The following is a 144179-nucleotide window of genomic DNA, read 5'->3' on the forward strand; positions in this document are numbered from 1 at the left end:
GATGCATGCCTCTAGGGCGTTTTTTTCGTCTGCAACGTAAACGCAGGAAGTTCCTTGGTCAGTAACATCCTGAAGTAGCGCCTGTTCATCTCTTGAGCCTCACAGCTAAAATTCCACCAGTTCCGTGTTCGGTCTTTCCCGCTCTGTTACGGCAGCGGTGCTGATAGTGTTTTTTACTTTATTCAATATGTGTGCTTCCGCTGGCTCCGCTCCGCTCCGCTGCGTCTCATCTCCCGGCTCAGGCTGTCCAGAACCCTCTGCTGCAGATATGCTAAGTCTTCTGTTTTGGCTGGATGCTGGAGCACGGCGCATCCATTTACCACAGAGCAGGACAGGAAGTCAGACACTGAAACAACATTAAAACATCTGGTTTATTTTCAGAATAAAACACTCTGTTTTGACCGTTCAGATTAATGGCCTTATGTGTGTTTGTTGTTGTGTTGCGGTGCTTGTTTCCCTCCAAGGCAGTGAAAAGTCTAAATCGGCAAAACTCAGCTTAGCTTGAACAACGACATCACCCCGCACTATTACTAGCAGTGTCAAACATTTGCTCACAGACATTTTACAAGCGAGCAGGCAGGAAAAAGATCTGCATAAGATTTGGCTGTTTGCATACATACATGCACCCCTCCCAGACAATGTCAGCACATTTTCAGTAGTGCAGTGCATGTGTGAAAGCGTCTGAGGTTACATTGTGCCCTCCTCGCCTGCACATGTGCTTCTGATGTTGTGGTGCTCCACAGGCTCACTTTCTCGCCCCACATGGGTCCACATTTTGTGAGGCTTCGAGGGAAAACACAAACACAGCCTTCAGTACGACGACAACAATCCAGTGTCCCTCGTACCCAGTACAAGCAGCGTGTCGCCGCTCCTTCTGCAGAGGCGAGACGCAGATAATTGCATGACAGCATCGCCTGCGATTTCAGGATAACAGCTTGTGTCGATCAGCAATCTCAGGCCGTGAGTGTGTAACAAACAGAGTACGCTCAGTCCATATGTCTCATGTCACGACGTGCCATATGTTGCCATGTCAGGGGTGCTTCAGGATTTGCAATGAGTTAAAGTATCCTTACGTCCAGAGGAGTTAACCTGTGATAGCGCTGCTTGGCCTCATACAAAAAAAAAACACATCAGGGATTGAAAGTTCTTTGTTTATCTCCTCTTCCAAATCTTAAGAGTATTCTCAGTTTGTGTTTGGAGTTGTTGAAAGATATTTTTTATGATTTTCATGGATAGAAGCACAGAATATGGTTTGAGGGTCATGCTAATGATGTACCACTTTTGATGTCCTTATATTCGATCTCTACTCTGTACATTATAGTTACAGTATATCGCACCAAAGTTTGAATTGTGATAAGAGCCAGTATTACTATCTCCTATGTTTAGTCACTTTTGTTTGAGAGTCTGGAAAGGTGGGCCAAGTAAAGGATTTCAAATACCTCTGGTCTTGTCCTCAAACGAGGGAGGGTTGATCTAAAAAACAATCATTTCACAATCAGCAGTGTTGCAAGTTTTGTACCAGACTGTCATTATAAGGAGGGAGCTAAATCAAACCTCCTGAGCTCTGGTAGGTGAGTTAGAGGAATGTGATAGTCTGTACTTAATGAAACTGTGGAAATTGAGGTCCCTTCTGAGTGTGCCTTTGATCACCCCTATAGGTTGAGAAGAATCCACAAAAACAGCAGCTGCTCTACTACCTGCAGAGGTACATCAGGAGTCTGACTACTACACATTCTGGGAGCCTTGCTGGGCACTTTTTGGGGGCATTTCCCACTGGAGGAAAACCCTCGGGGAAAACCAAGGACACTGCAGAGGGATCACATTTACTATCTCACTCGGGTACTCCTTAGGGACCTCCACAAGATGTCGGATGATTTGCCTTTTATGAAGCACAATTATGCTGCTGGTTTTTAACTGGAGCTGCTGCTGCATACCAGCTCTTCTGGTTTTCTTTTTTAACATCTTTAATAGCCACACACTCAGGATGAAACCTGATCAAACAAGGGCAGTAAGCCCACCCTGTTTGCACCACTGCTGCAGTCTCTAAACATGGTGACCAATGTTCACTGAGTTAGATGTTTTTATAAAGTTCAAAACACTTCTGTCTTTAATGAAACACAAGATTATTTTTATTTTAAATCCACAAGGACACACAACTCCTTCAGTCATTGCTCACTCACCCCTCTGATGCATTGTGACATCATGACTATGCGGGTTAAAAGTCGAACTATAGGGTGAAACAACTCATAAAGGTCACACCACAGATAAATCAGACTGTCCTTTAAAGTGACACACAATGTTTAATTCAATCCTTTCTTTCATCAAAAACATACTTTTGCAACCGTGATGTGAGAGTGTTTGTTATTAGTAAATATTTCAATCTTTTCAAACTAAATATCTCAGATGACGTGACGTCGTGTCATTAGCATGCGGCTGAATGATGTGCGGGATTATTTCTGAAATAAACCATCATAAACACGGAGATCCCATTCATCCCTTCAGATAAAATAAACAGCTCAGCTTCACTGAGACAATAACTGCATTTCTATCCGTGAATTATCTTACAGTAAACACGTTCATTGTTTGCAGACCCTTCACAAACTGGTTAAAGGACGAGCTTTGTTTTGAAACCATGTAGGCAGTGAAAACTATGACTCATGTCTGCTGCATGTAGAGAACTGAGGGACTCCTCAGTTAGACAAAAGACAAAAGAGAGAAGTGCTCAGGTACAGACGAGAACATTTTGGGTTTTAGCTCATTGTTGTCATTTTTGAGAAAATGCTCTCTGTGTTATTTTATCTCAGTAAATTAGCGAGAGAAACGGCTCTTCTACGGTTCAGTAAAGCCTCCGTTTGTTTCTTAAAAAAAAGATTTGTGCTCTCTGTTTTGTCTGGTTTGTGGCTGTAAATCTATTTAACTAAATAACATTATCTGCCTCAGGAAAAGATGGAACTGTCAGCAGCACTTTTCTTACCAATGAAACTGTCCTCTCTCTCCTACCGTCCTGCTCCTCCTCCGCCTCCTGCTTCACCTTTTTTTGACACCAGATAATACACTGACATCCCATTACTGCTTATCACCTGCTATCATCCTTAATCACACATGTCACAGCCACATCAAAATACATAATGATAAAATTGCTGCAGTCTTCTGATAGTAGTTTTGTCACATCATTACGGCACAGTTGGAAGTGCAAAGTTTGGACTGTCCTTCTGTTTGATTAGTGTTTTCAAACCTGCCCGGTTTTTTTAAAACAGCGTTTATCTTCTCCAGGTTCAAAAAGGAGAGGTGACAGAAATACTTATTTTGACATTCTGAATGAAAAAAAAAACATCTTGAAGGGCTGCAGTCTTCAAAGTTTGTGAATAATAATTTAGTTTATAGAGAGATTTCAACACAAATAACACTAAATAAGTATTTTACTATTGACCCTAACATCAACCCCAACATTGGACGAAAAACCATCCAGCACATGTGCAGATGAAGGTTTATTAAAGGCAATCAGGTAAAGGCCCTGTGCTATCAATTCTGGTCTCAGGGTCTGCTCATCATATTCTATAATACCAGAAATCCCTTGATTACCGTTAATCATGAGAGAAACACATGTGGCTGTGAGTATCACTGAGTTCTGTGACTCAGCTGATTCAGGATTAGATTCCAAGAACAAAAGTGAGGTTACAAATATGTTGAAGAATGGAGTCAGCAGGTTCTCTGAGGTAACCGATTAGGTCTGTAATAATTCTAAGACAATATTTCAGATCCATCATTTTTTACCATTAAATGTATATATATAGAAATGGACAATGTGTCTCCACCTCCTCCCATTGCACATTATGCAAAAAGTGAGGCCAATATTTCAGATCCATAATTTTTGACCATTAAATGTATATACGTATATAGAAATGGACAATTTGTCTCCACCTCCTCCCGTTGCACATTATACAAAAAGTGAGGCCAAACTACCCCTGCCATGGGTGCTGACCAAGCGGAAACCTCCAGCGTTGAAATATGTAGCCAATGCAGGATATGAGTTATGCATAATTACGGGGGACCGCCTCAGCTCCACCTCTTCGTCTGTAACAGCTTCTTCAATATGGCAAACGCCTTCATTGGGCTTCAAAATCCCCTACAGTCCCCTTCTGCTAGCAGACGTGCACATTTGACTCCCCGATAAAGAAGTCAGGTCAGGTTTTTAATTTGATTCATGTCCCATCTGCTTACATCGAGTTGACAAGGTTTATGACCTATACTGCAGCCAGTCAGTAAGGGGAGCTCAACAGGTTTTGGCATCACTTTTGGGGAGCTATCACGTTGTTCATCTTTTTATATTCTATGTTTTGGACCATGACAACCTAAAGCTGCTTATCAGAAACAATATAGTCGACTAAATTGGACATAATTCAACCTTTTTCTTAATGAGTCATGAAGCTGAACAATGCTTTTGGTGTTAATGGACAACAAAGAAGTTAGACCCTCGTCCTCGTATACTGGTGGAGCACTTGATTGTGATGTTTACCATGGTGCTACATACAAGTGAGAGAAGGTCATTGGTCACACATGCAGGACGGCCTGCCCCTGACATTTTCCTGAGTTGCCCTTTCACACATGACTCTTACAGTGGAGGATATTACCTGTCGGGCAGGAGGGGGTTAGTCTCAGGAGGGAGTCCTGATGATGACAGTGTTTCCTTTATATCAATTCTATGTTTAATTGGACGTATAAGCGAAGAGTGAAAAAAACATGCTGGCAAGCAGAAAAGAGTATGAAGCAGCTTCATTACAGACACAGAGATGGCACGGTAATCTTTCAGAAATTTTACTGTGAGGCTGGCAGGAAAACTGAAGATAAAGTTGGTTTCGGTTCACACATGCAGCCCGAGTGTATTGCATGTATGGAAAGGGCCATATCAGCTCTGGAGAAGGGACCTTTTTTTTTCCCTTGGAATAATCCCATAGGAACTACATTAAGTCCTCAGCAAACATGTGATCGAGCTGCTTATCCGCCTCTTCAACGACCAGTGGGTTAATTTGATAAACCAGGATTCCCCTCTTATCAGTGAATCCCACATGGGGGTGGAGGCACAGGCGACTGAAAGAAGGGAAATGAGAGGACCGGTCTGTTCTATCTATTTTCTGGACGCTGATCTGTTTCAGACTTTATCATCACAGGGACAGTCTTATGATCACAACCAAAACTGCACCATCATAACTTCCTGATCCATCTGTCTGTGGGCCATCTGCGCCTATAAGACGCCTGCGTCCCCAGAACAGATTGAAGTATTCAGTGTAGTTGATCCTTTTAAGATTGCAGGTTTTTGCTGAGCCGTCCGTTGACTCCTCAGAGTCTGCTGAACCTGTAGATCCCTCTGTTGATGGTTTACTGTGGTCCACTAAGAATTTAACTGGCCTCCATGTTTGTCCACAAAAACAGTTCAACAGAATCCCGCTTTAAGACCTCGGACTGCTTTCTGCAAACATCAGTGACCCCCATATCTTCAATAACTTGATTCATTTTGGGGGTATTTATCCGTTTTTTAAGACAGACTATTTTTATCTATGAGGCTGCAGGCTTGAATTGTCTTTTCACCTCCAATTTGTTTCTGGAAGAAGTGTCTGGCACAACAGGATTTAAAGGTTGCCTCATCTCTTTTTGTCCTTTTTTCTTAAGGAGAAACTTCTCCTGAACTTATCTTCGGGTTAAACGCTGAGACCGTCTTTGTTTTTGAATGTGTCCCCTTTTCATTTCTAAAAAATCCGTGCTGAATGTGGAGATAGTAATGATGTGGGTAGTAGCACCGTTTAATGGAGGAGGAGACGGAGGACGAGGAGAGGTTGACCTGAAGGTGAGCGTCACTGAGGCAGAAAAAAGCGAATCAGTGAATCTGGAGGGAGTGAAGGTTGCCCTTTTGGAGGGTTGCACAGAGTAAAGTGAGCAATTTGAATCCAAGTCTGCAGCCAGTTTTCCTCTTGGTCCTCGTCTCTGTGTGTGTGGATCTGCTGTTGTCTGAGACGATGAGTTAGATCCACTATCAGCACTCAGAATGATTATGTATGAATCAAGTTTTGACACTGATGAATCTTTCATGGATTCTTCCATATTGTCTCCACTGCTTTCGGCATTTTCTTGTTTTCGTTTGAGATAACAGAGCTGACCTGATTATTCCTCTTCTGACACTTTGATGTTCTTCTCTATGATAAAACAGACATAGCGTAAAGATTTCTATGTTTAAATTCTCTCATATATACTGTGCACTAAAACATTAAAACAGGCCCTGGCTATAATACATCATTTAGGCTCTTACTGTACATTTCCCTTTATGCTCTGTGTTTTAATGAGGATGTAAAGAAAATGATTTGGTGTGTAAAAAACTGGTCAGAGAGGAACTGTCTTATTTTATTATAAGAATGGATTATGTATCTAACACCTGCAGAAAGTAAAAACTCTAAATATGCCAAAATTTAAATATGCTACAAGGATCTTATTGGTTCTGACAAAAAAGTTAATTTATATATACTGAGAAGAAGAAAAATGGAGTCTAAGGGGTTTTCACACCTGACCTTTTTGTTTCAGTTATAATGGACTGGATCGCATAATGGTCTGTTTCCCATGTTAGTTCGGTTCTCACCTGTGGTGTGTCTGTGTGTACAGATCTTCAGAAGAAAAGTCTGTAGATGAGCAGGTCATGGTTCAGGAGGATTAATGTGCGCTTTCTCCTCAGCTGTCTAGGTACCCTCATCGACTCCTGAACATGCAAACCATTTAAAAACGATGACCAGATCCAACTTCAATCCGTGGTCCAGTGGTCTGTCCATTTAGTATTTGGAAAGGGTCTTTGGAGCAGCCACAGTCAGCCACTAGTCAACTAGTCTGACCAATTAGAGAGCATTTCCCTCATGCATCACACATTTTGGTCGGCTTGTAAATGTCCCTGTGTGAAAAAAGACCACAATTGATGTAATTATGAAAAAAAAACAAAAAACTATAGTTGTTACTGAAAAATACTTTGAGAAGGGTTTTAGTTTAATGCAGGGGTTCTCAAACTTAGGGGAGCGCCTTTTTTAGGGGGATTGCAGAGGCACAGGTGGCCAGGGAAGGGGCATGTTAGGTGTGGCTAGTGATAATCTGGGCTCCCCTCGAAATCTGATTGGCCACTCCAGCTGTGACTCCAAAATCACAACCTCACAAAAGATTTGCTTTTTGCCTTATAGGAGGCGGGACTTCTATTTTTTTAACTTTTCGGGAAAAAAAATTCCCTCTCTGTAGCAATTCCTTTCATTTCATTTATGTATTTATTGAATTAGAACAGTGCACATTAATCAACATATCAGCAAATAGCATCCATGCAAATATGCCGGAATTGGCAAAAAAGATACATTTCATTTTTAGTCCTAAGGCAGGTATAACCAAAGAACCATAAAGCACTGGTATTAAAGTCAGGGGATCAAAGTAAGCTGGTTACATCATCATCCAAACTAACTTTATAAAGTTTCACGGTGTATAATCTCAAAGTGGTTGAGATATTCTAGACGTCACTAGAGGCATGCTGCTAACATAAGAAATCAAACTTACAATCACGAGCCTCGGTGTGAATGTCACCTTTAAATACAGTTTGAGACGGAAGTCTGTCATTATTTGCAGCAGTGCATTGTGGATTATACCTTTTCAAGTGTTGTCCCGGTTACAAATAAGTGGGCCTATAGAAAGAATAACCTTACATGTATCCTATAAAGCTACACTGATATTTCTCTAGCAGCTGTATTCTTATTGTTATAACTCGTACTGTATTACCCCTTAATCTTAACCCAGTTTGAGAGCAGTGTGTGCTGCTGGATTCATAGATCCTACAAATAGATTTCTACATAACCCTCTATTTGAATCATATATAATTATAAGACTAGAAGGAAATACAGACACACTTTAAGTTCTTTTTGAACAATTTGATTACACTCAACCTTCAGCTCAGTTCTTTTAAAATGTCTACAGATTCTGCGCTTTCAGACGTGAATTTTATAAATAACAGACTCCAGATGCCTCGTTTTGTGGGTGAGATCTTTTACAAGGTTGCGCCCTCTGAGCTCATTGCCACGCGCCTCAGGCTTATGAAACACCAAAGTGTTACTGCAACACCTGATTAAAGCTGACATATTTATTCAATCAGAGCTCAATAACAGCCAGCCGAGTAGAGCAGATGTTCAGGAATACACTCAGATGGGATGAATGTTTCATAAATTAGACTTCATGTCAAAGCGTACCTGAGTCTGCGGTGCTGCACAGTGAGGTGTCCCTGTCATTTGACATCTGGTTGTTGTAAACTTATGAGCACAAACACACTGTGATATGAGCGACATTAACATTCACTTTATTAATTAAAGTGTCAGCGTGATAGCCTGCAAGCAACAACATCCTGTTAGACTAAAACTAAGACACACTCGTGATCTTCAACCTCAAAGAAAAACTCACCAGAGTTTAGCCAAAGAGAAGATCCGTTAGTAACTCTCTGCATGGGGTGAGATATTCTACCTACATTTAATATCAACTTTTAGAGAAGTTTTGAAGCTTGTAATACAGAAATCAATCCCTTCAAAGAGCAAAGGCTTTATTAGACCCAGTATTCATAAAAATGTGTCTCAATGTCTGCTGGTCGCTGAGCAACAAACTTGGAAACGCTGGAAAATACAAACTTAGGCTACTGGTTAAGAAAAACAAACAAAAAGGGCGCCTACAGAAAAAAACAAAGTAAAGTATGGAAATCCATGTCCACATCTGTGGAGTCCATGAAATCATGCGTGGTCTCTTTGTTTGTTCATGTGTCAAGGTTTCCTGTGGAGTTTTTGATCTGTTGCTTCTGTACATTGTGGGGCTGGGTCTTTTTTTATCTGGTATATACACACAGGGACAGATAATACCAATAAGGTCATTTTATTCCATCGACAAATTGGTAACACAACATGATATTCTGCAATGCAACACCGGGATATGCTGTAAGAATGTGATGGACACGATGCTATAGTATTAAAACTCCTGTTAGCAGTTTTTAACGTGGAGATGAAACAGAATGATATTAACACTCATGTTTCTATTGTTATTTGTAATTACTTAAACTCTGCCTGGTGTAGAGTTTATAATAAAGGTGCAGAATACCTCTTTACTTTTTTTTTCTTATTGCCAGCACTCTAACGAAATGTCCGAGTAATGTCAGGTTGAGCCGTTGTGAGAATACAACAGGTAAAAGTCAGGAAAATGAGTAAATGTTCTGACATTTATATCACACCACTGGAGAGCCACTTGAACTTTTACGAGCGCGTGTATGAGGAAAAAAAAAATACTTTTGTTGCATGTTTCACTGAAATGTCTAAGAGTTTCACTTTTGACCGTTCAAAGAAAGTGAGATCAGACTTTTCGCAGTCCAACCCAAGGCCGCTGTGACAAGGACTTTAAATTAGTTTTGTGTGTTTTTTTGTACCTGCCTCAGAGCTACTGATGGAATTTAGCTTATGTACTATTACAAAGATGCTATTTGCTAAGATGTAGAATAATGTGCACTGTCCTAATTCAATAAATAATTCAAATAAAATAGCCTCTGTACATGGGTGCGCAGCATAACCACTGGCTGCCGGCGCCTCAAGATAAGACTTTTGATGAAAAACACAACCAACAAATGTACAGAAAAGGACCAAATCAGAAAAACAGTTTTTAGATCTTATGAATTATTTTATAGGAGTTATGTGCTTGACACACTTTTAGGACTACGAGAATACACATGATACATTTAGGAGAGGATTTTAAGATCGTCAACATACCTTCTTTTTTTTATCTGACTCAATGTGTTGTCTCAACATTAAAGATTGCTTCCTTCTTTCTGTTTAGTTGTTTGTAATTCCAAAAATGTGTGAAATGACTCTGAAAGCAAAAGTTTGTCTTTGGCTAAATATAAGACGGACCCGGTGAATTTAGACACAGTCTGTTGTGAGGCTCACAACCAGACACAGAGTCACTTTTCATACCAGTGCTAGTGAGTTAAAGTTTGAACATTAGAGGCTTTAACCATGACGGTGATCCCGCCCTAAACTTAACCTAAAGTTTTAATTGGCTCAGCTTAACCTTGTCTTAATGTGGTACATCAGAAAACAACCAGAGGTTTAGCAAATAGAAGATTTTAAAAGGTGTTAAGGTACTCAAGGAGAGCTCATGTAGGTCATTTTGGAAAGTTCTTACAACCTCCGTTCATTATTGAGGTATTATGAACTGTCGGGGAAGTTTGAGAGGAATAACTAAGTGAAATAAAGTTTTACTGTCGCTCTGTTCCCCCGAAACAACTGAAACTCAGAACTCATTTGGGGTGTGTTCCCATTTCCCTCCCACTGACACCTAAACTGAACCGTCACACAGTTTGCTTACGTCTTTTACACAGTTGAATTTCTTTTCTTTTTTTCTTTTTTTTTTTTATTTCTCCCCAAAGTTAAACTCTGGTAAAGTCTGTGTCTTATTTTTAGGAGACAGGAAACAAAGTCCAGACAGTGCAGCTCAGGAATCATTTCACTTGAACCAATTATGACAATTCAATAGAGATCAAATGATCCTGCATCTTCATTTGAACTGCCCTCATGGCTGTGTGAATAAGCACCCTTCAGAGTCAATATAAGGGACCGTATTTCTTTTTCAAAGGGAGAATTTTTCAGTAAATCCTCAGCTTTCTTCCAACTGGAGAACCTGGGTGTGTGTCAGCTGCCTCTTGCAGGACTCACACGGGGGCTGAAACTCTCCCTGAACCCTCATGAATAATTCATCAGCACATATAATGTTGGCAAATTATTTTATATAGTAGGGAAAGATTCATCTTAGCAGCAGAATTGGGTGGGGAGAAGCTAATGTGTTTATTATGCCAAGATAATGGCATGAAATGGAGGCCAGGGGTGGAGAATTTGGAGGAGTGTTTATACTTTATATTCATTGGAGGGGAGCGTCTGAATGCCTGCTGGTCACATGATGGCAGATGTCTTTTCAATGCAATTTGTGGGTGCATGTCTTCATCGGAGCGTGTGCATGTTTGTGTGACGTATAGCGTTGCCTAGTCAAGGGCTCGGTCCACAATCCATGTTGTCTGCTTTTAAGGCCGCTGTGGAGAAAATAATTGGATAGACACAACGGCCTCTTCTCTCTGAGTGGCAGGAAACGCCATTAGAAGGAGAAAGACGGACGCTCTAAAAATGTTTGCCTTGCCCAGATCCTTCCTCACACAGATAATATCGGTGCCATAATGACATTGCTCTATCGGGGGGAGACGGGCTGCATTCGAGCTCAAAAATGGCCGACGTGTTTAAGGGGAAACTCCAAACCAAAGACGTTATATTAAGATGGACAGAGAGACAGCCGCCTGGGAGTGAAGCCAAAATATCGAGAGCACCAGAGCAGAGTAGAGGAGGAAAAGCGAAAGAAAGGGTAACAAAAACTAACAACACAGTCATTGAACTTTTCAGAAACATGAACATCTTGCGTTTGACAGACACAAGGATCCGTTCTCCTGTGGACTTTATCGACCTGACGGATCTTTTTAGGGAAATAAATGTTTGCCTCGGTGAGCTGAAGAGGTGTGGTGTCAGTCCTTAGTTAAAACCAGCCAGCTTCCTTTAGTACATATCTTGGTGCCAAATAACATCACCAGTGCAGTAAGTCAGCACTCATCGGGGGGGGGGGGGGGGGGGGGTACTTTAGCTTCACTTTTGTCCAACAGAAAGAGACCGAGACATGTTGTCCATATTAATGTACATACAATGCTCCATAGAGACATCTGATCTCACAGTCATAGAACAGACTGGAAATAAGAGCTGTCTTAATTCATTTTTTTATTTATTTGATGCACTTTTTGAGGCACCTCCATGACTGATACTTCATTTGATCCAAGCTTGACAGTCGCATCACAGTTTGTGCGACCAGACTGAGGGACAACCGCATGTTCACAGTATTCATGAGCTCTGTCGCTTGCATCCAAACAGTGTGTTTGTCTTATTTAAGTGAAGGCTGCTCGGCTTTCCAGCACATCCTTCAATATAGTTCTCAAACGCTGAATACACTACATTTCAGAATAATAATAATATATTCATATTGTGCTACAGGGATGTGTCTTCTGCGCGCCTTTCATAAATTGGGGTCAGGTGATATCTGTGACAGCAGAGAATATGCTTAGTGCTGACAAAGTCATGTTGACATTTTTTGGAGAGGAAAGCAGAAAAATAAAATAAATAAAAAATGGTCTCCCAGGAGGCAGGGAGGAGAAGGAATTAAATTGCCTTGCCACAGCTCTTGTTAAGAATGAAAACCAATCAGGCAGCCCTCAATTCACACTCTCAGCTGCACAAAGACTGTGAGGAATATTGATATTAGTATTAACAAATGCACTGTCCTTTTCCGCTCTGACGCTATGAAGACAGTAGCTACTGCACAGATAAGATGTGGTTTTTTTTCCTCCCACATTGACAGTTTAAACCTGATGGATTCATGGGTATTTTATAAATATGGCTAGCAGCCTTGTTTGAATAGGCTGACGGTTGTCATGAAAGCAAATAAATAGAAATCCCTGCGCTATTGTGAGAAACTTCTAGAGTGTCTAATAATTTAGAAATGTCGTGTTGCCTCTATTAACTAAGACGTTCTCTAATTGCAAAGCTTTGGGGGAATTTTCCCACTGACACAGCTGTGATGAGTCTCATTTTCAGGAAGAACAAAACTGCAGGCACATTTAACCGTATCCCCGATGGTGAGCTTTGCGCTTTTGTTTGGCCTAATTTGGGAGTTCTCAGGCTCATTTCCCCATGAAATCCCTTCTAGTAACATGAGCACATATTCAAAGCCGTGAGACAGGGGGAAATAATGAAGTGTACACAGAGAAAGCCACTCACAGGATCTTCTCGGTGTTGTATTAGTATTGGTTATCGCAGCTAATTTCACAGTGATCAGTTCAGAGAAAAATTCTGCACGACTTTAACTGCACAGTGGTCAATATGTGGCTCATTACTGCACCCTGTGTGGAGGACACAGAGTTTGTTTACAGGCTGGAACAACGAGCTAGTGTAAGCAATTCTGCTTGAAATATATTAGTTGGAGCTTAACAGCTTATTTGACAAAAGGGTAATTTAAAATTGCTTTAAAGGGAGTAAAAGAAGCACAGCTGGACGAGTCAGTGATAAGAGAGAATCTGCAGACGGAGGTGAAGGCGTGTAATTTAAATTAAAAATGTATTTGTCAAGGCGAGTTATTTTTAATCCATTAAAAATAGGATAGTCACAACACAAGTGCTAAAGAAAATAAATCCTTTAACTTTAATATTCAACATCATTAGCAGGAGCTATTTTGGCCTAACAGAGATTATTCAGGTGTGCTGTCATGCTTTGTCTTTTTTTAAAGGCAGGATTTAAACTTCAAATGAATGTGCACCAAAGCTGTTTCTTTGGTTGTTAGAGGAGCATAAACGTTCTTTTAACGGGAGTCTGCAGCCAAATTGATGTGACATCAATAATCGAAATTCATGATGTGTTTTAAGTTGGTTTTGTTTCATTATTTTGGCCAGTTTGCATGTTAGCATCTGATCTTTAGCACTTGGCACAACTGGAACTGACTGGAATGTGATTCGTTTTTGTTTTTTTTATTAATGCTGCAAGATAATGTAGTCATTATGATTTATGCTTTGGGGAATCTAAGGACATGCACAAAAGTTCAATGTAATCCTTGTTATAAAGGTCTAAACATTTCAACTGAAACAACAAAAGTTAACCTCATAGTTACATTATAAGAATAAAATGGTCAACTCGTGTCAAAAATTGTATATTTCTATGAAGAGCAGGTAATCTGGCTGCACAGTGCATGATGGATTCTCCATGACGAAGTGACAGACAACTAACGATGTGTCTGAATTTGTATAATTACATGAATCCATTCAGCGTAACACAACAAGCATTACTCATGAACCTAACTCAAACGAGAAGCCGAACTGAATTTTTGACTGAATGTTCTTCTCCTTTATGGTCTTAATACTTGATCGCTCCAGTGACTATCACTAAATCAACCTTATAGTTACAATAGAAGAAGAAGTCTTGTTCTTGTGGGATTAGTGTTTCCCTCTGGTTATTTATGAATTACCCCCGACGTCAATGGTTTGATGCTGCTTTGGTTTGAACCTGTTGAAAGATAGAAAATGTTGCTTTGATTTAAAGCATGTCATCTATCTAATTAATCTTTAACATCTGGTTCTTCTGATGGATTTTAGTTTTCTCTGTCTGCAAATCTCCATACTGTGTAGCGCGATGAGCCACCGTTATTCCTGACAGGAAAAGAGGCAGAAAAACCCGCAGAGACACCAGCACAGACCTTCTTGATGGTGATTACCACCCCAAGCTACTGAGATGCCGATGCAGACTTGATTACTATCATCAGAGGACCTCGATGTGTGCTGGAATATTGTAGCTAGTTTGCCCTGTAATTTTGACTTTACAAATGACAGACATGGTGGATATCCTCTGCAATTATTACAAAATATCAAAGGTCTTCAGGTCATACTCATCCCATGCAAAGAGGACAAAAGTCATGCAGATGATTCATCCACAGAGGAGCATGACTGTCTGTGTAGTTTCAAAGGATATCCGTCATATAGCTTTTTAAATGACTTCAGTTTGGACCAAGTCTTTGAGACATTGTCTGCAGTGGAAGATAATGCCTCTGTGACTCGTTATAATTTGATGTGTTATTTTCAATTGAGCTCTTTTTCAGTCTCAGTCAGTGTCTGGGCAAGAAGCAAAACCAGCTGCTTCGTACAGCCTGGAAGTTTTGTGAGACCTGAAGGTACACAGATCTCATCACGGCGCTCATTTGAGTTGTGTTTGGTACGTTAACTCCAGGCTTAATTGAGATGTTCCGTTGTGCTTGTTATCTTTCGCACAAGCTAAAGGGAGATGTCGGGGATAATCCATTTTCAGGCAGATTTCTGAAAAACAGAACAACAAATGGACAAGCTTGAAGTAATTCTTTAAGCTGACGATATCAGCTCACAGCTCTGCATAACACACACACTGTGAGGAAACCGCATCGCAACGTGAAGAATCTCTTCTTCCTCTTCTGTCGAGCTGAAAAAAGCACCCCCACTTGAACCGGCAGAGAGAGCACAAGTCATTTGAAAGTCCCCTTGAGATAACGGTGCTTAACATGCTGCGACGACGTCGGTGAAAGCAGCGATCCCTCAGGTGCTCGACGTGATCCCAGATTGTTCTAACGATGGGATGTAGGAGTAAAAAGGGAGGGGGGGCGAGGGGTGTTGCATATCAGGGGGGTTGATATCTGCCTACGGATCAAACAACCTAAACGAGTTCTGAACCAGAGCACTTGTCAATCATAATTGATCTTGAGTAGCGGGGGCGGTGGGAGGCGAGGATGAAGACGCTCAAAGAAAGAGAGGCAGAGAGCGGGGATCTTCCCTGGAGGCTACAAGCACCTTTTAAGAAGCCGAGGCCCCGAGGACTCCTACGCCCTTCCCCCCCCCCCCCCCCCCCCCGCTTCAAGATCAAACCCATTTCTCCTCCACTCTGCTTTCTCTTGCCTCTCCTCATCTTCCCTTTCAGAATTCCTCTTCATTACAATCAGAGTAAAAAGAGCCTCTAAACAGCCACACATTAACAAGCATACGGACAAACTTCTCTTCAGAATTCACTGTGAAGTCACGTGCTGGAAAACAGAGAATAGACACTGACAGGCAACAATGAATCTCTTTTATCTGCAAAATGAAATCCCCCCCTCTATTTTCCAGCATGACACAGTCTTGTACTAATGCATTAGTGAGTGCTTTTGTTAACTGTGGTCTGCTGAAAAGGCTTATTATCCGGGATCTTACACAGCCACTGTTATTATCTTTAAGAGAATCTCCGTCGACGCCGCTTTACCTCCTGGTTTAGTTTCTTTTTCTTCTTTGTTAGGCTTTTTCAGTGTCGAACAATTAGAGGGAAATTGTTTTACAGTCAGATTTGATGTCTCCTCTTTGCAGGACACCATGAGGCAAACATGAAGTAGGAAGAATAATGACGTGTAATGGAAGTTTCACAGAAAAGATTTTCCTTTTTAAGTGCGGGACCGTTCACATCACATAATTCATCCACTATGACAGAAATACGCTGTAATGCAATCATAGCTGTGCTCATACAGACCCTCTACTTGGTCTTGCGGAGTGGAAGGACTGAATGTGATGACGTGCGTCAGCTTGACAGGTTTTATTATCTCTCTACGAAAAGGAAGAAGATCCGGCATATGATTAGCGTGCTCAAGAGAGATGACAGACTATTTTTTTGTATTTGAATTTGGAAAAGGAATGGCTTGAATGCTACGATACAAATTTGAGTCCATTCAGTGCAACACATGCTCAGGAAAGTGAAGTCAAACTTTTGAACTAGGTAATGGTTATTATACATGAGCAAAATGTATCTAATGGTGGATTTCCACACATGCACTAAACCCCTGGAGTGAGCTACATGTCTGACAAAAATGTCTGCCCAGATTATTTTCTGCCAGCCCCATTAGTCGACTGTCTGTTCTGGACTCTGTTGCTTGATCCCCCATTTTCCCCGTCGTCCGGTTTACGTCATGTCCTGTCTCCTGTCTCGACGTCGTCTGGTTAAGACTTTTCCTGTGCACCAGGTTGTTTATTTTTTGCCCCTAGTGGAAAAGTCTGCAAAGTAAACACGACTATTTCTTGGTTCATTAGGATCCCCTGACGGAGAATCCATGCATCTGTTTCTGGTGGGTTTTGAGTTTTAACACATGATCACACAGAGCCTGAAAAGAAACCGACTTTCTTAATTTTGCCGAAATCACAGCATCAAAATGTCGATTTGAAAAAAGGAAAGAGGCAAGCTTTGTCAGCTCTGTCCACAAGTGGAGAAGAAAACAAGTGTTAAAATGTTTGTTTGTTTGTTGAATGAAGTTTGGATCGATCGTTTATGATGCTTAACAGGAAGTTGGGAGTTATACTGTAAACACTGATTGGCTTTTGAGAAACCATTAGATGAAGATCGACCTCGATGGTGGAAATATTCTGACTTTTCACAGATATATTATAATAAAGTCCTTCAAAGCAGTGGTTCTCAACTCTTCTGACCTCAGGACCCACCTCCAACTCCCAAATTTCTGATATTTTCCAACCAATGAGATTTCAGTCGTTACCAAACATCACTGAAGCAAAAAACGGAACAAAAGCAACACGTTTAAAAAGCGCTTCAAAGACTTTTTGTTTCAAGTTCTTTTCCAGGCACACCCTAACCCTAACCACCACTACTGGGTCCTGACCCAACCAGTTGAGAACCACTGCTTTAAAGTATCTCCTTCCTCATTGTTACATTTGTCTTACTTAGAGTCCCAGGTTTCTCTTTTTGAGTGTATCACAGTCAACCCTGTTTTCTAAAAGCACCTCACACATTTTTAGATCTACTGTCACCACATTGAGCAACCAGCCACCCCCCACCCCCCTCCTGTCTGAATTTGAGTCTAACTATTGAATCAAACAGCTGAGGCATTGATCACATTGATGACAGGGGAAGCAGCTACCATCTAACTGAAATGTCATTTGGATCAGATTCACCACACAGGCTTGGGTGATGGCCGACAGGCTGCCTCTTCCAGTCATGTAATTACTAACAGCAGGTTTCTTGGCAGGAATAATGGGAGTGATGGGAATTAGTGTGCCACTTAAACAAGGAAGTGGTGCTGATGGTTGTATTTACTTTGAAGTCCTTAAAACAACTGCTGCAGGTCCAAACACAATCCTGGATTTGCTGTTCTAACAAATGCAATTAAAATGAGCCAAAGAAATGAAAGGGAAGTATTGTCTCATTAATTTTCTTTAAAAGGTATTTTCAGTTGTATTCTGCAGGTTGTTTGGCTGTTAATTGATGGAGAGATAAAGTCAAGGTAAATGTTGGTGAAGTCAGGCATTGGCTGAAGTTTATTTACCCCCTAGATGCTTTGGCAGGTATCCAGAGCTGGTTTGGAGGTTATTTTAAATCCAAAAGGTCAAACACTGCTCGTGAAATTTGGGAATCTGGAAGCTTGTTGTAGCCCGAGAGCAAAAAAGAAATGTTAATTTGGTGCATGACGCGAATGTTGATATTTTTGTGAGGATGAGTCAGGGAAGGTTCAAGGTGAGTTTCTCTGAGGGAAGTGTAGCAGGAAATAAGACGAAGAGTTAAAGAGGTCTGCTGCTCAGCCTCACCTCAGACTGAGAGCCAACACAGAGAAGTCAATTTCATCTTTTCTGCTCCTCTCAGCTGCCACTCACTCTCCCTCAAATGAAATGACCACTGGCAAGGATCACACAGAAAGGCTTTACTGTTGCAACATAAACTGAAAAATGAAGTTACTGCCCTCCTCAGTCTCTCCTCCTGGTTAATTTCCTTGGAGCCTGCAGGGCCAGCCGGTAGGGGGATTTGACAGAGGACTTCTGACAATCCAAAGGAGAGCTGACACCGAGAGCGCCAGTCCCTCCATCGCTCGCGGCCAGATTGGAAGATGCTCAGCACGCAGGGAGCAGATGAGACAAACCAGAGGAGCCAGGAGGGCTGTTCGTGCAGAGCTGGATAAGCCTGAAATAGTCTGAGAGGGACAGTGTGAGCACACACTGCCACACAGAGGCAGTGACTCTCACCTCAGCCACCACTCAGGACGACACAAACCTGTGGTCACTGAGCTTTTATTCCATATCATTCTGAAATTAGATACCTTGTGGTTAAATAGCTGGATGGATACAGTAATAGTTTTTGGGAGTCAGAGTAGTAAAATGCTTCTGTGCAGAAATGTCAGTGTCACCTTCATCTGATATCAGAGGTGATATGAGCTGTGTCAGTGTGTAACTCGGCTTTTTAATGGAGCTCCGTTTGAAATGCGGCACCAAATGGCAGCCTGCAGCTCGCATATTTCAGCTGTGTCTCTGTGACCTTTTCACTGGCAGAATTTACATTCAAATTCCAATAATAAGCAAGTTCAGAGTGAAATTCGGAAGGTAAAATTCATGGCGAGCTATCTTCTTAACTTGTTGAAAGACTGCCACTTAAATATAGAGGATGGAGGAAAAAGGTGGGCAGCCGTAAGAACCTTTCAATGTTGAATCAGTGCAGTATCAGTATCAGTATCAGTATTCCCGAGTCTGGGGATTCAAGACAGTACGGTGACAGACCGATTACAGAACATGATTCGGAGAAAACATTTCGCTCAAGAGGATTTTGCTGTATGGAAGCTCGACATATCGCAATTACGTGTAAAACCTTGACCCATACTACAAGGTAATTTATCCTCGTATCTGCATTCTGTATCGTGTGAATGGCACCAAACTTGCGTCGAAAGATGGTTAAAGAAAGACCTTGATCCTCAGACAGTCACGAAGCTCCGGTCGCTACAATCATTACCGTAAGCCAAGGACAACTTTTTTGTAATCATAAACCTCCCCGATATCTAAAAGCACTCAGAGGTCACAAACGGCACTTGGAAGGAGACGGAGGAGTGAATGAGCTCTCCACCTCCAGAGTAAATATCAGTGGAGTCTCAGGACAGCGCAGAGCCAAGTGCTGTGTGAAATATCGCTGCAGTGGGTAAAAACATGGTCCGAGATCCTCCGCGAGGTCACCGAGTGAATGTAGCGGTAATTCATGGAAGTTAATGGACCGACACAGTAATTAAGCATGTTGCAGTCCATTACGCCACAAATAACTTGCACATTAGATTAGTGCGTATTATTGTTTTCCAAACCATGCTGCAGTATTTCACATTTTTTTGTGAGGTAGCCAGTAGTTTCCTTTTATTGCCAAACGGCTTTAAATCAGTGTCAGACTGATGAGACTTGCAGTTTCATGTTATTCTAAAATAATATATTAAAGATTCTTGGAAGGAATGGATGGAGGAATTACAATAAATGTGAGCGTGTGGCTCATATCGTTATGTTTGTAGAGGGATGAGGACTGGTCCTTTTTATATACATTATTAATTATCAGGAAGTTACACCTCTGACTCTGTGATTGTGAGACAATAACAGTAAAGGGTAGAGGAAAATATTTCCAGGTGCTACTGCTTGTTGCTGCCGGGTCACGGTGTTGAAATCTCCAGCCGTATTCAGACGTTTCAAGCTGCGATATTTACGCCCTCGCGACGTATCGGCTTCAATCTGAATTCCGCAGAGGTGTAATGGCGGGAATAAGAGATCCCCCCCCTCTGTACCGTCTTCAGAGGTAATAACAGAGGAGTTAGAGAGTTGAGACAGTTTCAGCGGAGCCAGCGGGGGAGCACAGCGCTGTGTGTGTGTGTGTGTGTGTGTGTGTGTGTGTGTGTGTGTGTGTGTGTGTGTGTGTGTGTGTGTGCCTGTCTGACTGTGTGTCTATGTGGAGCTCTCGCTGTGCCGCAACGCAGAAACGCAAATGAATTCACAGACTGGTACACCAATATTATGCTATCGAAAAATCAATATGTAGAGAGACATGATGATAGCTGAGCTTAGTATGGCACTTTCTACAGTTTAAAAGTGTATGGTGAGCTGAACGTTTTGCCTTCTTTTGCCCAGTTTATTTCTACACTAAGTCGTTGTCCAATCAGAGTATCAATTGTTTTAGTTTGAACATATTTACACATTTGGGCTGACTGAGAATATAACTATTTGTATCAAAATAATGTTGCATTATTTTTGCACAAGTCTTCATTTCCCTCATGATCGACAGTAGAAGGTGCTAGTGCAGTCGTGTTAATATGTCCTGTTAAAACGTGCGCATCAAATGTCCCTTTGAATGAATTGCACTGTAATTGTAGCTTCAGTGTAAACATGATGATGAGTAATACGCTAAAACGTGCTCTGGTAACGCTACAAACAATCGTGCTGTCTTTATTGTGAAGCGTTGTAAAAATGTTCAGTTTATTTATTTTGGAATCCAAAGAACTTTCTCAAGAAGCTTCTCTACGTGGTTTTCACTTTCTTCCTCCCGTAGAACAACTAGTGAACTTTGTTTCCGTTTAGTAGGAGCTGCTAGCGTGTGCTGATTGAATAATAAGTGAATGATCAGAAAATAAATACTCCATTTGGTTACCTACATTATTTAAAGTTGAACCTCTTTGTCTGGCATGCTTACGTCGAGAACCAGTCAACAAACTGATGAAGGTATTTCTCTGGCAGCTGTGGCTCAGTGGAAGAATCAGTCCTTAAATCGTAAGGTTGGCGGTTTGATTCCCAGCTCCTAAATTTATCTTGATAGAATAACCAGCAGCGTGTGAATGTGTTAGTTTATAGTGTCGGGCTCCAAACATAGCATCCTCTGCCATCAGGTTTGTGACTGGGTGACTTAATAAGCACTGAGTCAGTGATTTTGCCTCTGTGTTTGTTGGTTGAAGAAGAAAAAGTGTTGCAGAATCCACAATGAACACATTTTTCTGTCTCAGGTTTTTTCTTTGATTTTGCTCGTTGATGCGTAGCTGAAAGCTTGTTGTGGTTTGTTCAGTGCTGGATTGAATGTTGTCATCGTTAATGGGGAAATAATTGTGTTGATAATGAAACCTTGTGAAAACAAATGTTTCCACTGCGGCGTTGTGATAGTTTGTAGTGGAAAAATGTAAGCCAAAACTTTGACTAATTTTGTCAGAATCCTCCTGGAAGTCCCCTCCAGGATCCCCTCTGGGGGTCCCCTGATCCCACTTTGGGAGCCGCTGTGCAGCAGACACACACACACACACACACACACACACACACACAACCCTCTTCTCTGCTAATCTGTGACACTCAATTATTCATCTTCTAACCTGATAAGGAGCTGAGGTTGTTTCACTTTCAAATAGCAGTTAGTGTTGGTAACAGCCCCCATGAGGTCAAGAAGATGTCTCTCTCTCTCTCTGGTTCTTTATTTTTCACCTGGCTGCCGAGGTGAGGGAGCTGTGCAGATAGCCAAATAATGATGTGTGGGAGTGAGAATGTGTCCCGGGCAGCCCTGGCCGCTGTTCCTTCGGTTAATGGCGGCCATGTCCAGCCTCTGATTAATTAAACATCCCTAGGGGGTCAGGGAGTCATCGAAGGCGATGTAATTTATCATCTGGCTCCTGCGTAATGGAGTGTGGCCTGCTGCAGAGTCTCTCATTAAGAGTGATAAACTCAGCCGCTGCATCAAGGCCTCTCCTCAAAACCGTCGGGGGCCAAAGGGAAACGGCACGGGGACGTGAGTCCTCAGAAGAGCTGCTGCTGCTGTTTGCTCCTGAGAAACCAAACATTTGTGTAATCACCGAGCTTTAACCTTGAACTAAGCGCATCAGAAGGAGCTCTCCCCAACTCCAAGGACTAACAAAATAGTCTATCAACTGACAAATTCCTATCAACTGGATTGTTGAAATGGCTAACAATAAACTTGAACTTGAATATTTCCAGTGATGGTTTTTCCTGCAGAGGTCTTTTGCTTATTAAATGGAGCCGTTAGTCTGTCCTAGTCCGTTAAAAGACCTTCCAAAAACTAAAATTCCCGACAGACCAGGAAAGGCAGAAAGCAACAACATCACTTTGGGTAAAAAGGAGAAAACAGCTGTCGCCGCAGGAAGTGAGTGCTGTTTTTACCGGGAGCATGCGAGGAAGAGTTGATGTGGAGAAGTGTTCAGCTTTGTGGACTTGCAGATCGCCTCAGAATTCGCCTTTTGAGTCGGCAAAGACATCATCCAAGACATTTTCCTATTTTACTTTGAAAGCTCAGTCTTATCTAGTGATGGATCTGTTTATTTGTCAGACCGAGTGTTGACTGAGGAAGCAAACAGAGAGAAATGCTCTGGTTTTTAAAAGAGGTTGTTTGTTTAGACTGAGTGGGAAAAACTTTTTTTTTTTTTGAGTGAGCGAACTGCAGCAGCAAAACAAAAATTCTTCCCACCTCTGGAGGGTTTAACATGCAGAACTTTTCTGTATTCCAGCATGGTGACTGTGGTTAATGAGCTTTAAACAGAACGATCACATTTGAACATGTTTAAGGTTCATATGATGACCTTAGTGTTCAGTAACAGTTGTCAATATACACATGTATAAGATAGTGAGCAACACTAGCGTTCATTTGAAATTATGTTTCAGGAAACAGATAAAAGTCCAGAATCATCCTTATCTTCTACAAAACATATCCGACTCCTAAGCTGCTGAACAAATCAAATCAAATCAAATCACACTTTATTACAGACTCAAGGCCCAGAAAGAAAGACAACATAATGATACATAAAAAGACAACATGATGCACAGATATCAACAAAAGCACAACTTATGAACTGTATATAAATCATATATAAATAACTGTAATCTGGGGCACCGATAGCCTAGCGGTTATGTCCCAGGCCCCGTGTACTGAGGCTATAGTCCTCATCGCAACAGCTGTGGGTTCAAATCAAGTGACCCCCCCTCTCTCTCCTCCCTACATGTCCTGTTTCTCGTCAGCTGTCCTTTTCTAATAAAGACAAAAAGGCCCATAAAATCACTGAAATCTTAAAAAGAAGCATTTGTACCAGTGTCTTGGTAATAAACATTACTGGTTCTGTAGTAGGAGAAGATTATTTCAATCTAAAGACATCAAGTCTGCAAATCAGTCCAAACATCACATATCTATTGACACCTTGGAGAGTACTGATTTGTGCACAGACATTTCACTTGCATTGCAACATCTAGGAGCCTTTACTAATATTCATCAGCATCATTTGATGGTACCTCTGCATGCTCGCTGTCTGATAGTTTGTCCATAAATTTGCAGTAAAGGTGTACAATAAGCAGAGAGAACTCCCATGATTCCCCGCTAGCCTCAACATCATCTTTTGTTATTGTAGTATTGATTGAGAGCCCCCTGGCAGTGGAATTTACATAATGTATCTTTAACTGTTAATTTATCTGCCAAACACTGTATATTTCAACGCAGCATTAGCCGAGTATTTGACACCATAATAACTGCAGTTCCTCGTCCTGTAAAACATTTTAAATATCTGATGACTCATCCTGCAATCAGGGGCATTTTCTAATTTTTTGGCCAATTAAAAAGCTTTTTTGTACTTATGGTCCAAATTCATCCCAATATTATGTCCCACCTTCTATTTTGTGATTGGTTCCATGTTGTTTTAATAGGAAATATGACATGGCAGTTTGATACTCCCAAAGTTCTGTTTCATGGGGACTTTAAATATCTGTATTAAACAGCAGTCAGCTGGTCGGTTCATCATTAACATCTCCTTTCATTACATTCATTTCATCGTGATTTATTTGACTGTGGTTATTTTGGAGAGGGAATGTAGTCATGCAAATGAAAGGTGAGCTACGGGATTCTATGCCAGTCAAACTTTTAATAAATTCATCTTTCTGCAGGCTGTGTGCACTTACAGTATGGTCTGGATCTTTAAAATGAAAACAGACAAAGTGCAACAAGTAACAGTAAACCGCACAATGTCACCTAAATCATGCCATCTTTAAAAAGAAGCAAAAACAGGACATGGAAAAGATGGACTAATTTGTAGAGAAATAAAACAGATTAACGAGTAAACTAACAACGTACACAAAGCCAAACACATGAAGTGATATATATTATGAATATGCATCAATAATTGATCTCATGTGCAGCCTGGCAACACAGATGAACCCTTTCTCCATCTGGCTAACGCAACTGAACAGCAATCCGTCTCTGATATCAGAAAGCCAAATGCAACCAAGAAGCAACAGATATCCAGTCTGCCTAGCATGGATTTGATGGGTTTTTAGGGCTCAGATATCTGGTCCACCTTTTTTAAAGCAAATACAGGTCTCTCTTTTTTGGGAATTCAACCAGATACAACTTAACCTTGTGCCAGAATAATGTTACACTGAATTTCCTTTTCCATGAGGTTAGTTTGTATTTGTCTACAGCCTGAAGGTTTCATAAACTGTGTCTATGTTCTGATAAGTTCATAATCATATCCGTCACAATTCGTCATCTTCCTCTGAGACGCAGATTTTCCGGCCAGAGACTCGTCTAACTTAGTGACACCAGAGTCTGAACATCTGAGTAAAAAACAGCCCGGTGATGAGACAGTTAGTCATGGTCACATTTGAACCATTCCTTTTTCTTTCCGTTCTTTGTGAAACTTGGCTCATCTACTCTCGCATAATGGAAATGTAAGTTGATCCTTCAGAGCAGACAAAGGGATGAACTACTGGGACCGATATGATGTAACTGTTACAGGGAAAGAGACTCTGAAATCTCTTTCATCTTTGTGTAATGATGAGAGGAAATCTCTTCCTGGATGGGTGGTTTTCTCTGAGAAGGATTATTTAAAATATTTATTAGCCAGATAATTTAATAGACCCCCCGTGTTGGACTTCAAAATGTCAGAAATGGATGAAATAATGATTCCAGGTTAGATTTAAAGTTTCTGTTTCTTCTCCTTCATGTCTCGTGAAATGTGACTGACTTCAACTTGCCTCTTATGAAGCTGACGAGATTTGTAAGGGTCAAAAAGGCAGAAAAGTTTTGCCTTCGATCGTCTATATGAACAGCAGCTGAGCAGCGAGCAAGAACCTGACTCCTTGACACTTGTTAAATTAGTTCTTTCCTTGATCAGATCCTTCTCCGTGCCCTCGTTGGTAAATGCAGCTCTGTGACCCGAGGAGCATGCCGATGCTCGTTGCCTGCCTTTCCCCGGCTTCCCCCCGCTGAGCTGCGTGGGCGTGACTCGACACAACTTCCCCCTGCTAGGCAGCGAACAGCCATGAGACCCCGCAGCTACACCATTGCTGGAATATCAGAGCATCTGTCCCCCCCCCTGCGGCTTGCCTTTCAAACAGCGCAAGGCCATCTTCTTCCAGCTCCAGCATTTTTCAAAGGCAGAACCAAACGCCTGGGGAATACATTATCATCGCATAGCGAGCCCATCTGGCGGAGCAACACCTGGGAGGGCGTTTTCACTGATTCTCAAGCCCACACCACGAGGGAGACTGCTGCCCTGCAACACTATTGAAAAATCCCTCCATCATCATGAGCTGTTAATGATTACATTTCACTTTCATGTGCTTCACTTTGCACTGATCCACAGGTGAGGAGCAAAGGGGGACATCTGATAAGAAAATGTTTGTTTTCCGTCTTGTGTCGAGTTCTGATATCAGATATAAAAATGGATGAAGGAAGCCGAGAGCTATTTCCTTCAGTCCCATGCAAACATTACAATGGTGCATTGAATAACACGGCTGGTTATATGTTACAAGAAACAGCCAATTTTCATTTATAAAAGATGGCAATCAAAAGCAATAAAAGCTGTGAAGCTCCAATATTTCCTTAAAATGAAATCCCCTCTCTCCCCTTCTGAAGGCTGTTTGGCATGGATCTGCTGATTACATGGTTCAGATCGCTTCGACAATGGAGGAAATTGGTTTCTTCATTATTCTACTCCACTGGGACACAACAGGGCTCCAGTGGACAAAGATGGTTTTGACCTGACCTTCGTAAAGATTCAGTTGTTGTGCATTCTTAATGAGGGACGTGAAACAAAGAGGAGAGACAGATATCACCTCAGCTCATCCTGCGTTGTCTGTCTGCAGAGAGAATAAATTGACTTCCTCATCAAGTAAGCATTTTTCTAAAATGTGTGTATGTTCAGTAAAGAGTGATGCATTATGCATTTGAACGCAGAAACCCAAACAGGGTATGCTAGAGGCATAACTCTGATTGTGTATTGATTACCTCGACCAGTATAGAAATGTGTCTTATAATGCACATTGATTTTTTCTGTCACTGTAGTATATATATATATATGATAGAAACGATGCAGGCTCCAAGCAGGTGTGCTGTATGTGCAGACATGTTAGAATACTAAATGAGATGAAAATATATTTTTAAGGAGGTCTGCTTTCTATATGCATGCTTCTTTATGCCAATGCATGTAACGTATTCTCTATAGCTCTCTCTTTTGTTTCCTCAAGAGGTTCACACATTTCACTCACAAGCACAAAGGATTCGCCAAGTCTGTTTTCAAACCCAACTACCGGTTTTAAAACTGCTCCTTTCTCTCTCCTGTTTCTGGGCATCAGCTCTGAGCTACAGTTACGTGACTCACCTTCTCCACCTCCAGTGTTCTCCATGAGCCAAAGTGGGAAAGAGCTCCAGGTGCTGTTTAACATGCGTGTCAGGAAATCCTGCTCCAGGTCTGTCCAGCTCTCCAGATGAAGACGTCTTCGGTCACCACAGGGTCAGCGTCGTGTCGCCACAGCCCACTCACCCAACAGAATGTTAATAATAGAAGAGTCTCGTGCTCGTATTTTATTCTTTTACAACTTCTTTGCCAAATTGTTTCTAAAAGAATAGCAAACGTGGAATAAGATGGTAGTTATTGCATCTTGGATGTATTTTTTATATTTCAGGGGCTTTATCGTTATCGGCTTTATATTGGTTGTTCAATTGTTTGTCACAGTTTAAACGCTGAGATCCCAAAGTAACCAACTCAAGCCCACCATGTTTATTTTCCCCTAAAGCGGGGTACACACTACAAAGTTCGTAAAGGCCCAGTTATATGATAGTTTCAAAGACTATTTAACCAGATTTTTCTGTGGTGTCAAATGAGTTAAGATTGAATTTAGCCTCCCCAATCTGCTCAGAAGATGATCGGGTTTCCCCGCTTTGAAATTGAATCCTCAGTGAACACACGGGACAGCCGAGCACACACTCATGTGAAACAGAAAAATAGCCAATCAGGAAGCATGCTGACTGAAGCAGGAAGCACTACAAACACCGCCATGAGGACGACAGCAAAGCGGAAAGTTAGATGGACATCGGGAAATGGAAGATCAACTTGTTGATTTGTGGCAACAACACAAATGTTTATACAACAACAAGAGTCAAATAACCACCATCCTCAATCGTCCTGCTTTTTGTCAGCCATGTTTGTTTACTCTTAAGTCACGTTTGACCCCCACAAGATTACGAGTTTTGAGAGTCGAGACTCTAGGTGTTGGTGAACGAATGTTAGTGTATGGTGTGCTGAGTGAGGCATCTCATTGCAGACCACACACTATAAAAATACAACTGTTAAATTGTGTCATTCAAGATTTTAAAAATCTTTTTTAAGTGTGTGCCGGACTTAAGGTAACCATTGGCTCTTAGTCTTTCATCAAGTCAGCGAAGTTTGAGTTGAACCCGGCGAGTATTTGCTTCATGTCCTTTATGTATCCAACACGGTGGGATAATGACACAGGTGGTGTATGGACTGCAGTCCTTTCAGCTTTTAATAATGTGCAGTAGGTTTGCAGTGTTGGGTGTGTAAAATATTAGTAGTGACCCTAGAGGTAGTGTCCATGAGGTTTTTTCTGTTCTTGAGAGATTTGCAAAGAAAGTAGAACATCATCTGCATAAAGAATTATTCATGGTTTTAATATTGGTACTTTGGTCTGGGGATATTCTGGCACTGTGCTGCAGAAAAAGGTTTTATTGGGCTTTAAATAACCCTAATAAAGACTGATAGAAATGATGTACCTGTCTCATCTTCCTTCACAAAGTAAATCTGAATGATTAGCTCTTTAACTGTGGTGATCTGGTCGACTTTCAAATCGTATTCAATGATTGGTTCTTTGCTGCAGGCTGTGTTAAACTGTGTAGCTTCCTAATGCTGATATTTAAATTACCTCTTACTGAATCCTGTTTGGTTATGATGCGTACTAAATGAAATAATGGTTTCACTTAGCCAGGGCTGCAATAATCATTTCAATGTCTGTGATAATTAACGATGACATGTTCTAGTTTGGAGGGAGGTTGGCACCTTTTTCAGGTTTCAGGAGCGGTGTGATTTTTTTAAACATTCTGGTGTAATGCGATTCTGCTTGTAGCTATTACATGATTAAGTTAACACAAGCATGCAACACGTGTCTTTATAGCAGATATTACATTTAGAATATCTTGTGTTAAATGAATACTGTATAAAAGACACATTGTATGATCATTGTGCTGTATATTGAAGGAACAAGGGACTTGCTTTAGTATTAAAAAAAGAACTGTTACTTAAGGGACACATACGATAGGTTCACTCCCTTATCCTTATGCTAAGTTCAATCACCACCAGAACCAATGTTTTCATTCCAGTCATCAAATCTCAGTGGAAGATCTGTTCATGTCGCTACAATAATTCCAAAAACCTAATCACGCATACCTGCATATTTCTTACAGCTGCCACCTTTCCTCTTCAATATGTAACTCATCATTTGAAATCTGTCATAAATATCCCTTGTTTAAACTCTGCAGTCTGTATTCAGGGTTAAAATCGAAACCAAATAAACCCGAACAATGGTGTCCATCAAACAGATTACTTCAAACCAGTCTACTGTGAAGTTTTTGTGCGGGCTTGAGGTTTCCTTTTTTTTTTTAATACGAGTGAGGAATGTCATCTTCCTCTTATTACCTCTGCATTTATCACAGCCAGACAGACTGAATGAATATTGACTATGCCTGGAATAATAGCTTACAAAGCACAAAGTCTGGGCTATTCAAATACAGCTCCCTTGCAAATGCAGACTCATGAGCTCCTCTGAATCCTCCTCCCAATAATTTAATTTCCCTCCCTCTTCCCCTCCTCGTGTCCTCACTCCCCCGACCCTCTCTTGTCTGTCGTGTGTTCGTTCCCGGTGTTCTTCCCCTCAGGATCTCCCACCATATGCCGCTCTAGCTTTCCTACCTTCACAGCATCCCGCTTCTGTGCAACGGAATTAATATTTCACAGGCGGCTCAGCCATTTTTCTTGCTGACGAATTGGAGGAGGAAAGAAAGTTTCCGACCAGCCACTGAACAATAAATATTAAAGTGTTTCTCTTGGAAAGTCTCCAATCGGGTGCTCCTTATGTACACTGTCAAACACGTGCTCCTGTGCCATTCCTCTCTCTCCCCCGTCTCTCTCTCACTCCTGATCCATCCATCTCTCCCTCCCATCTCATCTGCTGCACCATCTGTGCAGCTGTAATAAGCAGGGCTCCTCATGTGCTCTCCTTCCCTCCCTTGCTTCCCCCCCCCCCCCCCCCCCCCCGATTCTGGCTCACCCCGCTCTCCATGCATGGCCTCCCCTGTATTGCTGTTTGACTGACTTGTTTGCATCCCACGATGGAGTCACCGCACATCCAGACTCGCTTTTGTGCAGAAAATGGCTCGGATCCTTTTTGCCCACACATTATGTCCCACCATTACGCAGCAGGCCCAGCCACTTAACACAACACTGCTTTCATCTTTTCCACCAGCGTAAACGTGATAACCTTACACAAGCTCACTCTGTGGCAAACACAAGAATGCATGATCACTCTCCAATAAAACTCCCCCCCCCCCCCCCCCCCCCATACTAGAGAGTGTGCAGTTGAACATCTTACATGTGAGGTCCTCTCAAACAGCAAACTATTGATCTGAGTCAGTCAGCACACTGACATCCCACTCAGCTGGATAATGGAAAAATCAGTGTGAAATATTGCGTGTGATTCTCTTGGCTTATAGTTCAAACACAACAAAAACATCTTGGAAAGACCCCCTCAGAATGTGATGTTCTGTTCTTTAACCATGCAAAGTGTCTTTGTAAAAAAGCCTTCCATCAGCAGACAGGGACACTGTGCCACTCTGCAAATGGTGATGGGCCTTTGGGCCTCAGTGCTGTCCATATTGATCGCATGCCCACCAGAACTAAATGGCATGAGTGAGGACACAAGGCCTGTATTGTAATACTAGAAAGAGCTCTAGCGCCTCGCAGTGGCACGTCTGGGCAACAGTCCTGAGTGTTTTTGACAGGAGAGAGAATAGAATAGAAAAAAACTGTGTTTGTCCTTCTGAGAGGTCTGAAGGAATGGAAAAAAACTGGGCTCCTCTTCTGAGACAGACCACTTAGACGTGGAAGATGTGCAACGTGTGAAGTATATTTAAATACATTACATTTATATAGGCCTGATTAAGATCATTACCGACACTGAGGCCGATTCACTTAATTTTCTAATTAAGTTTAAAGATATAAAGCCATGCTCAAAAACCTTCAAGGCCCTGATAACTGGTAATGCATATTTTGTCCTCGATATATGATGTGATAAGAAATACCTTAATGTTTTTGAACTCTTTTGAAATTGATCAAATACAAAAACAGCAAAATGAGCTCGATATGAAACATTACTTCTGATGGGAGAGGTTGTGTTTCTCTGAATTGGCGTTCTCTGAGAGTTTGGGTTAGAAGTCAATCCATTTATTCAAAACATAACGCCAGAGTCTATGCACAGCCGCACTTGACAATATCATAGAGAAATATGTAAGACTGTGAGACTAGGGGCCTCACAAAGGGATAGAAAACTTGTGAACTGCATAAGCAAGGTGAATTGCTTTTCATGCCGTTTTCTTTTTTTCAGATTCCTCTCGGCCTGGAGTTCAAGGGTGCAGATCAGCTAAGACGATATTACATTTTCTCTCACTGATGGTTCTGCCTTTCATTAGATTGGATTTTAAATTCTCCTCTTAAGCAGGAGAAGTTCTATAGGAATGATTCCTCAAGAGTTATCGATTATGAAAAGCCCGATATCTCCGGACAGTGCAGGATCAATATGACTAAGCCATCTCATATCTGCCCGTATAATGCCTGCAGTTAGCCAATCCTTCCAGTTTAGAGGTCAAGGAGTTTTTGTAATCACCAAACAATTTAACTGCAAAGCCAGAGACAAACCAATTTACGTCGTATGGGTCACTGTCGTAATTAGGCAAATACATCAGAGAGTAAAACAGGCATGATCCCACAATGACTTATTGATCAGAGCTTATTGAATGGGAGTCAGTGGATGCCACGGAACCATCTCTAACTCTCTGATTCACTGTCAGAGGATAGACAGGCAGCCTCCCTGCACATGGATCTTCACAGACTGCGGGCAGTACAGAGCAGGGTCTCTGCAGCACCACGAGGACTCAGTGGATAATGAGGATCTTTGTGATGTGTGCTGCAGGAATCGAGTGAAGGCGGGGAAATGTAATGAAGCACAGACCGCCGTCTACAGCCACACAGACACTCTGACACACAGATCCACCTCTATCGTCCTTCATGCACACACATTTTCACACTTTCACTGCTGTTTGGTCAGATTTCACACATCATCCTGCATGCTGATCTGAAGAGAAACCGGGGGCTGAGACTGAAAATGTATCTCCTAACATAAATAAAGAGAGACATAATTAAAGTGACGTACAGTAAAGAAGACTTGTGACAATCCATGAAAGACACTTTAAACCATGTTTTTATTAAGATTTTCAGAATGTTTTACAGAGTATAAGTCAGACAGAAAAACAAACAGAAAACAAAACAGGGTTTACATCGCAGGACATTATGCTACATTGCATCACTAGCGCAATATTTCTTAACACAAACGTTTAAAGGCTTTATATGTGATTTTTTGATCCAGCAGATGTCGCCCTTGAGCACCAGCATGAAACCAAAACAACTAGCGCTGCATTGTTGTGTTAGCATGCTAATGCTAGCGATCTTTATTATGCTCGTATCTTCACACTGCATGTAAATTTACCTGAAATGAGCGTGATCTAGAAACACAGTTAAGCAGTGAGTACAGTATGTTATTCTTCTTTTCTCTAGTCCCTCAATTAAACAACTTTTATACACGAGGGGAGGAGTCAGCCGGCCGTCCCGATGATGTAAACAAAGTGAAGATATGACTCTGAAAACTCTGAAAACATCACAGACAGTGGGACTCGGGTGTTACACCCATTGTAGACAGTCATGACTCACAGAGTTATTTTCAGAGGATATACTTGATTTATATTATATTTAAGTGTGAAAAATCACAGATAAAGACTTTAAAGAGAGGTAAGTGGTGAGCAGTAAAATCAGTTACTGTCCGGGAACTCTGCCCAATCGGGCAAGATAATCTAAAATAGGCTGCCAAGATGCTGAAAAATATTGATTTAATAAGATTGCCCATCATGCCATACCGGATTTTCTCCATGTGCAGTACACAAGTGAGGTCAGTTAGCCAGGTCTTGAACTGGGGCAGGGTCAGACTTTCAGAGGTTTAATATTATCACTCTCTTAGCAATAGAAATGAAAGACGCTTGAGTAAATAAATATTGTCTTCAGTCGTGAACAACATTAAAGGGGTCATATTATGCTTTTTCTGGTTTTATATGCTCTTTAGTGTGTTTTCCAAGTGTCCTGTGCATGTTTAGGCACATCTATGTGCAAAAAGTCAAAGTCCGCGGAAACGCGGCTTCTCCTACCTCCTCCTGTTAGCTGTAGCATTAGCTGCATGTAACGCTCGGTTCTAGCCCCCCTCAAAAAAATTTTGCCAGTGTGACGTCTTGTCAGTGTGAGATCACTGATCTAAGCCCATTGGCTCGTTGTGGCAAGCCCAGCAACTCATGTTGCAGGCCCATGATATGCGGTAGCCTGCGGTAGCACAGTAGTGCTAAGGTGCTAATGTTTTTGCTCCCCTCGGAGCCAAAGTGGCTGCATTCCCAATATGGTAAAAGGGGCGTGACATTTCCGAGAACCGTGCTGAGTGACTGACCAATTACGGCAGAGCCGACAGGCCGACCAATCAGATCAGACTTGGCAAAAGTGGGGCCTCTGAACGTGGGCACTTCAGAGCCTTAGAGAGAGAATCAGAAGCGAGCCGGTGCATGGAGCGGCAGTACATGAAAACAGACACTTTTTTCAAACTTTAGCTATTGTGAACATACTTTAGTAGGTACATAGATTAAATATATGAACCCAAAAAGGGCATAATATGGACTCTTTAAATACTGAGATTCTGTGTAGCACTCCTGAACAAAAAAAACTACTTTGTGCTTTATTTGTATGCAGCAGCATTCATTGGATGACTGGCGAGTACAAGACACATTGACCTTTACTTCCACAACAACGTGTAATGCACTTGTCACCGCTGCTTTACAATTCATGGACCGCCCATGGAACGTGCTTCTTGGGGGGGGGGAACGTCCTCAGATTTGTGTAATTAAAGGCGCACACACGCACGCACACACTCAAACGCAAACACAATGTAGTTTCACCTCATCACCACTTAACTGCCGGACAGCTTCCCCCCTTCATTTTACAGCTCGATCTCATTAAGTGAACACAACACATTTGTGCTAAAACGGCATGGTAATGTGAGAGTTATCAGAAGGAGCAGGTTCTACTTGAGTTCCTGCTGTCAGCGAGGGCAGAAACATAATGACTGCTGCCTGCTGCTTCAACCTCTCTAAACACAGCATAAAGCACACAGCTGCTGCTGTATGGCTGTCACAGTTTTATGTGTGGTGGTGGTATATAAAAAGGTGATATGACATGTAGATGGAGACCCACAATAGCACATTACTGAGGTGTGATCTTTGAGGTTGCACGGACCGCTGCACCTCTTGGCCTTTTGCCCATTTAAGTTGCAGAGTCAATCTGTTGTGTGCACTCATGCTAAGGAGGGAGATGCAGTGAAATGCCGGCTCAGACCTCATATTCTCACTGCTAGGAGGGATGCAATTTCTTCTTAAGGAAGCAAATTTCTCATTACTTTTTTTTTTTTGCCAACCATTTGAATATCTATATAGACTTAATTTCATGCTTGACCTGCATTTCACCAGAGATGTAAGCAGGAATGGAAAAGACAGAATGACTGGCTTGGAACAATCAGAAAAGGAAAAAAAAAGAAAGTTGACTTTTCTTTGTTTCTTTTGAATTAACAGAACGTTTGTGTGAGTGAGAAATCAAATATTTACAAAGCTTCATGAAGTTTTTAAACCCTTTGGCTCTTTTTCACTCTCTGTGGTGTGAGTCGGTGTTCAAACTGGAGTAACGGGATTATAAACACAAACTCTTTGTGTGTGTATAACTGAATCATTTTAGAAAACATATTTTGCAAAAGTTAAAACAGTGACAGACCATCTTTGTAATCTAGAAAATTATCAAATGTGAGAATTTAGAAAGTTCAAAAACAGTTTTCATACTGTTATTTTACACTTTCTCAAACAGCTAACCAATGTGACTGACCTCTCTTTGTTGCTTCTGTCATTGTTAGTGGCAGAGTCCATGGATCCAATAATAGAGCCCTTTCTATGGGGATTCACATGAAAACAATACAAAGACATAATCTGTCATAAGCCTTCATCACATACTGTACACTCCTGAAAATGTCTAGGAAATGCCAGGCAACACCTGAAATCTTCATGACTTGCCTGTTTACACATGCACCTCACAGCAGGACTGCCAATTCACACATACTCTGTGCGCCGCGGTCCGTCAGCGCCGCGCACTACGTTGTACTTAGCTTCCACTCTAGTCAATCATTGTGTTCACACAGGGCGCACTGCGGTCCGTCTCCGGAGCTTGCCACCGACGGCACTGCGCTCTGCTCCGTTTCAAATACGCAGCGAGTCTATTTTCGCCGGAGTACACTGCAGGCACGCGTCAAGCTGGACAGAATAGGACAGCCCAGACAGGAAGTCAGACAAGGAAACGCACAGAGCATCCGGTCAATTTCAAAATAAAACACAATATATGGACTCGCGATCGTATTTTTCATCACTTTATCAACATTACGTCAATCCAATTAAGCGGGATCTTGCAGTTCTCCTGTGATGTGTCATGGCTGCGCTCCGCTGCGCTGACGTCCCAGAAACGGATCCAGTGTGAATGGGCGCGAGCCGTCCGACGGAGCAAAACCGTGGCGCTGACGGACCGCGGCGCGCACAGAGTATGTGTGAATTGCGGGGGAGACTTTCCCTGTCAAACGGGTGAGATGCTCCTTATATGCTAACTCAACACCCAATAATAATTTTTACATTATTTAAAGTAACAATATGTAGGAATTCAGTTTGGTGCACTTTGGCCCCCACCAAAGGTCTCGTCTGTCGTATTCACACACACAGTGCTGTTAACGCCTGGCCCTCAAAGACAACGTGCAACAGAGGGTGGAGAAGCCAGCAAAGATGTTGTAAGAAGCCATAGAACAAGGTCAACTAACAAGGTGCAGTAATACTACTGGATTATTCATAAATATGACTCTGCTGGCTTCTTATTTGCCAAAAGTTTTCATGTGATGTATGTGTATGTGTATTCAGCTGTCACCATGCTGTCTATAGTCTGTGGCTAAATGGCTACATTAGAGAGCTGTAGGGATCCAAACTTATAAATCTAACTTAGAGATAGAAAAGGAAAGAGTTGAGTTTTTAATGAGGAAAAGTTCCATATTGTTGCTGTAAGATAAACTGAGTGCTGACAGTGTGCAGGAATCCTTCATTATATCAAACATGTGATATGGTGGAAATTGAAGAAGTAGGAAGAACGGGCTATGTTTGAAACATTTATTCCATTCACATTTTGTCGCTCACATGAGCCGGTTTACATTTCAAGTGAGTTTGCATGCATAAAGAAGAAGCGTCAGAGGGAGTTCAGCAATACACGTTTTAAATTGGACGAGGTGAACGACTGTTTGTATTGTCAGTTCAATATCTGAGAAAAGTTAATGTTGTGATCGGAGAAGCAGGAAGCACTAACAGCCAGTGTCATTGGAGAGAGTCCAGGAGCGTCTACACAATCTGCAGCTTCTAAATAATATTAAAGATTATTTACCTCTGAGGATAAATACTAAAATTATTCATCCAAGGAACTCTTAGTCATCATAAATCATACCCCTTTTCTCCTGCAAAATGAAAACGATCCGATGGATTTATAGAAACTTCAAATTAAAAGATAAACAATTTTAGTCTTCTTTGAACTGTCAGTGTGTGTTTGTTTGAGGTCTGGTGGAGGATGGGACTGATTTAGTGCAGGGAAAAGACTAAAAAATAAACCCAGCCTCCAGTCAGGCTCTTTTTTTGTCACCTCTGATTCACTGGAGCGTGAGGGCGGCTGAGATGGCCAGCGGCAGCAGGAGGGTAGAAGACACACATCCGCTTCCTGAGGTGAGAGTCGCACCATCTGGTCCAGCAGCTGCAGGGCCACGCCACTGGTCCAACCAAATCCCAGCTTAAAAAAGAGACAACACAGCCAAGAAATGACTTTCTTAGTGCACTTTATCAAAGCAGTAAAAAGAGAGATAGACAATCCAGTGATGAAAAAAACAAACAAGTAAATGGAAGTGAAAAAAACATAACGAGATCCAACAGGGTAGAAAATGATACAAAAAAAAAAAGAAGTTGGAAAATGACAAAGAAGCGAGAAGGAGTGGGCATTTCTGTGTACATGAGTATGCAAATGTGTTCAAGTTAAGAAGCAGAAGTAAAGAACATTGACAGCGTTCTGCATGAAATTAGAAAGCCCTGTGTGACTCTAAGCACATTAGTGTTACACCGTCGACACATAAAAGAAGATACCTGAACTTCATATTCTCCACTGCCGCCGGGTTTGCCATCCCCGTTCACATCGTACTGTTAGGAGGAAGCGAATGACACCTTCAGAGGCAGCTGTGTTATCACCGCACAACACGAGCGCGGGAAATACTGCAACCTTAAAGAGGACTCACCTTTTCAAACATGGCGTCGTACTTCATGTACGCCAACCAGTTTGTCTTGATCCAACGCTGGGCCAAATCGAACGCCAGTTGTTTGGCTTCCTCTGAAGGCATTTTGGATAAACCTGGAACACAAGACGACTTCAGTCATTCAACAATGCTAAGACAAGTCTGTTTACATTTCAGGAAGCTCAAAGCGAAAAAAAAAGTCAAGTGACATGTTGCTCAGCTCTACTCAAGCAGGTGAAAAATAAACAAAAGTACCCGAGTCTCAGTTAACGTGGGTGATTTTTTTATTTTTTTGGTGTGATTCCTAGAAATGCATAGTCCCCAAGTTTAAGAATAACTCAGCAGGACGGGGGTCATAAAGCTACAGGAGAGAAGCAACTTTTATTTGCCAATAACCTGTCACTCTGATTATGTGTCACTGAATCGTGCAGCCAGAGAGAGGGGCAGAAAGTCCTTAAAAAGTGAATCAGGCTGCAGCGAATGTGGCAGAGCAGCACCAGGGCAGATGTCTGTGGGTGGTGGGATATGAAGCCCAATCATAATTATGATGACTTTATGCAACTTGTTCTACTTTCTTACACATTTAAAGGTGTCTTGTAATTGTTTTAATCTCAGCGTGGAGGTGGATGTTGTTTGGTTTTAAAGAAGCTCCACAGGGGAACTTAAAGAGTGTTGATGTGAAACTTGAAGGTCCAAAGTCTAACCTGCTTTCTTGCATTAAAAATACACGAAGGAAAGTTTAAGGTTGGATCAAACAAAATCCAAATGTATAAAACACTGTGTTTTCAGAAATGAGTTTGCAAAGGCCGACAGAGCATCATCTTGACCAACGTGTGACTCATCAGTACGGGTTCAGGAGACTCTCATGGTGGCAGACGGGGTGTTTTCTCCACCCACCCTCGATGAGCATGTGTTGCAGAGGAGGCCACGCGTTGGGATAGTCCCACTGCTGCCCGGAGTCCCTCAGAGAAGTTGGCACTCCGTTGGGGAACTGGAGGGCACCGCTCCTCTGTACAGAAAATGAAAAAGGAAAGAGCACACACGGACGAGCGTGGGGGAGATGAAAACCAGTGTAGTGTGTGAGCGCCATCTGCTGGGATCACATGAGCACAACTCATCAAGCAAAGTCTTTGTTTTGGTTTTCACCACAAAGAAAAAGATTTGGACAAAATAAAATATTTTTCGATCTCAGCCCGCTAAAGGGGGCTGTCTTTGTGTAGTCTGTTTGTGCACACTGAACAAAAATCATCATAGCTAAATAGCTTCTGTTATAGCCCAGTGTTTTTTTTTGTTTTTTTTTTGTTAAGGGGGTCAACAAAACTTGGAGGGAAGAGAAGGGGAAATGGAACAAAAATAAAAATCAATTTCCCTTCCCACTGATCTGGTTGGCTTATTGCAGAAAGGGTGCCCACACTTTATCTTCAAAAATACATCATAGTCATGTTTTTCCCTTTGACATGTAATTTAGGTAGATAAGATTGTATCTGATATGATATATGTTATTACGACCCATGTATGTCATTATTTTTATTTTTTATTTTTTAAATATATATTTTTTTTTTTTCTTCAGTAATTTGGCTACATCTGTGCTGTCTAGTTCTGTGTTTGTTATTTTAAAAAAATGAATAAAATATATATTAAAAAAAAAAAACAATTTCCAACCTAATTTGTAAAAATTACAGTTAAAAAATGTATTAACTGTAATGTTATTAATCCCTGCCTATTAAATTCTATTCTACTCTTTATTTGTGTAAGTCACAAAATGACAAAAAATATTGAATTAAATAAAGATTAAATAAATAATTAAAATAAATAAGGAAATAAATTTTAAAAAGTTGAATGTCTAATTTTTGTATGTACAGTTAGGGGGAAAAAATGTAACAAATTGTGACGGGGGGTCCGTACAAGAGGGTAATGCTATATAGGGGTTCTTAGCATGGCAAAGTTTGGGAACCCCTATAGCCTACACGTAAGCGACATCACCATGTTAGTAGGAATGAAAAGAAAAGGACTACAAACAGACCAAAGGACCTTTGCAGACACGTTCACACGTTTGTTAACGGGCTTGTGCACTAACAGTTGATTTTGGGATTCAGCCTGCAGACTGAAGTCAGAAGTGCATGCTGTCTGTCTGCTCTAATGACACGCTATGGTGCAGGTCAACACGTGTGTTTATGTCTGTGGGTTTGATAATAAGCAGAGTTATGCAGGAAAGCTCATGTGGGCTGCTGAGTAGTGAAGCTGCTGCTGTCTGCTCGGCTCGAGATAAAACTCTGACGTAGCTGCTGCTCACTGCAAGCTTTGATTGGCTGTATCAGAAGAAGGTCCCTATCTGCATACACAGATGTCCAACTGTGAAATTAATGCAAAACAAGAGGGTGCCTTAATGAAATCAAAACACAAAAAATAAATCTCTCTCTTTTTGGTTCACAGTGCAGAGACGTTCGTTGGGGAATCAGTTTATTCATCTTATCGTCACCCTTATTGCATGAAGACAAACACTCAGGGGTCATATTTCTTATAATTAAACTCTCAGAGAGATGTTCATTGTGTTTTAAAGTCTGTGTCGACTTGTTTAGCCTGATGCCTCCTCCACCGGACACCACAAAAGAAATTAATGTTTGAACAATGGAAACGTTTATCATCATTTATTCCAATTTGTATACCACTTTTACTGTCGCAAGTGGAAACAACGTTGAAACATTTGAATCTGTTAAATCATAGAATTTAAAACTTAAGTCTCTGGTTGCAATGGCTTTTTTTTGGATCTTCTATATTTTCCCAATAAGTAGTCCTCATTATACACATGAAAATAAAAACAGCAGAAATCAAGTATCTCCTGTGTAAATGTCTCTCTGAGTCATGATTGTCTACAATGAGTGAGAAGCGTGAGTCCCGCTGGCTGTGTTGTTGTGGGAGCCATGTTTACATCATGTTTACATGGACGGGACGGCCTTGCGTATAAAATCCATTTGAGTCAAGGAGAGAAAAGAAGATAGAAGAAGAATAACATACGTAAGTGTCTTTAGATCGGTGTAAATTAATATGCAATACAACAATGCAGGACACGGGTGATTGCAGCTCGAGTCAAGGACAATTTTGTCCGCTGCTGGCGTTTAATGGTTCTTAATTATGCAGCGTTCTAATTCATTCATTGGAGGTGTGCCACTGGAGCAGAGCAGAGGCTTCAGAATAGCTGAGGTGTCGCTAAATAGCAAGTTTGTTTTGGTTTCATGATGGTGCTCTAGGGTGACATCTACTGGATCAAAACACATTCTACCTTTAAGAGTTTGAGGAGTGTGCTTCAGTGACCTTGTTCTTGGTGAGACAAGTCATTGTTGTATTCTTCAGTGCTTATATTATTAGTATTCAGCGAGAGACAAAATCTCACACCTGCTCAAGCAAAACCAAACCTCCTGTACCTACCTAATGATGACCCGGATGACTGATGACTTTTATTTTGGTTTTAACGATTTTATGGACGTTCTATACATTCTCCGTTTCCTGTTCCTTGATGTAGGCTCACTCTAGTATTTCTGTATTTCATGTTTTTATGTTGGTTCTAATGAGCCGGTGTTTTCTATGTTTCTTCTTTTCACCTGGCTGCAAATCAAATTTCCCTTTAGGGACAATAAAGTTGAAGTTAAAGTTTCTGCATAGCTTCATCTCTTAAGAGGAACATAAAGAGGGGAACGTGTGTTTACTTGTCCTTCAGATGAACTGAACCACGGAGTAAAAAAATAATATATTATTCACATTAACTTGTAAACTGAGATAAACGCAAAGCCTTGCATGACCACCCACCTTCAGGTACTGCACCGCCTTCTCTCCCATCTCAGCCTGAGAATAACACTGAGCCCAGACAGGTGCCAGGTTGGAGGGGTAGAACTCAAAGTGTTTGGAGTTTGTCACCAGGTTGAAGTCAAACCAGGCTCCCCTCTCAGCATCCCACAGCACGGACTCTATGGCCTGCAGTCTGCGGGCTGCAGCCTGCTCGTACTGTGCAGCTGAGTCACCATCACCTGTCAGCAAACAGCACATCACTGTTATATAACAACCAGTTGGGAGCTAAATGCAGGGTGCAATCCAAAGTTAGCACCAAGGTCAAAAGGCTGCACTCACCCAGTATCCTGTGAAAAGAAGCCAGAGTTTTCTCGCTGAGGCACAGCAGCGCGTTGAGGTCAGTCGGCAGGATCTGACTGGTGCGGGTGGAGCCCAGGGTGCCGTCACTGTCACTGTACCAGCGGGATGTAAAGTCCCAGCCAGACTCTGCACCCGCTTTCAGATCCATCCACAGCTGCTCCTTTCGCTCTGAGGCAAGAAACAAAGCATGAATCCAGAAAAGCCACAACAAATCAGCATCTGAAATGTGGTTACTTATTCATGACTGTCCTGTTTAAAACTGAAAAATTAAAAAATGGAGCCTCTGAAAAACACACGTTTTGTTTCAGTGTTTGTAATGAAAGCTTCTGAGACTACAAATCAAATGTCTCTTAAGGAGGAGGAGACAAAGACTTGACCTTGTCTATTTGTTTCTCAGATATAAAATCTCTAAAAATTCAATATTTTATTTCTTCAAACAGTTTTCCCCAAAATGTCTGGTCACACAGTTCAGGGGGGGGGGATTCAAAAGACAGGCTGTGTTGAACATGAAATATTCATCACAACATGGTGCTGAAGTACTTTCAGAGCAATTTATTTTGCACAGATGATCCTTGAATCCCGGGAATTTATTCCACTTCTTCTGCTAAGGAGCAATTACCAACATTCATTTCCTTTCTCTCTCTCTCTCATGGAATAAAATGACCAGAGCAGGGTAATATTTCTGCTGCTCTGAAAGGGGAATATTCATCCAGAGAGAAAATGAACACTAATAAGACATTACCATCAGTGAGTCCTTGGGCTAACTCCAGATCATCAGTGTAGGACTCAGGCCTAGTGAGAATAGAAGTTGTGATTAGTTTATCATGAGGTGCAGCATACAACATACACATATTTAGGTTTTGTTTATTTATTGATCGTTTTTTTTAACGTACCTGGGCAGGCCCACCTGCACATAATATCAGTTCAGTTTATACTCTGACCCGTTCACTCTGACAGCCACAGAGCGGTTCTGCATCCAGAACTGGTACTCCCGCTCCAGAGTCGGTAAAGCGGCTCTAAAACGTGTAAAAAAGTGTTAAAATACTAAAAACTTTCTACTCCCTATTATCAGTACACACAAGAGTCAGGGTGTGAGGAAAAACAAAACAGTAGAGATATAAAAAAAAAGACACAAGCACCGAGGCTTTTCCTCTGTTCTGCAGGAGGAGAAGAGATGTGTCTGAGGAATAATAATGCAGCTGGCAGGACGTCAGCTCAGGCCTAACTATCACCTGAGGAACTCTTTATCCTTGGTTGCTTGATAGTAGCTCTCCACCATTAGAGTGAGGAATGGAGGCTGACTTCGCCGTTCATAGTAAATCCGCCCACCATTTGGAACGAAGCCATATCTGCAGGAAGTGTTTGAAAAAAAAAAAAAAAAAAAAACGTTTTATTGCCCAAAATCTTGAAATCCCTCCCGAGAGCTCCGTATGCAAAATGTACAGCCGAGGCCGAAGAATGACTCGTTCAGAACGAGCCCCGCTGGACGACCTGCAGCGCGCCGCGTGATTCTCTGTGCGATTAAAGATGAAAGGTGCTTTGAGGCTCACCTGTCGACGAGGTAGAGGAAGTTTTGAATCATCCCGCGGGCCGTGTGTGTCATCTCTGACAGCAGGAGGCCGTTGATGACCCAGTAGGAGTCCCTGTTGGGCAGAGAGCGGCTCACGTCACTGTCTGCACACGGCACATGGGTGGGCGCTCAGCAGAGCCCCCCCCCCCCCCCCCCCCCGCCTGGGCCCCGGCTCTGATCCCTCCTCGCTGTGCCCTGCTGAGACTCTTCTACTGATGCTCAGACAGAGACGAGCCTCGTCAACTCACTCACCAATAGTAGAGCTCCCTGAAGCGGCCCCCCAGCACAACGACAGGATGGGGGGTGTAGATCTGGGAGTAGAGCTCGGGGTGATCCTCAACACTGGGACGAATCTGGACAACACATTTTATGTTCACACAGAAGGATTAGTGGCCATATAAACAGGAACATGAATCAAAAATAACACATTATGGTTATGCGATGATACTTTTCCTTTTTTCAGATAAAGCAAAGACTGCAAAAAAAAAAATAGAAATGACTGAATGATATAAAACCAAGATTTTCTTAAACCCGATTTAAAATAATAATAATAACATGAATCAAACACCAGAGGAGGTTTGTGACCCTGTATAAACCAGCTCTCTCAGAACGCTCCGTTTTGGTGTGTGTGTCTCTTTAAATGTAATGACCCCCCCCCTGAGTTTTCCCCATAGATATCACTCCTTCGCTAGCGAGAATAAAAATGGTGGACCTGTGCAAAAGTTTTGTTCTAGGCTGGGGAAGGAGTCCATGGGTGGAGATACCAGGGGAGGGGAGGTTTTTTTTTTCCCCCAGAATCCCACTGTGACATCACAAGGACAGCAAATTTGAAACGGAGCATTTTTCTCTGTGTTGCAAGACTTATGCAGACCACAAACAAAAGGACTGGATGGGTTTATTTCACATTTTGTAGGTCAGTAGTCACTCAGGTTACCCAAATATATGTTCAAAAACACTGAAGAAGTTGATTTTTCATAATATGTCCCCTTTAAATCCAATATAATTGTACACATGCACTTGGAAATATGTAATGTACAGAAGCCATATGTGGACATACATCTATACATACTTAGTTTTCCCACGATAACAACTACATTTTTTGTTTTCTTGAAACCTCGACTTATTTATCTCGTTTTCTCAGAGTAAAAACGCTGGTTTTCTCATAATTAAGTTCATTTTAGACGTTTTCTCAAGATCTCGAGAAAATGATCTCGTTGCCATGGAAAAACCAGCGATGTGTTCCCGAGATAACTAGATAGATTATGTTCAAATCTCAAGAAAAGAACCAAAATGGTTATCACTGGACGCAGAGTAAAATTGAAAGTATGCATGTACTGTATGTCCCTTTAGGGCTTCCATAGTCATGCACCAATTACTTATTTTAATCGATCAATCATTTTTCTGTAATAATCCAAACCTTGGAAGTGTTTAGGAAACAACAATATCAAGAAAAAGAGTGAAAATGTGCATCATCATTTAAAAAAAAGTCAAAATAAACATTTCAGGTACTTGAAGAAGTGAATTTTGAAGATTAAAAAATGACTTGAATGATTAATCAGTTACCAAAACTGGCGGTTTGTTGAACCAATCATTCGTCCTCTAACTCTTCTCATCACCTTTCTGCCAAGAGATTTCCACAGCTGATGGATCTTTCCTGCCCAGCTCCGCAGTTGTTGGTCTGCTATCCCCTCCCAGGAACTTTGGGCTGCACAAATCAAAAAAATCACATCAATCAAGAACAGATAAAAGATGATCTTATTATGAGTCGTCTTTGTTAACTGGATCTCACTCGTCATGCCAGTCTGATGGAGTCCACGACTCAAACTCTGTCCCTGGTTTCTCAAAGTACGTCCTGAGGAACTCCTGCAGTTTGGCAGGCGGGATGTTTGGTGATTCTTGCGACAGGTTTTGAAAAGCCGACAAAACAACATCTGCAGAGAGAAGAAAACAAAGGGAGAAACTAAAGCATCCACATAACGGACATCATGAAAACAATCTGATTCATGGACTTCAGACTCACCAGGAGTTTCCCTCAGCTTCATGTCAACAAAGTACTTGTCATCATCAAACAGTTTAGCTTCCTGTACCTGATGCAAGATGGGCCAGGAGCAGTATATCTCACTGAAATTCATTTATAGAGTTGTAAAATATTAATCAGATAAGATACAAGGCCATCTGTGTCATAGATAATTACAGAGTCCTGCAGGGAGGCAATAAAACCACATCAGTCTCACTGTAAATAAGCAGGTGAGGGCAAAGGTCTGCTGACAACTTCACAATAATGAAATCTTATGAGATATTCTGTTTGCTAGCTTCAAAGAGGACCAACTCAATATTTACAAAGATTTCTAAACAGGAAATCAAAGCTGCCAGGACAACCTGAGTGCTATTTTGTTCTTTCAAGGAAAAACATAGTGTGAAGGAAATTCTGTCCAAGGACAAAAAAATATCAACGCTTGGCAATACGTTTTTTTTTTTTTAGCAGCAGATCAAAGTTAATAAAAATAGTTTTAAGATTCAGGATTAATTCTGCATTCAAAACTGTTTTTTAATGAACTTGCCGGTTTTACAGCCACACATAAATATTAACTTCAGTATCTATAGAGCTCAGGAGTGATTCTTTTCATAAATAAAAGCCTTTCACAAACTTTGGTCTTTGTCTCACCTGTCACATGGTGGAGGAAAAGCACTCTGTGCGCAGGCCACAAAAGCCACAGATGAAAACAGAACTAGCCTCATGCCCAGCTGTGAAACCATCACTGTTAATATATTAATTGTGAAACTGAGGTGAAGGAAGAGTGTGAGTTAGTTTGTGGTCTGTCAACAACCTCCAGAGGGCTGAGTTACACATACCCAGGCAGGCTGTCTCTGAGTAAAGCCTGAAGTCACAGGGAGCGACAACAGGTTTCACAATAAAGCTGGTCATGACCTTTGGGTTCACTTTCGGTTTCAGGCTCTGAACGCTCGTGCTCACATGAAAGAGGGCGTTTGTTTGGCGCGTCATTTGACACTTCTTCAGCATAAACAAACCACCATCCCCTGCTTGTCTGCCTCTGTAAGGTTGATATCATGAGAACATAGACTTTATAAGATGTATGTATATAAAATTATTTTCAGTCTAAAGGTGAGAGGCGATGGTTTATAAATATTTTTAGGGTAAGAAAAGCAACGCTGCTGCAGTGAAGGGGAGGGGACGTTGCAGAAAATTAGGCTTCTGTTTTTAATCAGATATTCTTTATATTTTTCATTCCAATAAACTGTGGATTCTTCCCGTTACTATATGACAACTAGTAGGCTACAACTCAAGCTTTAACAATGGTTAACATTATTAAAGCAATAGGGAAGATAATCAGGATTGTAATTAGTCAGGTTTGGTCTATCACTTCATTAAAGACGTAATTGGCCACATTTTCCTTCAATGTTTAAGTTATGTATTAATTTGACTTCAGTAGCCTATATGTTTAATACATGAGACTATTTTATAATCTGTGTGTTTCTTCAACTCGAACAGACTTGCAGGTAATTACGACCAGATATAAAACTGTTGTTTGAAGCTCCTGGGAGGAGTTTTTTTAGCAGGTTACAAACAAACCCAAAACACAACTGATGCCTCTGTTTGACCTTCCAATGAAAGCATTGAGAGTTTCACATTAGGCGTTAAAAACAGAGGAAAATGGATTTAGTGTTTTAGCAGCAAAGCGAAATGTAAAATGTCCTTTTTTGTCAACGTGGGGCACACAGGAGCTGTCCCTTCATTGTACTGTTAGTGTGGGAATGATCTGCTGAACATTTAAAGTGAATTAGACTCACAAGTAGAAAAGAGGTAAGGGGATATATTCATCACTTACTCAATGTATAGGCTCTGTGATGTCTTCAGTCACTGCATGGCTTCCTTCTTTCAGAAACTTCACAAAGGTAACACTACGATTCAAAAGTTTCCATACAGAAAATGACAGCACTGATTTAAAGCCCAAACTCTGACCAGGTTGAGTTTAGAGTAAATTGCCATCGTAATCTGGCCAGGTTTACAGAAGGGCCAATTTAGTGATACAGAAAACTCTTTTGGCTCAACAGACCCATCTGACCCTCTAATCTGGCTTCATTTACCCCCCCAGGTCAGAGTGTAAGACTGAACAGATGAACACAACAGCAGCAACACACAGACACATAGCGCTGAAGAAATGTGGAACAGGACCCTGCAGTGATACACAATAAAATGTCAGACAGAATAAATTTCAGTGAGCTTTATTTTAAACCAAACTTTCAATCACATCCAATCATACTGATGACATCCTTTTAAACTGAACTCCACTGTAAAAATAGCATCACTGAAAAATTCTGCCAATTAAATAACGACCAAATTTCCATCAAATAAAAAGAAAATTAACTCAGGCTTTAAATTCTTCACTTAAATTTGGAGACTTTTGAAATAAGGTTTACTCCACTTGAACATTTCATTCGAAAGGAAAACAAAAATCCAAATTTAAGGGCAACTTTTTTGAACTTTTTTTTTTTTTACCCACTTCCATAACTTTGGATCTTTTGATCATATCCTGTTTTTGTAAAGCCCGTAGGCTCCTCCCCGTTGTTTCACTGATGCACACGTTTTGGAAAAGATCCCTCAAAGACTCCACTCATATCCTCCTCGACAGAAAGGTTACAGGACGGCCAAATTGTACACAAAAGCTGTGTCAGGATGTGTTTGTCAGAACTATCAGGAGAGGATGAACATGTGCATCAGGGCAGCAAAAACACTAATTTACCCACCCCACAATTTTTTTTTAAAAGACCTTAAAGAATGAGACAATTTAGTTACAGAAATGATCCAATTATTTAGCCAATCTGGGAAAAGATGCTCTTGTCTCAGTCTTAAAGGTTCTCAAGATGTCAGCCACAGGCAGTCAAGCAGAATCCCATAAAGGTGACAACATATTCGATGTTAAAGGACTGTTGGCTTTTGCCTTGAAAGCATTTGCTGCGCTGATTACTGCCAGAGGGCTGACACCTTACAGACAGCTGCCAAGTGCCTGTATAGATTTAACCCCTGTTCACTCAACTTGTGCTCAATTTAATTTAGTTTTTTTTTCCCTTCCATTTTTATAACAAAACACTACCCTCCCACCCAAACAATAAGCCAAAACAGCCAAATCAGATGAGCAAGTTTTTTTTTTTTAAGGGGACAACAATGGAGCTGAGAGAACAGGGGTCAAAGCCCTAAACAATGAGAAATACAGGTGAAAGCTTAAACTGATCTGTTTCAAAGCGTTTAAAAAGAGCTTAAATTAAATGTGCAATAATACTTCTCATTGGTTAGAACGGTTGAGAGCATCTCATCATAACTAAGGGAACCTCATTTGCAGAAAAGGTTTCAGCTCTGCAAACGCCTGCTAAGAAAACCTTAATGCAATATAAAGGTTGTCAATGTTGCATAAAATTGCAAAACGTAACCCAAACCCAAAATATCAAAAGCAATAAAGGGCAGAGAAATAAGAAATAAACTCAGCAGCCTGGGATGCTAAAGTTGTTGTTTTTTTTTTTTTTAAACAAGCAGTCCGACTGATAGAAATTCTGAAATCCTTCATGCCCATTCCCCCTCTGTGCCAATTCTCTTTTCTTGCACCATCTTACACTTCTCTCAGGGGCAGCACGGGTGTACAAAAAGCAGTGCAGTCAGCGTTATTGCCTGAACCCATCTCTGTGTGCTAAGTGCTGCTCAACCTGCTCAGGTTGTTTTCGTGAGGCATCTTTTGTTAACCGGTTTCATAAAGCCAGCTAACTTGGAATGCACAGAGAACTAATTCCTGCTACATGTTAGGTCAGATGGTTCATTTTGATGCATTCGGCCGACATTCTTCAAAGGGGGGAAAATAAATCCACAGCTCCCTGCTCAACAAATTATGTAGCTGTGCTTAAAGAGCATATAGATCAACGTAACAGCAAATACCTCCCCCAGAAAACTAATTCTCTGCCAATTCAGCTGCACTGCAGCGAGTAGTACTACTACATGATATAATATTTTCTCTTTAAATAACACTCATTGTAAATGGAGATCTTAAGAGTGTGTCAAGAGTCAGTTTCACAAGTTAAGGCTGGTGATAACAAAGAATTCATTACTCAAATGCACAAGCTTATCAAAGCCATCTGTCTCGACTGAACACTCGTTAACACTGGGAGCAGGAGAAAACGGGCGACAAGTTTAACTCTCAGTTTAAGTGCAGCTTTCAAGAATTGCACTGGCCATCAATTTGTAGGGGCTAAAAGATTATCAGTGATGAGCTCGGCCACCAAAAACATTTCATGCACAAGGTCATTTCAATGTTTTAGATTCTAGTAACTTCTGCAATTTCTAAAATTATAAATAAATTCACAGGCCAATATTGCAGAACAAACAAACTGGCATTTAAGGAAACAGTCTCCAGTGCTAACAAGAGAGAAGGGGGAAAGCTTTCAGTTTGTCGGCCAGCCTTTTGAACTTGTTTAAAACAATCTTAAAATGAAGGTATATACAAAGTGTGAGGTGCGCCCCACATGTCGGCTGCACTCTTAGAATTTAGTATGGCCATCCATAGGAAGGTGAAACACAGGACAAGAAAGAAAAAGAAAGAAAAAAAAAAAACGCTCCCCACAATTTAACTCCACCGAAACAGGAATCCTCATGACTCATGGTGTTGAGAGGCTGCTCATTCATATTTAGTGTTCTGATGCTGAAGACAGAGGAAAGGGTTTGGGTCTTTTGGAAGCACAAGCTTCTCCACAAGCGGCTGGACAGTCTGGCTGTCTTTTGGAAAAATTCCAGCATCTCTGTCCATGGAAAAATCCAAGTTTTGTCCTCATTTCTCAGCCAGACGCAAGTGCAGCTAAGCCAGCAGAAAGGTAATTCAGACCAGTCTCCCTCCTAATTATCTCCATTTCTCTCAAACAGATGACCCAACCAAAAGCTGTGATGAATTCACCTACGCCATCGGACATTAAATTAGTGTGACAAATTTTCAATTAGGTGAAAGTGAGTGTGTGGTATGAGGCGAGCGAGATAATGGCGGATAATGGAGGGTTATTACTTAAGAACGAGTTGAACTGCTTGTTAAGGCACTTGATACAAATTGGTTAAAACTTCCAAAATAAAAAGTGGAGAATGGAGGGCGACATGGAGCGGTCTGTTGGTGCTGGCTTTGTGTCATCGGTGGATATGAATTGTCACACTGTGCATCGATATATTTTTACTTGGTCCCATGCTTTCCTCCAGGTGCTTGTGTCTTCAGGGTGGTGGTGGTGATGCAGCACTGAGCCCAATAAAAAGGCAAATGAGTTCTTCCAAAACGCGTCCATCAAAATACACATTCCTCATGGTGGCATCAAAAAAAAAAAAAAAGGAGGACAGACAGAAACTGTACATAAAAAAGGAACTCCAAGACAGGGGGGATGTGGGGGAGGAAAAAAAAGGTACAAGGGGACAATGGAGGATGGACTGATCTGCAAAGAGATAGAGAGACAGGTGAAATTAGGGTTGACAGGATAGCATTAAATTAACTCTTTATAACAAACACTTGCCAGACAATTCTGGTCACTCTGCTGGAGTGAATGGTAAACAGGTCAAAACTAGCAGGTCACTTCTATTTCAAGAACCTCATTCAATTTCTGTCCAGCCTTTTCATCTTCATCTTTTTTATTTTCATTATATCAGTAACTGTTACAGCTAACCACAGATTCCATTGCATTCTTAGTGACAAAAGAGGCATTGAGTGATTGGCCTGAGAATCTATTGAAAAGTCTGTATTACATTTAGTAACAGTAGTAAGCAACACCCATGAGGCAGCATGCCAAACAGCAGAAGAGCAAAGTGTGATCACTGCCACGTATCAGTCTAATTATAAAATGTCTCATCCTGGCATATGTGTTTCAATAGTTACAACAGAAACCGAGTTCAAACGTGAATCCTCCTGAGAGTTTAGTGTGTACTCACTGGCTCATGGCTTCAGTTCTTCGCCACTCTCACTGTGGTACTCTGCCACATAGAGGCTCTTATCAATGATGCCAGGGATGGGCTTGATCTCTGTCCCGAGCTGCTCCTCAATCCCTTTCAGGTTGAAGCGATCGTCGTAAGTGATGAGGTTGATGGCTAGACCCAAGTGTCCAAAGCGGCCTGGATATAAGGGATGTGAATATTAGATATATTAATAGAGATATTTTGGCATGAGCAGAGACTGCACAGCTGGGGGGGAAAAAGTAAAGAAAAGATCTTACCGGATCTACCAATGCGATGAAGGTATGTTTCTCCCAGCTTGGGAAAGTCAAAGTTGATCACGACATTCACAGCTTGAATGTCAATGCCTCTTGTGAAGAGATCTAATTAAAAACAAAGCAAGAGAGAGTGTTGTGTGTCCCCAGTATAAGAACTTCACAAAGACAAGCACATTTTTTTAATCAAACCTACATGATTTTCCACAGACAAACATACAAAACAATACCTTCTGTTTGTCACCACCATGACTGCAACAATGTCTACCTACCTCTGGAGCATGTCACCAAAAGTATCACTATACACATAGATATGCAAAGATTGTGAGTTTAACACTATTATTATCTTACATTATCTTAACCTAAAGTCAACAATGCATTCTAAAACAGGTATCTGGTGTCCCCCTTCAGGCAGCACAAGTCATATATGTTCCATCTTTAGACCACAATCTGATTGGAGTGCTAAAGCTGGCCAGCAACTGAGGTCTCAGACATTTTGCCCACAATTTTTAACGCCTGGTCCCCTTCCGTAAACAACCATTTAATGCATCCATTGAAGCAGTTCTATCTTTTATACGTGCTGTGACGTATTTATGTATGAGGAAAGACCTACTGATGCTAGAATAAGCTGAATAGCATCAATCCATTCAATCACTTCCATCTTTTGTATTTATGTGCTGAGAGCAGGCTGTCGCATCTGTTACAGGCTGCACCTGCTTCTCATTGGCCAGAATATGTCAGCTGATCACAGACATTCATTTAACAGTCACTTAACATCCACTGATCTTAATAGAAAAAACTCCTGGACTTCACAGAAACACACACACGTTATCACCGGAAAGCTGCCGAGAATAATGAAGCGAGTTGATTTTTCATCAAGTAGATAAGTCTTACCGTTCCATTTTTAGAACTGATAATATAAAGACAACATTCATTAAAAGGTATACGACAGCGTCGACCTCAGAGGGCTAATCAAAATGTTTTAGGCTGATAATTCCAGTCGCACAACAACTTTGTTTAAAACTGAACAGCTCAACGTGCTGCTTCCACTTTGTCTTTTGGTAAACGGTCTATTTGTAATTTTGTTGCTGTGGGTGCAGATCACAGGTAAACACATTGCCTTTAAAGCTGCACTCAACAAGCAGCAATTAGAATGTGTCAAGCAGCCACGCAAATTAAAGACATTCTGAAAAGGCTCTCAGGAAAGGATTAGGTGAGCTGTTCTCCATAAAGTGTGCACACAGTCACGGCCATTATGTCAACACAATGTCATGCAAGAGGGTTTTTGGTTCATTTGTTTTTATTGCAGTTATATTATAGTTTAATACCGTTTATTTTTTCTTTCTACTCATGTTTATATTGCCTTTCTATTTTTTATACTTTTACCATGTTTGCAGAGCTGACTCTGTGAGAAATGCACAAAAAAATCTGATGTTCTTGTACTGTCCTGTACAAATGGCAATAAACATCTAGTCTAATCTATTAAATAATATTTTTTTCTTTATTTTAAAGGTGTTTTTTAAAACTACTGAAGCCTTATATTCTCTATACTGTGTGTGTCTAAGTGTAAGGTCAGCTGTAATGTGACTCGACACTTTTCAAAGGGCAGAGAGCTGAATTTAGAGAGATTTAATTACAGTACTTGAGTAGTGTGTAACTCCACATTGTTAACACTGGTTTTAGCTGGGAAAAAGGTAGTTGATGATGTGTTGACAGTTTCAAAACAACGACACAGTGTTCACAACTCTGCTTGTAAAATAAACAGATGGCTCTGCTACTTACCAGTGCAGACGAGATTCCTGCAGAGGCCATTTCTGAAGTCGTGGAATACGCGGTTGCGGTGCTCCTGGACAGCAAGAGAAAGAAAAGGGTAATTTGTAAAACATTTCCACCTCTTCGACACATAATAGAAAAGAGCAGGGCAATGTATTTTCAGATTTGAGCTGTGGAAAGGAACTATGTAAAAAGGTATGTAACCATGTTGCTATAGCCTGTAAACCTTGCAGAACACACTACAGTCAAGTCTCAGATGTATTGTTGGCAGGTAATTCTGAGGCAGGACTTTGAGCTGACCTGTCTCATCTTGGCATGAATGTAGAAACATGAATAACCAAGCTGGGAAATTTTCTTGGCGAGGAGCTCCACTCTCTGAGAGGAGTTGCAGAAAATTATGGACTGGTTGATCTGGAGCTGAAAAATAGAAAAAGAAATACAATATTTTCAATGCCTAATAAAAAGGTATGACATTTTTAAGATTAGCTCATAATTATACCAGTTTCATATCCAAATTTAAATAGTCAATGTTTGAAGATTATAAAGTAGCCTCTTGAATTAAAGCTGGAAGTCACCCAGGTATTTTCAGCTTTCTTGACACAACTGAAGTTAATTAAAAACATAGAAAGACAACACTTACCCTGGAGAACAAGGTGTTAAGGCAATGAACCTTTTGCCTTTCAGTTACATAAGCGTAATACTGAGTCACACCCTTCAGTGTCAGCTCCTCCATCAGGTTGATCTCGTATGGTTTCTGCAAGTGTGAGTTCTATACAGAAGATGGGACAGGAGTAGTTTAAAAGGCTGATTTGTTTATCGACTGAGAAATTAAGAAATCAGTTCCTTAAAGTAGAAGAATGTACCATAAACTTCTGCACGCTGAGAGGGAAGGTTGCAGAATACAGCAGAATCTGCCTCTGTTTGGCCAGGAAGCCCAATATCTCCTCCATCATCACTACAAAGTCCTGAGACAGGAGTTTGTCTGCCTGTGGAGCAGAGAATCATGGGGGGGGGGGGAGGCACATTCAGAGCTGACTAATACCGAAATATTAAATTCATGTCACACAAGTTCATTCATTAATATTACTGTGGGGTCAATCGCAACTAATAAACTTCACTCACTTCATCCAGAACAATCATCTGCACTTGATTGACTTTAGCCACTCCTTTCTTGATGAGGTCTAAAATCCTCCCAGGAGTGGCAATGACCACATGTACTGTAAAAACAATAAGATAGTGGTGAAAAAATATCTGTGACACAGGGTTTGTGTTTAAGGTTGGCTGGGTGGATGGCTGGATGGATGGCTGGCTAGAAAAGCACAAAGCTTTCAGCGTGGCTGTATAAAGAACGAGCATCTGATCTATACAAAGGGTTTAATCAGTCACTGACGACAGTGTAGTATAAAAAGTTGTATTCAAACATTCTAGAGAAATCATTTGGCAGTATTCACTCAGCTAAAGAGCTTGTGTTTTGAACGGTTGCCATATTTCAATCAACGTGCCCTGACTGCCAAGAATTTAGCGTTATAACCACCAGTTATTTGTTGAATTTGTGATTCCTGCTGGCATCACGGTAGTTAGTCGTCAGGACACATTTCCTGAGTCTTTACTGGTACAGATCAAGTGTAGGCAATAATAAGCCTCGAAGAATAAGAAATTAACATCTGCCTCATGTCATGCTTTTTGTAATGAAATTGTATATAGAGATTGTTTTTCCAGATACTCAGAATGCAAATATGCAACCACAGGGGACAGAGACACCATCATTCCTGCTGATAGATCCCCACATCAGATACAGGCTTCTTGTTAATGCATGAGACGGACTGACATCCAGAATGTATTTATTAGAAATGTTTGCATAGACCTCTGTGCAGTACACTTTGTTATAGAAAGAATATGCTACGAGCAATCCCAAAACTTTAACTAGCCTCTCTCAGAGAGGGTTAATGATGAAAGATTTAGTATCTACATTAATCAGTCATTCAGGAGTCTTTGGAGATAGATATGAACACAGTATTTTATATGAAGAGAGGCCAAGTAATGCACGTCCACACCAGGGACATTTACCCGTTTCATCGAGTCTCATGATGTCATCACGGAGGTTGGTTCCACCTGTGGTTGCCATTACCTTCACTCCGCCCATGTGTTTGCTGACCTGGATACATATTTGGCTGACTTGCAGAGCCAGTTCTCTGGTGGGCACTATGACCATTGCTGGAAGAACAGACAAACATGCATGTGTTGAGTATGCACAACTGTACAACAATCAGAGCCAGCATAGCAGTGTCAGTTAAATTATTTTGCCACCACTCATTACTTTGTTACATTTAATTTCCATCTCAATCCAGGTGAGATTTCAAACATTAACAGGGTGGGAACTGTGACAGGAAACCAGCTCTCACCTTGTATGCAGTCCTTCTTCAGGTCAATGCGTTCAAGTAAGGGAATGAGGTAGGCTCCACTCTTTCCCGTGCCATTCTTGGCTCTGGCCAGGATATCTCTCCCTGACAGTGCAATGGGAATACTTTCCTCCTGTGTAAAAATAAATAATATCAGAATAGTGCTTTGTTTAGGTCTAGTTATAACCAATTTTGACAGGTGTCAGATGAATACCCCATGTAAAAACATTGATTTTCATTTCCGTTTATTTAAGTTGGCTGACTCAATAAAAAACAAAGAAAAGGTGCTCTGGTCTTTTGGCCCACTCTTACCTAATTCAGTTTGCTTGGTGCACCGGTCAAACCAGTAAGGGGGGTTTATCTGAACACATTAAAGCCAATCAACCAACCCTATAACCTACGGTTCAGTTTGGTACAGTAAGCGTTTATTGGCATTCCCACTGTCAAAAGTTGGGAATGGTACCAAAATAAGTTATCCGTACTGTACTTCCTTTTTGCTACCCTACTGTTGGGGTGCCAAGCATACCAATCCAACCCTAAAGGGTAGAGCTATACACAGTGCACTTTGTTTATTGGTCAAAATAATTTTTACTTCCCAGGGGAAAACGGTAATGAAGGAAAACATCCTGTGGATTTTAACAAGTAATTTCAAGGCAGTTCCCAGTCTACTGAGCAATCCTTGAACCCCATTTTAACAAACTTTGAGCTCAGTGGAAAACTATCATTCCATCCCATTAAAACATAATTTTAGTGAAAAACAATGTTTTACCAACTCTGTAAAGAGTTGTAAACTGCGATAATGTTGACCATATAAAGTTAATGTTTCACATGATTTGAATTGAGAAATAGTATCAAGGTTATCAAAGCACCACGGTCAAAGTGCTATAATAGCCCTGAAGACTTTGTAAACAAACAAAACCTTTTAAATATTTAAAAAAATGTATTCGCTGAAGAGCATGCTCCGTTGTGTCCAGTTTAAAAAGGTGATATAATCTGAGCATCGTCTGCATGTACCTGGATTGGAGATGGCTTTTCCCAGCCCATCTCAAAGATTCCCATGAGCAGCTCCCTCTTCAGGCAATAATCTTCAAACTCATTGCCTTTTGTTGCAGTCACATCCTAGAATCATGAAAAAGAAAGCTCATTAGCATTTGATGTACTACCGTAAATTTAAAAAAAGAATTAACGGTTGTAATTTGAGGATTATTATACTAAATATAAAAGATCAGAAAAATTACAACAAAAAGATTTTACATAAATTCAGAAAATATAAATTAAAAGAAATGAAAAATTTTAAAAAAGTTAAATGTTAGAAAAAATGTAATATTAATTTAACAATTGTATACATTTACAGTGTGAACAATTAAGTAATTGTAATAAAGACTCCTGCTTACCAGTAGTAAAAATTAGTGTTTGCTAGGAAATATCTGGCACTTATGTGAAGAAATGTGGAATTTAAAACTAGGCAGGTGGCCAGTAAAATAATTAGCAACAAGAACAAGTCAAAAGAACCAGTTAAGTAGGTATCCTTCATTTGCATATTTCAGATTTAAGGACTTCCCACTCAATTACAAAAGAGATATCTTGTACCAACCGAAGTTCTCATCCTCATGTCTTTTGGGGGCAATTTCAAATTTTTCTTCCAGTCATCTCCAGGTCTGTGGAGGATACAAATCTTGTTAACAAAAAGCATTACGAAGAATATGAAGATTTTTTTTTTTTGTTGGCCAATGCACAGAGCACATTAGGTCAAACAATATGATTGTATTTTATAACTTACTTGATGACAGCGTTAGTTGTAGGGACCGGCTGGGAGTTACCATTGTTGATTGCTCCTTTCATCTGGTTAAGCTGCAGTTGAGGGCCTCCTCCTCCACCACCACCACCACCACCACCACCACCTCCACCTGGAGCTCCTGCAGGCTTCACTGAGCCTCTCAGCTGTCCGTTCTGGTTTGACAAGCCCAAAATCACTGGGTTCTCTGTCCTGGCAGTACTCATGTTTACGTAGCTTTTCTTTTCTGCTCCAATAGTAATGAAGGCTTTAACAGTCTCTGGATGACTAGAGTCCACTTTCCTGGGACTCCTCAGAGCTTGATTGTCCTCTATTATTGAGTCTTCAAAAAATTGTCCAAATCTCTCCTCTCAGCTCCTCCACAATGTTGTGAGGTTCCTCCACAATGTTCTCGTTTTGGTGACTCCAATTATCCGACCCTTTCAAACTTTCTGAAACTTCTAAGCATTTATTTTTAATTTTTCCAGTAATTAAGGGCTAAATCTTTTATGTTAAATTCCGTAAGTTATGTAGAAAACCATTCACCAGGAGGGCTCAGCAAGCCATCTTGTGAAGCTCAACTGCGCCGCTGCGTCTTTCTCATTCTTCTTTCCCTGAAACATAAAAAGGCAAAGCGTTATTAAAAAAGGCAAAGACTATAATGCAACTTAATTAAACAAAGCGTATTGTAAAAAACAAAACAAAAAAAAAGACGTAGCAAGACATGTAGGTGTTATTTAACTGACTGACATCTGTAACCGTAGATGACTGGCCTAAGTTGACCGACTTACAGCGTTGATGTTTTATGATATTTAATTACCTTTTGATCATAATATTTACAAACTGTTAACATACAGAGTGTCCAATCCGTCTGCAGAATACATGTGAGTGATAAAATGTCTGACAAATATATTTTTTTTACCTGTTAAATACGTCAAACTAGAAAAAGGACCTACGACAGATTCCAGCTACCTTCGCTGCCGCAGAATGCTAACTAGCACATTAGCTTAAGGCTAACGCTGTGTCCGGTAATCAATGATTGAATACCGGATTAGGAACATTTAAATCCACTATGTTAATCATTACGCTTGTGTTCCCTTTTGTTTTTACACATTTATCACCGTTGCCGAACATAAACAACTCGATATAAAACATTAACTCATATAAATCGTTACCTCAGCAGAGAGGATTGCGTGCTAGCATGATAGCATGATAGCATGAAAGGGTCAACGATGAGAAGTTAACCCGAAAGGTCGCCTCAAAAATGACGGAATATCTGTCAATGACAACACATGTGGATATGCTGTTAAGGTGCGCGTGCATTTACCTTTAAATACCTGAAATAACCGGTTCCCTATGCGGTGTTTGTAAGGTGTACTCAATTTTTTTTAGCTGACTGCGAAAAGAGTCATGTCAACCAACCGTTCAAGATGGCTTCCGCTCGTATTTGAACCCGCCCCCCTCCAATTTATCAGCTGATTTCATTTCAAATCAACGGGTTAACCCCGATTAAAACTCAAGGACTTTCTTTAAGTTTCCACTTTATCGAGCCCGACTCTTTTTTTGTTTATATATTCTGTACAATCATCCCGTTTATATTTCCCTTGTTTTATTCCACCAAGAGGTCATTAAATTACTCAAATATATTTTTAAATGTTTTAATAGGCTACTACACCGACAACTGTCCTAGAATCTTGATCACACCTTAATTTTCCATCTAACACCCTGCTCATACTCATGCATTATCTTCTCATACTTTTTTTTTCTCAATTATTTAATTTTAATTTTAATTTTAATTTAATTTTATTTTAATTCATTCATTTAATTCATTCAACAATAGACACCATGCAGACAAGACAGTACCAGCAGCAGTAACATATATATTTAACCTTCAAATTCAAATTCAAAAAACTTTATTTGTCTCCGGGGGGCAATTCAAAGGCACACAGAGCAGTAAATTAACAACAGTGCAAGTAAATGAAACATTTTAACCTAAATATAAAGTGTCAATTTAAATACAACTTAAAGCTTAAACTTAACTTAAAAAGAGTAGATATAAGTGGACAGTGATCGGACTGACAGATGTAAACAGAACTATGTGCAGTAGTGACCAGATGTAAACAGAACTATATGCAGTAAACGAGAAATAAATATATATATACAGAGCTATGTGCAAGTAGGCAAATACTAAATGATACATTATTAAGGTGCATGGTGAATAAAACCTGTCTTACAACAGCACCATACTGACGTTCACATAGCCATGCAGGGGTTTGGGGTCAGCTCTTTTGAAAATATTTTGGAAAGTTGGTCAAATATAAAGTTCCAGTAATCATTCAGTCTTTCACATTTCCAAAACATATGTATTAGATCCCCTGTTTGATTGTTGCACCTAGGGCAGCAGGGAGATGTCTCCTGACTGAACTGATAAAGCCTATGTGGTGTGTATTATATCCTATGAAAGATGTTATGTTGGATTAATCTGTGTTTTGTATTAGTTAGGGTTTTTTGAGTCTTCTGGAGTAGGGACTGCCATTCATGCATTGAGTATTCATACTGAATGTCGTTTCCCCATTTATTCTTGAGTTGGATCATCCTATCATCTTTTTGTTCGTTATTTAATACTGTGTATAATTTAGATATGAGGCACTTCTGGGTGCTGGTAGTCCTAAATATTTTCTCTATCGATGTTGTTCTCATACTTTTTTAATGTAATTTTTTGATTGATTGATTGATTGATTGATTAAATTTATTTCAGACATATCAAATAAAATCAAACATATCAAAAATACAAAACAAAATGAAAAGCACGAAAATACAATAAACAAAAAACAATGTTCAAATTATTTCACAAAAAAGAAAAAGAAAATTACATATATTCAAATGATATGCCTGAAAAGGAGTAGGAAGAAGTATAAAACTTATTTAATCCTACCCCTTTTCCACAGCTCAATAATTAATATTTATTAAATTAAATTAACTTCCTGTGTTCCTTATAATCTATCAATATACAATTTGCTATACTATATTTATGATACTATATTTGATATTTACAAGCCAATGATTTCCCATATATATATACAACTTGATATACTATGATTTTTTATAATTGATATATTTATACAATCCATATATCTATATCTATATCTACACATATCTATTTGTACAATTTGATGTACTATATTTACATTTTATATATTTATACAATCCTTATATCTATACATAATTTTACATAGGCTGATTTATTAATCAGTGAGGGAAATTTGGTTTACACTCTGTTGTTACCTCTCTTGCAGGTTAGCCTCAATAAATCTCTAAAGCATAGTAGGCCTATAGGCTACAGGTGACTTATAACTAGAACAGTTTCCAATAACCAGTAAAGATCTCTGAACCTTATTTTTGAATTTGATGAAAACGAAGACACCGTAGTCATCCAAATCTTAAACACATAGGCCATGTTTTACAGAGTCTTTATTTCCTTTTGTTTTTACTTGTCAAAGTTTTTTTCTGTTATTGTTTTCTTTATCTGGATATATGGTGTGAGGGTGATCATGTTTCCTGTGAGGAAAATTGTGATTTTGGGCAACCTAAATAAACAAGACTTTACTGGACTGAAAAGCATTCAAACATTTTCAACAGCTGACTCATTCTGCATAAATCAAAACATGTGGAATATCATTGGCTCATGTTTTTTTTCTATTTTGATGATGGTGCTGCTCCTAAAAAATTACACTGGTGTTCCAACTTAAAACTGGAAACGTGTTTGACATTAACTGATTATCCTCATATAAACCTTTTCTTCACCTTCATTAAACTAAAGTAATGTTACTGAAAGTAATGAGCCCCTTTTTGACCAAAGGTCCCCAGAACGGCTTTCTCTTTTCCTGGAAAGTCCTGTTCACACCTGGAAGCTGGTCTGGGGACAAAGCTTCTCAGAGAATTAATCTGGTGAACCAGCCAAATACAAATAACCATGTCTGGTCACAAGGCCATACTTTTCTAAGGAACTTAAAAACGTAAAACTCCTTTGATGAACTTTCCTGTTTTGTATTCGTTTGTGCCCTCTGTGGACAAAGTGGGAAGCCTCTGCCGATTTTGTCCTGTACATGTAAGAATCTTGTTTTTTAACAAAAAAATCTCATCATTGTTTGTGGTGGAAGTCTAATGTGCAACTCACAGTCACTAATTTGCATTTTAAAAAGCCCCTTTTGGCAGCTTGCGGTTTATCTGTCTCACACCTACCCAGCAGCAGGGATAACAGACGTACAAAATCAGTATATAAAAATAATCTATCTTCTTACTGATGGTCTTGTTTTCTTTTTTGCTCACAAAGTTGAATCAGCATTTATTTCAGGTGGTTTAATACCCAGCTAAAACCCCTTACAAGAAGTTTAAGTCAGATTATTAACAAGCTTGAACTTCTTGTTTTATGTCTTCATCTGTTGCATTCAAAAACATAAAACAAATGCATGTGGCAACGCAAGATGATATATAATGACCAAAACATATTAGTCAGCGGATGGTTGGTATACAGATAAGACTTTTTAAGTGTTGTTTTTGCAAAAAATACTCAAGTACATCTGAACCGTTCAGCATAACTCTTGCATAAATTTGGATATTATTACAAGTGGGTGCAGTAACTTGGACATGCATTACTGCTCTTGCGTGCTTGCATGTTTTGAATTGTGTTTTGAAGCATCCCAAATAAAGGGAGCAGAGCAAATATAAAACAAGCACAAACATTCAAGAACTCTTATCGTGGCAGAGTGAGATCTACAATCAGGAGACAGAGATTTACCCTCATGGCTGTTACACAAACCTTTACCACTTCTGAGGTAAGAAAAACATGTAGAGCTGATTCTAAATGGTTGTAGATGTTCAATAAAAATATCTTCTCATAAATGTCTTTGTAATAGATATCCAGACGTGTTATATTTTTATTTCTATAGAAATACATCTCATAGCTATGAAATAGATAAGGTTTACTGTGATTAATTGTACTGTATTGTATTTAAATGCTTTTTTAAATTGCTGGTGGAAAATTTCAAGTAGCTAAGATATGCATAAATCTTTTAAACCTCAGCAGCATCTGGCATTTCAAAGTCACAGTCATGAAGCTGTTTCCTATGATTACATTTCAAATACTGTTAAAATTCACATAAACAGATGTGGCTTATTTGCATTTGGTATATTAAGCTTCTTCCTGTTAGATCACCAGGGAATAATAAGAGGAAGAAATTAACTGTAATGTATTGTACAGGTATAAGTTTTTTTTTTTAAAAGGGGAAATACTTTAAGATCACATATTCCATTTATCTAAAACCCTCTTCATATCGCACCGTGTCACATTTGATCCATATTTCTATTTTCATTTTCAGAATATATACAGTAACTTTTTTCTGTGCGTGTCTGTGTCACTGGTTTAACACTAATAAACAAAAACATCTGTTTGTGAAGACCTTCTGTTTAACAAGAAACACATGTGTACCCCAGGTCTAAACTGACCATTCAGATGTCGTCTGATTTCGTCAGCAGAGGAATATTTACCTGATTGTTCTTGATAAAGCAAAAAATTTGTTCTTTTCATTCAGATGTATACATATACATTGAACATATTTTTGCCCAGAAAGGAGAAGTGAAACATATCGGCCTATTCAGTGCATCCTGCCTGACAATTTAAACTTCAAACCTGCGGGGAAGCAAACCATAACCACTGTATTTTTTAAAATCCCTTTCGACTTGTGTAATGATTCTTTATTTTAGTATTGTAGAAAAACATCATGAAATAAATCAATCAAGTGTAATGTTATGTTTCATTCTGGAGAACAGTTTTCTCAATCTTGCCTCTGTGTATTTTACAGCTGGTCGGCCTTGAAGAACCCGACAATATGACAGACTACATCTATGAAAATATGACAGACTTCACCTGTGGATATGAGGAGAAGGACCCGCAGACTTTCCAGCTTGTGTTCCAACCTGTGCTTCACAGTTTGATCTTTCTGCTGGGTGTAGCAGGGAATGGCCTGATGACAACAGTCCTCCTGAGTCATTGGCGCCTGCTGCGCATCACCGAGATCTACCTGCTGCACCTTGCCTTTTCTGATCTCATGCTCCTCTTCACGTTTCCTTTCAGTGTGGTGGACAACATTGTTGGTTGGCTGTTTGGAGAGTTTCTCTGCAAGCTGGTGGGCCTGATGAAAAATCTTAACCTCCTCTGTGGGAGTTTACTTCTGGCTTGCATTGGCTTTGATCGCTATTTGGCTATTGTTCATGCTATTTCTAGTTTGCAAAGTCGAAGTCGTAGAACAGTGCACTTAACATGCATTATATTATGGCTGGTCTGTTTGACTGTTACAATACCCAATGTTGTGTTTCTTACTGTGAACCAGGATAGGAGAAACACATCCAGGCTCTTCTGTTTCTATAATTATAATGATGATGGGATCCAAGCACACAACTGGGTTTTGACCAGTAGAGTCTTAGATCATTTGTGCTTCTTTCTTCCTCTGGCTGTCATGAGCTACTGCTACACAGCAGTGGTTGTTACCTTGTTCAACAGCCAGAAAAGCCAAACGAGACAAGGAGCAATTCGACTGGCCTTACTTGTCACTATTGTCTTTTGTGTCTGTTGGCTGCCATATAATATCACCTTACTGATACAAACACTGGTAGACCTGCAGCTGATCTCATATAATAGCTGTGAAACTTATGCTCTACTGCAGCCAGTCCTTGATGTGACACAGAGCCTGGGTTTCTCTCACTGTTGCCTGAACCCTTTCTTGTATGCCTTTGTAGGTGTGCGGTTCCGCAATGAGCTCATACAGTTACTTTGTAAACTTGGCTGCAGTCGTATTTGTATGCCTTTGACCAGAACTCGGCGTTGCAGTCGACCATCCATTTCTGAAGGAACGACATCCATCAGCGTCACCCACATGTATTAAACTCTTATGCTACGTAAGCCGTAATTAAAATGCTTTCTTTTTACAGTATGTTATGCGTAATACGGAAAATGTTGTAATTGTATCGGTTGTTCAGACAATATTTGACCATTACTACTTTGTTTGCATTTAAAAGATGCTTTATTTCCCCAGTCAAGAAAAAAATGGTATTTGCTGAAACCTGCATTTGCTTGTATTTAAGCTATGCTAATTGAATTCAATAAAAAAAACATGTATACAGCAACTGTGTCTCCTTGTCATTGTCATACCACAAAAATAACTGACAACACAATAAGCTAAATAAAACCACCTTAGAGATCAGTATTATTCTATTTTTAGACTTCTATTAAAACACAGTTATACAGAACAACTGCAAACAATCACAAATTGCATCTTATATACAGCAAGTATATATTATTTATATATATAATTCCTTTGCACAACAGTTTGGTAGTTGGAGAAAATAAATCAATGATATTAAAACAAATAGAAATTTGAGGCACTCCTCTCCTGACTGCCACTCTCTTCCCACAACAAATACACACATCTTTAAATATACATATTGTACAGTATTTTAGAAAATGGCTTCAGATTTATTATTGAACTGTTTTACAGTGTTTTTAAATATTCAACTTTTTTAAATCCAAAATTTGAGGAGTATCAGTGAATTATTGTTTTTACAGTTCATCTTTTCAAATTGCAGAAATAACATTGATGAAAAAACTTGGACACAATGGGAAGGTTAGCTAGTGGGCATTTTTACAATTTATTTTGTTGGATCAGAATGGCATGTTCGCCATCCCTCCAGGGCCATAGCCAATGGGACTGTCCAGAGACATTCCACGCTGTCTGAGAGACTGGGGGCCCATCATACCAGACTGTGGGTGGGACGGGCCCATCATGGGACCCTGTGGGGACATTAAAGGACCCTGGGGGCCAAAGGGATCCCCTGAAATCGACACACTCCGCTGCTTGGCCTGCATCATCATAATGTTCTGCTGTGCCATCAGATTGTGTGGGTGCTGCTGGGAGGACATCATGCCAGGGTAAGGATTGGAGGGATGGTGGAGAAGGCTATTTGCCATCATGGCTTGATGTTGTTGGAGCTGTTGTGGCATCATGCCTGTCCTTCCCATCATATGTCCAGGGGGGCACATGGGGCCCATGCCCCCGCCTGAAAGCATACCCCTTGAACCCCCTTGAGGAATACCCATGCTTTGGCGTAATCCACCATGAGAGGGGTGAGAGGCGAGCTGCTGTTCAGCCATCATATTCTGTAGGTTTGCTAGGTGGGGGTTGGACGAAGGGCCGCTGCTGTGAGGGGGTGCCGAAGAGGACAACTGTTTGAGAAGCTGTTGTGGAGTAGGCTGCTGGGATGGGGGTCCCTGATGGGGATTTTGATGTGGCTCACTCTTTGGGAAATACTGCAGAGTGCTACTGGGTTTATCAGAAGGAATGATGCGGGAGAGATCAAACTCAGGGATTCCCGTGTGAGAGGGCCGTATAACTTCACTCAGATCCGGGCCATCCATGGGCAAAGAAGAAAATGAGTCTGAGGGGTGGGAGGGGCGTTGGTGGGGATGACCTTTACTGAGCATGTGTAACTGCTGAGATTGTAGAATATCCTCATTTGACTGAGAAAAATTCTGTGACATCCCTCCGATAGGGGAGTGCATGGGCCCATGAGATGGTTGCTGAATGCGAGGAAATCCTGCCATTTGGTTATGTGACATGGGTGACATATTGCACAGCCCTATTCCATCAGGTCCACCGCCTCCCATCATGGCAGAGTTCATGGCAGGCATGCCCATATGGTTTGGGGATGAGAGCACAGGTCCTGAGGCATCATGGGACATGTGTTGCTGACCATGGCTTACCATACCCATGGGACTTTGTGGATCACTATGGGGGCCAATGGAGCCCTGGGAGACAAGGATCTGGGATGTCTGGGGGTTGCCCATGTTTCCTGGTGATAAAACAAAGCCAGAGTATTAAAAAAAAAAATCACACTATTGACTACTGACTTGAAGTCTGTTCATGTTTTCAAAACAGCATTTAATCCTCGTTTTCTTACCTCCAATGCTGACACCAGATAGAAGAGGTCGATCCGGCATCATCTCATCATCAGAGGTGGCAATTGTTTTGATTGCATCATGGTAGAGAGGAGTAGAACTGGGCATGGCATACTTAGACATTTGAGACATGATTAGAGATAAAGGATTCTGAGTTGGTGGGGCATCTGGAGAAGAGTTAAATGGCATACTTGGATTCATAGATCCAGGCTGGCTTATAGGGGTAGAGTTGGAACTCCTGGGGGGAAGTGATTGGCCTGCAAAGAACAATAAAAAAACAGTTTAATGTCGCAAAAGTACAGGGAACAGCATTACTAGGGTGATAAAATCATCTTTTTATTCTAGGCGTACCTGTCTCAGTAGAACTACTTCCTCCATTGCCCACTGCCTTCCCACCGATTGGACCACCTGGACTTGGAAGAGCAGTTTTAGGAGATGCCCACCCTGGAGAGCCCAAGGCCATTGCTGGGGACTTGAGTCGTCCGGGAGAGGCAGACGGAGAGTGCATCACAAGGCTGGAAGACCCCATTACCTGGGGGGATTTCATGGAAGAAGAGGAAGGAGTCCCAGCTCCAGATGCAGGGGGAAGAGGGGGATGATGCCCAGCAGAGGAGATCTGTGAGGGTGACTTCAGTCCTGGAGCTGAGGGTGAAGGTAAAAGAGGAGATGGCTCCTGGTTGAGGGATGGAGATTTAAGCTGATGAGGAGGAGGCACTGAAGGAGAGGTAAGGGGATTGACATTGATTGCTAGATCAGATAGGTGCCGAGGGCCGAGGTCTGCTCCCCTGAGGCCTCCGGTCATCGGCATATGACTAAGTCGCGATGTTCCTCCCATCTGATTAGGACCTTGCTGGTCAGCCCCAAACATCTCAGGGCCAGGCTGTTGAAGGTATGGTCCTTCCACCTGACCCCCAGAGAAGGGGCCTTGATTACGAAACTGAAAAGGGCCATCAGGTCCAGGGATCATTCCCTTATTTCCTCCTCTTCCATTCTGTGTAGCCCTGATTCGAGAAATCTCTCCAGGACTAAACATTTCACCTAAAGGCGCCCCTCCTGCAGGACCCCCTCTGAGCTTCTGAGATAGCATCATTTGCTGTTGTTGCTGAATATTCATCTGTTGGTTCATGTTCATTGTTAGGTTGCTCCCCAAAGGAGAATCCACTAAGTCTCTCATTTGGGGACCACCTCCAGGAGAGCCCATTATATCCCGTGAGCCAGGGAAGTCCATAGGATCACCTCGGTTGGGAGGTGGACCCCGGCCCATTCCTAAATTTGCAAAGTCTGGGCCACCAGAATTATCTATACTTCTTGATCCAATGTTGCCCTGTTGTTGCTGTTTAACTAACCTTTCAAGTTCAAACCTGGGAAGCCCCTGCAACTGCCGTTTCTCCATGATCCGACACATTTCTTCACGTGTTAATAAATGCTCAGGGTCCCCTTGCAAGTGCTGTGGAGGTCCACCTGGGTAACAGCCATGAAAGGGACCTCCACCCCCTATGTTGTTGGGTATATCATCTATCCAAATCATCCCTGGTCTGGTGGGTCTTTGGGGTCCTAGACCCTCCATTGATAAAACTCCCCCTGCATTACCAGGAAATCCACCTCCACCAGGTGGCCCTCTCTGCATCTGTCCTAGGAACCTTGGGCCACGGGGTCCCTCTTGGTGCATGTCCATCAACCGCGCATTTCCACCCATCCCTCCTCCCATCATATTGGCAGGACCCCACTGCTGGTGGTCTCCAGGCTTGCTGTGGTAGGGAGGAGGGGGGCCTCTCATCATCATTGGACCTCCATGCATGCCAATTTCGCTCATCATTCTAAAGTGCTGGGGATGGTTGGGGGGCTGCATTTCCTGTTGTCTCCTCTTCTCTAGGTAGTATTCTTCCTGGAGTTTCCTCCAGGCCATCTGCTCTGGTGTCAGCCCGTCTGGTCCAAGTAGGGGACCCATGTCGATCCCAGGCGAAGACAGTTGGTGATGGGGGTGTTGTGGCAGATTATGTTGAGAGTCCATTTGAGGGCTGTCAAGACCAGGTCCACCCAGGGACTGTGTTTGAGAAATGATGGACTGGAGAGGTTCTTCATATTTCTTCATTCCTCCCATTGGTGCCAAGGCTGACGAGAGCATATTTCCACTACTGATGTTTCCAGAATTATTAGTACCATTGTCATTGTCTTCAAGAATACCACTCCTATCAGCATTATTGTTATTATTTAAGTTGGAGGAGTTATTACTGCCATTGTTATTGGAGCCTACAGTGTCACCAGGGCCTCCACCCGCCCCACTGCGCAGAAGCAGCCTTTCTATGTCTCTGAGTGTCTGCAAAGAGCGCTCCCTGTGCTCCAACTGTTCTTTGGAAAGACAATCTGAGTTCCCTGGACAAGTCCTCAGGCCTGTATCACTCTGAAGGTGTGCAGATAGGATAGAAGGACTCCCAGATGGGGAAACAGTAGCAACCGGAAGTGTTACACCTCCTGCACCTTCCCCACCTCCTGGTCCTGGGCCTGTTGATGTGGTTGCATTCCCCCCTTCTGATCTATGGGCAATAATGCTGTTAGGTCTGGTCAGAGAGGATTCATTATCCGAGTGTCCAGCCGATGTCGGTGTCCCTGCAGGATGCAATGGGCCTACAACACCTGCAGAGGCTGGCCGTGGAGTTCCACTTTGAGATTTAGGGGTGCCTATGGGTGGAGAGCTGCTGGAGTTCACCTTTTCAGATAGGTTAGGAAGCTTCCCTGATGGGTGGCCCTGTGACAAAAAAAAAAACATGAAAAATATATGAATATGGGTGACCAGTACATGTGCAGCCCCCTCACTCTGACATCCTTTCATTAATGCATGTCTGTGAGTTCTTCTTTTTCTTTCAGGCCAATGTGTGTGTCTCTCTCACAAAAAATAGAGACACAATTTGTAATTTCTCTCAGAAATAATGAAGTGTATACAATTTAATTTAAGAAAAACGTTGCCAAAACAACAGATATTGTAATTACTTTCTCGGTTCAAATGTTCACACCAGTCAGAACAACTGATAATAAAAACAGGAACAAGGACACATCTGCGCCCAAAATAACTAACCAAATGTACATTTGAACATGCTTTGCACTTTCTGTTGTTACACTTTTGTTCTCTCAAGCTTGAGCATGTATTTGACATTTTGTTGAAATTGCCGCTTAGCTGTGGATGTCTGACCTGCTCCAGCTTGGTGTGTGGAACATTTTGCTGGTGAAACAGAAGGATGGAATCACTCTGTCCTTTTATTACTGCCTCTGCAGCACTGTCAAACAACAAATAAAAATGGAGTTAGTGGGCAGTTAGATAAATGAGTTTTAATTAGTAGATTTTGATAAGAGAGATATAAAACTGATAGATTATGGACAGAAAATGTCATTTTTGATGTCTGCAGTCATGCCTATTCATACTGTAGTACCCCTACCTGTTGGCTAGGCTGGTTGTGAAAACATACACCACTTGTTGTGAAGGCTGAGGTGGCTCTGCCTTTAGCCCTGGACCCACGCTACGTCCCATTACAGCAGCTGCAGGTTCAGATAACGGCCCTGCAGACAGACGCTCAGAGAGCCCCTGGATTTGACCTGCCAGCCCACACTCTCCTGAGAAAAATCAGAAACACACTGGTTTAAATACTCATAATGCTATCTTGAAATATAATTGCAATACAAGTATACCCATTGGGGTTTCAACATCTTAACACTAGATGGAGCTAAAAGATGTAAAGTCAGAAGAGAAAAGGGATAGTATAGTGCTGAAAGCTGACATCCTCTTCCTTTCAGTGTGTGTTCAGATCTGAAAACATCCATGTTTAATTCACAACTCTAACCTGTTGTCTTCAGAGAAAACCTACCGAGACATGACAGGGGATTTCTACAAGTAATTCATGAAGCCTTTCACAGTTTGGGACACAATATAGCTGATGCTAGTGAGGACTGCTACATTCAGGCAACAATGAGACTCACGTGGGGCTGCAGTTCTTGGCTTGTCGTCATCTTCCTCTGTGTCGGGTCCAGAGCACCATTCATCTCCGCTGTATGGCTGTTTCTTTTCCAGAACACAGCGCCGCTTACTGCGCATAACACCCTCTGGAGGATACGACACACATAAGTAACAACTGTCACAATATTGTCCTTAGAAGGGTATTATATGTGTTCATTCACTTTTTGATTGAACAGTCTTGTGGTATAAACACACCAAGGTTTTTTTTTAAAAGACAGAAGAAAATGTACAACGCTCTGTTTCAATGCCGTCTGGACTTATTGGGAGTTAGAGCGTCCCAGTATTTGGCTTCATGTATAGTTGTACATCACTTTAAAACTCAATATGATGTCTAATGGCAAATCAATATTTTCCTGCATTATTATGCAATGTTAGCACCACAGTCGTGTCATAAAAAATGATGGACTGTGTTAAACAAAGCCATGGTATTGATCTGTGCCAACATTTGAAATCATTAGAAACCTAGGATGTGAACTCAGGTTTAGACACCCATGTTGGAAAAGTTTGCTCTGCTGACATGCTCCGACGATTATACTTTCATTTATACTAAATTAAACTTATAACTATACTATACCTTTGCTCTTATTTGAAAAGCTGTTAAAAATATCAGAAATGACATGATTGCAAATGTGCTCTTTTTGCCTGTGCAACAAAAGTCGTACATGAGTGAACACTGAGGAAAAAAACTTCAAATGACTAATACAGGTTTTGTCTTATTTTAGAATATGTATTAAAAAAAATGAACTGTGAAAAAAAGACTTAATTGTTAAATCAGTGATTTCACAGCAGTATGAAAGGCTTGTATGTGTTGAGGACATTGCACAATAATGATATTGTGGATGCACAAACTGCCGTCCACCAGTGGGTGCAAAAAGCTGCAAGAAACCTGTAGCAGCTGGGCTTTTTATTTTAAAAAAAAGTGACCTGCAGAAGGAGCAGCAGAACCAAAAAGTGATATCAAAGAAGTCACCGACTTTGTGAGATGATGATCAGTCACCACAGACTTGAAATACTGTGAATGTACAGTGAGGAAGGAAGGAAGTTGACAATTCAGAGAAAAGTACAGCAGACAGAGGGCTTCTATCTCTACACAAAGTGGAGATATGTAAGGAGATATCTTTTGTTTTCAATGGATGGCTTTGTTTTCAACAGTTACTGGTTTATGCTGACAAGAAAAGCAATTACTGCGAAACTGCCGCTACAAGTTCACAATGTTTGTCACCGACTCTCCACAGGTTTCAAGGATTGGCGGCAGAATCATTTGATGTAAAGAAAAGGCAGGTTTCAAAGAGAAACCCGCCTTAAAGAGAGTGTGTGTGTGTGCTATTTGTGTGCGTGTGCCTTTGCGTGCGGGAAGGTGGGAGGTCAAACAGAGGGAGACGATTTCCCTTGAAACGATTCCACCCTACCTTTTCATTCTCTTCCTCTTTCAGCCTCTGTCGTTCTTTGTGTTGAGACCACACCTCTCCCTCCGTGCGTCAGGGTGTGTGTGAGAGTGCATGCGTGTGTTGTTGTGTGTGTTTCAAGAGAAGGTTCAAGTCACGGCCAGATAAGTTTCATGAAATCAGAATAATTTCACCTACAGTCAACTTAAATAAACGACAGCAAACAGATGCAAATCGAACACTTTGTTCCTTAACCACATCAACAAAAAAACAAACACACAAATGTACCTTAAATCTTCCCTCCCACTCACTGTCTCCTGCTTTAATAACATCCTCTCACTTTTTCACAACCTTCTGACCCGCCTGTCTCTCTGAGCTCGACTGAAAGCGAAGATGCTTTTTTTCTGAGACACGTCATCGCAGCGCCGGCACGGCACACACTATCAAAAAGCAGAGGGGAAATTCTGCCGCTTCACTGAAAGGTCAGGGCATTTTCAGAAAGAGCGAAAACAAGTTCTTCTGTCCTCTCAGTCCTTACATTCACTTCCTGCTGTGGAGGAGGTGAATACACGCTATCTGGTATATCGGGTTGAGATTGGGCTGATAGGAAGGGAAAGGAAGTAAACTTCTGCATACTAAGAACAGAAACACAGCGTGTGAACGTCTCAGGTGCTGACACAGTTTACTCTGAATGCCTTACCTCCTTTGGCATCTGTCTCCACAGCTGGAGGAATGGCATTTCTTGATTCGCCAGAGTCATTGGAGACACTCCGCTCCCGCTTTGATTTGGTTTTCAGCATCCCTCCGACACTGCTCACTGATTGGCTGACGGCCTTCAGCCCAGGGTTGCTGGGGGAGATCTGGTTGGTTTTGACGCCATGGCTCCCGGCACCGACGCCCTTTGGACCCAGGTGGCCGGCGGCTCCCTGCTGCTGCTGCTGCTGAGCCTGCTGGTTTACACCAGGTATCTGGGATCGGCTGTCACTGGTGACCTGCTTGCCATGATTGGCCAGTTTATTGTCTGTGTGCATTTGATTGGCTGGTGATTGAAGTGGAGGTCTGGTTTTGGAGGACAGCTGTGTCTGTTTGTCAGTGAAGCTCACATTTCTTACAGGTGACACTGATGGAGAAAAGAATAAAACATTTTAGACATTTTTTTTAGGATTTCAGAATGAAACATGGAAAATGGGGTTGAAAGAAGTTGTCACTGAACCAGATTTTTAAACTTAGATAACTTCTGGTCAAAATCAAATTATAGATACCTGTTTTGCTACCATGGTGACAAAAATAGATGTCCTAGGCACCCAATATTGGGTCATTTCTTGTTTTTTTACAACAAAAAAACTGCAGGCAAACTCCTGCTTATGTGTGGAATTTATGTGCTGCCATCTTTGATAGAATTATTCCTCTCTTACGTAGCTGTCTTATGTAACACGTTTTTTTGTTTGTTTCTGTACTTTTCAATACTATCAATCGTTTAAATAACAGAGATAGTATAATTTACAACACATGGTATTAAAAAGTTGCAAAGTATCAACACTTTGACAACCTCAGTGGAAAGATGACTGCTCTACAAAGTTTGATATTTAAATTAACCTGGAAAATAGACAAGTAGCTAGATGGAAATGTTAAATAACAGGACATAGTTTGGACATATTTGGCTACAGCTATGTCATGAGTTACTGAAAAAAATCATTTATCCTTGGCCTGTACTGGGTGGACCATTAGCGACACACTTTGGTTCTAAGTAAGGCCTTTAAAAAACAAACGTTTCAGCCTGTTGACTCACCTCATCTCACCCAGACGCTCAACTGATACACTGCCATGCTGCTCTTTTAGGACACTTCACTGACCACACATTGGACCTGGGGGAAACCAACAGAGTAATAACATCAGTGGAAACAGATAGCGATCTCTACAGTCAGTGTTATCTGTCACTTTGTGCCTGTGGGTCAACATGAACCCGCAAAGACAAGAGAACAGACAGAAGAAGGCACAAGACTGATAGAAGACCGAGGCCAGAGAGACGCTGTGCCTTTAAGAGAAAGGGAGCAAAGACTGACTCCATGCTCGGGGAGGGACCTGCAGCTCAGAAGCAGCTCGGCAGTGTTTTTCGGTCCCTCCCCTTACCGAACACTTTGCAAACCACAAAAACCCCACCACACATTCCACAACACGCTCTGAAGCAATACCTGTCTCTCTCTCCCTCCCTCACTCGGAGACTCATTCTCTCGGTTTCTCACTCATTTTGAGCAAAAACTGACAAGAATGAATTCCCTTCTTATTCAAGATAAGTATTTAGGCCTATCCAGACAGAAAACAGTGTTTGTCAGCTTTTGCTTTCAGTCTACTTTCGGGTGTTTGAGTGATGACAAGGCATGTGTCTCATATCAGCTCCTAGATTTACCGTTAAAGTAAGAGAAAAAACTAAAGCACAATTCGAGGTCAACATGACGTTTTCAGAATACTTCCTATATTACATGAGGCTTCAATCAGAGGTCAAGTCCAAAGCTGCAAGCTGACGCCCTTTTGACACCACCACCTGCCTGTGTCTGTAACCCCGAGCTTCTGATTTTAACCTTTGCAACTGGAGTGTGTTGCTCTGTGTTGGAAGAATTCGAGTACAGCCTACACACTGATTGTGGACGTGTTCTCTTGCTGCATGGCCCACTGACGTTTTCTCGTGCACACAGCATTAAAAGAGTTTTTGCAGGTTTCAACAAGACCCCTCCACACCTGTTGCTGGTGAACAATGGTTGGTCACAACAGTCATCACAGACTGCTCAGAAACACCAAGCTGAGATATTCAACAAGGACTAACGCAGGTCGCATGTAAACAGCTCCACTGGGTTCCATTTTTGGCCGATGACACAATCCCATGCAGCAGAGTCGGTCAGGTCAGCTGTCGCGCTCTAACCGAACCATCTGTACCACTCACTCACCTTGACAGGTAATGGTAAACACAATGCTGTAATTAGTCATTAACTCACACACACACTCAAGTCAGCACAGAGAGGAGCCTTGTTCTTCGGCTAAGGACTTCATCACTCATTAACTCGAGCAGGGACAGTCAGACGTCGCTCTGTTGACAATGTGTGACTCACTTGCTTTGTGCAACACAAAGTGGAGGCAGACTAATCATATGGTGAGTTGCTGACCTTCCAGCAGACAGTTAAGAAAAGACAGACCTATCTAAAGTGATTACCAGGCTGCTGGACATCTGGGACGCTCACTGTCATTTCTGCTGGACAAGGTGGCTTGGGTAAAAAGTTGAAGGAGTTATATGGGGTGAGTCCAGGTCGGACTGAAGGAATCTTTGAAGCAGGTTTAATCCATCCAATGTTCTCGTAAACTTTTTGGTCTCGCTTGAACATTTGGTAGACATGAAGTAAGGCCTCACACTCATTATCCTCGCTCCTTTCCACATGTGGGTCTATTTTTATGTACTCAACCACAAGGAACACAACAGTCAGTACAATTACACAAAGTTTAGAAAAACTCAATTTATTGTGTTGGTCCCACTGAAATCGTACCAAGTGCACGGGCCGAGATGAAGAGGTTAGAAGAAAGCAAAAGAGACAGACGAGAAGACCACAAGAAGGTCCAGTAGTAACTAGCTGAGAGGGGGCTAAATGGAAAGCTACCGTGGCGATAATCAATAAATCGATTCTCCCTGGAGACTTGTATACCGAGACGAGCACAGTAGTCCAATCACATGACTTTATCAGGCTTTAACAGCACTCAACTTTAAAAGTACTGAGTGACTTTAAGAACAGCAAACACCTTTTCAGGGTGAGTTTTCACTTCAAGGTTTTATTAAACTTCTGTAAAGTGAAAACAAACCAATGAATGAAATGATTAGAAAAGTCATTCTGCCTTCATATGTAATAAGTGATATTATTTATTTGACCTTCTGGTGTAGTAGCTAGACTAGATTCTGTCTTGACTTGGGACGTTTTGTCAGTTCCATGATGTTAACTGAACTGTGTCTGTTCGGGTTGTCACATCTCTCAAACTAAGCACATTTCCATGTTTAAGCCAATTAAGTCTTTTTGTACAGACTACAAACACTATTTCATTTGGAAGAGTCAAAGTTTGTGTTGAAACATCTGGAGTTAATGGCATCAGTGCTTTGCAAACAGGAGAACCTTCCCCAATAATGTGTTATGGCAGGTTCAATGTTCAGAATAAATGATCCCTATACAAAGTATTAACTAGCGCTGTGAACTTGCATTTCCTATTGAATGTGTTTTTTTTCCATTTGGATCATTTTGGGAGGATTTGTTCGCTCTTTGATTTTGTTCAGCTTGTTCAGCATTAGATCCACTCTGAAGTGATGCAGTCAAAGAGAACAAGAAAAAAACTCACAGGGGTTTAAAACTGTTAAAAAAGTAATGAAATGTATAATTATCATGAGTAGAAATACAAGCACATTCTCACTTACATGTTCCGCATCAGCGCTCATATTTGTTTGTGAAAAAGGTGTTGACTAATCAGACACACCTGAAGTGCCAACACTGAACTTAATTGGTGTCATCTGCATTCATTACATCCCGACCTCAACTCCCACACATAACAAGACATTTAACAGGCGAGCTTTAGGAATGATTAGTACTTAATTATGGTGACATTTGAATGATGGAATTAAATCAAATCAACCGGCTGCTATGCAATTAATCTGCAATAAAATCCAGGCTGTAAAATCAGCGTTAATGTCCCCTGAGAGAGGTGTTCTCACTTCTCCTCCTCTTTACCCAGTCAAGCGGTTTCTGCCAAAGCAGGATTGAATGTTCGTTTTCAGTCTCGCTTTTGAGTTCATGTCGGTCCGGTTGCATCTCTCAATCTGGCCTCACAGGCTGCAACTGAATATCAAACAGCTTCTCCTGTAGGTTGGCTACCAATAGTTTGACCTCTTGTAAAAGGTAAGGAAATACATATGCATGTATCCGCACATCGAAAGTGCTACTTTGACTTACTCACCAGACCGTTTCTAGGACCTTGAAGAAGAAGGAACGATGACCTAGACCTGACAGTCGGCGTGCCCTTTCGCCCTCCAAACATTGGCAAGTAGAAGTGGAGAGATGATGGATGAGTGAAACCTGATAAAGACCCAAATCTGACATTGCAAACGCACACGCTGACACACTTCTGCTGAAGTACAGACCCCAGTAAATCTTGTTATGGAAAGGTCACAGGCTCCTATGAGTAATGACACAAACCTCTCGTGTACACAGACTGACTCATAAAGGCATCACCAGACTGACGAGCAGCTGACTGATCGCTGAGAAACACATGTAGGAAGTGTTTGTATTTAAAGAAACACATGGGTGAAGTTTGACTTTTGGGTTTACTCAAATGTCCACTTCTCAGTAGATAACAGGCTGAGCTGCTTGTTAGGAAGATAGAAATAAACACTGAACTCGAGTTAAAGTTCAACAGCTTCTGTGCAGGACTGCCGGTAACTTACAGGTTTATTTTAACAAGTATAAAAAAAATAGAACTGTATCGTAGTAAAAATACCTGGCAGTCACTAAATAGACACATGCAGGTCACTTTAAGAAAGTGTGCGGCTCCACTCGAGCTGAGTAATCACTCAGATCAAAACTAAATGTGTTCTCATTCTCGCCGAGGCTCATGCATTCCAAGCATGCTCAAAACTTCAATGACATAACAAATATGTCAATGAGAGGCGCTATACTGAACTGAGCTGTATTAAAGCTAGGGTTGGAAATGTTACCCAGCATACACTTTGTCACATTCAATAAAACGGTCTTTAAACCGTCGACGGCAATCAAAAAAATCATCAATCAATCAAACTTTATTTGTACGGCACTTTTCATACAGCAATGGATCACAAAGTGTTTTTTTACGTCAACATAAATCAAACAGCAACAACATGACTCCCGACCCCGACCCCACGATCCAAAAACTAAGGTAAAATAATGAGATAAAAACAGGTACTGACGGACTGAGGAAAAGCTATCATTAATTCTTAATGAGGAAACACAGGAGGTTACAAATTTTAATAAAATGAGATTCAGTTTGTTAAGCTTGCTCTGAAACAGGACCAATAAAGATCCGTCATCTCCCGCTGCCGTCATCCTGTAAAAACCCTGACCTATCAGTGATCTCAGGTCCGGGTGGAGAGTACCAATCAAATGCCTCCTGGACTCTCTGGGCTTACTCTACCTTTACCTTTGCACCACCACCAGAGGTATTCCACGTTTACTGTAGGATGGCACTGAAAGCTCAGCTCCAATGACACCTGCCAACGTTACTTTAAAACGCCACAGAGCTGCTGACCAAGGCAAAACGAGAAAGACCGAAGCAGAGAAGGCTGTGCTGGCGAAGAGTTTAGATAAAGCGAGAGGACAAACCAGAGGAAACATTCATGAAGCTCTTCAGTGATGTCTAAAATAGAGGGAGTTCAAGGGTCTAAAAAGTGACGCCATGGTGGCTCTTTCTGCTGCCATGTTTGTTTGTTTTTTTTACATCCAGTATGATAACGTTTTGTGTTTTCATAAAGCTGAACGAGACATGAGGTAACGTAGTTAAAGTAACTCTTTTCAGATCTTACAGGCTGCAGTCAGAAAACACATGATGATCGAAAATGAACCAACATGTTGGTCGTTCAGACAATCCAGCCCGGCCTTGTTTTTATGTGGAAGTTTTCTGAATGAGCTCGTCCCCCTTCAAACATTCAGTCCTACATTTATAACCTCGACAGTTCAAATAAACCACCAGCAGTCTGCGTCTTTACCATTTATGTTAACGCACTTCAAAACAAACAAATCATTTGTGTTCCCATGAAACAGGGAGCCAGCAGACAAACCAAAAATACAACCTCAATGTATTTGAATATTTAAGCCCTAATGGACATGGTTTGATCCTATTTTTGTTAATTATGTGAGAGAATGATTAAGCCTTTGGTCAAATATGTTGATGTTTGTCCTTTATAGCAGATATTAGCTGGGCATATGTTTAACACAAGGTGAGCTGTTATCCAAACAACAAATGCGTTTGGGCATTAAATGTTCCTTTGTACTTTGGGAAACAAATTCAATTTAACAGTTGGATCTTTTCCAGACGCGTCAACTCGCTGCTCTGAACTAATTAAGGAAATAATTCAATGGGTATTAAAATCTGTAACACGTGGTCTGTATGTGCAATGCCAATTCTTTTTTAGGGCTATAGTGATAAGTACATCTGCACACAAAGACAGAAACACACACACTCTTACATTCCTTTATCATCAGTGGAAACAAACTGCACTGTTCTCTGTACGGCCTGAAGGTTTGATTGATTTCAATGTTTTTGCCTGAAGCCATTTTCCTTTGATTGTGGAAAATATCCATGTGATGCTGTATTCTCAAAAAATCTGAGTTTATAACTGGTGCGTGTGCGTGTGTGTGTGTGTGTGTGTGTGTCGTATATGTCAGTAAGCCTATACGGTAAGAGGTTGAGCTCCTATTTAGTCCCAGTGGGTCACACAGTACTCTGTATTTTTAGAGCGAGCTGGTATTAATAGAGCCGGAGAGCCTGGAGAAGTCAGGGCCAGCAGTGAGAACAAAATACGACGCCAAGTCCAAAACACAGATGCCACAGTGCTGCTGTGGACCGACAGCAGTAAACACTGAGGCCAAACTGTTTAACAGTGCTGATGAATGAATAATGTGTATGACGCAGGACAGCACACAGTTACACAGAGCTCACAGTTCAGACTTTTTCTTTTCACATCAGCTGCTTAACAAACTGCATTTGCACATGGCGCCAGCCCCAGAAAAAAAAGAGAAAGAAAACGAGTTAAAAGTGCTCGGCCCCTCCGCGCTCTGATTAAGGACAAGGCCGTGGATAACACGACATGTATGACTGTTAACAGAATCATTGGACTCCACTGCATGCTGCAAAGACGTCTGTTCAGGAGACTAAGAGAGGACTTGTCACTTGATTTATTACCCCAGTAAACATTTTCATAATGAGTTGATGTTCTTAATGAGTCTTCTTCAAAACAGCACGATGTTCATTTTGTAAACGGTGGTCCTATTTAGATAAATACACACAATAAAGCAGGGTATGCTTGTGGCTGTCTTGTGATTGATGGTCACAAGCATGCAGTCCTGTCAACAATGTCAACAAGGTGTTACCATCCTCTGGTCCAACTTCAAGCGACTATAATGGGGATGACAAATCTGAATAGAATCGCAATTTCTCTGGCTGATTTTTTTAAGAACGCAACAAAAACATTTTAATTATCCGTTTAATAAAAACATAGATGACAAACTTGCTTGGCGCTCTGCTCACCTTGTTCTCATCACAGAGGCGTCGTGCTCTATTCTTCATGAAGTCGAATACACTTTATTCATTTTCCACTGATGTCCTGCTCAGACAAGGACGCTCAGATGCGGTTATCATTTTGTACTTTTGTTTTCCAGGATTAAAAAATCTTTTTTGAAGGAGTCAAAAACAAACCACAATGTTGAAAAGAAATGGCCGAATGCTAACGTTAGCTGTTAATCTAGCAGGTAAAGGAAAGTTCCCCTTCACAGAACTCCCCTCTGCAAAGCTTTCTCACATTATATTATCACAGGTGTACTAACTGTAAAACCATTAGTTTATCTTTCATACTGCAGTTTCTCCGGTTTGCATGTTCAACAATTCATTTTTGGTTGTGTTCATTCTAAATCTTTCATTCATATAAATCATGACTTACATCGGTGCAGTGGAGTTCTCACCTCCTAAAGCTCAGTTTCCACTGAGTGTGAAAGTCAAGTATTTAATGTAAAAACATTTTCTGCCGTGTTAGATATCTGTGATATCTGTGCTGCCATATATTCAACCTTTTCTTCCTTCGTTAACAAGTCACCTTCTTTTCTGGTTTACCACAATCTGCTCAAAGACAGAAGACACCTCACCTCTGATGGGTTTCCCCCCCCCCCCCGCCCCCCCCGTCTGCTTTGATGTTACACATATGTCATGGAGGCTGTGTGGCTGCTAAAATGACTCCTTTTAAGTCCACACACAAAGGTTTCAAACAAGACCAAATGTGACACCCTCCCCACGTGTCACCAACTTACACATGCTGAGTGTCTCTCTGAGCTTCTGCTGCTCAATATCCCCGATGTCCTTCAAACAACAGTCAGCTTTTAAAGTGGAACGTGTCACACATGTCCTGAGAAGCTTAAAACGTGCAAACATTAAAAAGGTCACATATTATGCAAAACGCACTTAACCATGTTTTCTTACACTAATGTGTCTCCAGTCTGTCTACAATACCCCCAACGATGAGAAAAGTCCATCCGCTCCGTCTGTTGCCTGCTTCACTTTTCAGAAAATGTGTCCTCAAACAGGCTGTTCGAGATGTCGCCGTCATGACATCACAAAGGGCAGTAACCCCTCCCCCCAGGTGGGTGACACTCCCACAGCTCGGTGTTTGTTCTGCCCTCCGAGTCTGCCTTCTCACCGTAAACAATTTGGACATACACCTGCTCAGTTTACCTCAGTGTACCCAGCTCTGGCAGTATTTTGGTGACTGCAGCGGGATGTGTAGAGGGAGAGTCGCAGCATGTCAGATAAAACTTGGCGGACACATGAGGCATCCACCTAAATATTTGGTGCTTAACACTTACAGCTCATGACTTAACTGTATCTGAGTATTGGTGTATTAGAGTTGGATTTAGTCAAGAGCCGTGGGAAGAGAATAGATCAGAGTACTATCACTGTATTCTGATATTCAAATCCCTCCACAGTGTGTAAGAAAAGTCTGCCTGAGTCGTACATCAAAGTATATCATGCGGTTTAAAAAAAAAGTGTGAACAGAGAAAAAGTCTGCTACTAGTACTCTCCAATACTTAATTCTTCCTGGCTGGAATAAAATCTGAAATAATTGAAGTAGAAATTTAAGGCAAACGTGGAAAACGGTTCTTTCAGCTTGGGGTAGCTTCATTATTGTACAAGTGAAGGAAAATTAATAAGGATGATGACAGGCGGGCTCTGTGTGGAGGTTCAGAGATGTTAAATCAGCCATCAAGCCTGTGCCAACTTTTAGTGATGGAAAACCAACGGAGACCAATAATGTGAAACTGCTTCCAAGTGACAGCCATCATGAGAGTTTGAGTGATTATTGGTGCCAGCACTCACTTCATTACAGCCTTCAGACTCTTTGAAGAATGACGTTACAAATGTTTCCCTCATGGGGATCTGAACAATGTGATCTCTGAAAGGTCACTGAATTGGAAAGCACCGCCCACCCATGTCTGATTTTATAGCAAAAAGATTCCAAATAATGAAGTGGGAAAAATAAATTAGAGCTCGTCTTGGAGAAATGATTTTGTGCTTTTGCAGCCTGTGCGAGTCTTTTTACACAGTGGCTGTAGATTTCAAACTCTTAGCTTTAAAGTTGGATCGACGCTGTGAGGCTGTATGTTAGAAAAGGACAGAACTGGAGCTTGTTCAAAAATCTAGCAGGAAGGGAAAAAAAAAAAGTTTACAACATGTTTGGCATTTTTTGGTCGGAGCACTCAGTTGGACGAGTAGGAGTGTAGCGTGCGGGGAAACCCCGTTCATGGATTATTAACAACATTCAGCCTTATAGACAAATCTATTTCTTACTTTTACATCCTTGAAAGAACTTTATTTTTCTTCCCTCTGCTTTTATCTTCAATCACACGCTTGTTCTCTTCTCCCAGCATGCACTCTGTTTTTCTGCAGCCTACTGTAGTAGGAATGCGTCAGTCAACAAGCATAACAAGAGGTTAAAGCAGGTCAACATCCATTTAATAAACATCTGAGAACAAGAAACGATTCAGTCCGAGCTGTTAAAAGAAGGCGTTTTTAAGTTGAAGGAACTTAATTCACAAACTGTTCACATGTCTGAGAGCTTCATAGCTGCCTTCTCACTCACAGCTTGAATAGTGTGGCAGTGCATTGTGGGACAGCCCACAGGTGACACGAACAGCCAACACAAAGCACAGTAGGGGGGTTGTGGCAGGTTGCTGTGGCAACAAAATATGTCACTGGGCTGAGTAAATATAGGCTAACAAGTAGGCGATGTGCAGAGAGAGAGAGAGAGAGAGAGAGAGAGAGAGAGAGAGTGAGAGAGAGAGAGAGAGAGAGAGAGTGAGTGAGTGAAGGCCCTGCAACTCAGGAAAGGCCACAGAAAAAAAAAAGGAAGAAGGAGACATTTGTAAAGATCTCAAAGCGTCGCTGTCTTTTGATGCAGCAGGCCTCACTGCACAGTGATGACAAAAAAGAGCTAAGAAAAGCACCTTTTCTTTTCACTCTGAGGAAAGAACACGATGAGCCATAGAAAAGGAGTGACACAAGCTAAGGAGATAAGGCATGTTCAGGCTCAAATATAGTCTTTGTAAAGCATTCAAATATGTATTTAATGTTTGTTGTACAACAAAAGGCTGTGTTGTTATTATTATTATCTCTGCTCTGTGATGATGTGGGTGAGTTCTCTGAATGCATCAAAGCCACGCCCACAGAAACATGAGAGCTCTTTCCTTGCTGGTAATGTAAATCCAGTCATTATCAATGCCAAGGCGAGGCATTGATAATGACTTGTTTATTATTCAAAATGTAATTTTAAGAGCAGGAGGGAGATTATACCAAGGGAGAGGACTCCCCCCCCCCCCAGGGTTAACCAACCTACATAAAACCAGGGTCCCAAAACGTGAACTTTGTTTTCAAAGCCACTGTTAGCAGAGATGAGACAATCAGAGACTCTACTGCTGTTCCTGTCTGTGTTTTCAACGAGCCACACTGAGGACAACGGCTGGCTACTGCGACCTGAACAAACCCGGCCGCAGCTTTATCTTTGTATGAAAAGTCGTCTCCACACACGCAAAGTCAGAGAACGCTGGAAACCAAAGTGAACTGAAGGTCTGTAAAGACGAGATTTACACCATAACTAACGTGTCTAAAAGGTGATGTAGTAGCCTAGTGACTAGTGAGTCATTTTTAAATGTAAGGGCAGAATGGTTTCTTGAACATTAAATGAACATTAGAAAGATTAGATTAGAAACACTACATTAGTTGAGGCTTTCATAAAGTAACTACTAGTCACAACTAGGGATGTACACGTTTAGTCGACTAAACGATGGACTGTTTCCACCCTGTGTAGTTGACACCAGAATTACTAGTCGCTTAAACGCATTACCAATATTTTTGTTGGCCCTAAATGCCGGTCAAAGATGTAACGCAGCCGCCTGACACTAGTCAGGGCTGTAGCTGTAGCCTACACTTCTGACTCTACTGCCTGGATGTAAACAAGCAGTGAACGAACAGCAACTAGTAGGAATCTGAATGTCTGGCAGTATTTTGATCTAAAAAAAAAAAATGGAGATAAAAGTGTAGGCTGTGTCAGGCTAAACTTCGACCGGAGCAATGTGTAACCACCTTAAGCAGAGGCATGTGGATGTTAACCAAAGGCCAGCAGTGCTAATACTGCTAACGTTAACCAAACTCAGCAAACCGAGTTTACCCACGATAATCTTAAATAAGTTGTAATCAATTTTTGACCGTTTTCTGTGTGTTTTCTTAACTTTAGACTAGTCGGTTAAATGGAGTTCATATTTCTACAATTCACTCAGCAGACGCAAAGCACAACATTGACGGCAGTTCTTGAGAGCTCTAATCAGTATTTGCATCCCATCGACTTTGAAAGGAGTCGCCTAGGCACATCCCTACTTAAATGGTTAAAACCTACCCGGCCTACCCGGTTATTGACCTTTCTATTTTGTTACAGAGACTCATGTTGAAACTTGTAGTAACCTGCGATCGAGGCGGGGAACGGGAGGTTCTCAGTGCTTTTATATCGTTAGCTCTGGGGGGGGGGGGGGATTACGCTCAGGTACCCCGGTGCATCTTTGAGCCCCTGTTTGACCCTGATAAAAAAAAAGAAACTAAAAGGAGTGAAGAACTTCTTCACGGCCTAAAACCATAATAACAAAGTGTACAGGTATAGTCCACATTTTTCCAGCTTTAACTACATGTATAGAGCTATGATAATACATTATGTGGTGTCCTACATGTTCTGATCGGGGTCTGATAAAGACCTCCGCTGAACATTTAGTGTAGAAAACACTGCAGGCGGATCGTTCACGCTTTAGCCTCAGCTCAGAGAGGGAAGTACTGAACTCGTTCTGAACAGAGGGTCAAGGGTTGCATCCTTTTCCAATACTTTCTGGGAAGAAAGCCAACTAGAACGAGGAAAAAAGACCAAACTGCAGCCTCACTACAGACAGAAGGCATTACAGCACAATGCAGGCTGACGGACAGAAGCAATTCAAGCTTAACACACACCTAGCAGTCTGCTAAACAGAGGATGATCAGCCTGACCAATCAGACACAGCGTCTTGTTTTCCCACAGGTCGGACGAAGTTATATGTCACTTATCTCCACTTTGGGCAGAGAAATTGATTTGATTATTTTCAGATTTGTAAACTTAAACAATTAGACCTAAAACTGAGTGTTGGGATTGTACACAACATCGAATTCCCAAAACAACACTGAACTAAACAGAAACAAAATACTGCAGCCTAAACACAATCAGACCTTAAAAACAAAACCTCACCCTGACGTTAGTCCAATCTGAGAACAGTACTAAGTTACACCAAACCCTCACAGGGCTCCTTTAGCTGGCCATACCTGAATCAAATCCAGTGAAGGTCGAAGCAAAAGGTAAGTTATTCTGATCTGAAGCAATGATGCAAGCGGTGAGAAACTTCTGATGGAAAAAAAATATGAAAGAAAGGCGAAGGGAAATTTCACCTGGAATGAACATACACGGTAATGGATACAAACACACACACACTCACATCAGTGAAATGACTGCATCAAAGTGTTTGCACATGTTTGGCCCTTGTATATGCACATGTGTTTGTGAAGTAAAGCAGAACAACATTGATCTGAGAGTGATGTTCTCTACCTGATTTGTTAGGTCTGTTTGTCTTTACTTTAACATACCATAACCATGATGCAGCACGATCACAGAGGTGAAAGCTTCAGAGAATAGAGGTGATGACAAATGATGCATCCGGATGCAGAATCGTAAGAGCCTGTGTTTGTGTCTTTAATAGAATTTGCAGCACACACACACACACACACACACACACACACACACACACACACACACACACACACACACACACACACACACACACACACACACACACACACACACACACACACACACACACACACACACACACACACACACACACACACACACACACACACACACACACACACACACACACACACACACACACACACACACACACACACACACACACACACACACACACACACACACACACACACACACACACACACACACACACACACACACACACACACACACACACACACACACACACACACACACACACACACACACACACACACACACACACACACACACACACACACACACACACACACACACACACACACACACACACACACACACCTCAGAGGAAATGATGGTGCACACGTTTAAAGACAGAGAGCTCCATGAGAGCCACACAAAGACAAAATACCTTTGTGAATTCAAACAGCAGGCGGTGCAAGTCAAACAAGCAGCTACAAACTTCTGGAGTTTCTAACATTCAATTCACAAAAAGTGAGGTCACGATTTTCCGCATTAATTGAATAGTTTGCAACAGCAGCACTTTGCCACCAGGTTCCTTCCTTACAAGTCAGGGTGATGTCAAACCTTCACAGAAATACAATCCTTCACATGTCTCAGTCTTAACGCTTTTTCATCTTCATTCGATGACATGAATGACAACGTCAGCTACTCTGCTCAAATCACTGAGGTAGGTTTGGGTGATAGAAACATCAGCACACTCTGATGCCTCTCATTCACCACATGTTGTCACACTCAAGAGGAGAACCTCGACTACTGTTAACATCAAAAGCATAACACCATCATAGAACACATCCTGCACGATGAGCCAATACTGCTTGACATGCTCTGAAATAGCTTTTTGATTACTCTTTAATGTACTGAAATCTCCAGGTTTTGTACAAAATCAGAGACATTTTAAGACAATGTGAGGAACCTTAGTCTAATATTATCATTGAGCAATATGCAACATGATGTGCAGTCCCAGCGTGCTTTGAAATGCTCTTCATCCTGAACTTGACTTCTGTTTAAAACGCTGCATTCAGATCCCACGTTTAAAGAGCAGACTCAGCGTTTAGATGAACTATAAAAATCTTTGATGATTGGTTAGATCTGATCAGAGCTCGGGCCACGTGATAGAAAAGAAACACACCCTCGGTGGTTTTGAATTCTGTTATCACGCCTACAGCTGGTTTTGTGTCTGAAAAGGTTTTTGATGCGTCTTCCTGTTTGACTCATCCAGTTGAGTTTCAAGCTTGTAAACAAACATCACAGACAGACTCACGAGTATCTTATAATTACTGGACATTCACAGAAACATAACCATGTAGGATACACTCGGCTCAGCTTTCTGAAATGCATGTAAAAAAACGACTTTCTATAAGCTCAGTTTGTTACACAAATCCTCCTCGGCGTAACTAAGTACTGACAAACAGAGGTGAACATCCGTCCTTCTTGCACCAAATGAAACTGTGTACAGTATCTGAGGGTTAAATCCTGTGGTTGGTTCACATTACATTCTCACTTCTTGCAAGCAGCACAACAGTTTGCTTGTGAAAGGACCCGAGACCTACAGGCCTCTCAGTTTAGTGATCAGGAGCTTACCTGAGTTCCAATTGCTTCGTTCTCACCTGCCCGGACAAACTATACTGTTAAAAGAACCTGAACTCACTGCTCTGAATGTGCCTTTATGTATTCATGTCATTTGAAAAGGCAGAGGAGCAGCAGCCGTGTGGACAGACAACTTTTGTCTGCAAAGAGTGTATGCAAAAACATGCAAAGGATGAGCACACAGAAAGGCCACAAGAGCACAACACACAGCGCGATATTAATGTGAAGCATACTGCATGTGTCACAAGTGTCTTAAAATGCTTAACCTGAATGCTTCCTATGGATTAGAAAAGGCCTTTTCTTTTTTACACACCGCCTATAGAGGGGTACTTAAATGCCTTAGTGTATTCTGTCGTGTGGAAAAGTTCTCAATATCACATTATTCTTTCATAGCTCACCTTAGCGGTGCTCTCTGTAACTCACCCCAAACTTCTCAGATCACCTAACCAGATAAGAAGCACTTTGTCAGCGGCTCACCAAATCTGTCTCTGCATGCACAGGAGCAGTGTGTGTGTGTGTGTGTGTGTGTGTGTGTGTGTGTGTGTGTGTGTGTGTGTGTGTGTGTGTGTGTGTGTGTGTGTGTGTGTGTGTGTGTGTGTGTGTGTGTGTGTGTGTGTGTGTGTGTAGCAACGAACAAAAATGGTCGTATAGGCATTAGGCACCCAATATTGGGAAATGTATTGTCGTTCATTAGCAAACAAATTGCAAGCAAACTCCTGCACACTGTCACAAAACATTAACTGAAATGTGACTTTAACGCTAAAGGCCTTAAAAAATGTCCGCATTTGCTGACCTGTGAATCTAAATGGACCGTCGCTGCACTCTCACTTGTTCTTGGCAGCTTGAGGTTAACATTTGAATAAAGATAATTTTTTTAAAGCGTTTTAACATTTTAAAACTGTTGATCGTTGACCAACAATATTTGACAGCGTCAGTGTACACACATGGACCCAAATGTCTTTTTTTTTTTTTTTTAAGAGAACCACTACGGTCTAAACTCTTCTGCAAAAACAGAAGAGGAGGCCTGCACAGAGGCCTACAGGTTGCAGAGGACCGTTGTTTCAAAAGAAAAAAAAAATAAGTCCAAGAAGAAAAAAGATGCCGTGAACCAAGAGGAAAGCATGGCACAGTGTGCTGTAGCTCTGAAAGACAATTCGGATCAAGTTGCAAACTCTGTTAGGCGCTATATATAGCTCACCAGGATATTGTAGATACACAAACAGTATGAAGCGCCTGTGCACACACACACACACACACACACACACACGCACACGCACACGCACACACACACACACACACAGGCAAACAGATGAGCTGTAGTATCTCCCTCTGTGAACAGGTTTGAGTGCAGCATTATCAAAGCACATTCAACAGGCTGAGCTGGTAGAGGTAAAGAGGTAAAGAGGTAAAGAGGTGGTTTAACTGGACTGAGAAAAACACACAATTACAAAAAGAGAGGGAGAGAAGCAGGGGGAAAGGATGTATGAGAGAGAACACCTTTAGGCTATATCACACAGCATTAAGCTATCAAATTATAATAATAATAAAAATGCCCATGATATAACAGTCTACGAGGGACGACATCATCATATTTATTTTGCTGCTACTATCATAAGGTTAAATTGTTCAGGTTAAGATTCTAGCTTGACGTGCAGCCACAGCAGGACGCTGGTCATGTGTGTTCAAAGAATCACAGCTGAGCAGGAAATGTCACATTAAAACACAATATTTTGAAGTAAACAAAATGGGAATGTGAGACATGCATGCATTTCGTGCAGGGTTAAAGACAGTGGCAGTGTGAGCTGCATGTTGCTCTCCACATTGCCCACGCTGCTGAGTGTGTGTGTGTGTGTGTCTGTGTGTGTGACAGGTATCGTTACGCAGTCTGTCACCTGAACTGAACACTGGTTTAGCTGCTTTAGCACACAAAACCATTCAAATGCTGCTCTGACAAGATTAGCCTGCTCACTGACAATGCGAATATAAGCAATTTCACATCTGGATGTGAAATAGCTCAGTAACCCGGGGTAGACTGCGAAAACGTATAAAGTTGAGCAAGCACCGCATTGCATTGTGAGGAGAATTTAAGGACACATGCCCCTGGTGTGAACCCCAAGCGCGCACGGACTGGAGAGAGACTTTGCTGCGCCAGCCAGGTCCACGGTGCTAACTTAGCATGCTAATTCATGTAGCCCCGACTCTCTTGTAAACTGACGTTGCCGTAGCACACATCTGCAAGCGACCTGCAATGCTAGCTAACGGGATTTGAACTTTGTTATTGCCTTTGCAAGCGACCCGGAGAGAGAGAGAGAAAAAAGAAAAAAGCAGGGGGAAAGTTATACGCGTAACGAAGACAGCTGAGTAATACGCGGACAGCTAGCCCAGGTCGGGGCAGTGTCAGTGTTTCAAAAATGCTGTGTGTACTGTACCTGGGTGTCTGAGATCACAAGAGGGCCGATGTCAGGACTGACGGCCAGCCGACATTCCCCGGAGTGGCCGCCGCCGCTGCTGCCGCCGCCGCCACCGCTTGCTCTCCTTCCGCCCGGTCCACCGCGCAAAGACGGTCCCGACCTCGATGTTTGATCAAGAGGCGAGCTGGTGCAGTTTTGACGGGAGGCTCAGTATGGTGGTTAATAACACGGCGTGTCTAAGGGTGAAGTTTCGGTTGAAATCAGAGGACGCGTCACCTTGCAGCGGTTCATGACTCCCCCACTATTCAAGATGTAGAAGGGCAGGACGTTGCATTTCTCTGCGAGTCCATATCACTCCCAGCCGCTGACAATAATTAGAGTGGCCACACGGGCAATTCCGTATGTCACTGTGCTGATATGTCAGACTGGACCTGTGGGTGCTGCCTCAGATTTAAAAAAAAATCTCATTGTCATCGTTAATATTGTGACATTCTGACATGATGGTGATGCAACACCCTGATGTTATTTTTCCCCTTATGGACTTAAAATGCACCAGCCACCTTCCGCCAATCAATCAGATCAAATATTCTTTCCAAATCTGGAAGATCAAATCCCCCTTACATATGAGCCTACAGGACATTTAAAATGGACAAGAATCTGCAGAAGGAGATTGTCTCATCATTTCAACATTTAAAAAAAAGAAGGATTGAATCAGAAACTGTGTATAAAAAATAAAAAAAAAGATGACCACTTAATGTTCAGGGGAAGCATTATAAAGTTACTCATAGTGGAGATCCAGTTGTTGCTCTGCTGCTCTTTTTTTCAGTTGAATGCTCCCTCTGGTGGTGTGGGTAGCAGAGCCTTTTGCAACGTACCCTCAAGTGAACTTTGGGCACAGGCATTTCCTGCATACGTACAGACTATTTTTAATTTGAGCTGTAATGCCTATGCGATTATTCAGGCTTAACGCCGATGGAGTGCATTTGTTTTAGCCTTGAGCCTTCAGCAGAAGTTCCTGGTTTCCCATTTCCCCGCCTATACAGTAGGATGTCCATTACTATCACTGGCGTGCAATGATCAAGGAAACATGAGAAATTGTTCAGCAGGAGAGCACATGTCATGTGTTTTCTTTGTCCAGATGTTTCCACTGCTGCACAGATTTGCACCAGCAACAGTTGCTTCTTGAAGTTCCAGGATGTAGGTCTGTAGACCACCCACTATGAAGTTTATTCTCCCCTTTTTTTTCTTTTTTTTTTTGCTGAAAGTCTGAATAACTGATTCTTTTTTTATGATGCAACCACTTAAATATTAGGGATGAACACATGCAGGGCAAGTCCTAAATCCCTTGAGGTGTGAGCTGCAATGATTTATACTGAGTGGGAGAGGAATGTGCAGTGAATATGGGTCAGAATGGAGCCGTGAAAATATCAGAAAAAAACACACAGGTGACTCGCTGCGACTCACAGACATGTCAGAGTCATGCAGGAGAACATCCACCTTCTTCATGACCTTCTCCTGGAGCTGGTATTAATCAGCCAGCGGAGCGCCATCACACCTGTTGGCACCAGGCATTTTTTAATCATTGAGTAATTAAATAGCTTACGATTTTAATTATGCCATTTGGAAGAGATGTGAACTCTGCATTATTCGGTCGTGATATGCCAGATCAGAAAGGAGCTCAGGCTGAATTTTAAAAGCTTTTTTTTTCGTTGTTGCTTGAATTACTTAATAGAAGGACACGACATTTGATAGAGGCATCTTGTTTTCCCATTCTCCTGCCTGTTCTTTGAGTTATGTATGCTGTTGAATAGTCGCACTAATTGCAAAATGAGAGTTTTGTTTTAATCAAAAGAAAGATGACTCTGCTGCACGTGTTTTTGATTTAATAATTTCCTGCCAAATCGAGCAGCCTGGGGGTATTTAAGAGCCTGCAGACAGCGTATACAGCATTTGTCATTATGAGGAAAAATGCAAAAAAAAGATGCTGTGAGTTCTATCCCCCCCTGAGATATATTTTATCCGAATTCATTATTCTCTGCTGGTTTATGGCAAGCAGAGGAATGAGCTCAATTAGGTGAGGAAATGAGACGAGAGGAGGGAATTAGGACCCCCAGTATTTGGAGAGGAAGAGAATGAAACATTGGAGGAAGGTCAAGAGAACATAAGAAAAGGAGCGGTGGAGAATGAGAGAGCAGCAGAGAGGGAGAGAGAGAGAGAGAGCGGATGGAGATAGAGAGGATGAGAAAGTGAAACTATGTTGTCATGGAAACTGGCATGGATCTGAAGAGCAAAACAAGAATGTAAATTGGTTTACCCTCAGGGAACGTGATGGCGCTGCAGGGAAGAAATACGCAGATAGATGTTTTGAAGGGAGGACTTTCAAAACAAGAAAAAGACATTTGATACCAAACTACATTTATGAGAGTAATGATGGTGACAAATATGGGTGTGGAGTGTTGACACTGAAGCATGTTTTGGATACAGGGTGTCAAGCCTCATCTCTTCTGGCTGAATATTTTCTGACAAATGGCTAATTAAAGAAAATATTTCAGTGAGTGAAGAGCAGAGAGGTTAGTGTGAGTGGGTGAATTACTAATGTGATAAACAACTTGTGGCTCTGCTTCGGCTGCAGGATGACATTTAGCGACGGAGATGCACGTTATCCCTCTTCATGCTTCTTTACAGATGACAGGATTCAATCCTTCACGCAGTTTTCTGTCTTTAGAAACACTTGACTAATACACTAATACCACAGAGACAGTTCTAATCTCTGATATTGTTGTGTTTTTTTTTATATTTTCATTGATTTGACTGTTGTCATTTTTGTTACATCGATCCCTTTTACCTTATGTTATGAATATATAATCCACATATGTTCTTCTATTGTTACCTCCTGGTCTTCTCTAGTTATATTTAAATCTGCTCTATTGTTATCAGTACGTATAGGCTCCATATATGAGATCCAATATGTGTTATTCAGGGGTTAAGAGCAGTAATAAATACATGCTCATGGAATTGTAGAGAGCCACCTGAAAGACATCTGTGCAGACCTTTGTGTAAGGACAAAAAAAAAAACACAAAAAGTTGTCTTTACCTCACCATTATTTTCCCCTCTCAGCTCTCTGCTTTCTCACTCTGCTCACAAACATTTGTCTTTCAGTCGACTGCTGGCATCCCATCATTAGATTTGATTCTAGAGTCGACCAGGGATGATAGGAATGTTGCCAAGAAACGGACGGTTTCCGTGGTGACAAACACAACCCCTGCCATTGTGTGTAGCGATGTAGGAAGTCAAGTCCCTCACCTACAATATCTACCACCCGCTTTCAGAGAGCAAACACGAGTACGAGTCAGAACAGCCTGTACTCTACAGACAATAGCTGGAGCTCTTAAGTGTCTGTGTGTCTCTGTGTGTGTATCTGTGTGTGTGCGCTCTTGTACAAAGGTGTCATACATTTGCAGGTTGTTTACTCAAATCAAACTCTATTCAATGACACCTCTTTATTTCATCAACCTGTTCCTGCATAAGGTACATGTTGAACTATTCGTCATCATGCTTTCTTATTCATTCTCACCCTTAAAGTGATGATATCCACTACTGCTGCTGCTGCTGCTGCTGTGCAACACATAATATTCAACGTATGAAACAGTTGCAAAAAAAAGAGTGGACATCGGATTAAAGACTGTAAGGAAACATCTGAAAAAATAACACGATACAAAAATAATGCTACAATAGTGACATACCACTGTGTTATTGTCAGTCCTAGTCCTGTATCTAATATAAAGGGATCACATTGAGTCTGCAATGAAGGACAAAACAAAGTAGTAATGCAGCATCTGTGGCTGACATTGATTAATAGCTCAAATAATGTAATATCTAGCAGCCGTGTGCACATTTGCTCAACTGTTGTACAGGGCTGACTTTGTATGTGTGTGTTTTAGGTGGTGATGGTGTAATTGGGGAGAAGAGGCTGCAGTGGCTGCTGATGCACTGAACCGGTATCTCAAACAGGTGGTTTCCCAGATGGGCAGAGTCAGCAACAATCATGTGTTCCTCCTGCCCTGTCTTTGAAATCCTGCAGGTGTTTGATGGAGGGCAGCCAGCAGACACAGAAGAAGACAAACTGCATCACAAAAAAGGAAGGAGGGAAGAGCTGAACCGAGCGGTGGTGGATCGCTGAGGTGGATTTCACTGAGGAGAAATCAGATTTTGGTGTATCGCGTCTGAGCTGTCAGTGTTGAGACAGGAGGAGCGGCTGGAAATGCTCTCCTCCGATCTGAGGATTTAGCAGCATTTAATCAACTCAGCTGTGTACACGAGGATTTATTGTTGATTACCAGGCGGAGGCGAGCATCTGGGTTCTCGTGGAAGTCAATCCCATCTCCGCAGACTTGTTTGTGTTGTGATCAAGGATGTTGGCACACATAAATACCCATGTGGCCAATTCAGTGTGGGACACTGGCCAACTTGTTTGGCTGGTATAGGTCCAAGTAGGAGGCTCAGCTAATGTTTAGGTGGTGATTATTACACAGATAGCAGAGCGTTCATTAAATCAGGACAACACTGAGGTTCATATGATTTCTCCCTCATTGAGACGAGGCGTTTTGACACAAATACAACAAATAAAGCTCGACGAATTATCTGAATAAGTGAAATCACACCTGGAATTAATCAAGCAAACATTTGGTTCAGGTAAATGTAAGAATATTTATCCTCTGAAAAGACTCATTTCTTGGCTCCATTAACCTGCAAACTCAAAGACTTTAGGAATAATACCCATCATCCTCTGAGAGGGAGAGTGCACTCGCTCTTAAATGACTCATATGATCAAACAGCAGTAAAATCACAGCTGTCTAACTCTGCACACTGTGCCAAAGCTATCTTCTCACTTGTTGACTGTATCAGTGTCAGAGAGGTCTATCTTCTGGTGTAAAACTTAACTCCCCTTTTGCACAAGTGGTCAGAGTGATCCGAGTGTACATGGAATAACATGCACTCTTCTTCTTGTTGTCAGAGCGAACAGTAGATGGCGGTAGAGTTTCTCTGATGAAGTGTGATCATGGTCATTCACTGGTCTCTGTCTTTATTGGCAGCTCTGCTTTGCACAATCACAGGTATGACTCACAGAAAAAAAGATAAATAAAAAGCAGTGGTGAAGGCAACCCGAGTCCAAACGTCTACAGGTGTTTCAGATTTGGAACTCGCTCTTTGGCTGCCATGTTGGCAGAGGATTCGTCCAGCACAGAATTGTTTAGTCTTTGATCAGTGCAGAATCAGATTTTTCCTTCAGGAAGAACACAATTACTTATATAAATGTTATTTGATAAACGTATAATCTGTATTGAATTTAAAACAGCTAACAAAAATTCTGATTTTGAATAATACTGCAACAAACTTAGGAGAATAATTACTTATATAGTGTACCTTTTCTTTTTGAAGATTTCTTTTTGGAGGCTTTTTACACCTTTTTTTTATAGGACAGTGCATAGAGTTGGAAATCAAAGAGCGAAAGAGAGAGAGTGGGTAATGAAATGCCGGAAAGGAGCTAATGTCAGACTCGAACCCAGAGTCCCTACATGTGGCAAGACCTAACCACTAGGCCATCAGGGCCCCATATGACAGACTTTAAATAATAAAGTGAAAGTGAAAGCTACTGGAGAGCTAAAAAAAGTACAAGAGAAAGGTCTTGTACATGAAGCACTTTCCCAAAGAAAGCTCAACACCTGTAAGATAACGTGTGAACACTGACATTAGATATCTGCTTTGTGGGGGTAAATCTGTTTTGAATTCACTAATTACACAAACAAATATAATTATATTTAAGCTCAACTTGCACAAATTGGACTACTCTGATGCTACACAAAGGCGTAACAACGTCTCCGTGCAACAATGTGTAACATGCGAGCGGTTGTGTATTTACATGTGTGAGTGTAATGGGAGACGCAGAGCAGGCCCTGCTGCTGCGCTTTAATGGGGCCACATGAGGTGAGGTCCTGCACTATTTGTGAATCGAAGCTTGACCCTAAAGGAGGTTATGGGGACCGGAGGTGTTGCTGTGACCCCTTTTTGTGCCGCTCCGAGTGCCTGGTTCACTCGCTGGGGTCTCCAGCAAACACAGCGAGTGTGGACGTACATGTGGCAGCGTCTCTCTTTGAAACAGCCAGAGCTCCAAACAGTCTGGATCCCATTAAATCCTTTTGTCTTTCTCCCTTTCTCCCCTCCTGGCTGTGCTGTCTGTTTTTACTTTGTGTTATTCATATTCATTCCAATACGACCCCTCCTCCTCCCCCTCCGTCTCAAGCAATCCCACAATGCATTTCGCTTGGACTGTTTGGCAGATGTTTTATGGTGCTGGAGCATATGTACTCTGGGTACAGAAATGTTAGACAAACTTGGACATTGAACATAAAGCTGGGGGGAAATAATCCTCCAAATTCAATAAAGAACATGTTTGTCAAGAGTTCTCGTTCATTCTAGAAAACTACACAGAGTTGTAAAAGAGACAACCAGCATATTCTATTGATCCGAGCAGAAATCCTTCCCCCCCCCCCCAAACCCACATGACAGAGCAGCTGGCTGAGCGCGGCCTCATCTGGATCTGCCATCAGTGGCTTGTTAAATGCAGAGTGCTAGCGAGGAGGGAACATGGCAGCATGCGGTCCCAGCCAATCCATAACCAGACACTGGTACTGTGTGCACAAAGCTGCAGGTCACAGAGCAGTTTGTTTAGTGTGTGTGTGTGTTTGTGTGTGTGGGTGTATGCTGGAGCAGACCACGATATAGAATCTGTACTCCCCCCTCCTCTCTCTCTCTCTCTCTCTCTCTCGCTCTCTCTCTCTCTCTCTCTCTGACTCTGAATCCTGTCTATGTAATTGATCCCAGACTGGACATTTGAGTTGCCAGCAGCGATTCATATCGTTTTTATCTTTTAGACAAGCCCTCTACTGCTTCCAGATGCGGAAGGCACTCCAGGGTTCAAGTTTGTTTTTGAAAAAAAAAACTGTAATGCTTTAATGTCTTTACCTTACAAAAAAACATGCAGCGAGAGGAGAAGAGTGCAGGAGAGTGATACAGCCCGTCTCAGTTTTTTGTCCCTCTGTAAAATTCATAGGCCTTGGGCTGGAGCTAGTTTGTTGTTTATCTTTGTTTGTTTTTGTGTGTGTGGCTACTGTATGGGTAAAGAAAAGCTCAATATTTAAGCAGGGGACATTGTCAGTGATTTAATTTGGAGCAAACAATAAACAAGCCTGTGTACTTTCTGACTACAGCTTCTTATTCTTGCAAACTCAGGCTGCTGTACAGTGTGCTTTCATTCTACATCAGATCAAAATAAACAGAAAAGTAAGATGTTTGAGTCTCTGAAGAATAATCTAAAAGCACTCAGACTAACGTGCATGTAACTGTACTGCAGATATACCCCCATGCTATTTGAACTGAAGTCTTTCTCTACTTATTATACTCTACGGGTCCAAATAATGAGAGGAAGAACAAAAGCAACGGTTAACTTTACGGTCACCTTTCCCACCCAAAGAGAGGTCTGCTGACCTCCTTCATATAAACTACTTCAGAATGAGCAAGTATCCATTTAAGACGCTTGTAAAGGAGCAGAAGGGAACAGTAAGAGGAGAGAATGAGTCTCCTGCTGAAGGTGTGTTTCTCTTCTTTAACATGGAAACATCTGTCAAATGTTACACTGAGGTGTTTGAGATTATAAGAGACTGTACAGCCAAGTCACGACTACAGATGAATGTCAAGCTGCCCGTAAAGTGACTTTTATATGAAGAACTTTTTATAATGCAAACATGATTGATTGTCAGAAGGCTTCAGCGGACTCTTACTCTAAACCATATTGCATTGTGCAGTGCTCTTAAAAGTAAAACTCATTGTAACAATGTTGATCTACATTTAACGCATCGATTCAGTGCCAGGAGCTGCACATTACTTTAAGTTTCTTTGTTGATGAAAAAGATATGTGCATTGAAGCCAGCTTCCATAATGCTGTTAACATTTTAAATATTGTCCCAATCTTTACGTTGATGTTTGTTTGTAATGTCAAGCTTCAGTACAGGTATCAAACAGAGAGCAGCCGAGTTTAAAGCACTTCTGTTTTTGATTTCTCAATGACATGTTGAGCAATTTCCTTTTCTAAGGTTTGTTAACCTCAGTGCCAAATTATGATCAGTCCACAAAGAAAATATAATCCTCTGAAGATTATTGTTACACATTTTTCATCTGCTTGATATTATGTACTATAAATAAATAAATATATAAATTGACCAAAATCTCCTGGTTTCCTGTTCGTCAGAAAGTAACAAACACAAGATGATCAAACAGAAGTGAAACCTAAAATGAAAAGATCGATTTATTTTGTGTCCTTTGTGGCAAAAAAAAAAAGATTTAACCTTCAATATTACAAAAATATGAGGGAGATATCTGATCCAAGATTGAAGGAGATCACACTGTAGATCAATAAATAGAGAGATGGCTCAATAAATTAACAGCATTTAACACTATATGTACAACGTCAGCTGAGATCATTGTTGTTTCCATGAAGTCACAGCTGAGTTTTAAATATTTTCTTTATTCATGCGCCATCACAGTTAAGTTGTCGTTTGGATTTGAAAGTGAAGACTCGCTCGTTCTACTGAAGAGGATGATGAAACTGATTTTATAGAAGTGATGCACTTTAAACCTTATTTACAAAATAGATAAACATTCATAAAAAGGATCATTAACCACTCTTAAAAACTCTTCTTCTTCTTCTTCTTCTTCTTCTTCTCTGACTGTGACTTCTTACATCACCGAGTGCCAGCCAGCATCATCTCGTTCACACCCCCGCTCGCACAAATGCGCTCGTAAATTACACGCAGGATGTATATTTTTCCTGAAGACGAAGGAGTTAAACCATGTTTGACATCTCCATTACAGCAGTGAAAACAAAATAGTCATTTTTCCATCACGTCTGAAGCCGTTCCGAAAGCTAATTTGGGGTTTTTAGGGAAACGTCTCAACATTTAAACTGTCGACATGCCACAGCGTTGGCTTCTGTTGAGAGACTCTGATAATTTACTGTCGTACATCTGGTGATAAATTGGATAATAATACAAAGTCTTCAGCATAAACAGTTTGAACAAGAAAACAGGGGTCACAGTGACAGTGAAATATGTCGTCTGACACTAAAGAGGAGAAATGAAGTCAGGATCTGCCCAGAGCAATTTACATGTCTATGACTCTGCATGTTCGAGCTCATTTACACCCCTCACACTAAACGTTGCTGCTGATCAGTTTTGAAAGCGTACAGTTGTTTAAAGAAAGGTTAAGGTTTAAAACCAACTTCTATCTCTATCCATTAGTTCAGTGTACATGTCAGAACATGAAGCAAGCCATCTGCAAACGTTTTTATTAGTTTTTATTATCTCCTCCTTTTTAGATGTAACGCAGGCCTTCAAGCTCCTGTGAGGAGTTTTTAACTGGTTATGAAAAAGACAAAGAAAATGAGTCCTGATGCCTCTGTGTGATCTGAATAATACAAACTATAATGTCTGTACAGTTTTTTTTTACTGCCTGTAACCACTGTCCCCAGGTACATGTGAAACAGACAATTCTTTTGATTTTCCACAGCACAAAATAACAGTGATGAACAATCAACTGTGAAAAGACAGCAGGGTGTCATTTTCTATTAAATACACAACATAGACAGGTAAGGGACAGAGCTAACAAAGAGATGATGTCCCACTTTAACGCTGTTAATCCATCAGTGTATATTCATATTTGTAAATATTGTTTATATTTGCAATTACCTGCGCTTGAACATAGCTTATTACTTATACTACTTTATTATTGCTTTCACTTGGTACTTATGCTTATTATATTGTTATTACTATTTTTTATTTCATTTTATATTGTGAACTTATCTGTATCTTATCTTCCTACTGACTTTTGGTGTTATGAGCAACTGTTGCAAACAAATTTCCCCATGGGATTAATAAAGTATTTCTGATTCTGATTTGTCCACAGGGGGCGCCAAAATCAACAATGACGAAAAGTTCCTGGCAGGAGCTTTAAAACAGAAAACATCTGCATAAAACACAAGATTTTCACTTAAATTGGCTACATCAAATACATTTAGTAGACACTTATGTTGAAAATAAACATCTGATAAGTGCACACAGCCTGAAGGGACAAGAGTTGGAAGTCAAAGACTAAAAATCTCAGAAAAAAATTCTTTGTATTTTATTCTCATTGCAAAATCCTATCCCATTTTCTTTGTTATTAAAAAAAATATGAGATTTCATAATGTAAGTTTGAGCCAACAAACCTGAACAAATATCTATCACTCGTCAATCTTCAACTTTTTCAGTCTCCACTGGTCGTCTGGTGACATCACAGAAAAAACTGTTTGAGCTTCCTGCTCTCAGCCAAGAAAAGGTCAGGCACATTACCTCATAAAACCTCAGCGCTGTTTAAACACTTCAGCTTTTAAACAAACACAAAAAGATACAAAATGAGATACACTAGAAACAGTTTAGTGGACATCACTTTTAAGTCTTTGTCAGTTGAACTATACAGGTTAGAGTAACTTCATGTTTAGTGTTTTTTATGTCATCTCAACTAATGTCAAGTTTTACGTCTTACAGCAGGATTTTATTGTAATGAAAAGAATGAGTCAAAAGGACATATCTAATAATTAACCCAAATATAAATATATGTTTAAGTTGACTTTGTATGAAGTGGCTTTAAAGAGTAGTTACCGGGTACGACTTTCTTCTCAACCAAAAAGTCCCTGTTTCACATCTCGGCTGGACTATGACTGAAAAGGAAACCCTCTGTGTTGTCAAAATAACATGAACTTCTTTTTAGTTCAATCAGAGCCTTTTTTTTTTACAGAGTAAAAATGTAAAATAGTGAACTCTTAGTGGCCAGCTAACTGTTTTCTGCTGTCTTTTTCTGAGATATAAGCTCATACAGCTCCTGGCTTAGTGGAAATTAGTGTTTTTCCGTATTGACCTCTGAATTTCAAACATGCACTAACATAGGAATGGTGCTTTCAATGATCACATCCTTGCAGTTCAGAGACAGGTCCTCTTCCTGGTGACATCACCATGAATGTTTCACTACTGCAGCCAGTGTAGCCGTCAATATTTCCCCGCATCGAGCTTGATAAAACACAGTTTGTAAAACCACATTATTAAATATGCATTAAGCTAAACCAGTGTGTCGGCCTCTCTCTGCTAATCTGATATGATGATATTCTGACTTAATGAATACAACCAGAGTGCAGCCAAGAAAGCCTAAAGCGCTGGATTACTGCTTGTTCCTCTTGTCCTCAGCTGCCATGAGACACTGTGCAAAAACAAAGAGGCCTATGACAGACCACCTGCTCAGAGAGGATTGTGGGTATGAGCTACTGTACACTAAACAGCTGAACCAGGAGCAGAGTGAGGGTCCCGGGGGTGGAGGGGGGGGAGGATGGCTGAGATGTGGGCTTGTCCAGATGAGGCGTTCTGGTGGAAACGGTCTGCAGAGGTTGGGGCCTGTTTGTGTCATATCTGCTCCTCTGATCCTGATGGGCAGTGTGGTCAAGTCTGTGCTCAGTACATAAATACTCCACGCTACATTAGCCACCAAAGCCCTTCCATATGTTGTTTGCTGAAGGCCTCTATGGTGCTTAAACCCCCCAATCCCCATCTGGTTATTTCCAGGTCAGCTGGTCTAGGCCTTCCCACACGTTCCCTGACATGGACCTGCTTTCTGCTTCAGCAGAGGGGAGAGAGAGCCAGGCCCTCCGTACTGCTGCGGTTTACAAACGCCCCGACCTCGCATGTCGCAAGCTCCACTCACAGCAGCACACTGTAAAAAATGACCACAGTCAGATCCTGTTTGACATTACACTTAGTATTAACCAGAGACTGTATAAAAGCAGTCTCAATGACTTCACCCACCGGTTTCTGAAGCAGACTTCTGAAGCCCACTGATGGGGGTCACCATATTGGAAATGCTGCCTTAAGCCTCCTGGAAAACCGCTACAAAGCATCTACCTGTATATAAGACCAGCCAGGCCTCTGTTTATGCATAACTTTTAGACTTAAATCAAAACAGATGCATTTTTAAAAGATTCACTCCCGTATACGGTAATAATCATTTAGCTTATTGAAACCAGAAGGTAAATATGTTTATTTCTGCTGTTCAAATTGGCATTCAAATTTGGCATTTTACCTCAGGAGTTAATGGTTTTAACGGGACTTCCATTGGGCTTTTGCAGCCAGCCTCAAGTGGACACTAAAGGAACTGCAGTTTTTTTCCACTTACGCTTTGGCTTCATTTGTTTTTAAATGAGGTTGCTGCTTGGTCTTAACACTGCATCCTTCTTACACCAGGTCACAGCTCCTGTTGACCAGCTGAGATTTACCTTATTACAGGAGTGTGTGTGTGTGTGTGTGTGTGTGTGTGTGTGTGTGTGTGTGTGTGTGTGTGTGTGTGTGTGTGTGTGTGTGTGTTGCAATATTTTAAGTAGAATTTCAGTTTTTTTTTTTGTTCCATAAATAAATAAATGTGCTTGATTTACACATAAACAGAGATGCACTGCAGCACTTTATCTTGGCCACCATTCCAATGGCTTGATACTTTTCCTGAACATATACATCTTTTTTATTTGGTTGTTTGCTGTAACTGTTGTGATTAATGTCCCATGTCGTCTGGTATGTTGGGTTTCTGCTTCTTTCCTCTACTGTAAATCAAGCATCTCCACCGGGGCCCATAACATTTTGATTCTGAATTTAGTTTTTTTTTTATGTATTTGAAACTCTGAGTGAACTTTATCTAATTCTTTGCTGACCTCTTTCGTCACTTGTAACACAAATTGAATCTAGTAGCACACCACTGAACCTTAATATTTGTGAGAAAAACAACTTGTGCATGGCTGCAGGGGCTGCTGAGGCGTTCAGTAAAACAATATTTTGTGGCTGTGTACTCCTGGGGCTCAGTCTTGGAGAGAGGCCCCTTCCTGCTGCCCTTGTCCCAAGGCCAGTCAGCTGTGGCTGTGCTCTGCTCTGTGATCCAGGTAGAGGCCCATCAGGGAGCCCTGTGCAGAGGCCAGCATGGCGAGGTCTGAGGCTGTGAGACGAGTGAGCCTGCAGGGAAATGGAGGTCATGGAGGAGGGCCTCTGTGCTTTACGAGCTCAGCCTTGCTTGCCTCCGCTCTGCTCTGCTCTGCCTGGCAGATAAATGATGATAGGGCAGAAAAATACGGCAAGGCTGGCTAATATATGTTAGCCTGTCTACCAGAATAGTACAACAGCGTGGCTCCACCTCCTCAATGTGTGGTCCCTGAAACAACTGTCAGCTGAAGGAAAAAGCAGGAGAAGGAGTAGAAGGAGAAGGAGGAGGAGGAGGAGGAAACATTGCAGCTGCAGCTGGCTTGAGATGTATGGGACACAAGTCTGAGGACGGAGGGGGCACAGAGGACCACAGCAAATAAAAGGAAGTGAACATGGCTGCAGAAAACACTGTGAGAAAAAAATAAACACAGTGGCTGCACAGCACCGCGAAATAAAGGCAAAGAAAAGAAAATCAGAATCTCATTAGATGATAAGTGGAAACACATATCCTCACTGTAAGCCAACGCAGACTATTTTTCTCATCCAGAGCCCGAATCATCTGCTGCTAAGCTTTAGTAACACATTCCAGTACAGGTGGTCCACTGAAATGAGAGGCTGCGTTGCTTTCAACAATGCCAGTGGTAATGACTGATCTAATCATAGGGCACACTCACGAAACCCACCTGTTTTGCCAGCTCTGCTCTTACATAAAGGGAAGTGTTGCCAAGAGTTCTCAGTCTGGGCGGGTGGCACATGGTGGGGGTGGCAGTAATGTGTTACACAGATCCCCATATAGTCCCAGTTATCTGGGCCTGATTCTGTTCTCTCATCTGCTGCCAAGAAGGGGGGGGGGGGGGGGGAAAGTCGCTCCAGCTCGGCCCGGCCGGATCCGCTCAATGGGGCACTGCACCTGAAAGCTTTTACAGGGCTGAGAGGGTCCAGATAAGATGCAACCCCCCCCCCCCCAAAGACCACCGTCCAAAACACCGTTTGTTTTTCATCAGCTCACTTTTTCCAGTCGTCTGGTCCTTCCAATTTTTCTTAAAAAAAGTTGTAAGCAGCCAGGCAGCAAATCAGGCAGGCAGCCAGCAGATGTGGCAGGCCTTGCAGAGCTCGGAGAGGATGTGCTTCACCAGTAAAGAATTCGGTCAGTCGTGGGTACTCCAGGAGAAACAGGACTTACTGGTCCCATTAATGACAGATAGCACTTCTGCTCTCCTTTGTCACCGCGTGGACATCAAAGTTCGCTCTGGTGCAGCAGCTGCAAGGCGGTGATGTCACTGCTGGTTAAGCCGAACGGAAACGAGCTCCTACTTCACGGTGTACAAAATAATTGTTTTGTATTAAGGATAATTGTTTTAGTTCTTATTTTAGGCCTCATTCACATCAGTTTTGTAATTTTCTGAAGTTGTAAACTTTTGTTACATAATTAAGTATTTCCAGAGCTTTCAACCAAATCCTACAGCTCCTTTCAGAGAAGGTATTCATGCTAATAGGTGGTTGTGGTATGAAACCAAGCTGTTCTGTTCTTACAGTTTAATGGTAAACCAATGTCAGCTGAAAAATACAACATCTATCCATCCATCCATCCCGCTTTTCCCGTTTGGGGTAGCAGGGGGCTGGAGCCAATCCCAGCTGTCATTGGGCGAGAGGCGGGGTTACACCCTGGACTGTACGCCGGTCAATCACAGGACTGACATATAGAGACAGACAAGCAGCCACACTCACATTCACACCTACAGCAATTTAGAGTCACCAGGTAACCTAACGAGCGTCTTTGGACTGTGGGAGGAAGCCAGAGTGCCCGGAGAGAACCCACACAGAGACAGAGACGCCCTGTCTGACGAGGATTCAAACCAGGAACCTCCTCGCTGTGAGGCAACAGCGCTAACCACTGCACCACTGCGCAGCCCTAAAAGTAGAACAATAATGTTAAAATATAACTATTTGGCTCTCAGAGAAACAAATTCTTGTTTTTTTTTAAGCTTTTATTGGATCTCTGGCAGACTGAAGGCTCGGGTACCTCATGCTGTTAGTAAAAGTTATGGACATGTACAGTGAGCCGGGCCTCTTGTTTTATCCCGGGATACAGGCCAGTGGAGCACAAATAACTTTGAACTTTGACTTCAAACATCTAATGTGTTACTCCTCATAAAGTTCCTCAAAAGACATGCTGCTCACGCTTTGAATGTAGAAACTCGTTTTGAACATTAAGGCGCCTCCTGACTCTCTGTGCTGACTTCTTCTCTTGCTGCTGCTCACTTTACAACGTTGACATCTTCCTCCCATGACTGTAATTCCAACTTAGTATGTCAATGCAATATACTTCTTGGCAGTTTTATTCTAAAAACATCCTCATGTTAAGTGTTTACTAGCTTGTCAGTGTTTTTCTTTGAACGTCATCTGCCAGTCCACTCTGCCCTCAGAAACCATGTTGTTTTATATCACATTTTATTACATCTGTCTGCCTTCCAGCAGCTTTCTAAATATAGTCCTCCTCTTCCCCCCCCAAAAAAAAAAAAAAAAATCTGAACACTAAGTCCTTACTAATTAGAGCCTTCTCCTCAGTCTGGGGCTGCCTCCAGTCAGAGCAGCTTTATGAGCAGCTCAACTCAGCTTCAGCTTCTTCTTCTGCTGCAGCTCGCAGGCCCAAACATCAGGCAGGCTGTGGGAAACAGAGTTTTTACTGGCAGCCACTTATGATGCTCACTGTTTTTCTCCTTCTCCATCCAGTCTCAGCGGATACTTTTTTTTATTACAACAGAGAAACTTGCACAAGTGTCCCTCTTAAAGAGCTAACATCCATACATGAATAGTGTAAAAACTTAGCATTCATGATTTTCTGTGTGCATTACAAACAAACACACAATACTTTCCTCTGAGTCATGAGGAAAAAACAATTATGAGCAGATGACATGAATCAGCTGTGATTCCATTCTGACTGCATGCCTCTCATAGAGTCAATAATAACTGGCAGGTGTTTGCGTGGGAGCCGCCGACATCGCCGGGCCCTGGTTTTTCATTTCGCATCGGGAGTGATGGAATTTCTTAAAAGGCTATCTCCATCGGTTTATTCAATAATATATGAAGCGGTGGCATCACCCCGACACCCTACACCTTTCACTCGCAGGTTCCTGCCATTAGCTCGGTCATGAGTGGAGAGCTGGAGAGACGGGGCAGAATGGAGCCGCACTGGGGAGGTGGAAGCATTGATGAATAATTTAAAGTGAATCCAGTGTTAGTTTGAAAGTATTCTCACTGTCTGGTACTGCAGGCTCGCTCAGTCGCTCTCAGTGTGAGGAGCGGTGTGGACTGGTGAGGAGGTATACTCACATCTGCGATAGGCTTTAAATATCCTCCTGACTTTGGATTTTCCAGCTGAAGCTTTGTGTTACTGCAGGGAGTCTGAAGATGATTCCTTATGTCTGCCTCCTCCTCTGCTGGCTCACTCTTCCTCTGCAAGGTAAACCAATCTTTCTTACTTTAAAACCAAAGATGGAGACATGTCAGGGCAAGTAGACTTTTTTTTTTAGTTTTATTACAAACTGCTGTCATTATTATATCAAATCACTGAGCGCAGCCAGAGGGCACGGGCCATAAAATGTGCTCCATCAAACAGGCCGAGGGCAGATAAATAGTGTGTTTAATTATGTGTTGTTCATCCTCTCGAGCTGATGCAGACCATTCCCAACAAGCTGTGAGGTCTTGTAAAAAGTTTTCAGAAGACACAGACTAATAAACATCTGTCAATACCGAGCGTGTAGAGGCTGCTCGTGTTGTTGTGCAGAAAACAACACCAGTTTTTATTTCCCTTGCGGTTGTTGTAACTGACTCCTGATGTCTCGTATTTCAGGTCTGGAGATACTGGATCCCGAGGTGGAGTACATTCAGTCTCACACTACAGCGTCAGTGGGAGGCTCGGTCACATTGGACTGTGGCTCCACCGTGCCCGCCATCTTCATCTGGGGCTTCACCAAACCAGGAACTGAGAATAACGTAGCTCTGGCTTATAACTATGGACAGGGCCCGAAGCTGCAGACTCAGTCCAGCAGCCTGGGCCACATTCAGGTTCCTGTAAACACGTCGGCTTTAGTCATAGAGGAGATGCAGAGGGAGGCGGAGGGGATGTACACCTGTCAGGCTCTGTATGACACCGACGACGGGACCAGGATCACTTTTTACTTCACGTGGCTGGACGTGGAGGATGACTGATGTTAACTCACATGTTTTCCTTTGTTTACATCAGTCTTGTCACTTTTTAACGCTGTGATGTGTTACTACCCACTTTAAAGATCCACAGCCACTGTGTGTGAGCTTAAACCATCTGTTATAAAGAGTTGGCTTATTCATATACAAACTGTATCTATAGTGGCACGTAGCCATGCTCAGGTGTCGGAGTTATTTTCCAAGTATTTTAAATATTTGGTGGAATTTTTCTGTTTTGCAAATTGTAACAGATCAACTCACATCACCCCTCATAGTGCATCTAGAAACTATGATCATCGCAAATATGCAAACAACTCTGAACTTCCAAACTCCATGTGATCTGCAGAGTCCTTCTGCACCTTTAAGAAAAAGCTAAAGACCCAGCTCTTTTATGAATACCTACTAACTTAATGAGGATGGTCTCCATATTATTGATGATGATGATGGTAGTGACGATGGTTTTTGTTTGATAATGACGACTTATAAGATGGTTTCTATACTGATTAGAGCTCTCAAGAACTGCCCTCAATGTTGTGCTTTGCCTCTGGTCACTTCCTGTCAGCACCTGTGTGTCCAATCAGACTCAAAGCTGATCGTTTGCTCTTACTGACATTGTTCCCTTTTTTTTTCTAGATCCTTGCTTGTGTTGTACTTACTCTCTGATGTACGTCGCTTTGGATGAAAGCGTCTGCTAAGTGAATTGTAGAATTGTAGAACTCTAATTGCCCTCTCTGGAGCCACTGTCTGTTCTGCTCTGCTGTAGAAACATGGTGGACTCTGTGAATGACTTCTCAAGTGCTTATTTGAGGGCAATGAAACACAAGCATTTCCTTTTTTATAAGGATTATCTGGATATTCCATTTCTGCCAGCAGAGCCCCCTACACTTTACACACTGGTACTTTTAAATGAAACGGCACCATTTCTACTCCACTCTGTCAAACAGTTGTCCAGAGATTTTTTTTGCTGAGTCTGAGAGAACTCAAGTAAAGTCTTCAAGGGGTTGACTCGACTTTTTCACAATAAAATCCATGCTGGCGATTGGATAGAAATTAAAGTTTTCTAACTATGGCAATATGGCTGTTGAGTTGCATTATGGGATGTGTAGGAATTTCTGCAGCTACACCCAAATCTGCTGCTTTAAAAAACAAAAAAACAGAATGTCTCACCTTCTGTTGCACTGATTTAATTTTTTAAACGCCTCTTGCTAGTTTCCAACTTTATTATCAGTCCATCAGGATTTGTGGAAGTAAAAAAAAAGACTTGGTCACTCTCTGTGCAGAAAAGTTAAGTAAGCAGCTTCTGGACAAACACAAAAGGTGTACTACACATTAAAATGCAACCACTCCGCTCTATCTTGGAGGGAAAATGTAAACATCTCAGAAACAAATTATTCCAAAACTTGTGGGGGGGAAAGAGAGTAAAGTGAGAGATTTTTTTTGTCACTGTGGACAGCAGGCGTTTTAGCGGCAGACCGGACTGTGAGACACACTGAAACACTTTGATCAGTTGGAAGACTGAGCTTTTTGTCTCCTGCCATCTTTGTAGCCATATAAACTTACGGAGCGTGACACCGTGTGGACCTGAGGTTGTGGTTTCTATTTCAAGTGCTTCACCAGTTTGGTGTTGTGGTTGATTATTAAAACCATCTGGTCAGCTGGTTAATTAAGACTATTTGAGTTTGTCTTTGTTGAAGTTTATATTGTTCTTCACGGTTTCCGCTTTATTTTAATCACTGACCTGCTGTGTTGTTTGTCTTCATCTAAGTGTGTTACCCTGTGTTCATTATTAACAGACAGTGTGTGTGTCTGTGTGTGTGTGTGTGTGTGTGTGTGTTGTCACATTAAGTAGAGCGAGAGACTGTCACATCACGAGCACAAAGACAAACCTCTGGAGGGCTGTGAGTTCTCATTCCTGAATAGTTTCTGGGGAACATTGTGAGCTCCTTTGAACTGACAGATACTTTGACAGAGGCCCCGCACATTAAACACGTGTTCTCTTCAACAATTCATGCACATAAAATAAATATATCATTACTCATAATCTGTGCAAAGATCCTCCAGTGGGTGTTGAATAAAAATGACTGCATAGCGAAATTATTTTCAGCAAGTGTGGCTCTCTGAATGTCTTCTGACTCAGGTGATATTATCTCGTTCTCAAAGTCGGCTCATGTCATCAGGTCCAACTCGCTTATGATCAGCAGGCACATTATGAATACAGAGCAGAACAAGCTCAATGAAATTGCGAGGTCTGTTGACAGAGAAAATGCTGAAAGTTAAATAAATGCAGCTGGGATACAGACAAGATGTTTGTTGTTTTTCTTGCCCGTAGTTGTGTCCAACAGGTGCAGCTACAAGTGTCCCGCTAGATCAGCAATGAAACCAAACTGAATGTTGGTCGTGTGACATCTTCACGCATCGAGATTTGAGCCAGATAGAAAACAAAAAGTGGACATCCTTTAGAGGAACGTATAGATTATTGTTGTCTCACATGTGAGCTCATCCTTTGCAAGGGCCCAGAGGAATGCCATTGGAGTTCATCCAACCACAACATGCTTCACTTGCGGTTTATGACATCTCAAGGATGAAACCAGCCCGGGGCTGAATCAAGCGAGTTAACAACACACTGCCCGATTCATAAGAATTGCATTCATTCAGGGTGTTCTGGAGAGAGAGAGAGAGAGAGAGAGGAAGAATGGTGGGCGGAGGGGAAAGAGGGACCGGCGTTAACAGGTCGGCTCTGCAGCAACGGGGCAGAAATTCCAAGGCGGACAATGAGCGTTCTTGTTCCCATGGGCTCCTTAATGAAGGGGTGTAGCTGCGTGGGTAGAGGGTGCAGGGCAGGGCTGAGGCAGGGTGCCGACTGATAGACGTGGGAGATGGAGAAGCAGCTCATTTAGAGACAACCCTGCTCTTATCTTTCTCCTCATCAGCCGAGCCTGCGTCTGTCAGCATCCCCTCTCCCTCCCTCAGACCATTTTTCTCTTTCGTTTCCAGCTTCATTTCCTACCCATTGTTTCGCTCCCTCTTTCTTCCTCATGGCAGAGAGGGGGGATCATAATGGACTCTAAAATGAGCTACTGGGTGGAAAAGATGAGAGGGGATTTATAAGACTGTGGAGAGAAAGCTCAAAGGCTTACTATTCGTTTGGGATTTGCAACAGGGAACAAAAAATTGAAACCAAAAACCTTTGCGGGTTCGAGTGCTTGAAATCTTAGGCAGACAATTCTTGAGAGTTGAAGTCAAGTCAACTGAACAAAATGCCGCCCGTCTCACACTAAAAATACCAGCCGGAAGAGGCCGTGCCACGCCTCAGCAGCAGGCGAGTAAATCCGGGTGCCAGGAATATCCCGTTTAGCATCAGTGGGAGGAGGGATGCCAGGCGAGCCGGGGCCTGAGGACTGGCAGCCGACTCTGGCACAAGCACAGGCAGACAGGCACCAAGCATGGAAAAGCCTGCACCACAGTCATCCTCAGTGAAGCTCAGCCAGCCCTGTCATCCGCCCGCCTGCAATCCCATCAACTCCAATCAGCCCGCACAGCACAGAGATTATTTTAAAACCGACTAGAGGGTTTTAAGCCTTTCCGAAAAATGGGTTTGGCTGAAACCCCCGAGAGGCGTGTATTACATCGTTTTTATGAATGAGTTATCTGCAGTATTCTCACACATCAGGAGCATCACACACACACACACACACACACACACACACACACACACACACAGACTTACTTCCACTTCTATTTCTAACCTAACTTGAATTTGTGCTTGAAACCAGCTGGCAATTCAACCCGCCGTTCCCAGAAATCCTGGATTGTAATGTCATTAAACTGAGACAGATGGCCCTGTTTTAACAACTTTCCCCGGTTTTGTGAGTTAGCTCACCCAGATTCACAAAAATACATCTTTGCCACTAAACTCCTTTGGGTAACAAAACATGCAGATAGTGCCGATTACATACGTTAAAGTTTTAGTTTCAGAGATTTCCTTCCTTCAGACATGACAAACAAAATGTTTGAAAACCTTCCCCAAAAAAAATGACAATCCTCACATCCTGACACCCATTCATCTGTCAGTGGCATCAAAGGGTGCTATCTATTTTATATGAAGAGAAGAATATGTTTTCTCTAGATGGAGTTTTTGCTCTAATCTTCGACTCTGTTTGATTTTTTTTCCTGCACGACTTGCAGAGTTTTTTTAGCACCTGACACCCAAATTTCACCTGGTAAAGTATAATAAAAATATTTAATAGCAGCAGTGCAGTTTCAGAATGCTTCCATTAAAAAAAAAAACAGTTTGAATGTAACTACTCGTCTTCTCTATCAGATTAGGGCGAGTAGGTCAACGGTGCTCCCAAAGCGACAGTGCGTTTTACCTAAAGTGATGAGCTATCAGGAATTCACTGAAGCAAAGCTCAGCAGCCTTAATCTGAACAGTGAAGGGAGTGTTCACCCCGTTCAGGGGTCACTGCAGTGGAACAGCCCATCACAGACCGCATCAAAGGCCTGCCAGAAATATCGATGGGTTTGGACCCGGGCCGGGAAAATTCACTGTGGCAATCATTCACTGGGCGCTGCACACGGAGGAAAGACATCGAAAATAGTTTGTTGTTTACTCTTCCATATCTTCTCTTTATATTATTACAAAACTTTACACAGACAAATGCTAATCTCCACACGTGGGTGGAAACACAAAGGGGACAAAAACAACCAAAAATAAAAAGTATTTCTCATCCAAAAGGCATAAATAATATAAAAGACAAACTTTTTTCCTTTAAAACAGATACATTCATAAATAAATAAGTCATCTAGAGAGTTTTTCATCTTTCATGAGAGTCTTTCCCCCAGTGGGATGTAGTGTCTGTCTTTGCGTCTCTCCATCTGGCTTCGCTCTCTTTTTTTTTCTTTTTCCCACGTTGCTCATCTCGGCTCAGTCCGTCCACATTTTGTGTCCTTGTGTCCACCGTAACATGCAGTGTCTCTGACTTTCCCATCGCTTGTGATATCTCCACTTTTTTTTTCCTTTGTCCAGTCCAATTTGCACCAATCTCCTCGCTGCAGGAGAGAGTGAGCGTGTGTGGGCTGCGTTCAGACCTCCTGTGGGCCGGGCTGGATCAACTCTCCTGCCAGGCTGCTGCTGGAGATCCACCCGGGCTTTTCGTCACAGTCCAAGTCTGGCAGGCCGAGACTCTCCCAGCACACCACAGGCCCCTCCGTGTCCACGCACTCCAGCTCCTCCTCGGCTGCACACACGCAGAGAGAGAGAGAGAGAGAGAGAGAGTTTGGTTTAGGCTTCATATTAAGAAAGACAGGGACATTTTCTGCAGAGGCCCACAATGTAATTTGCGGTGACTCTGCTGAGTTTGTCTGCATACAACAAGATGATCGGTAATCATATACAAACATACAAGAAAAGCATGAAGAAAAAGAACTGACAGTTTGATTTTAACCGAGACCGTTCATATTTCATACCTAAATGTAATTCAATAAACATGTTTGCTTTCTTTTCCAAGTGTTAGAAACAAAGATTGATACCACTCTGTGCACTGAATATGGAGCTTTAGCAGAGAGTAGTAACAAGGCAGGAAACGGTTTACCTGGTTCTGTCCAAAGTTGCAAACTTTTAAATAAAATATGTTTGCTAAAGATCAATTTGTGTTACCGTATTTTCATCTTTCTTTAATCCAATAACCCAAAATTAAAAGTAACATGTTGACGTTTTCGGTGGGTGATGTAACAAACCGTTTCTAAGCTTGCTGCCAAACAAGGACTTGATTTCAGGAAGTTCCACTAGACTTGTCCAATCTTACCGCCATATTTTACCAAACAGATATAAAAGTGGACTTCTTCTAATAATCTGGAGAAGAGCCAGACAGTACCCTTCCTGTAGCTGATGAAGCTTTAAGATATAATGAAACTGATCAGAAGTGAGTATTATACTCTCTATTTTTATTATACTATCTATCCATCTCAAAGAAAACAGAATCTATTCCTTCATATGACTCTGAAATGACAAAACACCAGGAAATGGAAATATCTTTTCTGGTATTTGGTACAGAAATGTGTCTCACCAGTGTTGTCTGCTGGACAGTTTTCATTGTTTCCGACCAGACAGCAGGAATGCTGCGAGGGCGAGGACTCCCTGTGCTCGTCTGGTTGGCACCCTGCGTCGGCCCCCTGCTCACTACAGAGCATCTGACCGTCGGGGCCGTGGCACGGCGACGAGACCTGTCCCAGAGGAACCATCTCCAGCCCGTCCTGCTGGCACGGCGCCACGCGGTGCATTAAGGGCAGAGTGCCGCTGGAGAACGTGCCATTGGCCTTGTTGTAACATCTGCTCGGAGACACGTGGAGACGGGGGGAGAACAGAGGGACAAAGCTGTTAAGAAGGATGCTCACCCACTGACACTGACGGATATTTGTGGCTTTTCTACCAGACACAGAAACCCCTTGTTGTTAATACTCCTAACAGAGTGTAAAACAATGACAGCTCTAACACAACTGGAGCTCGCTCACACAGCTGTAAAAAAAAAAAAAAATCATTTTCAACAGTTGAACTGGGAGATGAAAAGCTCCGGTCTAACTGCCTTTAAACAACTGTGACACGTTGTGGTTTTTTTACTCTTCGGTGAAGTTCCCGCAACTCAGACAAGTCGCCCGCTGCGTGCTTCACTACGTCTCTCCTGAACTCGGCTTCCCTTCTATCTAGTTCACGATTGGACCGGCGACCACACCCCCCCCCCCCCCTCTTTTCCCAGCAAGCCGGAGGTAAATAAACACAGGGCTCATTAGGTCTGCTGGCTGGGTGCACACTGGGTAAACTGTGATGCTGGGGACCCTTAAGTACATAAACAGGACAAGCAGGAGGGGGAACGAGTGTGTGTCCATATGTGTGTGTGTGTGTGTGTGTGTGTGTGTACATTCACTCAGCTGAATATTATGAAATGCTAGGCTCTTCTGTTTCAGCTTTCTGGGATATTTCAGCGCCCATTTAATAAAAAAGTTTCACTAAGAATGCACTTTAAAACATTTTACAAGTTACTACATGTATCATTATTGTTTCAATGAAGTGCTCTTACAAAAAAAGGCAACTAAGATTCAGCAGAACAATCGCTTTGGACAGGGAGTGAAGATCAACGTCCTGTCTTTGGTTCATCAACAATCTGTCTTTCATTATTAGATTAAAATAAAAACCATAAAATCCACTGATTTTCTTCCATATTTTTGTAAGTCATGTAAAATATCTCCATGAACACAATCCTTCATGACTTCTGTCTTACCTGTTATTGTTGCAGAGGTTCTGACAGCTCATACAATCAGACGACTCAGTCTGTGGGAGAGCCGTGTACATGCCTCCTCCCTGAAAACAGGAAACAACATTTAGAAAAACACAAACTGAAAGTGAACCTGCTGGTCTACAAACATCACCTCTGCTCATTCATATTTGTAAAATCATGGGGACATACAGAAGGCGTCTCTCACTCACGTTATGGTGATGGTGCGGGTGCGAGTGCTCGCAGTCCCGCGTGCTGTGCGGCAGGGTGCCGTCGTGGCCGTGTGGGTGGCCCGGTGAAAAGAGGCTGCCTGAGCCGTTGAGCAGAGCCAAACCGTTGGGGAGTTTGTGGTGGAGGTGATGGCACCCTTGGGGTATCATGGGACCGCTGTGCCCGTAGCCCCCGTGGACGCCTCCGTTGATGCGGCTGGAGCCGGGCAGCGTGGTGTACTCCAGGACGTGGCCGTTCATCTCCGCTTGCTGGTACAGGTAGCCAGGAGGGTCATACTCTACAGGAGGGGGAGGGGCGGGGGGGTTAGATAACGAGTCTGACTGTCAGAGCGAGTTTTATTTAAGGAGAAATCCATCAGGACAAACTATTGATTCATTATCAGCTCTGTTAGTGTTTAACCAACAACTTCTTTACAGGAAATAATGCGTCCACAGCTCAGAATGAAAGAACAGAGGGAAGCTACTTTGACTGTTGCTAGTTGCCTAATTACCTACCTATTAAGTGAACTAAAACTGTAAATATATTTGCCAAACCAGGTTACTGAAACAGACCTTTTCCACTCGTCTAAAAATATCATAAATATCAAATATCATCATCTATTACTCCCTTGGATGTTATGGAACTCTTAACCTTCACATATAAAGTGAGCACCTGTGACACAACTCCAACTTTGTGCCTAAATCTTTAAGCTGCAAAGCCCCAAATGTTTACAGAGCCAACAGGACTGTTAAAGAGTCCATCCAACAATGGCAAACACTTTTGCAAGCTCTGTGGGATCAATGAAAAGCACTGAGCACGGTTTGAGCCCGCTGCATGAGCCGTCTTTAAGTATGAAACAACTGAAACGTGTTGACTTCTTTTAGTGTGTTTGGAGTGTTGCGAACTCATTTTGAAAGAATGGATTACAGAACTCTCTTTGTCATCCAAAAATGTCAGCGTGCTTCTTTGATGCTAGCTTTGTGTTCATGTCTTTTTTTTTTTTTACTCACTCAGCATGTTGTTCTGTTGCCGATTCCTCCACAGGCACATGGCGATAAAAGCCAGCAGGATGAGCACCATCACTCCCAGAACGCAGCCGACAATCAGGTACAGCAGGCCTCCCGGTGGGCTGGGTGGCTCCTGTGGGTGGGGGCCCGGTGGGGTGACGGGGTGCTGGCTGGGCGACCCCGGGGACTGACGTGCTGCAGCACAGAGAGAGAGAGAAGAGGAGGAGGAGGAGGAGGGGACGTCAGCTTTTTTTTTTTTTTTTTTTACCCCTCCAGCAACAAGAGAGAAAAAAATAACACAGTACCGAACTATAAAATGCAGACCATTGTTGTTGGTCTCGTAAAACTCATGTGCATTTATGTTGTGTAATTATGGCCATCATACCCGTTATTAAAGTTACAGCCTTTGCAGGAACATGCCCCGACTTCAGAGGAGATGGAAGAAGTGTGAGTCATTCCTTGTGTGTTTCTTACCTCTGGTCTCACAGATCATGACGTTGCTGTAGTCGCTCTCTCCCCCGTCATTAAAGCACTGCATCTTGATATCGTAAGAGGTCTCAGGCTGGAGGTGGCCAATCATGTGCCAGTGTTTTACACCTGAGGAGGCGGAGGGAGAGGAGGGAGGGGGGAGGAGAAAAAGGGAGGCAAAGGTGAGAAATCACTTCCTGGACTGCTGACTCACAAACTGTGTAAAGTCGTGATCAGATCGTGCATCCTTTCCATCAGCTCTTTATGTCTCACACTTTCATGGAGGTCATGTTTTTTATGCTGTCTCTCATTCACACCCCCACCCCCACCCCCAACACACACACACACTTCTCTCTTACTCTGTCAGTCCCAAGAGGGCCCAGACAGTTGCTTTACTCTAGACCAGCTCCATATATGGCAGCTTCATGTTTGTCCTGGCTCGCCTCCAATATTCTCACAAACACACACACATACACACACACACACCGCTGCAGCACATAATCAACCGCTGCAGCACATAATCACACTACTACGTGCTCTGAAATCACAGATGAAACAACAATCTCTGACACAGAAATGCTACATTTCCAACAAGTGAGGCAGAAAGAAGCTGTTGTTGTTGTTGTGTTTTGTTTTGTTCGATATGAAGTACAATAAATCAGTGCACATGTGCTACCAGCCCAGAGGTAGTTTCACTTATTTTAAGTAGTAAAACTATAAAAGTCTAATTCTACTCAGTGCTGTAAATGAGAATCAATAAAGAAGCAGAAGGTTTAAACACAGTAAGTACGAGTTTGTGCTTAATCAGAGATTTCAGACATGCAGTTTGAAACGAGACCAAAGAGGATCATCTGGAGGGAAAGTGACAGCAGGCAGCAGAGCAGAGTACTGAACCTTAGCACATAGTGAGCAGCCTAACATGACCACAGAGGAACAAAGTACCAGATACATGTTTGTTTAACTGAGCAATTTAAAAGATACAAGCTGTCTCTTATCTGTGAAGATAAAATGTTTATTATTTATTTTAATGTATAAAATAAAACAATATTCTTGAAGAATATTTAATATTTACTTAAAGTAAGTATGAAAAAGAAATGTTTTTTCACTTAAAAAATTCACAGGTATCATGTAACAATATTTTTTTAAATAGATTTAGGACAGATTTAGTGATTTCAAGGAAAATCTGATTTTTTAAAAATGTTATTTCGTCGTAAATTTCTGAAGAAAATCAGCCTTTTCTTGTGCACATGTATGATGATGTTAATTATAAAATTTCACTGAGTAGTTCTGACACTTGATTGGTTAAAAACTACCTCGATGTCTTTATCAGATACAAACACTGAATGTCTATTATCATACGTTTATTAATAATATAATTGTTGTTGTCAATACTAATATTGTTAAAATGAATCTTACATCTGAAAGACTCAAACTGACATATTCACTATTATGAGTCCTCAGTGTCTTCGTTGTTCATGTGAATATTAGAGCGATCGGTCGATTATCATACTTTGTTCCTGCTAATAACACACAAACTCTTACTCTTATTACTGGTATTGTATTTATAAATCTGTGTTAATTATTGATCTTGTTTCTGTCTTTGTTTGTCTCCGTCTCTCTTTCTGATAGTCCAACACAGTCTCACTAATGTCTGTTCATCATGAGTCTGGTTCTGCTTGACATTTTCGGCAGTTTTTTTCCTGTCATTTGTTGCTGAGCTCATGGAGGATTCATGTTTGGTCTTTGTAGATAATATAACAAAGATGACAGTCTTGACCTGCTCTGTTTGTGAAATATCTTGTGATAAAATGTGTTATGAATTGGCACTTTACAAAAAGAGATCGCTTGATTGATTGACTGACTGAAAAAGTGATATGTATCATTTTTCATTGAACGCTTTTTAAACCTAAATCTTTTGATCCGTACCAAATCAGTGCTCACTTGTAGCCTGGTCTGCAGACATTTGTCCCTCACGGCGAGGAGGACTTTGTGGAAAACTAGACGTCCACATGTTAAAGAGCTGGGCGGAGGAAAGACCCTCCTCCCCTTCCTGTACCAGGCTCCACTGTTAGCATTCCTCCCAGCAACCTGAGCCCCTCTCCTCTGTTCCGGCTCATATTTCAGCTCTGGCAACCATTTATTAAAAACAGATTTCAGAGAGCCCCGCTGCCCAGGGACAGCACTCTCTATAAATCACAACACAACACATGCCCCCTCTTCACAAAAAGCACACTCTGGACGCTCGGTATCCATTACCCTCCAAACTCCCACTTTATCTGCAGAGTGAGCGAACCGTCCACAAACAATCTGCACAGAGCTCCACACTCAATCTGCAGTGGACACAAAACACACAAACATTCATAATCTTATTTCCACCCACCTTCCACCACGTCTCTTTTGTAGTCGCTGTCGTTGTCGCTGTCTGTGGGCCGGTAGTAAATGTAGAAGCCTTGGATCGGGGTGTTGTTGTTACTCGAGGGACTGTACTGCATGGGGATGGAAAAAAAAAAAAAGATTACATTAGACCACTGCAATCTGGAGAGCAATTATTATACAAAGAGAGGAAATTTTCCAGCAACTAATGGCCCGGGCTTGTTATCAGCAGATGGACTGAGAGCAGGACTGTGATTGCGCTGTCCGTCTGAAGTAGAGGAAGTAATGAGAGTGTCTGAGGTTAAGTAAATGTGGGGAACTATCTGCATCCATCTGCAGCCCAAACTGCAGTGAGGAGGACAAACAGCTTTGAAGAGAGCTGAATCAAACTGCAGACAGACAGGGCCTCTTAATCGCTGTGCAAGTAGAGCTCTAATCAGCACACGTCTGATTGGTTCTCAGAGAGCCACCAGCAGTTTTAAACACAGGTGAGCCAGCTGGACAGAGACACAGGATCACTCAAGTTATTGTGTCACTGGATGGCCGTACGCTGGTGGCAAGAAGTAACAGCTTATAAAGTCAAGTACTCTTCTTAATAGCATTAACTGTTTTTTATAGTTATTTCCACTTCATGCAGGCACTTCTTCTCCTGCTGGTTGTTAACTTGGACGTTTAAGACTTGGATTTGAGTCCGGCTCAAAAATCTGAAAACACAAGACCAGGAGGTTTTGATTTCCAAAACCAGTTCAAGCCAGAGTCCTGACCTTTAGAAAGCCCAGAACAAAACAACAAAAACATGAAAGACAGTTGTTGGCAGGCCAAAAGCCATCCATTATTTTGTTTTCCACAGAGAAGTATATCTGCAGGTGAACATAGATGTACGTGCAGCCAGAGCGTCTTTAATAATCCCTCGTCATAAAGGAAATCTGTGTGCAAACAAGAACTACAAACACAGCCAGTTAAGGTGTGCCCGTTTCTTCTCATGCTCTGGATTTTGTGTCCTTTTTTTTTTTTTTTTTTTTTTTAAAGACGCTGCTTTTATTCAAGAACAGAATAATTCACTTGTTGAGTCAAACGTGATGTGAATACAACTGAAAAGGAATGGTGTAAAATAAAAAAGAAATTGGTCCTCACAGTACTCACAGTCCAGCGCAGCATGATCTGAGTGTCACTGATGGCGTCTGTGGATGAGATGTGCGGTCCCACCACGGGCCGGTCTGCGATGCGCGGGCTGGCCTGAGGGACCTGGTACAGCTTGGAGGTGATGCTGTGAGGACTCTCGCCGTACATGTTCATGGCCACCACGCGGAACCTGTAGCTGGAGCCTGAGAGAGAAACACCAAGTTATTTATGCAGCAGAGTACCCGAGTCGAGTTCATTAAAGACAGCCTGACGTCTGTTTCTAAACATACCTTTATGATTTATCACTTCATCACATCCAGCTTAAAAAGGACTGAAATCTAAATGTATATTTGAATATTATTCTATACATTACATACTTTTGACTTGAACTGTTCTCACTCGACCATAAACATGACTGCATGCTTTAAATACTCAGAAAGTTGTCCATCAATATATAAATAATAAGTATCCGGTCAGACGCTTCATGTCATGCTTTACTGAACTGTAAAAAATAAACGTTTTTTCAAAGTCTCACCAGGCTCTAGGTTGCGGACTTCCACAGACAGTTTGAGAGGTGAGATGTTATCTGCAGCCACGACCCACTCGGCGCTGCGCCCGCGTTTGTACTCCACGCGGAAAGCTGTGATCGGAGAGCCGCCGTTGGCTCTGGGAATCCAGGTGACATACACCGAACTTTCAGTCGCCATGGAGATGGTCGGGCGATCGGGAGCCTCGGGTACTGGAGCGGGAAAAAAGAAAAAAACAGAATAAACTTAAGTTGCGCAAACATGACTGTGAATCCAATTAAAACACACACACACACACACACACACACACACACACACACACACACACACACACACACACACACACACACACACACACACACACACACACACACACACACACACACACACACACACACACACACACACACACACACACACACACACACACACACACACACACACACACACACACACACACACACACACACACACACACACACACACACACACACACACACACACACACACACACACACACACACACACACACACACACACACACACACACACACACACACACACACACACACACACACACACACACACACACACACACACACACACACACACACACACACACACACACACACACACACAGAGCTGGTTAAGTTCATCACTGCATCCTAAATCATGTACGGATGGTAGACGTCAACAGACAGGAAAAAAAAAAAAAGAAGAAGAAGAAAACACATCAGAGTGAAGCGGCATGCCGTGAGTAATGTGTACTTACTGCCTGGGCTCTTAGCCACAGAGTTAGAGAGGGCAGGAGAGAGTAAGAGAGAGAGAGGGGGAGAGAGAGAGAGAGAGAGAGAGAGAGAGGGGGTTAGTGAAAAGACCAATGTGGTTTCTGTAAAGTTGGCCTGCTCGTAATGGGAGTAAAACATGCACACACACGCACAGACGCACACACACACACATACACACACGTAAAGTGTGTTCTGCTTACAGCATCTCTCATCCACAGAGTCATTACAGGGTGTCAACTATCGTCTCCCTGCTTTGCACTCCGAGGCAGAGAGAGAGGCAAAGCAGACCACATCAAAACCGTGAAGCTCTGAGAACTATTCAGCACAGTCCGGTCATGAACTCCACAGTAAATATCTTCACGACAGAGAGCAACATTATCTCCTCGGAAACATCCCACAATCATCGTCTTGCACACAGTCCAGCAGCTGCGGTACCCAAAACACTCTGCGAAGACAAGAAGACGCTTCAGTGTTTTCGGCACCTACCTCGGTCGTGTATGACCACACCAAAGTGTGTGTTGGGGGTTTTGTCCTCCGGGGCTTTGGGTGCCATGGAGATGACGGGAGGCTTGGACGGGTTCTTGTTGGAGGTGGTGCTCTTCTCTGAGGGAGGAAAAAGGAAAAGCTGGGATAAGAAAACAAAAAAATAAAAAAACACAAGGTCCAAAAGGTCTCCAGGGCTATCAGTTCCAGCAAACGCACATGGAACAGCTCCGGATGTTGGCTCTGAAATCTAAAATTTCCTCCTGGCTTCCTGAGCTGGTTCAGGCTTTATCAGGGTGGGTTTCAGATTTCCACTTGACAACGCTGCAGTTACACTTAGCTGTGCTGTTGCCTGGATGATTGTGTGAATGTGAATATGTGTCCGATTAAACACTTCCAAACAATTCTACCAAGAATGATATTTGTATAGTCAAGTTCTGTGGTAGAGCTTTTAAAAAAGCAATCTCAAAAGATTTGTTTTTGTTTTTTTAGATGAGATTCTTGAACAGTAAAGTGAGAAATACAAAATGAGAATTAGTGAAGTATTTCTTCACAGAGTTGTCACATCTGGACTAAAGACCCCGGCTTTGGACTGGTTGGTATTTTCTCAAAGAACCACTCCTGGGATATATAATCACATCTGTGGGTTTGGACAGTATGGTACATATTTCTGACCAGCAAAACATTTCCCAGCCTGCTGTGGTACGGCAATTTTTGCATTTTGTAATTTGCTACTCTTTGTATTCTTATTTTTCCCACAAAAACAAAACAAAAACTTGCTAAACAGAGTCTGTCACTGTGATTGTGATACTGATCCTTACATGTTTATTCTTAAGAGTGTGAATCAACAAGTTGTCTTTTTTTTAAAGGACTTTTTTGGGGCTTTCTATGTCTCCATTTTTAGAGATAGGACAGTGGAGAGTCAGAAACAGGTAGAGAGAGAGAGAGAGCAGAGAATGTCATGCAGTAAAAGGAGGCACAGGTCGGATCCGCACCCAAGGCCATCCGCCTGGAGGAGTATGCATCAGTACATGGGGCGCGTGCTTGTCATTTGAAAAGGGATAAAACCCTCAGATCCAGTATTAGAGTGAATAGATTAAGTATTTAATCATCTAGGTCATTTTCATATGTTTCTACACAGTTATCAACCTTAGCTTAGTTTAAAAACACTTAAGTCACAAACATGATGTCTCTATCAGGATGTGTACTGAATGCACAGACAGAAATGAAACTACAACTTGAGGAGGGGATATTTGTTACTTCCTGAAACAGAAATGTAAAGGGGGGGTTTTGCATTTTTCTGTGTTCTCATGAGACAGCTTTTGATGCATGTTTCTACTCTGATCAATTTCTTCCTGAATGTCTGCTGAACTTCAAGTCCAGATGCTCTTTAACTCAGAGAGTCTGACATTGAAAACCTGACATTTATTGTTGATGTTTTAGCCAGCTGAAAAGTTTCCTCTTTCTATTGCGGCTTTGTTGAAAAAACACGGTTCAGTTTTGTCATCTCCGAGTAAATTATTCTCAGGGATACGGCAGGAAACACCAAACAGCCTGACACACACACACACACACACACACACACGGTTATTAAAGGGGACTCCTCTGGTTGTTGTTGTTGTTTTCACAGTGGTTTTATGTGTGTAAGACAAAGGTAGGGTGGACTAACCCTTGCCCGTGCGGAAGGTGAGCATGGCCGGCTGTCCCTCGCCTGCTGTGCTTCGAGCCACCATCAGAACCTCGTAGAGACTGGAGGACTCCAGCTCTGACAGCCGGAGCGTCTTCTCGCTGCCAGGGACACGAACCGTGTGCCAGTTCCCGACCACAGTTCCCATTTCATCGACCTGACACACACACACAGACGGCCACACACACAGACAAATACAAACACATGACTAAATATGACAGTCAGAAAAACAGAATCATCTGTGGGTCTCTCTCTCGCTCTCTATTCGAGCATAAATAACAACAGAGAACAGCCTCAGAAAACAATCCCTGGGAGATTTCTGTCACAATTTCCGACTCCAGCTAAACAGGGTCCAGCTGCCAGCAAAGTCTTAACTCGTATCGCTGCAGCTTTATAGTCAGAGAGAGCCCGTTACTGAAGCAAACACAGGAAAATGACCAAGCTTTCCACAAGTACAGGTCCTGGATTTACTTTCTGTATTTAATGAGCAAATTATATCGTCCGGTTTTCAGTTAGTTTGAGGAAAAACACTTCAGGCAAAGGTTTTGTTTTTCTGTAAAAATCTGTTTCTTAGATAATAGTAAAAAAAATAAGTGAAGTGAAAATAGTCTGCTTGTATTTTTCCCCTCACCTTGCGGTATTTGACAAAGTAAGCGTTGATTGGCGTCCCTCCATCCCGCCCCGCCTTCCACTCGAGGTCGTAAATATCAGGTTTGTGAGTTTGGGGTGGGCTGATGATGATGGGCGCCTCAGGAGTCGGACGGTCACTGCTCCGCTCCGCCGGCAGGCTGTGCACGTCGCCCTCCTCCTCGGTCAGGAAGCGCTCGCGACCCTCGTCGCTCTGCATGGGGTGCAGCGATGGCGAGGCGGACGAGCTCGGCTGTGGATCTGTCAGGGGGAAGAGTAGTCAAAGGTTATTTTAGTGGGAATGGACGTGAAAGTTGGATGGCAGTGCAGCAGTGAAGCTTAGAAAAGATTAAAAAAAAGCGTGGAAAACTTCCTTTTTGTTCCGTCTTTAAAAAGATCTTATTCTGAAGATCGACTGTAGCAAAAAAAAGGCTGAATTGCACAAAAACGTTGGCAATGTCACCATACAGAAATGTTGCCAACATATTTGTTTAATTTAGACAGAGTGCAGGTGTTGAGCAGCAACTTATAGTAATAAAAAACAGGAAATCACTCGGTATTTGGTGACTAGGACTTGTATTTCGTTCCTTTGTATTGAAACAGGTACTGATAGTGATTTCTGATTTTGACTGTATTTGTATCAAAGTTTTAAAATCTGGCATCAGGACATAAAGTACACTGCAGGATAAAGAGTCTTATTAACCGACTTTACTGCCAACATGAGGTAACTGCTTGAATCTGTGTGTGTTTTGATTTTTTTTAATGTGAATATTAAGTTGTGCTGAGTTATGGACATCTGGAGAAAGCCCACTAATAAAAAGCTGAAGCAATGGCAACAATGAAACTCAGTGATGCAGCGTGCAGAGGTGGCCCAGCGTGTCAACAGGGGACAAGCAGTGCTGGAAAGTTTGACTTTTGGAACAAGCTTTTTTTAATCTACATAAAATAACAAGAAAAAAAAGCTGGGTCCTCTGCTGCGCTACATAATCAAGCTTTGTTTGTTCATTTCATTAAACCTGAGCCAGAGCCAACACGGTCCACCTGGGCAAATCCTGCAGGCTGGGAGCCTTATTACGGCTGACACCAGCTTGGCAGAGCCCGGGTGGAATTTTTTCACAGACGTTTGGAGGACACTGAGCTCAGCCAATGCGAGGGAGAGAGAGAGCGCCCGATTCTGAGCCACACCACTGAGGTCAGAGAGCACCGTGATTCAATATTAAAACCTAAAGTTAAGGAGTTTAGCGCTCTGAGGTTTGCCACAGAGGACCTCTGCGTGGTCCTGAGTCCTGAGGTTTTGTGCTGTTTTGTGTGCGGCACCGGTTCACTTAAACAAACAGGCCTCGGAGCTGGTAACACTAGACCTGATCCTGGGACTGCGGCCAGCTGCCACACATTCCAGACGCCAACCATTAAAATACCGGAGCGAATCAGAGCCCAGCGATACATCCAGTCATACACACTCTCCTGTTCGTTCTCTCCCTCTGCCCTTCAACCACTCTGACTCACACAGCCTCACCACAGAGGCTCCTCCCCCCAACACACTGACACAAGAGGAGGCAATTAAGGCCACAGCTTCCTCGCCATCCTGATGGAGGGGAGGGATATTTTTTCGGAGTAAGCATCGATACACCTGGACAGATTTTTCCTGCCAGGTCCTTCCCAGAAAAAAGGTCAGTCCATTAGAGAGAAACACCTGGGAGTGAATGTGAAGGTGAGTCATGAAGGATCACCGACAGGGACGAGAGTTTGGGCAGAGTTCAGCAGCAGTTTTTTTTTTTTTTTTTTTTAAATCTAAGAACAGAGGAGCACAGTGTGTGTTGATGTTGATGAGAATGACAGGGTGGAAACAGCCAATGGCATGACAGAATAAGGACACCACATGTCCCCTGTGAGTACATCCCACTTAAAAAGGATGAAAGCAGCTGGTTGTCACGGTGATGGGAGCAACCGTACCAAACAGAAAACGAAGACATAATTCAGATTACTCTTCTGTGATGAATTAAAACAGCACCCATCAATGACACTGTTTACTCTGAATGCAAAAGGGCAAGCGATAAGCTCCCGCGGTGTGTCCAGAAAGAAGAAGAAAAAAATAACACACCCAACAAACCCACCTCGGAGTGTTTACCTCTGCTGGCATATCCCGCTTATCAGCTCCAAATTCTGTTTCTACATATCAACCGAGTCTGCAGCAAGAGATATTAAATCTCGTTCTTCTTCCCGTGAGAGGGGGAACAAATGTTTTGCAGTGAACTCGTCTGATCTGTACTCCCTGTGTACCTCGTGTAGCCGTATTAATCATCGTACAGATAGCGGGCCGAGCTGAGGAATGGGGCCATGGCGTAGAGCGGCTAGAGGAGCAGAAGAGGGGGAGGCTTTGAGGAGGTGGGGGGGAGTGATGGAGGAGGAGGAGGCGGAGGGCCGTGATGTGTTAATAAATAAAAGGCAGTTGTGTATGATGTTGACAGCTGGGTGGTCTGGTCCTCGTCATAACCCTCCACGGCTACTCCTTACATTCCAGGGTTCCGGGGGCTTATCCCCGACGGCGTGCACAAAGCTCACTCTCACGCTCAGGCTCAGTTCAAGGCTCAGGAGGAGGGCGGCCTTGGCTAAGCCTCTCCTACCAGCCCCTCAAAAAAAAAAAAAAAAAAAAAAACGCACATTCACACTCAAGGAGAAGGACTCCCTGCGGATACTGTATGTGCAGGCACACAGAGACCCTGCCTGGTGGGACACCTTAACCCTTTACAAACATGTGGCACTTTCTCATACTGCTCTCTTTTCTATGTAAACTCTGAAACTCTGCAGTGAGAGCGGACACACTCAGGTTTGTGAAGTTCGTTGTGACACTAAACTGGTGCCCAGTGGCAATGCAGCACTGGTTTTATCTTACCTCAGGGGTAATCTGCAACGAGGACTGCTGCGAAAAGTCAGATTCATAACTTAACTGAAGAACAATCTGCAACAATTCCGATCATCATTTTTCTCATCTTCTCAAGAAAAAAGCCAAAAATTTGAATGAGTCATTCAACAACAATCGAGATGACTCAGCACTTCTTGCCTCAAATTATTCTGCACATTTCTTTTATTTACTTTTTTTTAGAACCGAGTGAGTCATGGGATGTGTTTATTACTAACTCAAGCTGAGAGAAACAAAAAATAGTAGATAACTAACACACACCTGACTGAGTTGTTAGCGCTCCACATGACTGTTCCGAGCTGATGCCGTTGTCCAGGAGACACTGAAACACGCCCTCATCCTGTTTCGTCACGTCTGTAACAACAAGTGAGGATCCGGACATCTGAAAGCGACGTGATGGGACGACGGGCTCGGCGTTGAACAGCCAGGTGATGTTCGGGGAGGGGTTTCCTCTAGACAGGCAGGTAAACCGAGCAGAGGAGCCAGGAGAGACGAGCTGGTCGGTCAGGCCTTCTGTGATCGACACCGGCTCTGCAGGCGAGAAAAACCCCCATCGGTTTAACATCTCCAGCTGCAAACACCCTCACAGTCACAACCCAACCAGCATCTCATTCTCTTACCAAGAACATTCACAGTGTATTTAGCGCTGGTCACAGTCCCCTGCTCGGTCTCAGCGGCACAGGCGTAACTTCCTTCATCGCTCCTCGTCGGCGTCGCAAAGGCCAGGTTGTTGTGCTGCAGTCGGAGAGAAGGTCCCGGTGTGACCTCTTCGCCGTTTTTAAACCATTTGGCCGCCGGTGCAGGACTACCAGACACGACGCACTCCAACGTCAGCGGCTGAGACTGCTGCACCGACACGTTCACGGGAGCAGTCGGGTAAATAATCCTCACCGGGGAGGTAGAGTCTGAATCTAAACAAACAAACAAACAAAAACAAAAAAAAAACGTGTCAGAAGACAATAACAAAAAAAACAAATCTGTGTTGTAAAACGGGATGAGATGTCGTCAGACTTACGTTTCACCGACAGCTTAGTACCATGAGACCTCATGACGGTTTCCCCGGTAACAGGGTTGAATGCACCACACTTGTACATGCCCTGATGCTGGGCTGAAACGGAGACAATCTGGAGGTTTCCAGACGGAAGAACTAAAAAGTCATCTGAGAAGAGAAGGAAACAGACAGTTCAGTAACAGCACTGAGGACTTTCACTGCATGTAGTGAAACTTGTTTATAATGCTGTCACAATTCACTTGCAATTAAAGGGCAGCGCTAGTGAGTAGAACAAATTAAGCCAATATAAGGAATACAAAAAAAAAAAAAAACAATTGCACATTTTTTTTTTTTTACAACCAACCTGTTGACACTTCTATCCGCTCCCCTCGTGCTCGCAGTCTGGGCAGGGCTGGGGGAACGCTGTGCGGTAGAGGACACTCTATAAGAACTGTGCTGCCTTCCTGCACTGATAGTGACCGCCGTCGGCCATCTTCATATTCTGATATTTCTGCAGCGAGAGAGAGAGAGGGAAACAAGAGGTCTTATTCATCAGAAATCACTTTTCTGCACAGAATACTGGTCCGTTCAACATGTGCCGAGTATCACAGTCATGAATGAAGGCAAACAGCGCTACTCGAGTTGAGCTGTTTGTGTTGGATCACTGGGTTTGTTTATTGTTGCTGTAAGTGATTCAATTCATGCCTGATACAGTTCCAGATCAGGGTCGCCCCCTTCAGAGCACTGTCCAACAGCGAGCAGCATCACAGCAGGAACATAACAAACTGCTCAGGAAGGCCCGAGGCTCATTAAGGATACCGGTCAAGAGGCATTTGGCCGCGTGCCCGACTAAAAAACTCCTACTGCTTCCTTCCCGTCAGCCACTCAGCAGCAGGCAGCCGAGGACGGCCATTCTTTCTAAGTGTTCAACACTCACAAAATGGCCCTTCCTCTTTTTCAAGGCAACTTCCTCTCTTTATCCCTCCCCCCCCCCCCCCTCCCCTCGGCTTTGAAGTGAGCTCAAGTATGCACAGAGGAGTAATTCTCTGTATCCGTACCTGCTATAGCCACACGCGCACGGCGGCTGGCGACGGCGGGCCCATGGCGGCCTAAGCGTGCCACACACTGATACGCGCCGACATGGCCGGGCTTCAGGGAGGAGATGGTGAGAGAGCCCTGGTCGAGCTCCAAACCGGGCAGGGTGTCCCGGCCCAGGGGGAGACCTCGAAAACGCCAGGAAATGACCGCCGATGAAGGAGTCACCGAGCAGCGTAGACGAGCGACAGAGCCTTGACTCTGAACCAAAGAGGACGGCTCAGAGAGGAAAGAAGGGTAGTGAGCTGGTGACGAGACAAGAGAAGAAAAACACAGGTTCAATATTTTGATCAGTTTACTTCTTTAAAGGCTTTTGTATGTGATTTTTTGATCCAGCAGATGTCGCCCTTGAGCACCAGCATGAAACCAAAACAACTTGCGCTGCATTGTTGTGTTAGCATGCTAATGCTAGCGATCTTTATTCTGCTCGTATCTTCACACTGCATGTAAATTTACCTGAAATGAGCGTGATCTAGAAACACAGTTAAGCAGTGAGTACAGTATGTTATTCTTCTTTTCTCTAGTCCCTCAATTAAACAACTTTTATACACGAGGGGAGGAGTCAGCCGGCCGTCCGGGCGATGTAAACAAACTGAAGATAGACTCTGAAAACTCTGAAAGCATCACAGACAGTGGGACTCGGGTGTTACACCTATTGTAGACAGTCATGACTCACAGAGTTATTTTCAGAGGATATACTTGATTTATATTATATTTAAGTGTGAAAAATCACATATAAAGACTTTAATGATGATTGGTAAGCCCAAATTATAAATCAAATATTCTGTTTTTGGCTCAAAAATTAAATGAAGGTGTTAAAAAAAAAAAAACATGAGCTGCAATCTCAAGGATAACAAACAGCAGGAGTATGGTTAGTGTTGTTTTTGTCATACAAATACAAATGTTCTATTATGAGTAATACCTAGTGGCAATGTGCAATAAACAGCTGACATGATGCTAATAGAAAGTGATGAAAGCATGCATGAAGACTACAATCTACAGGGCTGCATGTTATATCATATAGGTTATATCTTTGTGCAGCACATTGTTCTAAAGGAAAGCTTTAAGAAGACACAATTCTCTTTTCTTTTATTTACTCCACTGATGATAGGACAACAACAGATTGCAGTGTCCTATCACTTTGACATCTCTTTGAGTCTGAGGTGAGGAGAACGTCTTACATGAGCAGCTGATGAGCAGGGACTGGCTGAGACACAGCACAGTGGACAGGAGGACCCTTAGGCCACTGTCCATGGTGCACTTTGACCCCTGCCAGCAGCCGTGTTGCCCGACACACACGCCCTGGACTGATCGTCAAACCTGTAACACACGGAGGAGAGGAGAGAAAAACACATGAGAACAGGACTCTGCATGGACAAACATCAGCATGAGCAAAAGAACATGACGCAAGACTGAAATAAACGCCAAAAAAAAAAAAAAAGCAGGAGGTGGATTTAAGAGGTGGGAAAAAAAAAATCTATATCAGGTCCCCAAATGAATCCTGTATGACAATCCCTCTAATCTTCACGACACATCCTCTTTACACACTCCTTGATCTCCCCCTCTCCTCTGACCTCTCTGCTCACCCACTCCAGGGTCTCCACGGAGGCAGGAATGTCCAGCCTCTCCGCCCCCCTTGCTCCTCTCTCCCACTGGGCTGCTGAGATCTCCCGCTAATGGAGTGGCTGTGGAGAGACTGTCCCCTCACTCTTAATATCACTCTCTTGTCACACTGTGTTGCTTCCTCACAGGTTCACTGTAGCCTGAAGTGCAATCCCAGACACACTGGAGGGCACGTAATTAGGAGCATTCCTCCATCCTTTTCAAACCCGACCCCTCCGACTGCGGCACCTCCTCCTCCTCCTTTTCTCTAAGAGTAATCCGGCAGGCTTTGATCCCGGGTTCCTGGTTTGGTAACCACGGTTCGAGGCTGCGGCCGGGAGGGACAATAGGGCAGTCCAGCTGTGATATTCACACCGGCGCTTCGGTGGCTCGCAGACGTTATAGCGGAAGGGCCGACCGGGGCCGAAAGGGTGGGTCATATTAAAAAGGGGTGAGGTCTGGGCGGGGGTCAGTGAAGCTGAACAGGTTTCTTACCCTCATGTTTCAACCTGAACATTGTTTCATCTGCTCCACAATGAAGCAGGTCAATCTGTTTAGCCTCCAAGGTAAGAAAATGTGCAGAGCCTCAATTTCTACAGCCGCAGGAAGCGATTATCATCATTATTGATGAACCTGAGATACATACTTAATATTGTTTTCTCATTCTAACTGTCTTTATCTCTTTCTCTCTTTAAGTCGGCATCCTGAGAGGAGGAGGAGGAGGAGAGCGGAGGCAGGAAATAATAAACTCTCTCAGCTCCTGGCCCACGCCCCCTTCTCACCCTGGGGTTAAAGGTCCGGGAAGAGCAGAGAGAGAGAGGGTTGAACCAGCGGGTGTCTGGTGGCCCTGGACCAGCCCCCAGAGGTCACCTCCAGCTCGCTCTGTTTCAACCCCTAATAGGCTTGTCACAATACCAGATTGTTTTACTTTGATACTCATACAATAGATGGACCTGTTTGATGTCATCAAGTCCCAGGCACCCAATATTGTGTAAGTTCTTCTTTTTATACTCCAAAAGAAATGCAGACAAACTCCTGAACACTGTCGACATTTCAGAACAACTCACGGTTGTAATGTTTGAAATGTTTGAAATGTTTACAGCAGAAGCAGAACATTGTTTGTGTTGGACCTCATCACTCCATGCGGAATCATTTTGCATGCAGAATTGAAGAGTGATGAGTTAATATCTTGCAGGTGGATGCTGGGGTGGTGGTGGTGGTGGAGCTGAAAGTTTCAGAGCAGCAATGCTAATGACAGAGCAGATAGAGAAGAGTGGAAATCTTGCAGCTTAAATAGACCCCCCAAATTGAAAGGACACGTTGATAGGTGATTGTGAAAATGACATTTGCCAAAGAAATCAGTGTGGTTCGAGATGTCTGCATGAAATACAATGCAGGTTTCACCCCATTTAACAAGTTTAAAAAAAAAAAAGCTTTCAGCAGGATCAAGCATTGAAATTTCTAAAACGCGTGATATTGAAAAAGGATTGGAAATTTGGACAACCATAACCCCCCCGACTCACTCACACACACATCTTTACAGTTTCACACTTAGTGTTACACAACAACATGGCTACTTTCTGAATAGTTCACATTTCAGACTTTCATCCTAAATGATTTGTAACAACCGTTTGTAATTTGCACACTCGGACGTAACATCCGACATCATGCACGTGCACGCTTTGCGATTTCAGGCTCCAGTTTGTGTGTTGAGTATGCTCATTCGGGCAGATCAAACCCACATCATGCAAGCTAGCGTTTCTCCATCCCACGCTAGTTGCAACAGGCCCTGCATGCTGCCCCCATGTCATCAGTGGAAACTATCTTTTCTCTTTCTGCCGGAATAATGATATATAATTACAATAATAACAACGGCTCCATACAAATGCATAAACCGAGCGCGGGCACATTGGTGCATGGAGTGATGAGAAACTGGAGCTGAATGTGTAACTTTGTCTCTGGATCCACCTTTCTTTTTGCTTTCTCCTCTAAACCAGTCACTTCCTCACAGTGGGCGTGGAAGCCGGGCACCGCAGCCCTGACTGGGTGCTCTTGTGTAAACACACACACAGCTTCCTATCTCACCCATCAATCTGCCACAACAAGGAAACACAGGGGCATCATTCCTGCTCCTTATCTGTTTGGCTTTCCTCTGACATCCGCCACCATGAAGCTGCCTCAGTGGAGACAGACACTGCGAGGATATCTTGTATCCCCCATCACATCACAGAGAGAACGTCCTGATGCTGGCAGCGCTGGCTGCATGGAAGGACAAGTCCTGCTTCCTCCTCAGCAGACACCGAGACAAAGCTGAAGTGGCCCCTTTGACAAAAGGGAAAGTCCCACGTTAACTGAGAGTCTGATCACTCGGGAGCCGTCCGTCTCCTCTGGTCATATGTTGATCTACAGTAAGCCCACTCCCTCACTCCTCTGCTCGCCTTCTTAAAACTCCAGACTTTACGACTAAAAAGTATGTTCCAGATTTCCTCTTCCTATCCCAAATCTGATCTTGTGTTACTCTCTGCTTTTGCACTTACGTCGGAGATGCATGGCCAAAGTCGATGCGGGATGAGCGGCTATAAATTGAAGAGACATCCTGCATAATTTTTTTTTTTAAAAACAGACTTTGCCGTTGAAAGCTGATATACAGACACGGGGACAGTTTCTGAAAATAAATGAGCTTAGTGTCAGTGAGTTCAAGTGGAAAAGTTCCTGTTTTCAGGTGTGTGTGGGGGGGGGGGGGGATGACCTATGTATGTTTGGGACATTTTTGACTGACACCTGGATTAAGTGTGAAGGCAAGAGAAAAAAAAAGCAGTCTTCTGAAACAGTGTGTGTCCCTGCTTTATCTTTGCAGCTCTGTTTTGTTGTTTATATTTTGGGGGATTTTGTCTGTCAAGTTCCCTTCCAGAGGAATCCAGACTCCCTGTGTAAAAGGCAGCACTTGTATGAATCCATCTTGGGAGTGAAACATAACTCAGACACAGGAGTAGCACCATATATCCCCTGGTAGGACAAGAGGGATCCCTGGTGATGACACAGAGGAAAATAAACACACTGACAGGCGGCCCTCAGGGAAGGGAAAAGGGGGTTTGAGTTCTGATGGGGGGGTTAGCACCTGCACTTCTTTTTTGGCCTCCGCTCTGCAGGAACTACTTAAAGCCCCATCTGCCCGCATGTGGGGCTGGCCCATATCCCTGTCATATTGGGTAAACAGGGACAAAAGCAACGCGGCGGAGCATCAAAGACCTGGAGGGCAGAGGAAGAACAGGTCACAACTGGTGCTGCTGACTGAGGCGGGGGCGGCGGGGGGGGGGGGGAGAGGGGGTAGGCCTCTTTGCTTCACAAGACTGCACAGCTGAATGAAAGTCAGCGGCAGACATCGTGAAGCAGCTCCAACACTGATTCGATATCATGACTCAAAACCAGAGAGCTACAAGTCTAATAAATCAGAGGTTTATCTTTCAATAAAAGAGAGAGAGTGTAACAAATGCCTGAAGCTGACAAAGTCCGTAGTGAGAGATAAAGACGTTAAGAACACGAGAGCAAGTGGTGTGTGTGAGAGAGAGAGCGAGTTCTTTTCTGGTATGATGGTCTAATCTGACCTGTGCACTGAAGCTGATTCACATGCTATACCCCAAACCTGTCTGCACTCGCCCCCACATCCCATGGACAGAGGATCTGCAGCGCACACATTCCTCAGAGAGAAAGAGAGAGAGCGACGGACACACAGAAAGACACATAAGACAAAGAAGCACACACACACACACACACACACACAGAACAGAACAGAACAGAGGAGATGGGAGATAGAATCCAAAACAAGAAGATGAGAGGCGATGGAGGAGAAGCATAGGAGGGAAAAATTTGAAAGAAGAGCTCTCTGGGAGAAGAGTAAAATGAGAGGAGGGTAAAAAGAGGTGAAACATTCACTGGGAGGTGAAAAGTTGCCAAGCTCAGACTTATTTTCTCCTCCCTCTTTTATTTGGCTGGAAGATAAAGACGTACAGATAATGGCTGAGCGCGCATCCAACCACTGCCAAAGCTGACGATGATTCAGCCTAACTGCATTCAGCTCGACCCAGAAAAACTTGGGGAAGAGCCTCCCGAGAGAGAAGAGACTCTAGGGGACCATTATGGGCTTCTTCTATTGGTCTGGGTGAGCCCACTGAGGCAGCCCCGGGGCCACAGAGGAAACTAATGAGTGGAAACACTGGGCCTCTGGTATGGTCTAACTCTGTCTGATTAAAGACTGAGAAGTTATTAAAAGTGGGACAGACTTAGAGAGAGAGAGAGAGAGAGAGGGGAGGGAGGGAGCGAGAGGACGCGAGGGGAAAGAGAAAGAAAGGCAGACATGATTAGGAATCAAATCAGGGAATTAGGAGGGGGGGGGGGGGGGGAAGAGGGGTCCTTTTTTGTTTTACGATGAGAAGTAAGGACAGAATCACATTCCAGGGTTTAGTCGATCGATAATAAAGTGACTCCCCTCGTCTGAGCTGACATGCTGCAGAGAGTTAATGCACGCCTCCTCCATAAATCATTTAAAAAGGAAGTGTGAGTGCAAAGATGAACGAGGGTACATTTTCAAGGACAGTCCGCTTCTCACACACCGCCCGTCTCTCCGAGTGTGTGTCAGCAGGAGGACAGAGCGTAAGCGATCCGGGAGGTGCGGGGTGACCGCGGGGCCAAGCGGGTCCCAGAAACCCCGGCGACGCCGCAGCCCCTTGACGACACGGCCGTGCTGTGGGATCAGACGAGAGGAGGAATGAAAGGAGAGGCCCTCGGGGATCAGACAGTCACATCCCACAAAGCCCTGTTTACCAAGGACACACATCACCTCCCCCCCCCCCTCCTCCCAATATCTCCCTTCACCCAAAGCCCGACCCTCCCAAAGTGCCAGGGCCGGGACCTGGGAGACAGCGCTAATTCTGCCCCCAGGCTGGTTGGCCGAGGACACAAACAGAGAGCTGTGAGGAGAGAGAGCGAGAGAGAGAGAGAGAGGGAGGGAGGTAAAAAGATTGAGACAGAGGGGACAGAGAGTGGGGACTGAATGGTACAGTATGTAAGACCCATCTTAATTGGAGATTGTTCTGCAATGTCTTGTTTTTCCTGGGAATCTGCGAGGGGGTGGGACAGGAGGGTGGGGAGGTACGGCTGTTTCCCAAGGTTCCTGAACAGCGGGATTAACCACAGGGGCGAAACTCAATAGCGGCCCTCGGACACTGGAAACAGATCCCCGGGTATCGGCACCATACAAGGCCACCTCTAGACCTTTTGCAAAGCGCATGTAACTAACAACCCCTTCCCCATTGTCGGAGCTCTCTGGTGCCCTTCCGGCTGATTTCACAGGCCTTTCAGCCCACAGGGGGAACGTCTGCTCAGACGTCAAAGGTAATTCTGATGGAAAGGAGGAATGCACAAGAGGGCTGTCTTTGCCCTAAGGGTGTGTGTTATAACACTGATCTCCAACATGTGCCAAGAGTCTGATTCATCACGCCAGCCGAGAGAGGGGAGCTGGGATTGTGCCGCCGTGGCACCGAGGGCAGAGGAGGAGGCCACAGATTCACATTCCCAAATATCAGGCCTGATTAGAGAGATGATGGGAGAACAGGTTGATGCAGCCGATGCAGGAAAAAAAAAAAAAAAAGTTAACTTGATAAGTTTCTCCAATTGGGAGTCAAACTACTATCAGTGATTTTTTTTTTTTTTTTTTTAAATGCTGCTGTGTGGGGGCTGCGAAACTTCAGGCATGCAGAGCTCTGATTCAGCTGTTCCCTCCCCCTTCTCCCCCTCGCTGCAGCCTCTCATCCCTTCCCCAGCTCTCCTGGATTCCATCACTGCCTGCGTCTCTACAGCAACAAGCGGCCCGAAGACGCAAGACAACAGTTTCTGTTCAGTCTCTTTCTCTCTCTCTCCGATAGGTCGCTGGCTGACGACCAAAAAGTACTTTCAAACTAAAACATACGTTCAATAACGTCATTCCAAACATGTAACACAAACAAAAAAAAAGGAGCTCAGCTGGAGCGTTATTTAAAAGCTAAACTGTGTTCCTTTCAGAAGGTTTGCTTTTGCCTTTTGTTTGTCATCGGAGAGGCGTGAGAAAGAAAAGTACACAGAGTGTTTTCATTTCTCACGATGATAAATTGACCTATAACGGAGCGATGGCGGTGTATTACCAGGGGGCTGAGAGAGCTTTCGCTTCCACAGCCAGCCAGCCAGCCAGCCGAACCAAAACAAACACATGTAAAACGGTTCAAATAGAATTAGTCTTCTTCACCGATTTCCACAAATCTCTCGCAAGAAATCCCAAACAAACAAACCGGCTCCCTACGAACGAGGTTTGAGGACACCAAAGACAAACACGCAAGTCCCCAAACAGAGTGTGTAAAAGCTTTATTTAGTTTTGTCTAAATGTTTATCTGTCTCGCCGTGTAACACTCACGCTGCTTGTTGTGAGGCGATGGGAGCGATCACAAAACAAACTCGGGTGGTGATACATCAACACACAGTTTTCCACTTCTGGCTCGTGGTCAGAATGTTCAAAAAACCTCTCCCAGCAGTGTTTGGAGTCCGGGCTGCTCGCTGCTCGCTGCTTGCTGCTGCTGATCGGAGGTGAGAAAAGCTTTTGGCACGTGACGGAGCACTCGGGTGGCGCCAAGAAAAAGACGACCTCATGACAACAGCAAAACATACAGAAAGCGTGCGTATGGCAGCTGCACTCTTAGTGTTGGTTTGTTTGTGTTTGCTTCTGTGTGGAAAAAGCCCGACAAGGACAGTGGCAGTGATTTATTAAAGACAAGAGATGAGTTTGCATCTTTTACAGAGCAGATAAACATCCCACAGTGAGCACAATGACTGTTCTCATTCACTGAATAATGCAGACTCACATTTCTCTCCTCGACTCTGAATATCTTTTATAAATGAAGGGTTCCAATGCTCCCTGAAGAGTCTACATCTTGGGAGCACAGAAGGCCCAAAATGGCAGCCACAACCCACAGGCCCCAGCAGCAGTACCCGCACAGCCTGACACTCTGATCTGGGAGGAAAACAGCCCCTTCAAACAAGTAGCCTGTTTGTCAGCCAGAGGGGAGTGCCAGCCACTAGTTCTGCCTTAATATAGTCTTGCTGATCCCTGTGCTGGCGTTTTCAACAGCACACACACACACACACACACACACACACACATTCTGGTTTCGCAGAAAACCCGTGTCAGATGTGACTTATTGGTTCAACATTTGAAATAGAAAGTTGCGGTCGCTCGCAGATTCAAGGAGGAAAAAAAATAAAAAGCTCTTGGGGCCCTGCGCTGAGGCGACGGCACTAAGTCAGGCATATTTAGTAGGGTCAGTTTCAGGAAGGCGGAAAAAGAAAATGAATCTAGCAAACAGGAAGACGCTGAGGATGCGAAAAAAAAAAAAAAAAAAAAAAATCCCCTCGAATGTTCTGAAATGCTTTGCTGCGAGAGCTGTCAGCAAGGGGTTCGGTTCAGAAGTTCACTCTCCCTGAAATCTTCCCCCATGGGCTGAGGAATCAAACTTACACCGGACAGCCTGCGGAACAATGGGGTCTCCTCGTGTAGTCGCTTGACAATTATGAGAAAGGTTTTGTTGTTGTTGTTGTTGTTGTTGGCGAGATGAGAGTATTGTTGTAAAAAAAAAAATGCCACGTCCGAGCCTCTTGGCGGGGAACTTTATGTTCTCTCTCGTGCATGCGGTGTTCTGCATACAATGTTGAAGGCACATATAGAGATGCACGAGCCAAAAAAGCAGTTCCCTCGAGTGATTACGAGCACGTTGTAAAAATGCACGTACAGAAAGAAGAAAACTTTGAAACATCAGCCGACATGACTTGGACTTTTCTTCAAACGCTTCAGGACCAACAAAGTCTTCTGCAGTCGGTCGTGGTCTTTACCCTTCCAATAACATTTGATCTGAGCGTGCGGGACATCGTTCTTTCCTACAGTAAAAACATCACGGGTCTCTATCAAAGTGTCCCTCCGCCTCGCACATACCGCTCTTCACAATCTGCTGCAGGACTATTTTCATTAACTGTACCCGTCGCGGCGACATTGTGTGTTTCTCCTCACAGCGTCGTGTGTGGTATCGGTTTACATTCCCCTTATCATATCGAGAACACAGACATATATATTTAGGCGAAGGCTGTATTTCCATTACATTAGCAGAAAACAAAACGAGCTCCAGAGAAGAAGCAGACCTCTATCCCCACCCACCCCCCCCCTCCCCGCCCCGCGTATCTTCCTTGCCTGTACAGTTTTGGTCTCGCTGCATTTCGGTGGCTGGCTGAACATCTGTTTCTGCTGCTCCAAAAAACTGTTTGTTTGTCTTAACAATTACGCCCCTGATGTTTCTCATTTTCATTTCTTAAATCTCTCGAAAGTCATTATCCAGTTTCAGGTCCTTCAAGGTTCTGAATTTTTTTCAGAAACTCAATCCGACCATGTGTTGAAAGCTTGCCGCACACATCATCGGGGGCTACACATCATCGGGGGCTACACATCGGCTGCACCTTTTGACTTTTCAGAGGAGGTGTAGCGGAGGAAGCATGCGGCCTATCTGTAACCTGCTGGAGTAACATGCTTGCATAGTAAAGCGAGTCGGCGGACGGGCTGTTTGGATCATCTGTCAGAGGAGGGGGGGGGGGGGCATGGAAGAAGAGGGGGGGGGGGGGGGTCCCAGTGGGAAACACATGGGTTGTGTAGTTAAAATAATGACAGTGTGAGCTCAGAGCAGATAAGACGTGCTGCTAATGACAGCTTCACATAAACACAAGTGACACCTTCAGCTACTGCGCTTTCCTTCATGGCTACTTCAACACGACTTCGATTTATCTCGTTCCTCTCACAGCTTTCTCTTCAGATAAATTTCAGGGAGGGAAAAAGTTGGGTGGAAAGTAAACTGTTAGCGCTGCAGCTGCAGGTTGCACACACCAACCCAACAGTCACAGGAACTCAAAACTCTTTCTCTGACCTGCCCATCTTTCCCATCGACCCCCTGCTCATGGCTGCTGGGTGTTGTCAATCAGCACCCCCCCCCCCCCCCCCCCCCCCCGGGCTCCTTGAACATGGGGGCTCTTTTGGCATGCTGCCCACACCTCCCCTCTGTCCATCTAATGAGGCCTGAGCCCCGGCTCCGTCCTTGACAAATGGAAGCTGAAGCTCGCAGAATAAAAAACGCTGCAGTATGACTCAATCCCCGAGCAATGAGAGAGAAAGAGGAGTGCTGTGTGTCAAGAGTTCAAAAACACGCCGGGGTTTGAGTTTGGGAATAGATGCATGGAGGGTCAAACGTCAACTAAACAACAGTCACTAAATTCTCCTTTATTAAACTTAAGAAGCTGAAATGGATTAGCCAGCAGAGATTTAGAAAATGAGAACGACTTCATTTCACCTGTCAAAATATTATGATTAGAATGACAAATAAGGTGGCAGCTAAGATCTATGTTGTTATTTTGCATTTCCTTAGCCAAAAGGTGGATCCTTTGGAGAAATAAAATGATAGATCACAGCGTTAATATTAGATAACAGCAACATTACGTTTTGATTTAGGTCTTTAATTCACTTCTATTCACTTCTGGGACTGATGTTGAGGTTTGCTGCCAAACCGTGCGGCCTGATACCAGAATAACGAGGGAGGTGCCCAGAATAAATATCGATTCATACGCCAGACGCTCACTATCATATTATGGATATAAAAGACATAAAGATGGAATACCTCAACCTTTAATTTATTTATCAGGTCTTGTTGTTTCTTGATTTTGTTTTTGATGATAAAAAAGTTAGAATTGAAGTTATGTCTCTAAATTAACTTTTTTTTTACCAACAGTTCAATACCAGAACATTTAATACCAACGATGATACAGACAAGGGCCTGCTGTTTTTTTTTTTTTTAGTTTTGTAGATTAACTGTTCTGCTGATCCACAAATCTATCTAATATTTGTAAAAACTACAAGCGACTTCTTATTATGCAAAAAAAAAATAAAGGATTTAAACTCCAACACAACTCACACTTCCTGGTTTTACCTTTATTAAAACCTCAGCGTAACCATGGAGACGCAGGTGATCCTTCAGCTGCAGTAATCACGCGTCATTGTCGGAGGGAACTTGATTGTGTGATTGTCGTATATACTGCGTCAGAACAAAAATCAAGAGAGCCATTATTATGAGAGCAGGGCTGCTATCATTACACATGCTTACGTTCAAATTGCCCACCGGCCACTTAACATACTTCTCCTACAGCAACATGTGTTTATCATTAGCCTGCACACTAATGGCTCAAACATTATTCCTGCTCGCTTAATGGCATACTTGTGCTTTGTTCGGGTCCGTCTGATAAGAGACCCGGCCACTAATGGTTTATTAATTTCTTTACGAGACCCAAAAAACAGGCTGTGAGAAGAAAGTGAATGACTCTGCGGCTCTGTCGTTGTCGGATTCGATCACATAGTTACTCACTCCTTAACAACAACTCAGTCAAAACTAGAAAATACTCCACAGGTCCTTATTGGGGATGTAGCTTGAGGTTTTCAGTTATTAAAATGATGCCATGTTTTCATATTTCAGGTCAGACCAAAATGAAGCAGACAATGTAAAAGTCAAAGTAAGGGAGAAAGGTCATTCAAAAGACATGTGGGACATCATCATGGAGGAAATTAAGATTAAATGTGGCAGCTTAAAGGAAAAAATACATTTAAAAAAAAAGTCCTCCTCATAAAGCCTCAGTATGAGTACCTGAGGGAGGATTTCTGCCTTCAGTGTCCCACCACGAACACAAAGAGCAAATCTCTCTCTCTGCTTGTGTCAAAAAAGCTCAGGCGATATTAAAGAGCACTGAAAGGATCTGAAAGGCATCGGAAGTGTCTTCTTGTCCCCCCGCCGACACAACAATGCACGAGCAAGTGTTTGAACTTGAAAAGTGTTTTATCTGGGAGCAGCCATGTGTGTCCCACTGACTGGATGTCATGCCTTCGACAGGGACTCAGGACTTTGTTCCTGATAACTTTTAAGTGTTCACTTGTGTGAGGGTTACCCCTATGTAACAAAAGTCGCTGTGAGGCTCTGGTGATAGGGGTGAAGAGCAGGGAGAAGGAAATTACATGAGGAACTTGTCCCTGCAGCGGCGTCATGACTATCACTTTTACCCGGTCATCTGTCCTGTTTGTTCCCTCACAGACTCCAACAAACCAGCCCTGATTGTATATTTTCATTTACAATACATCATTTAAATCTCCCTACAGGGCACTTAACAGCTAAATACAAACTAATAAGCATATATATCATATATTTTAGCTATAAAAACGGTGGATTTATGTTAAAATGACCCACAAAAAAAAGATTTATGACTCAAAAAAAGCACAACTTCTTGAGTTGTCATCCTCAAAGTTCCTGATGTGCAGCGGTGCAAATCACAACACAGCATGAGCAGAGAGAGATAAGTTCAGACACACACTCGCAAACTCTCTCCTGAGCTGTTAGTGAGGACTACTAGAGACAAATCAAAGATTTCTGTGAGACTTTGTGAGTATTTTACACAGAGGGAAGTAAATAAAAGAGTGTGAAAGTGAGCTATTTTCAGAATAAAACCACAAAAACGTGTTTGATGATCTTGATCAGACTACCTGTTTGCACATCTGTTACTTTTCTCTTTACTCAGTTTTTATTATTTGAATCCCCTCTCTTAACTTTAAACAGAACTTATAATCAGTTCAAATCAGATTTCCAACCAGTACAAAGACACCTTCAGTCAAGCAAAGCGAGAAGTTATTTTTTTATGCTTTGCAGTCATTTTGTGCACTTGCCAAATGTAAGAGCTAACATGGCTTTACCAAACCAACGTTTATGACCCCCTCAGGGGATGGATCTAAAACAATAAAAGGCTCTCTGTCTTGGGAGAGACAGGGAGAGAAAAAAAAAAAACTATTTTCAAATATTAGTTTAAGCTACCATGTTTCTGCACAGTGGTGACTGTGGCAGAAAGTTGGCCCCCGGAGCGGATCCATAATAAAAACGTATAACTTTAGCACAAAGTCATGTTTCAGTCCCCCCCCAGACCATTTTCACCTTTTATGACTGGGACCGCATGTGTGTCAAAGGAGGGATGTATTTACCATCTTCTAAAAAATAAAAAAAATGTTCTTTCATCTTTCAAAGCAGAAGAAAAGCTGGCTGCTGCTGCTGCAGGCCATCTGGGATGTTCAGAGGAGAGTCACTGCCTTTCAGGGCTGTTTACCAAACAAATATTTATGCCTTTCACTGTGTCTCCTTCACCTACAAAGACAACGGAGCTGAGCTGTGGCAGAATGCACAAAGATGACACATAAACACTGAAGAATCATCTGATTGTTTGGGCTGTTTTTCTGCAAAAACAAAGACGCTTTGAGGCTATATGAGGAGTTCTAGACTATATCAATCTGAAATCTATATATATATATATATATATATATATTTTTATAGATGAGGCCAGAAGTCAACAAAGTCCAAAGTAAATCACAGTCTGCTTCTATCTGAAACTTCATCTCTAATCTTTTGTTTTGAATCAGTCTGCTGGACATCAGGAAGGAAGTGTAAAGTATAAAAGTTATGATGTAGAGTTGTATTCATTCATTCGTAGATACAGTGTATCATGTTGAGTGTTCATTCATGAATATAGTCTACACTTTAGATTATTCTGTGTACACGGGCGCCCCCGTTTCGCAGCCTTTACACACACGGAGTGTATCGCTGCTGCTCTCCACTTCCACCACAACACAAAGTTAAGAAAACACGCCAATGTTTGAGAAACTACCCAGGAGCTCTACTCTACTTTTAACGTCACTTTTCTTTGTTATATCCGGAGAAACCCAGCTGGCCTGGTGTTCAAACCGAAGCCTCCACAAACCCGCTCCCCAGCCAGCCAGCACAGCCAGCCAGCCGGGACTCCCCTGTGCCTCCCTCCCGTCCCTCCTTACCTCTCTTACAGGAGGGCAAAAGCTGCGAGCCGTCGGGTGAATCAGCAGCAAGACGCATTCTTCTGGAGGCAAATCCTTACGGGGCCCTCCATTAAACCCGGGCTCAAAGTGCGAGGCGACGGGAGGAACATGAACTCAGCCGGAGGTTGGAAAAGGAAGGGGAAAGAGAGTTCTTTTAGAGCCGAGCAGCGGCGCAGACTTTCGGGGCCAAGGTGCGACAACTCTCCCCCCCACCCTCTCTGGTCTGAACTCGAGTGGAGGTGGTAAAGAGTGTTGCTCCTCGGTAAGTTTTCAAGTCCTCGTGTTTTTGTTTGAAAGCTTTTTTTTTGTGTGTGTACGTCCCTGTGTGGTGAAGCGCGTACACACACACACACTCTCTCTCTCTCTCTCTCTCTCCGTTATTGTAACTTCTCGCTCTCCGTCTCTGTTACTGCTGCTGCCTCCTCCACACACGCATCTTTTTGAAGCCAGTGTCGAGTTGCTCAGCAAATCATGGCAGCGGCGGAGCTGGGTCGTCAAAACCAGGAATGTCCCAGCCCCACAGCTCAATACGGCTCATGGAGAGGGGAGGGGAGGGGAGGGGAGGGAGGGAGACAGAGGAGAGAGAGAGGGGGGGGGGGGTGTTACCCATATAGACTGTGCATTAACAAGTTTTACAATCTAACGAGAGAGAGAGGGAGAGAAAAAAAAAAACTTCCTCCTTCCCTCTCTGCGCAAACTCACCTGAGGAACGAATCAGGATGTAAAGGTAAACCCACCTGAACTCTAATTATGCACACTTAAATCACAGCAGGTTTTTAATGAGGGCTCATCGAGTCAAA

The 144179-nt window shown here is 42.5% G+C and overlaps 5 protein-coding genes across 10 annotated transcripts; 1 reads left to right on the forward strand and 4 right to left on the reverse strand.

Moving 5' to 3' along the window:
* Nucleotides 1-36303: 36303 nt before the first annotated feature.
* On the reverse strand, nt 36304-46066 carry treh (trehalase (brush-border membrane glycoprotein)). Its single transcript, XM_061047072.1, is given in 16 exon segments — nt 36304-36981; nt 37329-37382; nt 37478-37590; nt 38372-38483; nt 41279-41496; nt 41597-41785; nt 42360-42409; nt 42511-42633; nt 42850-42966; nt 43168-43260; nt 43440-43540; nt 44804-44878; nt 44880-44892; nt 44977-45118; nt 45208-45308; nt 45853-46066. Coding segments are annotated over 16 exon segments (1881 nt in total). The 5' UTR covers nt 45945-46066; the 3' UTR covers nt 36304-36693.
* A 1350-nt stretch (nt 46067-47416) lies between these two features.
* ddx6 (DEAD (Asp-Glu-Ala-Asp) box helicase 6) lies at nt 47417-58818 on the reverse strand. Of its 2 annotated transcripts, none has more exons than XM_061047074.1 (14): nt 58696-58818; nt 57375-57982; nt 57189-57252; nt 56609-56713; nt 55598-55727; nt 55263-55409; nt 54318-54412; nt 54059-54181; nt 53836-53964; nt 53496-53612; nt 53205-53268; nt 51429-51530; nt 51148-51327; nt 47417-50657 (listed from the first exon to the last, which is right to left on the reverse strand). In XM_061047074.1, exons 2-13 carry the CDS (start codon nt 57593-57595, stop codon nt 51152-51154), a joined length of 1473 nt encoding a protein of 490 aa, XP_060903057.1. In that variant the 5' UTR covers nt 57596-57982; nt 58696-58818; the 3' UTR covers nt 47417-50657; nt 51148-51151. The 2 variants fall into 2 exon arrangements, with proteins under 2 accessions (XP_060903057.1, XP_060903056.1); XM_061047073.1 differs by lacking the exon at nt 58696-58818 and adding an exon at nt 58544-58666.
* Nucleotides 58819-62048: 3230 nt separating this feature from the next.
* Nucleotides 62049-64550, forward strand: LOC132980760 (C-X-C chemokine receptor type 5). Its single transcript, XM_061047079.1, has 2 exons — nt 62049-62203; nt 63230-64550. Exons 1-2 carry the CDS (start codon nt 62171-62173, stop codon nt 64307-64309), a joined length of 1113 nt encoding a protein of 370 aa, XP_060903062.1. The 5' UTR covers nt 62049-62170; the 3' UTR covers nt 64310-64550.
* A 143-nt stretch (nt 64551-64693) lies between these two features.
* On the reverse strand, nt 64694-90288 carry bcl9l (bcl9 like). 4 transcript variants are annotated; one of them, XM_061047078.1, is made up of 9 exons: nt 89941-90288; nt 73559-73634; nt 72470-72889; nt 70348-70470; nt 69810-69984; nt 69566-69650; nt 66730-69124; nt 66381-66635; nt 64694-66272 (listed from the first exon to the last, which is right to left on the reverse strand). In XM_061047078.1, exons 3-9 carry the CDS (start codon nt 72798-72800, stop codon nt 65086-65088), a joined length of 4551 nt encoding a protein of 1516 aa, XP_060903061.1. In that variant the 5' UTR covers nt 72801-72889; nt 73559-73634; nt 89941-90288; the 3' UTR covers nt 64694-65085. The 4 variants fall into 4 exon arrangements, with proteins under 4 accessions (XP_060903061.1, XP_060903060.1, XP_060903059.1 ...); XM_061047077.1 differs by lacking the exon at nt 89941-90288 and adding an exon at nt 74762-74780; XM_061047076.1 differs by lacking the exon at nt 89941-90288 and adding an exon at nt 74506-74710.
* A 21955-nt stretch (nt 90289-112243) lies between these two features.
* On the reverse strand, nt 112244-143883 carry cdon (cell adhesion associated, oncogene regulated). Of its 2 annotated transcripts, none has more exons than XM_061047080.1 (19): nt 143359-143883; nt 129974-130112; nt 128756-129037; nt 128062-128208; nt 127722-127865; nt 127327-127617; nt 126968-127237; nt 123791-124047; nt 123142-123316; nt 121476-121592; nt 120210-120413; nt 119687-119877; nt 118560-118665; nt 116186-116308; nt 115715-115906; nt 114707-115002; nt 114501-114580; nt 113292-113554; nt 112244-112463 (listed from the first exon to the last, which is right to left on the reverse strand). In XM_061047080.1, the coding sequence occupies exons 2-19, from the start codon at nt 130044-130046 to the stop codon at nt 112309-112311; spliced, it is 3366 nt and encodes a 1121-aa protein (XP_060903063.1). In that variant the 5' UTR covers nt 130047-130112; nt 143359-143883; the 3' UTR covers nt 112244-112308. The 2 variants fall into 2 exon arrangements, with proteins under 2 accessions (XP_060903063.1, XP_060903064.1); XM_061047081.1 differs by having other exon boundaries at nt 119696-119877; nt 143359-143882.
* Nucleotides 143884-144179: the final 296 nt, after the last annotated feature.

This window comes from Labrus mixtus, chromosome 9, assembly GCF_963584025.1.
Source record: "Labrus mixtus chromosome 9, fLabMix1.1, whole genome shotgun sequence".
Classification (NCBI taxonomy): domain Eukaryota; kingdom Metazoa; phylum Chordata; class Actinopteri; order Labriformes; family Labridae; genus Labrus; species Labrus mixtus.

Excerpts from the sequence above, each read along its gene's own strand:
- ddx6 (XM_061047074.1), bottom strand. The coding sequence starts at position 57,595 with ATGAGTACTGCCAGGACAGAGAACCCAGTGATTTTGGGCTTGTCAAAC. Across the intron at positions 53,965-54,058 it reads TCAGCGTGCAGAAGTTTATG|AACTCACACTTGCAGAAACC; the intron begins GTACATTCTTCT and ends TCTTCTGTATAG. Across the intron at positions 51,531-53,204 it reads CAGGAATCTCGTCTGCACTG|ATCTCTTCACAAGAGGCATT; the intron begins GTAAGTAGCAGA and ends GTTTTTAATTAG.
- LOC132980760 (XM_061047079.1), top strand. The coding sequence starts at position 62,171 with ATGGCTGTTACACAAACCTTTACCACTTCTGAG. Across the intron at positions 62,204-63,229 it reads AAACCTTTACCACTTCTGAG|CTGGTCGGCCTTGAAGAACC; the intron begins GTAAGAAAAACA and ends TGTATTTTACAG.
- bcl9l (XM_061047078.1), bottom strand. The coding sequence starts at position 72,800 with ATGCACACAGACAATAAACTGGCCAATCATGGCAAGCAGGTCACCAGT. Across the intron at positions 66,636-66,729 it reads AAGTAGTTCTACTGAGACAG|GCCAATCACTTCCCCCCAGG; the intron begins GTACGCCTAGAA and ends TGTTCTTTGCAG. Across the intron at positions 66,273-66,380 it reads ATCTGGTGTCAGCATTGGAG|GAAACATGGGCAACCCCCAG; the intron begins GTAAGAAAACGA and ends TTTTATCACCAG.
- cdon (XM_061047080.1), bottom strand. The coding sequence starts at position 130,046 with ATGGACAGTGGCCTAAGGGTCCTCCTGTCCACTGTGCTGTGTCTCAGC. Across the intron at positions 129,038-129,973 it reads CCTGCTCATCAGCTGCTCAT|CTCACTACCCTTCTTTCCTC; the intron begins GTAAGACGTTCT and ends TCTCGTCACCAG. Across the intron at positions 123,317-123,790 it reads ACTTTGTCAAATACCGCAAG|GTCGATGAAATGGGAACTGT; the intron begins GTGAGGGGAAAA and ends TGTGTGTGTCAG.